The following is a 144,179-nucleotide window of genomic DNA, read 5'->3' on the forward strand; positions in this document are numbered from 1 at the left end:
TCTAGGGTCATTGAAGATGTGTTCTGTCTTATTGATTGATGTCTGTTACCACTAAGTACTTCTTATCCCTAGACAGGTGGTTTGATTTTATGACCACCCAGACAACTCTAAGTAAGATACAAGCAATGTGCTATTTTTCCCTACTCTGCACTCATAAACTTCAAACAGTTCCCTCTTGTGTTCGCACCTTCCAATAAGGATATAGACTTAGAACTTTTAAAATCAATAGATAACCACTCTTTACTGCAAGAGTGGAATACTATATTGGACCGTGATTACGGGCAAGATCACCTAAACAGAATGGATATCTTTAACTCTACACTGCGTGTAAGTACTCACTAGGCACTCTTCTAGTAGTGTCTCTACTTGATAGAGGAAAGTATTAGAAGAAAAATGAACAGCTTCATTCTCATGATTTCTAATATGTCATCATAAATATGAGGTCCTTCATTTCTGTTAAGTAGAAAACCAACGATGATACTGCTTACAGAAAACCATCTGTCCATGTTCATCTGTATCAACAAACTTCCAGGCAATTTGCACGGGTGCAAGCTGTTATTTCTGTCTTTGCCAATGTTTAACAATGTCAGGTGATTCTACTTCTTCCCAGGCAGCATATTCTATAAAATTCTCAATGACATATTTGATACTCTGGAAAGATAATATTTTTATTCTTCACAGGGTAGAATATGCATTACAAATTCTGTAATCAGTAAAATACCTGCAATGAAATGTTTCAATTTCATGTATGAATAATTATTATGATGGTTATCTAATAATCTAAAATATTTATATTTCAATTAGTGTTTTACTTAATACTTTGTATTACTTCCTTTTAATCAATCAAAAAGGAGGTATTACCTGTCCAAAGGAAGCTTAGCTATGTATTATGCATTGGAGACTACATTAAGGAATTCACTAGGCAATGAGTTCTAGGTGTTAAAAGGGACATTAATTTAAAAAAGAATATTAAAGATGCAAAATTTTTAAACCTTCAGTCTTAGGTATTTCAGGATTGGTACTGGTAAACTAAAAGACATGTGAATAACAAGTTTAAAGAAGAAAATACTGTGTTGATTGAACAATATTTATTTTTTCCCAAATGACTAAGCTTTCAAATCAGGGACTAATCATGAAAAACCACGACTTATTTTTAAATTAAAAACCATATTGAAATACTTTTTTCTGATTGAAGAGAGTTTTATTCTAAAAAGAAAAAAGTCTATGAAGCAAAAAAAAAGAAAACATAGGCTCTCTTATGTTTGCTCAAGCAGAATTTACCTCTACAACTCATATAATTGGTGCTATAATTATGTATAGACATATTTTGATACTTCAAAGGATCTATAAAATTCCCTAAATGAAAATTATTTTAGATTAAACATGATTTTAATGATCAAGACAACTTTTTTTGTTTATAACGAAGTTAGATTATATTGCTTATGAAAGTTAGTTTTGTATATTTTTATTCCATGGATCATGCAAAAAATCATGCTACACAAAGGATATCGTGTTTTCTCCTTTTTGCCTTATTACCATTTTTTTCTGTGCTTAATTCTGCCTTTGCTATGTAGTTTGGAAATATAAAGAATTACAGGAATTGCTCAGATGTCTTTTTTCAAACCTCCAGGTTGCCAATATATTCACCTCATCACTCTTATCTGTTTCCCACACATTCCTCTATGATCCTACTGAGCAGTATGTTTATTGTAAAATCTAACAGACCACCCAACTATGGTTTGCAACATCAAACCATCGTGTCTCCTGTACACAATACATTAGAAAATTGGGTTTTTATATATCAGAGTAGAAATACATTTCATACATATTTGAGGCATACTGTTACATTTTTAAACAAACTGTATTTTATTTAATTGAACCCACATGATTTTTACTATGATGTAATTACTCACTGACCACCAAGTCTACTGACAGCCTCTACCAGAATCAAGATACACATAGGTAAATTATTTTGAATATCTTTTGAAATCGGGGGTGCTCAATTTGGTCCCCTCAGATTACCTTAATTTACTATACATCTATTGGTCATCGGCATACATTTTAAAATGAGATATAAAATTATACAAATATCTATAAGTTCTCTGCAACATCTTTTCCTAGCAGCATTTTACAGCAGAGGATGTTGCCAGTAGGTAGACAAAACAAAAAATAGAAACACTTCTTAAGCATACTTTTTTTACGTGTCATAACATGAATCTACTATCTTTTTTTATTTTTACTTTTGTATTCTGAAAAATGTTAAAATTGGTTATTACCACTGTCTCTCTGTTCTTTCCTAGTAATGTCCTTTTCCTCTATTGTCAGCATTTTAAAAAACATTCTTGATCTCTAACACCTTTCTAGAAAATTCTGCTGACAAATTAAGTGGCAGCTAGAACAAGAGGAGATTTAAAGAATTATTGTTGATAATGAAAACAATGAAGTACATATTTGGCATGGGCATGTTGCTTGTTGACAGTATATCGTTGCATACATCTTTGAAATATTTTTCCTTTATGAAGTAATTGTCATCAAGATTGAAGCTATTGAATATATTTGCTGTATAACATTTTGTATAAAATAGATTTATATTGCTTTGAGCTGAACAGATATTTGCAATGAAATTGTCCTTAGCTATATATGTTTTGTCCATATTATTTCAATTTTATCTACTAACTGTCATTGGCAAAAAGGTATCTAATACCTTATCCCTTTGCTCTTTTCTTTCCCCAAATCACATGCAACTGAAAGATGCTAGATGTTAAGAGTTCTGGTAAAGTAGTCTTCTAAAATTCTTTTTCATTTATGTCTAGAGAAAAAAAAATGTACAAAATTCAGGATAGATTTTTCTTCAAGGTTTCAAGAGTAGACCATATATATTTTTTCCAATAAATTTCTATAGCTACATTTTAGAAATCAAAAAAGAAATATTTGCATTAAAACCATTATTCCCTTAAGTTTTTAGAGGATTCTGTTTGACTTTGGCATGAATAAAGTCCATTCGCTTATTTGCAGTGCTACTAGATATGAGGAGTTTTAGCAGAGATCCTGGAACAACTGCTGCCTATCACGGTGTGAAATCAATGACATGGAGTCCTGTAGAAACTATTTACTTTGCTATATCTCTTCAATATATGTATATACAAACAAGATCTTTGGCACTGGCTTGAAATCAAAAGCAAGAGGTACACAAGGAAGCATCAAAAACTATTAAGCATATACAAAAATAGTTGAATGCGTACCTCCGTTAGCAATGTTAACAGAGTTTGTGTCCCACAACCACTAGATTTTGCTACCCACAATTATCAGACCAAATTAAAGTAATAGGAACACAACATCTGCACTCAAGGACAGTATCATTGCAAATATCTGCTCATTTCAAAGCAATATAGATGTTTTATACAAAATGGCACATAGTAAATGTCTTTGATAGATTAAATCTTGACGCCAATTACTTCATAAAGGAGCAGATGTCAAATATTTATGTAATGATGTATCATCAACATGCAGCTTGTGTTCCTTTAACATAGTAAATGCTTTCTTCTGAGAGAAAAGGGCCCTTGATTCTTCTACTTACTCATTCTTGCTGGAAAATTTCGCAAACACAGGAAGAAGAATGAATCTAATAATTTTCTTTTTCTTTCTTTTTTTTTTTTCTTTGACAGAGTTTTGCTCTTGTTGCCCAGCCTGGAGTGCAATGGCACAATATTGGCTCACTGCAATCTTTGCCTCCTGGGTTCAAGAGAGTCTCCTGCCTCAGCCTCCCGCGTAGCTGGGATTATAAGTATGTGCTACCACTCCCGATTAATTTTGTGTTTTTAGTACAGACGGGGTTTCTTCATGTTGGTCAGGCTAGTCTCAAGCTCCCGACCTCAGGTGATCGCCGCTTCTGCCTCCCAAAGTGCTGGGATTACAGGCGTAAACCACTGCGCCTGGCCAAACTAACAATTTTTTTAGAACCCTTTTATGCAAGCCAGACATTGTCCTAAGCATTTTAGAGACACTATCATGTATGTGTTTGAAAAAATTATCTCTATGAAAGCTAATGTTTCTAAACTGTGAAAGATACCTTATTTGCTCCTTCGAATTCATGTGCCACTTTTTCCTTGCAATTACCTTTTTTAACGTACATTTTGTCTTCTGGGTCCTCTGACTTTTAAATGGCCTCAGCTCATGGTGAACCCTTAACGGGAGCTGGGAAGGATGAAGAGTCAGACCAATATACTAATTCATCTCGCTTCTTCCCTGTAAGTAGCTACATCTTTAACCACTGATTCAAACAAAGCACAGACCGTACAGGATGTTTTACTTCTGATTATGAGTAATGCACTTTCTACTTCAGATGTGCTTGTGGTAAGGAAATGGCTGCTAGGAAGTGACAGGTTACTTCGCTATCCTTTGTGGTATCTCTAGCCCAACCCTAATCCATCCATTTGTAAATTAACCCTTAAGGAATTATACAAGTCTCCGTGTTCTATGTGTACTGCTTGTGAACTGACATCCGTGTAAACTATTGAGAATTCGAGAAGCTTAACCCAAACAGTGTTTGGACATCTTATGGAAACAGAGGGTGTGTCTCCACATTTCTATGAATATTAAGTGTGTTGATTTTTACTCTGTTGATTTTTAGCTTCTGTAAAGGTAATTTTTATTTTTGTATACTTATTTTTATCATATGACTATTAATTGCTCCCAGGTAATGTGGACTAAAAGAGCTTTCCTGGCTTATGCACACTCATGCACACATATACGCAGATATGTATGCACGAGTGAAAAGGAAAGGGCATAGGCAAAATGCCATGGCTTACCTACAACTACAATTTGGATATCAGATATTTGTTTTTTTGTCTTTCTCATAGAATTGCTTTGACTGCTCAGGCTTTTAGAGGCTCCAAATGAATTTTAGAATAGTTTTTTCTTTTTTTGTAATTCTGTGAAAAGTGGTATTCATAGTTTCGTAGGGATAGCATTGAATCTGTAGATTGCTTTGGACGATATGGCCATTTTAACAATATTGATTCTTCCAATTCATGAGCATGGAATAATTTTGCATTCGTGTCATATATGAGTTATTTTACCAATGTTTTACAGTTTTTAGAGATCTTTTGGTATTTTAATGTTTGTAACTATTTTAAATGAGATTATGTTCTTGTTTTCAATCTTAGCTTGAACGTTATTGGGGTACACAAATGTGACTGATATTTGTACATTGGTTTTGTATCCTGAAGCTTTCCTGAAATAATATATCAGTTCAGGAGCCTTTTGTAGGAGTCTTTAGGTGTAGAATAATATCAGGTGAAGAGAGATAGTTTGACTTTTTTTTTTCCATTTGGGTGCCCTTTTTTTTTTTTTCCTCTTGCTGATTCCTCTGGCTAGCACTTTCAGAACTATGTTGAATAGGAGTGGTGAGAGTGGCCATCCATATTTTGTTCCAGCTCTTAAGAGAATGCTTCCATTTTTTGCCTGTTTAGTATGATGTCAGCCATGTGTTTGTCATAGATGGCTGATATTAAGGAACATGCTCCTTTAATATCTAGTGTCTTGAGAATTTTTATCATGAACAGATGTTGGATTTTATTGAAATATTTTTCTGCATCTCTTGAGATGGTCATATTTATTTTGTTTTAAATTCTGTTTATGTGGTAAATCACATTTATTAAATCCCACATGTTGAACCAACCTTGCATCCCAGGAATGAAGCCTACTTGATCTTGGTGAATTAACTGATGTGCTATTCAATTTGCTTTCCTAGTAATTTGTTGAAGATTTTTGCATCTCTATTAATCAGAGATATTGGCCTGTAGTTTTCTTTGCTGTTGTTGTGTCTTTGCCAGGCATTGGTATTAGGGTGATGCTGGCTTTATAAAATGACTTGTGGGGGAGTCCTTTCTTCTTAATTTTTTGAAATAGTTTCAGTAGAATTTGTAACAACTCTTCTACATATATCTGGTAGAATTTGGTTGTGAATCCACTTGGTCCAGAGTTGTTTTGATTAGTAGTTTTGTTTTTTCTAATCACTGATTCAATTTCAGAACTCAGTATTGGTCTGTTCAGTGTTTCAATATCTTTCCGATTCAATCTTGGAAGACTGCATGTTCTCAGGAATTTATTTCTTCCAGATTTTCTAGCTTGCATGCATAGATGTGCTTATAATAGTCTCTGAGGATCTTTTGTACTTCTGTGTGATTGGTTGTAATGTCACCTCTGTTGTTTCTGTTTTTGCATAATTAGACCTTCCCTCTGTTCTGTTAATCTAGGTAGTGATCTAACAATCCTGTTTATATTTTCAAAAAATAAACTTTTGGCTTTGTTAATGGTTTGTACGGGTTTTGGGGTCTCAATTTCATTCAGCTCCACAATGATTTTCGTTACTCTTCTCTTCTGCCAGCTTTGGAGTTAGCTTGTTATTCTTTTTCTAGTTCCTCTAGATGGTATGTTAGATCTTTAGTTTGCGATCTTGCTAAATTTTTGAGGTAGGTGTTTAGCTATAAACTTTCCTCTTAACATCGCTTTCACCATATCCCAGAAATTTTAATATGTTGTGTCTCTCTTCACTTATTTCAAAGAATATTTTTCATTTCTGCCTATATTTTGTTGTTTTCCTGAAAGTTATTCAGGAGCAAGTTGTTTAATTTCCTTGCAACTTTGTGATTTTAAGATATCTTCTTGGCATTGATTTATATTTTTTCCTCTGTGTTCCGAGAATGTGGTTGGTACGACTTCTATATTTTTTTTAATTTATTGAGACTTGCTTTGTGGCTGAGTATGTGGTCCATCTTGAAATATGTTCTATATACAGATGAGAAAAATGTGTATTTTGTCGTTGATGAATGGAAAATTCTGTACATGTCTATTAGGTCCAGCTGACCAAATGTCAATGTTAAGTCCAGAATTTCTTTGTTAGTTCTCTGCCTTGATGATTTGTCTAATACTGTTGGTGAGTTGTTGAAGTTTCCCACAGTTATTGTGTGGGCTGTCCAGGGCTCCTTGTAGATCTAGAAGTATGTGTTTCATGAATACAGGTGCTCCAATATTGGGTGCATATGTAATTAAGATAGTTTAGTCTTGTTGAATTGAACCCTTTATCATTATGTAATGCCTTTCTTTGCTCTTTTTTACCTTTTATTGGTTTGAAGTCTGTTTTATCTGATGTAGAAACAGTGACTTCTGCACTTTTATATTTTCCATGTGTGTGGTAGATCTTTCTGCAACCCTTTACTTAGAGCTTATGGATGCCATTACATGGGAGATGGGTCTCTTGAAGACATCAGATAGATGGCTCTTTTTTTTTTAATGTTGATCATATTTTAGAAAGGTATTGAGAAAAGTTGTCTTCCTGACAAATGTCATACTTTTTAAGTAACAACTTGAGATTCACATCACAGAATTTGCCTTAGAGGTTGAGCAATAATAGCCTTTTTTTGAGTAGGCTTGTAGCTTCTCTAAAAATTCAGAATCTGGCCGGGTGCGATGACTCACGCCTGTAATCTCTGCATTTTGGGAGGCTGAGACAGGTGGATCATAAGGTCAGGAGATAGAGACCATCCTGGCTAACACAGTGAAACCTCGTTTCTACTAAAAAAATACAACAAATTAGCCAGGCGTGGTGGTGGGCACCTGTAGTCCCAGCTACTCAGGAGGCTGAGGCAGGAGAATGGAATGAACCTGGGAGTTGGAGCTTGCAGCGAGCCGAGATTGTGCCACTGCACTCCAGCCTGGGTGATAGAGTGAGACTCCGTCTCAAAAAAAAAAAAAAAAAAAAAAAAAAATTCAACACCTAAAACTTTACTTTCTTCTAGTCAATTTATTTTGATGTGCATCATAAATTAATAACAAAAGGGGTAGATATTTTATTGAGCTATGGTTCCTGAATCAAAACCACAATCTGGAGGTTTCCGTCTCTTCATAGAAGAAGTTAAAACTCAGTGCATGTTGCTAGACGTCATTTAAATGATCTTCATTCTTCTCTGTCCAAGAGCAATGTGAAGTATTAGGCCAGAAAGAGAGATATGAATAATCCTTTCCCATGCACCCCATGCTGGTCACAGAAGCTGGCTCTTTAAAGTTTGAGTAACTGTCACTTTGTCAGGCATGGTTATAAAATTTCCAGAAAGAACTAGTAAGGAGCATTAATATCAGATTTCCCCAGATGCCAATTTTGTTTTCTGCTGTATCTCACTCCTCTTTGAATTTCCTCATACAATTTTCCATTTAAAATTGAGAATCCAGCTTTCTTGATCCTATAATAAACACATTTGTCTTTATTTGATACAACTTCTCCTGGCAAGCATATTGATTTTTTTTCTTTTCTTTTACAAATAGTCTGGCATTTTATAAAAAGACACATTAAAATATCTTTATGGATAGGCACATGATCTGATATCTGAGCTTTAGCAGTTAACTCTTTAATATTTAATGTATATCATTCAACAGGTATTATCCACTTCCTACTTGGAAATTAAACACTTTTCTGCTACATATCTCATCTCAATTAATAAATCTAATTGTGCATGCTAAGGTTTATTACTTGCAACACTCCTTTAACAAGTACAACTGACTCAGGAACATATGGTAAAAATACTACTTAACTCTCTTAATAACTAGCTTATAACCAGTGTGAGCAAGTAAATATTTGAGAATCATCTCTCCACCGGGCGCCGTGGCTCACACCTGTAATCCCAGCACTTTGGGAGGCTGAGGCGGGTGGATCACGAGGTCAGGAGATCGAGACCATCCTGGCTAACACGGTGAAACCCCGTCTCTACTAAAAACACACAGAAAAAATTAGTCAGGCATAGTGGCGGGCGCCTGCAATCCCAGCTACTCAGGAGGCTGGGGCAGGAGAATGGCGTGAACACGGGAGGCGGAGCTTGCAGTGAGCCCAGACTGCGCCACTGCACTCCAGCCTGGGTGACAGAGCGAGACTCCATCTCAGAAAAAAAAGAAAAAAAAAGAATTATCTCTCAAAAAAGTTTTATATGCAACTTTTTTAATGTTTTACTAATATAAAGACGCATAGCATATAACGCACAAGTAATAAAATATTAGTTCCCTTTTCAGGGGGAGTTTTTGTTAATTTTTGCCAAACTCTTAAATCCATAGATAACTGACTGCAATTAGCAAATGAATAGAGTTTCAATATGAATATTAGTTACTATTTTTATGTACATTAGTGGTAAGATAAAAGTAAAATTAAAACCTTTATTTGTTCACCAATGATAGAATCACTTTTCTGAGAATCATGAATTTTTTAATACAGGGATATGTCCTTGTATGTTGGGGCTGTTCACAATGTAATGGTTACAGACACAATTTAAAAAATAATTTGCATTATTAGCATACTTTTATTCATTCTTTATTTTTACTTTTATTAATTACTTTTATTAATTCTACACAATCAAAATATTAAATCTAACCCTGATATGCGGTGTTAATTTTCATGCTGTAAATATTCTCTTCATGACTGAATTACAAGGTACAACCTAAGGCCACTAATAGGAAGCTGGAGAGATGCACATTAGCTTGCCATTATATAATGTTGCCGTGATACAAACGTCATCTATGTAAATATTTTTGGTAGCACAAATCACAGCGAAATATAGCAAAATACTTAGGAAGTGATGAATTTAAGTAATTTATTTTCCTTATTTTTAATATAATTTAATTATAAATTAACATGTTTATTTTTAATAATTTCTGTGTCTAAAAATGACCTCAAAAATTTCTAAAAATTTAATAGTTGGATCTCACAAGTTGATATGAGATGTCTCTCAAACACAATTGTGTATAACTAAAAAGTCTAGAATTACAGCTAATTTAAAGTCAGGAAATAAAATGATGTGGTCGGAATTTTATTTCTCATCTAGGGAACAGCTAAGATTTAATTTTATGTCGAGATTGAGTCACATGTTCATATCTGGACAAATCAATTACAACCATCCAGTTGGAATCCCCTGGTCAGAACCGGGTCATGGACAAATTCTAGAATTTACAGATTTACTAGGTTCACCTAAACCTCGTTGATTCAAACTTAAAAACATTATTCCATCAAAGAAAATTGGCGAAAAGAATTGCTAAACATTTATTGCATACTCTTTCCAAAAATATATACCTACAGTATAAAATACTAACTAGTAATGAGAATGTTTATTGAAAATTTACTATATTTCAAACACTCTGCTAAAAACTTTTACATATTATCTCCTTAGATAAAATAATACAACTTTATCATTTATATGATTTATCCCCGTTTTAAATATAATTCTCTAGTTATATCTTCCTATTTAAGATCACGTATGGAAAGTATTAGCATGGTGCAAAAGCAATTGCGGTTTTGCCACTAAAAGCAATGGCAGATTACTTTTATTTGTAACGGTAGATTGTAACGTGTTAAAATCTGTGTTCCAATCTTGACTCCAAAACTTGCATTTTACATATAGAATGCAGCACACTTAGTGAACCCCATATTCTCATCATTAATAGTCCATTCACTTTTGTTCATGGCACTTTCGATCATAGTGTCATAGAATATTTTAGCTGCAGAACAAAGCTACCCATTGCCTAGAACATGAAAATAAGTGAGAGGTACTGTCAATCTAGGATGAAAACAGTAGAACATGGTTCTAATGTATGAAGAATGTCTTCTTTAGGAGATCAATAAATAGAAAGTTGATCAGACAAAAACATGTGATTGACTAAGTTTGAATAATGAAAAAAGAATGAGAAGACTAGAGCGGCAAGTAATGAGCTGAAGCTGCGGACACATGAAAAAGTAGTAGAAAAAACTTACCGAAGGAAAAGTTGCAAATGCCTTTCTTTTTGTTTATTTTAGGTCTATATGGCTTGATTAAGCTTTTCTTCCCAAATCCATATATTCCAGGTAGATACAGTGAACTTCATTAGATTTGCTTCCAACAGTTTGTAGTCATTGTTTAACTGGGGATTTTTCTGCTACTCCAAATATCATATGGAATCCCAGTCATCTCTTAGTGTCTTTTTTAAAAATGAATTTGCCAATATTTTATAGGTAATACAAGTCCAGAATAGCAAAATTATCCAATAAAGCAAGCCAACTAATCAATTAATCTGAAAATAAAACTGTCTCCTGAAATTCTACTATGTAGGGGTCATTGCTGTTAAACATTAGGGCCCTCCACTATTGTGGGGCCAATTTAGTTCTATACACTTTCTGATACTCTCAACCGTGTCACTACAACATGTATCCCTTGTCCTGAACACCAAGTCTTTTTCTGGTTCTTCTACTCCCTCAAATTCTTAAAATTAGACCCAATATTGTCTGAAGAACTTGGGGGTGGGAATTAGGATGTTATCAATGAAAATGATGTAATCTAAAGGACACTGGATATCTTTAGATACATATTAACATAGAAGAAATATAGCTAGCAACATAGTTAGAAGCATAAGATATTGTGAACAGAAAAGAAGATGAAATTATCTAAAATCGGAAGTATAAAAAAATCAAGGACATCAGAAGTGAGCCTAGGGGAGCAAAGTTTACTCTATTTTTTAAATAATAATTTTCTTTCATTTAACAATATATTCTTTAGAAATTATAAGGCTAGGTATTAAAACTTGTGATATCAGTGTGCTCAAATTATGTCTACCTATTGGAGATTCTCACTTCTATCTTTTCAATTTATGTTTTAGAAAAATTACTTGTCCCTGTTTAAATGTATATTCATCCCAATATAAAATACACAAATAAAATGATGTAGTAGACTCAATACTTTAAGAAAAAAACTTAAATTCTAACATTCTGTAGTTCTTCCACATCTCATTTGTAAAACAAGTAACTGGTTTTTAAATTATTGCCCCATAAACGGGTTAAATTTATTTTTAAATTTGCCCTGCAGAGAAAGGGGTTGTAGCATTTTATTTTCAACATATAAAATCAATCTAGATATTGAAATAACCTTGTCATTGGCAGATATTCTAACAGATGATCTAACCACTAATTTTTGCCTATGATTTATAGCAATTTTTTATTTGAATCTGTAGGATCTAAAATACTTTTTACGCTGAACACGTCACCAAACAGTGCAAGACTTTAAGCTAAAACTAGCTAGGAAATGTACAGGGACTCTTAAGGTGTTTGAAACAAAGATTTTACGAGGCTTATCCTCTGCTGAAAGAAAAAAAATCATTTCTTCATTTCCGATAATGTCAGAAGAGATAGGCCATTGTTGCACACATAACTGAGTCTGACTGTAAAAATGAATTATGCCAGGTGAAATCCTCTAAATGCTTACTTAACGCTATAGGATGAAAATTTACAAGCAAGAAAAGTTGCAAAGCAAGCCTTGGGGGAAGGAAGAGAGTATCAACATCACAATGAAATCTGCATTTGCCATTTTAAGTCAGATAGTGTAACAGGAATTAGAGAAGCCTGCTGTGTTTAAAAATCATCTTTTGCCCTTGTGTGTATGTGTTTCAGCATTGAAATAATCAGTCGTCTTTCAAATATGATTTGATAGCATAATTAAAGTACCCCACTAGCACAACTTTCAAAGCTAAGCTTTTCCTTTTTCTAGTGCACTTAGAAATTTTTTCACTTGTGTTTGATAGCCCAGACCAATTGACTTAGAATTCCCTGCCTGATATTGTAAAGAATTTACTTCTATTTATGTCTTTTAACACATAAAATGTTCTAAACTGTCATGTCTAATTACGGTAGCATGTAGGCAATGAAGCCTAACAGGACATCTGACTAAATTAGATGTGCCATGTTAGTATCACAACAAATTTGATATAATGCCCTTTTTTCACTTTATATTATAAAATATTTGATTTTGCTTTTTCATATTTTTTGCTTTTAGATTCAGTAATATATAAAAATATCAAGTTTTAACATTTAGTGAACCCAAGACCTAACGCCTTGAAGTAATTAACAAATAAGACAACATGTCTTTGCCTGTGCATATGCATGTAAACATATTTATGAATACAGTCATGTTGGAGGGCGTGATTTACACAGCATCTTTTAGATATTCAGAGGTTACTTTGGTGCAGCCTATACTTTTGATTTTTAGCAATGTTCTTGCAAACCAGTCATTCAATTCTACTGGAATGAGATTAAAACAATCCAAGTATGGCTGTGTATTCATATGCTTCTCCTTGTGTCCCTCTCCCCTCCCACCACCCCAAGGTTCTGATAAAGAAATTTTTGTTTTTGTTCTCCAGACTCCTTATATAGGTCTAATCTATTACTCTTTATTCACCAATGTCTGTATATTGTAGTGACTAATTTCTTATTATTCCTCTACTGAGACTCTTCTGCAAAATTCTTGAGAAAATGAATTTATTAAGTCTTCTTACATTCTGGTTGCAGTTTATGATTGGCGCTTAGATTTTGGGATTCAAGTCTACCATTCACAACCTAGAGAGACAAACATGATAGCAGTTATTTTCTTTTGGATAAAGGAGTTAAGATTTCTTTCATATAAACAGTTGGGGAAAAAGCAGACATATTTATGAGGCCCTAATTAAGAGTTTATTGACTCTGTTTAAAAAAATCATTAAAAACTTCAAAAAAAAAAGGCAAAGACAGTGTGGAGGGAACTTTCAATGCTGAACATTGGACATTGAAACTTGAAAATTAAAGCTTGAACATGGGCTTACAAACACACCAACAGAACAATTATTATATGTATATAACTTTGACTGTATGAATTTACATGCCAACTTGTAGATTTCTCTTTGTAGAAAAGAGAACATGAAAAATTAACATATTGTTTTATAGGCCATTAACAAGTGTTGTATTTTATCTAGCAGTCTTATTTTAACATTTCTCCCCACATTATCTTTTTATGCCAGTTCCACAAAATGTATTTTAAACTAGTTTTACCTTCTTTTTGGTTCCCTCATTAATGAGTTGTATATAATCTTAAAATATGTTTATCCTAAGTTTGTGAGATTCATCTTTTTAATATTAAACTTCTAACTTTTGGTTATGTCCCAGATAACAGAGGAAAAGAAATGATTATACTTGAAGCATTTTTTTTATTCCAATTGACTCACAGTTCTACATGCTGGAGAGGCCTCAGGAAACTTACCATGATGGTGGGAGGAGAAGCAGACATGTCTTCTATGGTGGCAGGCAAGGGAGAAAGTAAGCATGTGAAGGAGGAACTGTCAAACACTTATAAACCCATCAGATCTCTTGAGAACTTAACTCATTATCATAAGAACAGCATGGGGGAAGCTGCTGCCATGATCCAATCACCTCCCACCAGGTTCTTTCCTTTACATGTGGGGATTACAATTCAAGACGAGATTTGGGTGGGGACACAGAGCCAAACCATATCAATGGCCAAAATAATATATATTTTTCTTTTCTCATCTATTCCTATGTCCTTTCTGAATTTCTTCCATACTTTCAACCTGTCCCACAAAAGGCAGAGCTTACTCATATTTCTTAAACTATTATTTAAAAATTAATTTTGCTTGAGTTTGAGAATAATAGTCAATAGGCAGGGGATGAGCAGGCCATCAACAGCATCCTTTATTTTGGCAGAAATTATGTTGAATCAAACTTACCTTGTCATGAGTATAATTACATGATCTCTAAAAGAATTAAAAATCTCTGTCACTTGAACCAGTTTCCCTTAGGATATTTAATATACTTCATTTTTGTCAGCTAATAAATGTTAGCTAATATTTTTACTATCAAGAAGAATATCATTTGGCAAAAGTATCTCTGTTTCATTAGTACATATTGAGAGAGTTGGACCCTATGTCTTCCCAACTTGCTCAGGAATGGGGAAGCTAGGGTACCCAGATAGGTAATCTTCTGTTATGATACTTATATCCTGACTGTACACAGTGTCAAATCTGGATCTTGACCTAACAGGCACGCATTAACACAACATGAAGGAAGGAAAAAGTCATTTATGAAACTACAATGGCTGCAGTAGTCATTTGGTAGTCCTGTTTTTAAAAATTTCCTTTTAATTGAAATGAAAGTTTATAAGTGATCATACTGTAAATGATATAACATTTTATAATGTTTTATTACAAAAACTCAAACACTCCAGGAGTGAATTAAATGTAAATTGAAATCTCCCTCTCTCTACAATCCCACATGCCTCATCATTTCCTCTATTCCTTAGAAATCCACCGACAACAATTTAATTAGAACTCAAATACTCTCACTCATAAAACTCATATATGTACTTTCTAAAAAATGGGATTATGCTAATTATGATTTGTAGTGACCTGATATTTCATTCGAAAATACATTGGATATCTTGCCGTCATTTAAAATGACTGTAAAATGTTAATTTTTACCAGTATTTTTATAAAACATAACTATTGAAAATTCAAGTCATTACCATCTTTGCATTTTTTAATAAACTTGTATAATGAACAGCTTTGCAAATATTAGCACACTTGTTCAATTATTTAATAGAGATCTAATCTGAGGAGTTGAGAATTTTCAACTCTTTCTCAGGACCATTCCTTTGGAGTGATTCTGGAAATGTAGGTTATTTTTGGTTGTATCAATGATGGAGACATGACAAGCACTTACAAGTAAAGGGTAGAGATCACATGCAGCATGCATTGGGCCAAACAGTGCATTGAGAAAAACAGTCCTATATAAAGAAGAATTGCTTCTTATGAAGGCCCAATAGTACCTCTTGGAGAAACGTGGCAACATGAAGTATTTCACGGTCTACTTTAAGAAATGTTGCACTATTTGTGCATTTTACAATAAATATCTGTTGATCTTATAATCTGCAAAACAATATACTATTATTTAAAGTTCTTTTTTGTTTTGTTTTGTTTTTGTTTGTTTGTTTTTTTGAGACAGAGTCTTGCTCTGTCACCCAGGCTGGAGTGCAGTGGCACAATCTTGGCTCAATACAACCTCCACCTCCCAGGTTTGCTTTCTTGTGCCTCAGTTTCACAAGTAGCTGAGACTACAGGCACGTGCCACCATGCCCAGCTAATTTTTGTATGTTTGAGTTTTTAGTAGAGAAGGGGTTTCACCATATCGGCCAGGTTGGCCTTGAACCCCTGTCCTCAAGTGATCCACCCACCTCGGCCTCCCAAAGTGCTGGGATTACAGGTGTGAGCCACCATGTCTGGCCTGTTATTTTAAGGATTTAATCTTCTCCCATCCCAACAACAATGGAATTTTTCAATAAATCCAAAAAATTGTTTCTTTGAAAAGACAAATAAATTAGATGACAAGAAAGCGAGAGCCTATTAAAATATAACAAGAAAAATGGAAAACTGGATAATCGAAAATTTCAAAAGAATGCAGTATGTACCTTTTGGTCATTATATTTGAAAATATATATGAAGAGGTTAATTTTTTAGGGAAAATTTAACTATAAAAATAAATCTAGAGAAATGAGAACATTTGAAGATACCAAGAATAGAAAAAAAAGGAAACCGGTGTAAAGTTATAGCACCTTTAAAAGCTCAAGGCCCAGCTGTGTCTCAAGCAGGTCCTCTGAAACTTAATGGAAAAGTTAATTCCTGTGTTCTTCAAACTATTCTTTTGGCTAATGGGAGCAAAGGAAGCATATCTCTCCCTCCATTTATTTCTTAAAACAACTGAAAACCAAAAGAAAAATCAATGTAGAAAGAAAAAAACTCCACCAATTTTGTTAAAAATAAACACCATTAAATATTATAAACTAAACTTTGAAGACTAGCTGTTAGTGCCATAACAATTTAGCCTTTCTTCAAAAAATGGTGAGAGTAGATGCACACACCTGAGCAAATATGGCATGTTAAACACATAGACTTATTTTCCCACCTGAAACTATAACATGATGGCAGATGGTTTATTCAAGTGATATAAAAAGAAAACAGCAACATTTTTGAAAATAGGAAGTCCATAAATGGCTGGTAACTGACTTAGCTTACCAAAAAGTGGAAAATTGTAAGTAGTGGGGAAATCTGCTTCTACAAAATGTTCATAAATTGCTTGCACGGGATACTTCTGAAAGTAGAAGTAAAGGTAGGGCTAAAACCCAGGAAGATTGGTTGAAAGACTGTTTCCAATGCCCACTCCATCAAGCCTCGTGAATGCCTCTAGGTTCTGCTGGTGGAAAAGTAGACATTTGCTGTCTAGAGAGGTAACAGGGAATCTTAGTACTGGCAATATCATCTTCATTGGTCATACATAAATCAGGGGGGCAAAATGAACAGTAACTACTGAAAGCTAGATCTCCCCAATTTTCACCTCTATCTAGATTCAAAACAGAACAGTCTATTAGTCTTATATCCTCAGAGAAGACTGGAAGACTCTAGTTGGAAGATCATGATCAGCCCAAAGGAATAGACCAGTGGATATGTCATGAGGGGCTTTTCTGGGAAAACAACTCGACCTGATTGCCCTGTCTGGAAGCCACAGTTGACAATTATTACCTAAGAACCTGAAGCTTACCGTAAACGTTTATTGTATTGCTCTTGAACACAGATAACCAACAATCATGAGGTTCTAGGTACAGCCAATAACAAACACAGAAAAAAAAATAAAACAACTGAAAGTAAACAGAGTCTATACACTGTGGGAAAAAAGTAATTATTAATTTCCTCAGAGAGGGAAGATAAAATAATACAACAAGAACAAGGTGTGATATTAAATGGATATTAAAAAATAGAATTCTTAAAAATTAGGAAATTTATTGCAGAAATATATAACCTAATGGGAGATTTGGAAGGTAAAGCTGACTGCATCTCCAGAAAAGTTAGTGTAAACAGAGTTGCGAATGAGAAAGGGAAAGTTTGATGAATTAAGTAATTGGTCCTATAGGGCCAGCAACAAAATACAGGCACTTGGGAAAAGAAAAATATACAATGAAGTATGATATATGTAAATAATTTTTTGAAATGGGTAAGAGTGAAAGTGTATGAATTTCAGATTGAATGTGTCCACCAGAATTCAAGACAGTGGTGAAAACAGACCTAGACCAACACACACACACACACACACACACACACACACACACACCAGCACACTCCGGAAAAAAAATAAGAAGAAAACACTTCAAATTTCCAGAGAAGAGAAATATAAATGGTCACTAGAAAACAAGCCAAGCCTTATAAATTGCAAAACAAATGATTTCTAATGCAGAATAGTATCTCCAACCAAACTAAATCAGGTAGGAGGAAACAATAATAAGCATTTACAGCACGGCAAGATTCTAAAACTCTACATCCAATACATCCTATCTCAGGAATTTACTGGAGAAGAGTTTCACTAAAATGAGGAAGTAAACGAAGAAAGGGTAGGGTATAAAGTACAGGGAATCTCCTTGTTGTTAGATGTACAGTATGTGTACACAGCAACCTGTGTAAATTAGAGCTATCTAGAAAAAAAAAATTTCAAAAAGATAAATCTGATAAAATGTCTAATGCTTCTGAATGCATTATGAGACTCATTAGAAAACTAGGGTAGAATTTGGAGTTGGTACTTTGATACATACATAGAAAAATGAACAAAACAAAAATTTTTTAAAATTGTCAGTTTAAGGGAAAAAATGTTGTGTAGAAATGAAATTCAATCATTTATGCTCCACGTTTCAGCTGTGAGTAACATTTACCTAATTATAACAGTACTAGTGTTACTGGAAAAAGGGTCCTGATCCACACTTCAAGAGAGGGTTCTTGGGCCTCACACAGGAAAGAATTCAAGGTGAGTCACAGAGTACAATGAGAAGAAGACATAGTTTATTGAAAGCTACTGCCTTTTAGAGTAGGGCGTCCTCAGAAAGCAAGCAAAGGAATGCACCCTCTTTGTTTTCAGTTTTTCTGTTGTAGGAGTTTTGTCTATGTAAAGACTAAATTGAATTGTCTATGTAAAGACTAAATTGGAAACAAAATAACAAGAAGAAGGAATTTATGCATAATCTTCAAATCATGAGGAGTAAAACTCATACAGGACCTATCGCTTAAAGAGTTTCATGGTGGTTGTCAGTGGGCATTTTGTGATGTTTATCAATGTGATTCTTGAATGTAAAAAGGACTACTTATAAGATTTCATATTCTGAATTAATGTGCAGCATATTATGTTAAATTGTAAACCAATTTAAAAATTTTTTGAGTTTAAATTAGAAATCTTATTGTTCTATTTATAAATCTAGTACATTAAAAATTATTTTTAAGGGGGACTTTGATTAATGTTTGGTCCATTTACAACTTAGTTAATTAAACTCCCTTAAAGATTTTAAATCACATTTATAAATTTAATATGTTCAGTTATCTTTGTGAACATTTTAATTATCGGACTAACAAATAAAGCCTTCAGAGAACTTAAACAACCCTTATAGAGCTAATAAATTAAACTCACAAAATCATGAATCTTAAATTATCTTCAACGTTAAACCTCTACTGGCAACTTGGTAAAGCTGCTTATAATTTCAACTAAAAAAACCCCAATATCTAAAATACTCTGTTACACATTTAAAATTGGAATGTAAAATGCTAATCTATATTTAAATACTAATACAATTATAAATAAATACCACCTCTCTAAAGTATAGATATTATAGTTTTCATATACTTCATCATCTCTAAACTCTTTTTTCAATGTTTTCCTGGGATAAAATAAATCATAAAAACAATTACATTCTCTTAAGCAAATGGGGTTATCACCTGAGTGAGTTGTGGCTACTTTTTCAGGTTGTTTACCTATCAGAGATTTTGACTGGAAAATGAGATCTGGAGCTTCAGATACTCAGGGTAATTATTTGTTTTTCCTCATTAATATGGGAACAAATTCTAACGTCGTAAAAATTTTGTTAATAGAGATTCCAAGCCCATGAACTCTAAGTGAAATGGCAATGCAATCCATGTTTTCTAGATCCATGTTGCCTATATCTTTAGCTTGATTTTAATATCTAACCTCCCTACTCTGATTGTTTAGGTACTAGATTAAATTCAAAAGTCTATTTACTGTATGATTCTTGACAGAGTTCTTTTTATATTCTTTATACCTGGTGAAGTCATAACTTTTCTAGATATTTAAATGACATACACATGTATTATTTAATCTCATGTGTATATCTGATTCTGTGGTCACATTTCCCAAGGCCAGATAAATGACTGTAGCCAGACAGATGTAGGGCTAGGTGTAAAAAGAGATATTCCCACAGATTATATAGTTGCTGTGTAGAGAAAACTCTGTTTTTCCTCTAGTCTCACATCACAAAGATCAATCAGCAACAGAAAAGACTTCTGTGACCAAATGTGTGGGTTTTTTCCTCCATACATACACCAAGGAGTGGACACCAGCTGAGTGTCCTCTAATTCAGTTCTGACACTACACTGTCTACCTGGAGATAGTGTCAGGTCTCACAGGTCAGTCCCCAAGACTGCCCACCCTCAACCCTACCAGCCACAAGTCCAGGCCTCTGAACTTCTGACCTACTGGCTTCAAGTTGGGTTCTCAAGACCCCCTCTTTGGGTTTGATTAATTTGTTGGAGTGGCTCACAGAACTCAGGGAAACACTTACATTTCCTGGTGTATTATAAAGGATATTGCAAAGGATATAGATGAAGAGACACTTAGAGCAATGCATGTGGGAAGGGAGCAGAGCTTCCATGTCATCCCTGGGTGGGCCACCCTCCAGGAGCATCCATGTGTTCAACTGCCCAGAAGCTCGCTGAACCCTGTCTTCCTGGATTTTCATGGAAGTTTCATGATATCAGCATCCCTCCCTCCAGGGTATAGGGTGGGACTCTCTCCTGAGATGGTCTTAAGACCCACAACCAGACAGGCAGGAACATAAAAATGAAAAAAGGCCATGAGAAGGTGAGAGTCCTGCTCCTGAGGCCTGACACACCCAATATTATAACAAAAGACTGTAACAAGTGCTAGGGGAGTTATAAGCCAGGAACTGTGGATGAAAACCAATATGCATCATAACAACACAGTTGCTGAGAAAATATTCATGGAAAATAGACCTACATTGATACTGCCTATTGACATAATTTACTTTACTGATCTTTTCCTTTACCATTTTAATAAACAGCTCAGACAATAATGAGTCCCATTCGAAGATAATAATAGAAAAGATACCAGCACTGTGCCTGTGTAACATATATTTCATGTTAGTGAAAAGCAACAAAGACAATATAATAATAAAAGATAGAAAAAAACTACATGCCACATTGACTATCATTGAATCACAAAGTGGATACAAATTTTTAACGCATTGTTTCATTAAATCAAATTCCCCATCCCACACCAATACAACTCCTCTGATGTAAGTGACCTAAAAAGACATAAATAGGTTTTAAAGCAGATATAAGATAAATGCAACATATGTAGTGTGAGTTTAGGGAAAGATAAAAGAGAAAATACCTTTTATCTGAGAAATATATACCACACTAGAAACAGCAAAAATGAAGAATAGATATTTTCAAAATTTACTCAAATAAATGGGTATAAGAAAAAAATCGAGCAAAACAAAATGGAAAAGAATAAATAAGTAACAAGGGTAGAACAATATTTATAGTTGTCTGAAGACAGACAAAGCTGACCTAACATGTTACCATGTATATTTTATCCAGTTTTCCAATTTTGTTTTTATTGCTGAAAGGTTAATTTGGTCAGTGTTATTTCACCATATCAGAAGTATAATTTTCCAAACTCACACCCCTTACTTTTTGTATCTTATTTTTTATCCTATTATTACATATTTTATATTATATATTCTATACTGAATTATACAGTAAATAAAAAGTAAAATATGAACACAACAATTTCATAGAAATGGTGAGGTTTTTTTTAATTGAGTCAGAAGTTCATGACTTGAAAATAGAATGATGCAGTGAAAGAAATAAACTCAAGAACTCATTTTATGGAAAAAGTGAAAACAATTTGCAACATTAAAATAATTAATCAGAACCTCAATCCAGATTAAGAAGGAATAGAGAACAAATATTCAAATTGGAAGGCAATGAAAATATAATCACAGATATTGATCAAGTAATTAGATAAGATCATTTTCTTAATTTTACACAAATATATTGGAAACCGTGGATTATATGATTTTTTCCATATGAAAATATAAGTGACCAAAATGACAAGAGTTATAAAATCTCAGTATCTTATTAATGCAGAAAAAGATGTTGAAGATATAAAATTCTGAACATTCTCTCAACAAACAGACACCAACTCGTCATCTAGCATTAGGTATATCTCCCTATGCTATCCCTCCCCCCTCCCCCCACCCCACAACAGAAAGCGCACCGGCATGGCACATGTATACATATGTAACTAACCTGCACATTGTGCACATGTACCCTAAAACTTAAAGTATAATAATAATAAATAAATAATGAATAAAAACTTTTAAAGAAAAAAAAATGGGCACCTTTTGCTTATGTGGTTACTAAGGCAAAATTTAAGTCATGATTTTCCTGGACCAGCTCTGAAAAAATGTCTGTTCTGGTTAAGACTGGGTAAAATGGATGATTTGTTTATTCAATAAAGTTATTGAATGCTCGCCATGTGCAAGATACAGTTTTGAATGTGGTGCGAAATATAAAGATGTGGAGGAAAAAGCCACTGAAAATAATATGAGGAAATAAAAAACTAGGGTAAATTATCAGTGGAATAATTTCTATTATACAGGACACTACACCCATACATTCTCCTAATGCTCATGTAAGAATTTCTCCAAAAATACCTTCCAGCACTACAAACTAGAAGAAAAAAGAGACATGGATACCAAATTAAGTTCTTAATAGTGAAGAATAAAACAGACTACATTGCCTGCTCCAGTGGATCCGGCAACAGCCAACAACTGTCCTCTTTCTATCTTGAAATTAATATCTTTCAGGACAGGAGTACAAAGAAGTGAGAAATTACTGAAGAAGAGGCTGTCATCACCATTAGAAGTTTTTCTATTTTTATTGTTTTGTTTTGCTTTCTCAAATAATTCCCCAAATCCCTGTTAAAAAAAACACACACACACCCATCAAAAATAAAAGATGAGTTTGTCAGAAAAAAAAAACAGACAAATCAGCAGGTGTGAACATTATCAAGAAGAAATGTATCAAGACATGAAAGTACTGATAACTCAATGCTATTTAAAGTTTTCCTCTTCTAATTCTAGCTATGACAAGTTAATTTGTATCAGGCCATCCCACCTGGCAAGAACAATTATGAAAGCTGGATAAAATTAATTAAAAATAAGTAGCTATTTAAGGGCTTCTGATAGCAATCAAAGCATCCAGAACTTGAGTGTGTAAGCTCCCAGAAAGAAGTGAAACACATTGAATTGGTTTCAACATTCTCCACAACCTTTCATTTGGATACATTTGCTGAGCAGATAGCTAAGAAGAAAATTGTAGCTCAGAGGTTTTCGAAATCTGATAGGCCTGCATAGACAAAAATTGGAATTCATGACTATCATGGTGGCCAGGGCTTAATAAAGGGCCAGTAGAAACAAAACAATTTCGTTTTGTTTTTCCTTCACAACATTTTCTGATTCTTTAGTTGCAGAAGGTGAGCAACTAAGAAGCTTAGCATAAAATGGAGCTACCTGACTAAAAGGAAGTTAAGCAGACCTCTCAGCAAAAGGATAGACAAAATTGGAGTTCAACAAGGAACAGAGGACCTAGAAATCTCCCTAGGCATTGAGACCCCTAAAAAGCTAATCCCTAGCTGAAAAGGCAAACTAGAAATGCAGCAGCTGCCACAAAGACTGAAATCTAGCCTCAAGGCATTTCAGCCTGATTGGACCAAGAGAATCTACCTCTAAGTGAGAAGAAAACTACAATTTCTTTGGAGGGAGATCCCATCTAAAGATTTTTTCTCTTAGGTCAATGTCTGGCTTTTGATCATAAATAACCAGGCGTATCAGTCAGCAGGGCTAAATGATGCATGCACACGCATGCGCGTGCACACACAAACAGAGCGAGAGTGACAGTGAGAGGGAGAGGAGAAATCCATAACTTTAAATGTTTCCATGTACAGAAAATAAAAATACTTCCAAATATATTTATGAATAAATATTGTATTTACACTAATATGTATTGTATTTATACTAAACTTGACCAAAGCTGAACACATGTGTTCTCTTCCCATCCCTTTCCCTTCGTCTCTCTCATATACACTACACACAATAAAATACAGGCCTATTCCACTAATAAATGTTACTGCAAATATTCTAAAGCTGTACTTTACACTTAAAAGTTGCAATCCCATTAAAATCATACTTCATAATCAAGTAGTGTTCATGTTAGTAAGCAAGAATGGATGACTATTAGGAAATAGTTTACTATAATTTATCATGTTAATAGAAAAATAATAATCTCCAGAAACTTCAACATATATTACCAATTAAATAATATTAATAGAATAGTATTATAATGAGATAGATGTAATTTAATCCAAAATTCAGAATTTATGTGATGGTGTTTGGGTACAGGGCCTTTGGGAAGTAACAAGGTTTAGATGACGTCATGAGGGCAGGGTTCTCATGATGGAATTAGTTCCCTCATAACATAGACACCAGAGAGCTTGCTCTCTTTCCCTGCAATGTGAGGACAGAGTAAGAGAACTTGACTGTCTGCAGGAGAATGCTCACCAGATAGCAAACATTCACAGATCCTGATCTTGGACTTTCCAGCCTCCAGATGTGTAAGAAAATACATTTCTGTTTAAACCACTTCATCTGTGGTATTTTGTGATGGCAGTTCAAGCAGACTAAGACAAATAATGACACCATTCATGATTGTTCCCATCTACCAGTCACCAAAACAAGTTCTAACAAGATTAAAGAATAAATGCCCCCAAAAGGTAAACTTAAAGCCTAAAAATTAGAATAAATTGTAAATAAAGATTAAAAATATAACTGGAGGCAATCAAAAATATATATATATATCCTAAGGAGATTGTTAAAGCTATATGAAAAATGTATGCTAAAAATCTCATTGGAGCACTATTCATAAATCTAAATAATTGTAAATAATAACTATGGTTATGTTGATTATGGTAAATCCATATATGTTTACATAATGTGGTAATTTGTACATGTTTATAAAGCGTTCTTGTATATTAGCAAAACAATTTGAAGTGTCAAATTAAAAATCCTGACTACACAATTACATGTAAATTATAATTCCAAGTATGTTTGAAAAATTACATATAAAAATAATGGAAGTAAATGCAACAAACTATTCATAGTAGAATTTTATTTTACAGCAACTCAAAATAGTGAAACAAATCCTCTGGCTTACAACTTTCCACTAGGTACTGTGCTTTTCTTACTATTCCATTCAGTAGGATACAGGTGGCATGATTGTATTCTCAGCTTGTCAGTGTTCTCCTGGCATCATTAACAGTGTCCCTATCAGTTTCACAAGTTTCCTGGTTTGCAGAATAAATTATATGGTTATCTGAGATATGGGAAACCTAATTTTCTTCCTCCTTCCCCAGTAATAATCTATACAATTCTGGACAACTCACCTATCCATAAAACAATTTGATCTCTACCTTAAAATAGATATATCTCTGCCACTTAACTTCATAGAAATATTGTAAGGATTAATGAGGAGATGCTTGGAAAACACTTTGACTTATCAGAGAAAAGTGCTATGATATTGCCACTAATAAATTTATTTACTAGCTTGCTGAGTAGAAATTCAAGGGAAATCAAGATGTTGTGGGTAGCAGTGACAAAACCAAATCAGTCATGCATGTTCTGGCAGCCCATTTTATAAAAGTTCCCCAGAGTAGAGTAGCTAGTGAACATAAAACTTCTCCAAAAAAAAATATATATATATATATGAACATAGAACTTCTCCATATGTATATATATATAATCTATATATATAACTAATTAGAAAAATTAGAGACACATAGGCTAAATTTTGACTCTATATAGGCTATTCAGTTAGCAGTTATGAGTAAATGTATTGAACTTCTCTTTCTTTGTGAAAATACTGTGTTCCATCAAGCACTAACCATATGTAATGTTTGGAAGTTGAACAAAGACTGTTCATTAAGCTTGAAAGGGACAGATCTGAGCCAGCCAGCACTTTGTAACCTGGCAGTCAGGCCTCAAAATCAAGCTTATTATTTTAGTAGGCCAATTAAGTTTTTTAGAAACTCGGTGGAAAGGTGGCATCTTCACACATTTTCAGCACCTTATAAATTAGGTACTTTTGCCTGGCACTAAAATATCCTTCTTGAACTTAAAAATCAAAATCAATAAATCAATCTACTTCTCAGGCAACAAAGAAGCAGATGAAAGGCAATAATGGGACAGATTAAACTTCTAGCAATGAATCCCAAATATACAGGAGCCTTAGTTTGATTAAGATGATAAAAAAACACCTGGAGGAAGGACACTCAAGTCTGGCTCATGGTCTCTTTGTTCTTCCTAAAATCTACATCCCTTGCATCAACTGCAGTACTATAGTCGATGATTTGAAGTTGAAGCATAATGTCTTATTTTTTCTGACTTTGCAAGTATATAACAGATCACAAAGATTTTTTCTTTTTCTTTTTTTTATTATTATACTTTAAGTTTTAGGGTACATGTGCACATTGTGCAGGTTAGTTACATATGTATACATGTGCCACGCTGGTGCGCTGCACCCACTAACTCGTCATCTAGCATTAGGTGTATCTCCCAATGCTATCCCTCACCCCTCCCCCCACCCCACAACAGTCCCCAGAGTGTGATGTTCCCCTTCCTGTGTCCATGTGATCTCATTGTTCAGTTCCCACCTGTGAGTGAGAATATGCGGTGTTTGGTTTTTTGTTCTTGCGATAGTTTACTGAGAATGATGATTTCCAATTTCATCCATGTCCCTACAAAGGACATGAACTCAACATTTTTTTATGGATGCATAGTATTCCATGGTGTATATGTGCCACATTTTCTTAATCCAGTCTATCATTGTTGGACATTTGGGTTGGTTCCAAGTCTTTGCTATTGTGAATAGTGCCGCAATAAACATACATGTGCATGTGTCTTTATAGCAGCATGATTTATACTCCTTTGGGTATATACCCAGTAATGGGATGGCTGGGTCAAATGGTATTTCTAGTTCTAGATCCCTTAGGAATCGCCACACTGACTTCCACAATGGTTGAACAAGTTTACAGTCCCACCAACAGTAAAAGTGTTCCTATTTCTCCACATCCTCTCCAGCACCTTTTGTTTCCTGACTTTTTAATGATTGCCATTCTTACTGGTGTGAGATGGTATCTCATTGTGGTTTTGATTTGCATTTCTCTGATGGCCAGTGATGATGAGCATTTTTTCATGTGTTTTTTGGCTGCATAAATGTCTTCTTTTGAGAAGTGTCTGTTCATGTCCTTTGACCACTTTTTGATGGGGTTGTTCGTTTTTTTCTTGTAAATTTATTTGAGTTCTTTGTAGATTCTGGATATTAGCCCTTTGTCAGATGAGTAGGTTGCAAAACTTTTCTCCCATTTTGTAGGTTGCCTGTTCACTCTGACGGTAGTTTCTTTTGCTGTGTAGAAGCTCTTTAGTTTAATTAGATCCCATTTGTCAATTTTGTCTTTTGTTGCCATTGCTTTTGGTGTTTTAGACATGAAGTCCTTGCCCATGCCTATGTCCTGAATGATATTGCCTAGGTTTTCTTCTAGGTTTTTCTTTTTCTTTTCTTTTTTTTTTTTTTTTTTTTTTTTTTTTTTTTTTTTTTTGAGAGGGAGTCTCGCTCTGTCACCCAGGCTGGAATGCTGTGGCACGATCGTCACTGCAAGCTCTGCCTCCCAGCTTCACGCCATTCTCCTGCCTCAGCCTCCTGAGTAGCTGGGACTGCAGACACCCACCACCACGCCCGGCTAATTTTTTCTATTTTTCAGTAGAGGCGGGGTTTCACCGTGTTAGCCAGGATGGTCGCGATCTCCTGACCTCGATCACAAAGTTGATTATCTTTTCACTTGTCAAGTTCTTACACTGTCTATCTAAAATTCGTATCTTGACCTTTCATGTCTGTCTTCAAGAACAAATCATCTCTCTTCCCACTCTCTGTCAATTTGATCTCTTTCTCTTTGCTTTGTTCTGGAGGAGAGAAAGGTGTATCTGTATTATTTCCTTCTTTATCCTAATTAAACAGCTGTTCTTGGAGAGTGGTGAGCAGTTCTTTATGCAGAGGAGAACTGGTTACTTAGTTTTGTACGATTTACAAAAAAAGTAAGAAAATGCTGAAAACCAGTATCTTAAAATATTCATTTTATTCAATTTTATTTTAATTGGGGCACAGATATAAGGGAATATTTTTAGTTGAATAAGGGATAACAATATTTTGTTATAAATCCTCAAGAATATTTATACCTTAAAATTGTTTTTATATTTCTGCTTCTATGACATTCAAATGGGCAAAAATTTTTCTAGAATTTAGACAGATTTACAAATAATTGCATAAATATGTCTAGAAATTGAAAAATTAAAAGAAAAATACAACAATGAGAAACTGAACTGAACTTGAAAAATACCTTAATTGTGAAAACCAAACTTTCATAATATTATTTTAATGTTTTCTGATTTGCATTTTGGGAATTCTTGCCTTCACTGTGTTTTTCTCCATAGATTTTCTCTACATACTGTTCACAAAATTCAGTTAAAAACTATTTTAGAGATTGTCTAGGGAAAGGGCTGCATGCTCTGTCATTGACTTTTACTTACTTTGGTACAATTAGGCCTATGAAATTTGAGTTCATTGGATTTGTGCTTCTCCCCACACAGGCTGACTATTTGTAGCTGTTCCTGCTTGGAATACATATTGGCTTAATTAATCAGTACTATTTGGAATTCTGTGAAAATGCAAACTAATTATGAACTTTCTCTGATAAGAGACAATTTTGGCTCCTGATTATTTGCTTTTCCCTACATTTATATAACAGCAATCTCATAAAATCAAGCATTAGACCAGCATGTTATTGATTTGCACATTAGGCAATTTGCACCTCTGAATTGCTTTCCTTTCTGATATCCTCAGATGCAAAATCTTGTAAAAGAGCATGCAGTCAGACCTTTATTTGATTGTTTGATAATTGTTTTTCCTCTCTGTTTCCATTAGCATTATTTGTGGAAGACCATAGCAGTGGGAGTTCTTGTCACAGAAGTCTTGTGACCTCTGTGTTTCGTAGCTATAGACTGCAATGAGTTTATCTCTTCATAGGGGAAATTGAGAAGAGATTACTGCTACCCACCACCCAAGCTCTGGTTTTCTTTACAAAGTTTCTGCATAAATCACAACTACATAGCTTCAATGACGGACGTAACTCTTGCTTGGAAGTGTGGCAGCAGAGTTGATGGTCATGGATTTAAGCTAAAATCTCATCACTAGTTTATTTATAGTAAACACTCTGGGGGAGACTTTTAGTGCTAGATTCTGTGCTACACTCTGGTGTTGAAATATGTGTCAGCTATGGCCTCAGCTCTCAAGGCATTAGTTGTGTTTGTGTGTATTGTGTGTTTTGAGGGAGGTGTTAGGTTTTGGTTCAAAGAACAAGGAAGGGGAGCAAGATTTGAGGAGAAAACAAACATGCACGCATACATGGTTTCATTGAATAATCTGCACTTCTGAATTGTCAATACATCCATCTGATTCAGTCATAATTGAATTAGAATCATCCTGAGCGCCAGTGGAAAACATTGAATATTTTTTTTCACACTGAAGCCAGAACACTTGGGTGCCATAATGCAGCAATATTGTTTGCTGGCTGTCACTTAAACTCACAAAACACCTCTGTTTTATCATCTATAATAAATACAGGCACAATATTCTGTTTTATATATATGTATATATCTTGCAAAATTATTGTGATGATGAAAAACGAAATGTAATACACACTGAATAATGCATAGTAGATGGTAAGCACTAAATAAATGGCTATGTAAGCACTGATTCCCCTCTTTGTTATCTTCATTATTACAATTTCTACATAGGTTTTATTTCAGGGATTTTTAGAGTAATGACTTTGCTTATTTTATAAAAATACTTCATGCCAAAGAGTACAAAGAAAACAAAATAAATCACCCCAAAATTTCAGAAACAATCAATGTTAACTGTTGGTGGTATTCATTTGGGTGATTTTTTTTGTTTCTTCTTTGCACTTTTTGGTATTTTTCAAGTTTAAAAGGAATAAGTAGATACAATTATTATAATAGCTGTAAAATAGTTATATGTGTTTCAAATTTCATACTCCAAAAAGTTTGGATATAGATGGAAGATACATAACTATATGTATAGTGAGAGAGAGAGCTAGCAGAATAGGTAAAAAATAACTTTATAATGAAAGAATACTATATCTGCTTTTTTAATTGGAAGTATTAAATTTATCTATGTGACTGCATTATTTCCTAAAAGGTCACATTTTTAAAAAAAATTTAAAAAACATTAGAAGATTGCATCATTATAATTTATTTCTTAAATTTTAATTACATATATATCTATGAATAATTTATGCATAATCACATATATGTAATGTCAAATCCTAAGAAAATGTATACACCTTAGGGAATTATCACAAAACAAACACCTCCACAACTACCACTCAGAATAACTTTTTTTTTGCAAAATAGATTACTACTCCTTGATTTGTCTTCAAAGATACCCACTATTTGGAGTTTACTTTTCTTAATGTTTTGATATTTATATACCCACTCTGTGGTAGGCCAATAATGCCTCTGAAAGTCATGTCCAAGTCTTAATCCATGGAGCCGGACTTTATTTGAAGTAGGGCATTTGCAGATGTATTTAAGATATTTGAGGCTGGGCACAGTGGCTCATTCTGTAATCCCAGCACTTTGAAAGGCCGAGGCAGGTGGATTCACCTGAGGTCAGGAGTTCGAGACCAGCCTGGTCAACATGTTGAAAAGCCCGTATCTACCAAAAATACAAAAGTTAGCTGGGTGTGGTGGTGGTGGCACCTGTAATCCCAGCTACTCGAGAGCCTGAGGCAGGGAGAATCACTTGAACACAGGAGGCAGAGGTTGCAGTAAGCCAAGATCGCACCATTGCACTCCAGCCTGGGTGGCAGAGCAAGACTCTGTCTCCAAAAAAAAAAAAAAAAAGAAGAAGAAAGAAAAAAGAAATTTGAGAGGAGATCAACCTGAGTTATCTGAGTGAGCCCTAAATGCCATCACAAATGTCCTTGTAAAAAGGAGACAGAGGGAGCAGAAGGCAATGGGACAATAGAAACGGAGAAGTTTGAAGATGCTGTGATGTTGGCTTTGAAAATAGAGGAAGGCCCACAGGATGGAAGAGGCCATGAATGGATTATCTTTTGGAGTCTCCATTGAGAATATAGCCCTTCTGCCATCTTGACTTTAGGTCAGTGAAACAAATGTTGTACTTCTGGTCTCTCTAACTGAGGGAGAATAATTTTATCTTGTTTAAAATCACTAAGTTTGTGATAAGTTGTTACAACAGCCCCAGGAAACAAATACACACCGATTTATTTTCTTTTACTGCTTAACATTATGTATTGTGAGTTTGACCTATGTTGTTACATGTAGTTCTAATTTGTTCATTTTCATTGCTGAATAGTATTCAATATGCAATTTTAAAAATTCGTCTTTTTTAAAACAAATAATGCTGCTATGTACATCCTTGCTTGTATCTTGTGGTATAAATATGTAAGTGGGTAGCTGCATCCATTTACTTTTTCTCCAACCGTCTATGAGAATTTCCCTTGTTCTGTATCTTCATTTGTAATCGTTATTATTAGTCTTTTAATGTTAGACAAACTAGTATGTGTAGAATGGTATGTCATTACAGTTTTAATTTAAATTTCTCTAACAAATAATGAGCCATTTTCATCAGGACTGAGCCTTGGGTGAAGCAAGAGAGGCATCTAGAGTACACAATTTAAGGACGTGTTTATTCCCTTTCTTTTCTGTCCTTGTTTGTGATGAATTATTTCTACTTTATCAAACAAAATTGTAATAGGTATACAATTGATGTTTGCTTTTTGTGCATTTGTTATAAATCCAGTCACCTTACCAAACTGGCTTTTATTTCTAATTGTTTGTAGATAATTTTTGACATTTGTACATAGCCATGCCATCTCCAAAATAGCATTTACTTTCCTTTTCAATATTTACAAATTTAACTTCTTTTAATTGCCTTATCCCACTAGCTGGGGCCACTATAAATCTTTTATACTTGTTTTGATGTCTATAGAAACTGTAGTGATGTCCTCTCCTTTATTAATTTCTCACACTGGTAATTTCTGGTCTTTCTTTCTGTCTTACTGTTTATCTTTCTGTCACTCTCTTCCCCTCTTTCTCCGTGTGTATGTATGTGTGTGTGTGTGTGTGTGTGTGTGTCTGTATAAAAGAATTTAAATATACGGAGAGTCCTTGACTTAATGATGGTTTGACTTACAATTTTTCAACTTTACAATACTGCGAAACAATCACAATTTCAACATAAAGTACCATATTCAATACACTACATGAGAGATTCAACACTTTCTGATAAAGTAGGCTTTCTGTTAGATAATTTTGCCCAATTGTAGGCTAATGTTAGTACACTGAGCATGTTTAAGGTAGCTTAGGCTAAGTGATGATGTTTGGCAGATTGGGTATACTAAATGCATTTTCTACTTATGATATTTTCAATTATATTGGGTTTATCAGGATGTAAACCTATCATAAGTTGAGGAACACCTGTACTATAATTATGCAATTATAAAGAGGTTCATTATTTTTTTCCAGGCAAAACTTTTTTTTGTTGATTTTTCTCTTATATGTCTGTTGTATTAGCCAGTTTTCAAATTACTATAAAGATACTACCTGAGACTGGGTAACTTATAAATAAAAATGATTTACTTGATTCACAGTTCTGCATGGCTGGGGAGGCCTCAGGAAACATACAATCATGACAAAAGGTAAAGGAGAAGCAATGCACATCTTACATGGCAGCAGGAGAGAGAGCAGGAAAAACTGCCACTTTTTTTTTTTAAGACAGAGTCTTGCTGTGTAGCCCATACTGGAGTGCAGTGGTGTGATCTCAGCTCACTGCAACCTCCACCTCCCAGGTTCAAGTGATTCCCCTGTCTCAACCTCCTGAGTAGCTGAGATTACAGACGTGTGCCACTATACCCAGCTATTTTTTTTGTATTTTTAGTAGTGATGGGGTTTTGCCGTGTTGGCCAGCGGGTTTTGAACTCCTGATCTGAAGTGATCCACCCACCTCAGCCTCCCTAAGTGCTGGGATTACAGGTGTGATCCATTGCACTGGACAAATCTACCACTTTTAAAACCATCAGATCTCATGACAACTCCCTCACTATCACGGGATAGCACGGAGGAAACCACCCCCATGATCCAATTACCTCCCATCAAGTCCCTCCTTCAACACGTGGAGATTACAATTAAAGATGAGATTTGGGCAGGGACAGAGTGCCAAACCACATCATCCTCATTTTTTTCAATAATTTCTTCATCATATCTCGTCATGTATTTATTTACATGTATTTTTAAATTGAGTACTAGGCATTATATATGAAAAACTGAGAGTAATTTGAGGCCCTGGAAATGTTAACATTCTCTACAGAGGAATTACATTTGCTCTTTGCAGTAAGCTAAGGACACTAGCAGATTATTTTAATGCATCCATAAGTGTACAGATAATCAGACACTAGGTTTATGTCCCTGAGTGGGCTGGTCTTTATCGAGTGTAGTCCTTGCCCCAAACTCAAAGCCTGGAGAGTACTGTGCTCCAATTCTCCCCACCATATTCCCTTGCACACTCACAGTTACATGCATGTCGCTGCCAAAAGTATTCCTTAGTTTTGCAATCTATTTTTTAACTTCCTAGAATCAGTAAAAATCTTGAGCTGAAAAGTGATGCTCAATGCCAAGCTCATCTCTTGGATCTGGGCTTTGCAATTTTCCATGGCTTTGTTAACACTTAGTGTCTCAAAGAAAATTTTGTTGTTGTGTTCCATGGGAGAGTTGATATCAATTACAAATCTGCAGTTACTGGTAGAAGTTCCTGTGGTTTCTATTTTACCTTCAGATTTTACTTTTAGACTGCTCCAGTCTACATCTTTTTATAAGAGGTTATGTGAGGACAGTTTTTTTTAATTATCTTCTGCAACCTCTGGAGTTTTGTAACTTGCATTATTCTTGTTTTACTAAAATTTATGCCTTCTTTTCTATAGTCTGCAAGAAGTTTTCTTTAGTTGCTTAATCTATGTGCTGTATTTATAGGACTTATTGTTCATCTGTCATTTCATAAAATGTCTCTTTTTACTTTCTCCTTATTTTGGCTCATTCTTTGGCTAGATTTTTGGGGTGATGTTATCTGAGTTCTCTTATGTCTATTTGTTGCTTGAATGACCCTTCAGGTTTTACATAATTTTTTCAGCCATCCTTTTATTTTCTTAAGAATGTCCTGGTAACATGTTTCCTCTATAAATCTACATCCAAATCCTACCTTAATTTAAGGAATCACTACATGATAGTGAACGTTTAATTCTCTTTTATTCCAATTTGAGTTATCAATGTCAGTGCCAATTATTCTTTTTCAATATATCATTGCCTGCACTCTACACATGTTATCTTGTTTATAGTGACTTGAATCATTTTCATTTATTAACATACATAGCTACACTCCCCCTAGAGGAATAGGAAACTCACATATGCAAAAGAAAATCCATGGGAACACCCACAACACAATTTATCCATCATCCAGAATTACTGAGTAAAGGGTCTTGGACTAAGAGTTTTCAACACAAATAGAATATGAAAAACTATAATGTGCATACAAAATGTGAGAGGACTTGGACATTTAAAAAACGACTTCGAGTTGAAAACTACTGTGTAGACTAACTAGCAGAAAAGATATAGGTGGAATTGATGAGCATAAAATTATTAAATAAAAACAAAAAATAGAGTACATGATAAGTATTTTCAAAGTATGATATCTGAAAAGGCTAATACAATACACTTTTGACAATTTCCAAGAAAAGTAGAAAGAAAGAAGAAAATTTTTAAAAAGATAAAGATACTACACCTACAGATATGAAGAAATTTTAAAACCTCAAGCTGTAGTCATTAAATACGATTATTATCTGAATTTTAAATGCATGCACTCTTTGACTCACCCTTTGACTCTTTTGTTATCATCTCTAGCAGATGCTCAGTAGTCTGATAGGATCAGTAACAACACAGCACCATTGCCAAGCCACATAGAAGCATGAAGCAAAAGAAAACCTCAATAATATTGATTTTGTCTTTATTTAAAATGTTAATATGTTGTTCATCATAGATTTCCTGCATTAATTTTGATTTAATAAAATATTACATTATCATTTACCTTGATTACTGAGTTTATTTGACATCCGTTTAAGTTCCTCACCTGAGGCAGCAAGCGCTTCACGTTCTTCACTCTGAGTCAGGACCTGCACAAGACCTAAAAATTTTACATTTATGTCCACTTAGGCAGTTGAGGTCTTGCCTTCTAAGTTTCTCTATAGTTCACTATGAAGAAATGGTGTTTATGTAGGGAGAGGGCTACACTCTCGTAGTGCTAGTTCCAGGAAGATGCCCATGTGCCCCTGATAGCACTACAGAGTTTAGCAATTTCTGCCTTCACTGCTTATTTTACTTTTTCTCTTCCTCAGTTTGTTTCCCTTTCAGAGAGCCGGGTCATGGGCACTGGAACTAGATGAATAAGGATTGAAAACCCACTTATGTAACCTTGAATGGGTTATTTTACTTGTCTGAGTCTCAATTTTCTTATATATTAAGTGAGTATAATATTTAATTTATAAGATTCTTATATAAATAAATATGTACAGAAAGTCCGTCATACACCTAGTCCACAGCATGGACTTAATAAATCTCATTTATCTTTTCAACTCTATTTCTGCTTCCCATTCTTCAACTTACTACTACAAAGCTAATCCATTAGCTAGTATATAGTAGAAACTGAAAAAAAATTGAAATGCATTTCTTTTATTGCTATAATCACAAATATGTTACAAAGACCTACCTCAATGCTAGAGTTCATCCATTGAGTTGGTTCAGTTATGTTTAATATTAGTTTAATATTTCAAATGTAGCAAAAATAGTTTATTAGTTACTTATAATAGTTGGAGGAAAGTAATCAATAGGCTTCTTAGAAGCACTGTGATTCCTGATCTAAACCCCATTCTTCAGTGAAATTGTTTTGATAATGTATAAAATTTCAGAAATTTATATTTCTGCTTCTAAAATCTCAGTGTATTTAGTTAAGAGAAATAAAAATAACTTTAGCTGACTTTATAATATATAAAGTTTATTTTAAACTTTTGCCTTTAAATGAAAAAAATAATGTTATTAGAGGTTTTATACTTTTCTGTATATAATATCAGGCTAATTTTCACTAGACTGTAAATATTCTTATATGGACAGGTAAATCAGTACTGAATATACAATATATTTTCTTTTCTATGGATTGTGCCTAAATTACATCAGTTTAGAACAAACACGCTTAATTAAAGCCAATAAATTCAGGTGTTCTATGATTGTTATACTTTTTTGTTTTCCATGAAAAGTAGCCAGACCTGTTCACTGGGGCTTGTTGTAATTATGGAATTAATGTGAATAAGCTATCATTTGATGTCCCACCAAGAAAATGTTTTTACATTTTAAAGAGCTTTAAGATTTCTTATTTGAGTTAGTGTCCTTTGAATAATGGCTGAGAGAACAGTTTTTTTTTTTAATTACACAGGTATTTCTTCATCTATTTAGAAGCTCTGAGGTCAGACTAGATTAAAAACTCACACACGCATTTGTCTCAAGTAATGGTAGAAAGTTACCTCCTTGGTGACTGCAGTGTGCAAGATTGTGTGTGGTTTGGTTTCTAATCTTTCATTTCTTTCCAACATGAAAAAATAACCTTCCTCAGACAAGAAAAAAAACATTGTACTTGGGGAGTTGCCTTTGATCAAAGAAAGGGGCAATAGCTCTTTCCTGAAAATGGTGACAAGAATGAAAAATGGAAAGAAAGATCGATTTTAACTAGAAGTAATGATTTTGGGGGAGGAATAGGGAGAGTATATGTGAGGAAACAAGGAAGGAAACTGAGAGTAACAGTCACTGATGCCAGTTTGTGAAAGGGATGAGGCTGACCAACATGCCTTGAGGCCATATCAGAGGATTTTAGTTTTCATATAAAATATTTATATTTCCATCTTTTTTTCCTATATTACGAGGGCAATCAAAAGAAGAATTTTGGCTTTGTACAGAATTTTCTTCTGTGTTGACGAAGTAAAAATGCCAAGTCTATTCACATTTTCAAGGTTTTACTGAGAATAAAGTTTATACCTAGAAATGATTTTAATACAAACAATGGGCTATTCTAGGAAAACAAAACGGAGAGAGATGGTCTAACAGGAATGATGTGGCAGAATTAACATAAATGCTGCTATGCTTTTGTTCTGTGTCCCCACCCATTCCCACGTGTTGAGGGAGGGAAGTGATAGGATTATGGGGGGGGGGGTTCTCCCATGCTGTTCTCCTGATAGCGAGTCTCACCAAATCTTTTGGTTTTAAAAGAGGCAGTTTTTTCCTGTGCTCCTATTTCCCTCTCTTCTGCCACCTTGTGAAGAAGATGCCTGCCTCCCCTTCACCTTCCACCATGATTGTCAGCTTCCTGAGGCCTCCCCAGCCATGCAGAACTGTGAGTCAATTAAACCTCTTTTCGTTATAAACTACCCAGTCTCAGGTAGTTCTTGACAGCAGTGCAAAACCGGACTCTTACAAATAGAAAAGATATTATCAGTTTCATCCTCCCCAGAACTTTCATGTTTTCACTAGATTTATGAGATATGTTTTTCAATCTCTTTGAAAATCAACACAAGCCCTTCGTTATCCAGTCTCATTATAAAATAAAGTATTTGTTTTATATTGGCACCATGACAATTTCAACTAAATTAATGGCTTCAGCAACATAAATTATTATCTCACACTTCTGTAGGTCTGAAGTCGCAGTGGGCTCAACCAGCTCCCCTGTTCAACATCCGGCAAGGTCCAAACGAAGGTGACAATCAACAGGGATCTTATTGGGAAGCTCTGGTAAGAGTACATTTCCAGATTTATTAAGGTTGTTGGCAGAATTTAGTTGTTTGCAGTTGTATCACCATTCCCAGTATCTTGTACAGTTGTACGTCATTGTTTTCTTGCCTGTGTCAACTGGTGGTTGCTGGTGTCAGCTCCTAGTAACCTGTCTCCAGACTTCCTACGTGAGCCTCTACATCGCAAAACCAGCAATGACGCTTCCGAACCTTCCCTCTGCCAAGCCTCTCTTTCTCCAGCTGAAGTATGTTCTCTGCTTTTGAGGGGTCATATGATGAGATTGGGTTCACCTGGATACTTAAAGATGCTTGCCCTATCTTAAAGTTTGTAACCTTAGTTACAGCTACAAAGTCCATTTTGCCATATTCACAGATTCCAGGAATGAGGATGTGGACATCTTTGGGAGGCTACTGTGCATACCACAAATACTAATCTCACAATAATCTGTTTATGGTCAATTTTTTTGGCCATTACTTCACTGAAATTCATACTCTGCATTTTGTTAAGTATTCAGTCTCTGAGCTGAAGCACAGTAATACAGAAAAACCTAGATGATTCAAACTGAAAAACATTGATAGAGTAAAAAGAATATCAGAAATCACTGGTTTTTGAGACTAATGTGCGAAAGTTTACTTTTCCATACTTTTTGATAGCATTTTTCCTTGTTTTTAATTTTGGTATATTTTAGATAAGATGAAATGCACAATTTTTAAGTCATTATTCAATGACTTTTGATAAAAATACATGATTGAGCCACTCACAGCCCATAGAACATTGACATTACCCCAGAAATTTCTCATGCCACTTAACAATCAATTCCCGTCACCCTCCAGCCATTTTTCTTGTTTCTATCACTACAGATTGATCTTGCCCATTCTGAAACTTTATATGGATGTGATCACACAATACATACTTTGTTGTCTTTTTTTGTAGTACTTTTGAGTAGTTTTCAATTATTTGACTATATCACAGCTTTACAACCCATTGTCCAAATTTGCGGGCCTTTGAGTTCTCTTCAGTTTGGGGTTATCAAGAATAATTATACTGTTATCTTTATTTCTGTTAGGCTTGAAAATATTTCATAATCATGTATTCTTAGAATAATTTGCAATTTATTTATTTAAGAAGTCATTGGTTTTTAGGTAAATATATTTTTTTATTTAAATTTTAGGGTACATGTGCACAACGTGCAGGTTTGTTACATATGTATACATGTGCCATGTTGGTGTGCTTCCCCCATTAACTCATCATTTGCATTAGGTATACCTCCTAATGCTATCCCTCCCCCCTACCCCCTACCCCACGACAAGCCCTGGTGTGTGATGTTCCCATTCCTGTGTCCAAGTGTTCTCATTGTTCAATTCCCACCTACGAGTGAGAACATATGGTGTTTGGTTTTTTGTCCTTGTGATAGTTGGCTGAGAATGATGGTTTAAAGCTTCATCCATGTCCCTAGAAAGGACATGAACTTATCATTTTTTATGGCTGCATAGTATTTCATGGTGTATATGTGCCACATTTTCTTAATCCAGTCTATCATTGTTGGACATTTGGCTTAGTTCCAAGTCTTTGCTATTGTGAATAGTGCCGCAATAAACATACGTGTGCATGTGTCTTTATAGCAGCATGATTTATAATCCTTTGGGTATATACCCAGTAATGGGATGGCTGGGTCAAATGGTATTTCTAGTTCTAGATCTCTGAGGAATCGCCACACTGACTTCCACAATGGTTGAACTAGTTTACAGTCCCACCAACAGTGTAAAAGTGTTCCTATTTCTCCACATCCTCTCCAGCACCTGTTGTTGCATGACTTTTTAATGATCACCATTCTAACTGGTGTGAGATGGTATCTGATTGTGGTTTTGATTTGAATTTCTCTGATGGCCAGTGATGATGAGCATTTTTTCATGTGTCTTTTGGCTGCATAAATGTCTTCTTTTGAGAAGTGTCAGTTCACATCCTTTGTCCACTTGTTGATAGGGTTGTTAGTTTTTTTTCCTTGTAAATTTGTTTGAGTTCTTTGTAGATTCTGGATATAAGCCCTTTGTCAGATGAGTAGGTTCCAAAATTTTTTTCCCATTCTGTAGGTTGCCTGTTCATTCTGATGGTAGTTTCTTTTGCTGTGCAGAAGCTCTTTTGTTCAATTAGATCCCATTTGTCAGTTCTGTCTTTTGTTGCCATTGCTTTTGGTGTTTTAGACATGAAGTCCTTGCCCATGCCTATGTCCTGAATGGTAATGCCTAGGTTTTCTTCTAGGGTTTTTATGGTTTTAGTCTAACATTTAAGTCTTTAATCCATCTTGAATTAATTTCTGTATAAGGTGTAAGGAAGGGATCCAGTTTCAGCTTTCTACATATGGCTAGCCAGTTTTCCCAGCAGCATTTATTAAATAGGGAATCATTTCCCCATTGCTTGTTTTTGTCAGATTTGTCAAGATCAGATAGTTGTAGATGTGTGTCATTATTTTTGAGGGCTCTGTTCTGTTCCATTGGTCTATATCTCTGTTTTTGTACCAGTACCATGCTGTTTTGGTTACTGTAGCCTTATAGTATAGTTTGAAGTCAGGTAGTGTGATGCCTCCAGCTTTGTTCTTTTGGCTTAGGATTGACTTGGTGATGCGGGCTCTTTTTTGGTTCCATATGAACTTTAAATTAGTTTTTTCCAATTCTGTGAAGAAAGTCATTGTTAGCTTGATGGGGATGGCATTGAATCTATGAATTACCTTGGGCAGTATAGACATTTTCACGATATTGATTCTTCCTACCCATGAGCATGGAATATTCTTCCATTTGTTTGTATCCTCTTTTATTTCCTTGAGCAGTGGTTTGTAGTTCTCCTTGAAGGGTCCTTCACATCCCTTGTAAGTTGGATTCCTAGCTATTTTATTTTCTTTGAAGCAATTGTGAATGGGAGTTCACTCATGATTTGGCTCTCTAACTGTTATTGGTGTATAAGAATGCTTGTCATTTTTGCACATTGATTTTGTATCCTGAGACTTTGCTGAAATTGCTTAGCAGCTTAAGGAGATTTTGGGCTGAGATAATGGGGTTTTCTAGATATACAATCATGTCATCTGCAAACAGGGACAATTTGACTTCCTCTTTTCCTAATTGAATACCCTTTATTTCCTTCTCCTGCCTGATTGCCCTGGCCAGAACTTCCAACACTATGTTGAAAAGGAGTGGTGAGAGAGGGCATCCCTGTCTTCTGCCAGTTTTCATAGGGAATGTGCCCAGTTTTTGCCCATTCAGTATGATATTGGGTGTGGGTTTGTCATAAATAGCTCTTATTATTTTGAGATATGTCCAATTAATACCTAATTTATTGAGAGTTTTTAGCATGAAGGGCTGTTGATTTTTAGGTAAATATTTTTTAAGATTATCTGCCCACAAACATAAACTACCTATTGAGCCCTGCTTGTATTTTGATGGGCATATGCACATATACACTCAGAGTTGAATGTGGCTACTTTAAATGACTTCTGCCATTCTCATAAAATAATTAGCAGATTATCCAGTTTATAAACTTGATGACATTGCTATATAAGATACTGGAAAACAAATTCCATTATATAATATTTGCAGAGTTGAGTTTTTGAAATTGATAAGCCACTTTTCCAGGATTTTAAATGCTAAATACAGTTGTTTGGATAATGACGTTCTTAGATACCTGACTTCATAACTAATACAAGCAATTGATCATAACATACCCACAGTTGATATTTTTCTTCACTTTTGCCCTACAATGGGTGCTTTTAAATTCCTTTGTAATATCTTTAAAGGCACAGAAGTAAGAAATGGAGAGAAAAATAAGCCTGAGAAGTCTTTGGGCTCCAAAAATCTTTTCTATTGGTAACCATAGCAGCTCGTGACTCAATAAAGTGATAAAAAAGACTTCATATTTTGGGGTTAAAAAACTTGTATATGTTAGTTTTTCTGACAAAGATAATCAGATACGACAATTACTAAATCGGGATATTAAAACTATCATCTCAGGATAAGAAAAATTACGTGTTTTCCTGTTGAAACTTTAGATTCTTTGTTGTTGTCATTGTCCCTTAAGGAAAACCTATCTGTCCTTGTGCCCCAGTAGCACTCCACATCTTTGGTAGATGTGAGTTTATATTTTTTATCACTACTCTTGTGCTTGAAAAGTATGCTTTAACATTTCTTGTAGTGCTTTTCTGGGGGTAATACATTCTTTCACCTATTATTTTAACCTTATTAAAGTGTTAATTTTGCCTTTTGAAGATTATTTTCACTGTATATATAATTCTGAAATGACTTATTATTTCTTCTCTATACTTTAAATAATTTTTAGGTTTTCATTTAGCTTACATTTGTTCTGAAGAGAAGTCAGAAGTATTTTTATCATTATTCCCTTTTCTATTACATGCCTTTTCACCCGCCTACAATTACGAATTTTGAATTGTATGACTGTGTTGATATTCTACATCTCTCCACTGTTTTTCTTCTTTTCCTCTAAATCCTTGGACATATTTTAATACCAGCTTAATAATGCTTGTTTTCATTCTTAACAACATCCTGGCTATCTTAGGTCTGTTTCTATTGCTTATTTTTCTCCTAATTTTCTCATAGGTTTCTGCTATTTTTGCATGTTTAATAATTGTTTTTGTTTTATATTTGACATTTTTCATACTATATTATTTAGATTCTAGACTTCCGTCTTTGGTAGAAGTGTGTTGAATTTTATCTTGAGCAGACAGTTAATTTACTGGCACATTAGATTGATCCAGCTGGTGCTTATTTTTAAGTTTTTAAGGCTGATTTAAGAGTATTTCTTCTGATAGGAGTGGATGAGCCCTACTTTGGAAGCTAACTTTCCTCAGTTCTTATTTAAACCCTGGGAGATGCTCAGTGAGTCCTTTCACTTTGACTGGTTGAAACTCTAATGGCTTTCAACATTGTTGAACCAGTGAAATCCTCATTCCGCTCATGGCCCCTTAGAAACTGTTCTCTGTGTGGCCTTGTGAAATCTTACTATGTACATGCATAATATGTTGTTCACTCAAAAAATTCAAGAAGACTCATTTGTAGATTTTTAGATCTCTTTCTCAGTTCGACTCTTTCTTCTCTGGAATGTTCTTCATAAATTCCAGCCACCTCAGCTGCATCCTACAATTGGTTTCTCCATTCAGAAAAATTGCTGTGATCTATTTGGGCTCCTCTTTGCTTTCCTGCAGTTTTGGAAGTATCCCTATATAAAAGGCCAGCTTTAAATGTGGAGTTCACTTCAAGGATCACGACTCTATGCTGTGTGTTGTACAATGTTTTAAAATGGGCACATGGTACATTTTGTCTAGTTTTATAGTTGTTTACAGCGGAAGATTCAGTCTGAAATCCATTATTTTATTATGGCCAGAACCAGAAGTCAAGCACTCTGTTTTTTAAAAAAGCACTTATTGTGTACCTGCTACCTTCCATGTACCATACCAAGTGTGTTCAAATACATAGTCAAGTCAGCTTTTACTATTTGTTGTTCCCCATGAAGGGCTTACATTTTATTTTATTTTTTTTCAGAGAGAGGGCTTAGGCAGATTTTTATTCAATATCTATGCATTTGCTCATGCTGACTATTTCTGGTATATTTTTACATACTTCCTAAATACTGTTTGTCTTGCAAGACTTATGGCACTTCTTTTTTGCATGTTTTTCTAATTCATCTCCAAAATCAACCTTTCCCAACTACATTTGTTCATAAGATACTTTTAAATTCACCTCTGTTATAGCATTTACCCTGTTGAATTATAGCTATCTCTGTATGTGTCATAAAAACCCAGCAAAATTTTAGGCTGCAACTGCCACTTTCCTCTCTTTGTGACTCAGCTTGTCACAATTACAAGTGCACATATTAGGCCATTTCTAAGGGTTCATTGTACTGAATACATGCTACCTAATTTAACTCACATAATAATCTTGTGAGGTATATAGTATAATTATCATTATGTTTAATAAATGAATTGAGTCTCATATAAATTAATTATTTATTCTAGTTTACTAATGTCAGTGATAGAACTGAATTCTGAGTTCATGCTCCGTGTTTGCAACTCTAAATCTACTAATCATCACTATACCACATTTATCATGCATTGCCTTCACTCTTGTTAGCCTGACAAATAGGAAAATAATACAATAATCCTTAAATATCAGTACTCTCTCATACAATTTCATATAACTCACACAATTTTAATCACAATTGAAAAGGTCTGTACAGCTTAATTAGTCTAACTCCCTATTCAATGGCCGTATTTTCTCTACAGTGTTCCTGACCATAAGACTTTGTTTTGACCCTGCTGTTTGTGTCCCCCATCCCTTAAAGCAATCCATGTATGCTAGTAATTATTAATTCCTTAGAGTAGTTTACATATGCCATCCTAAAACTTGTATCTACCACCTCAAATATTTGAAAACAACTAATGTTGCCTTAAGTCCTCTTTCTTTCAAGGTAAGCATCTTTAATTGCTTTTCTTTGCTCTTCTTCTTAGATTGGTTTCTACTCTTTACATCAAATATTTTCTGTTTGTTGACAAGATTTTAAGAAATGTAAAACTATGAAACATACTGTCCTGTATGATCATAGTAATCTGTGAGGCTATTATTCTCTTAGGTGTTATTACAAAGCTTTTACTTTCCCTTTCCAAGATGAACAACACAGCAACATGAATAAAGAAAATTTTCCCTCTAGTAACTAGAAGAGTTAGAGTAACTATAAGAGTTAGAGTAACTATGATTTACAGATGAAAACCTAGGGCCGGAGCCTTCCTGTAGGATATTAGATTTCCTTTTCAAGAGGTGGCCCCCTATATAATATTTTTAAATTATCTTCCCTCTTCCTTCAATTCTGTCACTCTGTTATGTCCTTTGAAAAGAGACAGTGAAGGAGTTATATTTGGAAATATGCCCCACATTTTTTCTGATCACTGGAATGCAGAGGTGAACATGAATTTTATGAGTCTGTAGAGTTAGGGAGTACATATTTTAAGTAATTAATTCTACAATCTTAAAAATAGCTCTCACCATAATTCAACAGCTGAATGGTGGGAGTTGGACATAATGGAGAAAATATGGACTAAAGAGATTATGAATAGGTATTGTAGAGAATTCATATTTTAATTGGGTGAATTAAGTAAACTCTTGGATGGATTAAAAGGTTAGATTCTGGTTGGATGTGGTTTTCCCTTATGTTCCAGAAAGATGTCAACTCCCAATTTACAACAAAGGCCCACATTCACAAAAAGAGAAAGACACCTCCTTCCCTACCTAGTAGAAGAAACTAATATTGCCATCAGACCATCCATATGCCATTATTATTTTATATTACTCAGATTAAAATAGGCAGTGAACTTTCAATAATATGTCACCTGATCTTTTGGTGTTTATATCAGAAACCTGTAATCTTTCTCTGAGAAAGAGAATGAGCCCATGAGCCAATATACCTGACAAATGTGTAAAGGCAGGGACAGTGCCCAGGTTTCCCTGAGAAGTCTATCTCTGCTACTACTTTCTCAGGGCCACGGAGGGCACATATCTCATGCAAGCACACATTTGCACTCACGTGTGTGCATGTTTACCCTCTGGATTAACCCAATTCTCCATTCACCTTTAGTTTTGCCTCATATTTTGGGAGTTCAGATTAGAAAACTGATCTAATCCACCCACATTTCTGGCATCTCTAAGCTTATGTGGTATCAATGACCTCATGATCCTTTAGATTTATTTTTAATATCTGAGTATTTACTTTCAAGGGTTAATTAACCTTGGTGAAATCTTAAAATCTTCAGCTAAAGATATACTACATGACAGGCATACAATTTTGGAACTGCTTTGTTATGAACCTACATAAGGTAAATTGGCAGATTAAATATTAAAGTAGCTGCTTGAACAAACCTTAATGGCCCAGCTTCCATCTCAGGACTTATTAAGATCCAGTGGTTGCTTAGAGAGAAATTAGTTTTTTTTGCTATAATTTGTTGACAAAATCACCATACAATATGCCATTAGAGTGCACATATTTCTTATAAGATACCTGTGGTAAAGCTCTTCCTGTCATCCTAAACTGGAGAACGTACTGAAATTAGCTTCATCATGAAAGTTTAGATGCAGCTGAAAATTCAGAGACAATTGCTTTATCTTAAAAGCTATTTTCACTTTTCCATTGCCACATTTAAAAGTTAAGGTTTATAGAGAAATATTCTCAAGTGATTATGGAACAAGTGCAGGAAAATAGAAGCATAAAAATATGTATTTCAAGGCATCAATTCTAATTCTGCTTCTAAAAATAGTCAGTGTGCAAAGCTGCAGTTGCTGGGGGATTGCTTCAATGAAGCTGCATAGTCACCATCAACTACATTTTCAGGATCCACAATCTTCATATATATACTTTATTTTTTAATATTATAGAGGAAGAAAGTGTAATAATTTGGTGGGAACTTCCTCCTATGTATGATATAGGAAGGTAGACAAATTAGCATCTGCCCATGCTATGATGATCACAGGAACAATCTTGCAGCTGACAATGCCAAGAAATTACTGTCCTTGAATAATATCAAGCTTTAAATTTTTGATTACTGAAATTTCAGTAACAAATATTGCAATCAAAATTGAATTTCATAAAACTTTGGATTCATTCTACAATAGTAATATTCAGCTTCAGGTGAATAATGACATTGATACTCAGCCTTTCAGTGTTCGGCCAAATATCTATTTTGTGCATCTCTACTTTATATATATTTGCAGATTTTAAAATATTTTTTGTGCTGTGTATCATCATAACTGATACATATACACAAACATACAAAATCTTATGAAAGGCAAATGCAAACATATACACAAAGAACATATTATAGAAAAATGTGAAAAAAGAAAACATTCAAAGCAGAGATCATTACATAAGATGACAAAACTCAAACTAAACATATCTTCACTGTTATATGTAATGAAATAAAATTAATAATTAAAGCAAAAGACTTATATTGGACAAGAAAAATGTCTTGATAATTCTGTTGGCTCCACCCAAATCCTTTATCTGACTTTCAGTACTCTGTTCTGTGCTCCAGGAGGTGAACTCCTAAGACTTTATCATTCAGGTTCCTCTGCCAGCTAGCTCCTAGTTGAACTGGATTAATGTAAGGCACTGGCAGTGGGTCAGATGGCAGAAGGAGAGAGAGAGAAATCCTGATATCTATACCCTGCTTTCTTCCTAATTCTGCATGAATGTAGTTTCTACCAGATAACTCTTCTCCACAGCACCAGCTCTTTCTAGGCTTCAATAATGCAAATTATACACCTTGTCCCTTCAGGTCTAGGGATGGTAACAGCGTTTCACTGTTCCTGGTATCTGAGTATTACAGCAACCTTTCCTGGGGTTTTAAATCCTGCTCTAACTGAGGTAAGTACTCCATTCAACAAAGTCTCTATTGTGGATCTTTGAGGCAGATTTCTTTTTCTTTTCTTTCTTTCTTTTTTAATAGTAGTGATGGGGTCTCCCTATGTTGCCCAGGATGGTCTTGAACTCCTAGGCTCACGTGATCTCCCACCTTGGCCTCCCAAAATGCTGGGATTAGAGGTGTGAGCCCCCATACCAAGCCTGGAGCAGATTTCTGTTTTATACAAGGGTCCTAATTAATGTAGAAGCTATTACAAAATGGGGTATGTAAGAATATCTGTTTCTTAGGGAATAAGAGGTAACTATACCTTCTACTGCCTACCACACAGAAAGAGCAGAGTGACTGAGAGGCTTCTCTGGATTTTGGAAGTAACATGACTACAGTTATGTGTATTCAACCCTATTACAGGCTAACTCACAAGTCTACACATTTAGAGAAAATAGCTCTTTGCAGCAGGTTCAGTCTGTGCTGTAGGCTCCTCTGCTGCGTGTGTATTTTGACTCAGTAGATCTAAGTGTCTGGCTTAGAGTAATGCTGTTTGAGCCTTCCAAGTAACCCCAAGAAGACAATCATAGTTCACCTAACTAATAATTTTGGAACAAAACTATGTCCCCTTCTGCCAAATATTTTTATCTATTTAAGAAGTCTGGCTTGTCACCAGGTAACTATGTGATTTGAAGTGTTAACTATCAACTGGGTGCTATCCAAGTTATCAAATCTTAAAACTGTGCTTGAAAATTAGCAGGTTATTATAAAATGGAATTGATATGGGTGACATTAAGGCTGAACAGGAAGGGGAGTCACAAGTATATTGAATGAGCAGATGGTTCAGACCTTTATTAGCTATTCCTGCTTAGTTATCAAATTTTCCTCAACTCTCATTCATATTCAACTGGGGAATCCCCTAAAGAGAAGGTGCTCAACAATCAGGTAGATTAGGTGTCTCATCTTTCCTGTGGATGTCTATCAAGGTTTCTCCCAGTGATACTGGTGCTTACCTAGTGGAACCATGCAAAAAGTAATCATAGATGCATGGGTGGTAAATATGCATGAACTCAACACAATGGACTACCCTTTAGCAACGCTGATCTGTCTACTATCACTGAGTGTCCAACTTGTCAATACCAAGGGCCAATGTGTTCCTGATATGGCACCATTTCATAGGGACACCGACCAGGCACCTGGTGCCAGGGTGATTACATTGAATCCTTTATATTGTGGAGTAAGCAATCATTTGTCCACATAAAACCAAATACACATTATAGAAATGGGTTTCTCTCCTCTGCTTTCAATGCTTCTACCAGTGTCACCATATGTCACCTTATAGAATGCCTTATTCATTGCCATAACATCCCATACTACATTGCCTTTGACAAGGAAACTCATTTTATAGCAAAACAATTGTTACAAAAGATCCATGCCCATGGAATTCATGTTTCCCCACATGTCCCATCACCAGTAAGCAGCTGGCCTGATAGAATGATGGAATGGCTTCCTAAAGGCTCAGTTTCAATGCCAGGTGTGACAAAATATTGTTTGGAATTGTGGTGCTGGCCTAACGGATTAAACTATTAGCCAATACATAAGCCATATTTCCAAAAGCCAGAATATGTAGGATCAGGAACTAAGAAGTACAGTTATTTTACCTAATATTTTATTTACAGAATTTTATTTCCCTTCCTGGAAACTTGTATTTAGTAGCTTTGGAGGTTCTCTTTTCCAAGGAAGGAACATTTCTTTCAAGAAATATAGCTATGTTTCCATTAAATTTGGACCTGAAATTGCACCCTTGCTATTTTTAGCTCCTAATGCCATTGATCTAACTGGCAATAAAGAGTTTAACTATACTGAATGGATTGATTAATTCTGATTAACAAATGAAAATTAGGCAAGTAGGCCTAGTTGGAATCCAGGAGATCTGCTGTGGAGCCTTTTAGCACATATATGTCCCATAAAGAGCCACCAAATAAAGACAGTATCACTAGGGACTTTGATCCTATGAAATGAAGATTTGCGTCATCCCATGAGACAATAATTCCTGTACTACGGAAGTAGTAAAGTTTGCTTGAAAATGGAATGGACAATAGAAAAAGGAAATTATGATGATAAAATTTAGCCTCATGACCAAAAGTGAAAACAGTAGTAGCTAATTTACATATTTATGTTAATTGAATATTTCTTTCCTCTCACTCTCCTTGCTATCTCATATAAAGAATACTGATAGTGGGTGACATTAACATTTATAATCCAGTTGGGAATAAGACTGAATTGCTGACACCCTGCCACAATTTAAATTATGCTAGGACTGTGTTCTCCCTGTACTGGAGATCCAATTTTCTTAATCTAAGCAAGAGGCAAGAATGAATGCAAAGTCGGGGTAATGTTCTGGTAAGTTTCTATTGACTTCATGGATTTATTTTCTTCCCTTGTATAACTTGCTCTGTGCTCATGGATGCAGAGCCATGCAGTCAACATCATTCAGATTCCTTTGTCGCCTGAATTTCAGCAGAAGGCACTCAGTGGGAGGCTCCTCTAGGGTTCAAGTTAGGTGGAGATGAGAATGGGTTATTTCTTCCCTGATTCCCTCTGCTTTGGTTCTGTGCTTCTGCCAGGGGCTGAATCTCTCCATAACTAGAGCTCCTGCTATGCGACCTTTCCTTGCAGCTCCAGAACTCACTTAGCTCTGGTAATGCTGTCTTTTCTCTTGTCCCTTTATGGCTTCCTGTGGTTGGTGTCTTTGTTCCTCTGCATCTCTCTTTCTCTCTTATTTTTTTAACCCTAGCTACATCTCCGTAAACAGACTCTTTAGGTTCTTGACAGTGGAAACTCTGAGAGGAATCATGATTCCTTCCAGGATTACATTCAGTTACAAAGCCAACGATTTATTGCATACAAGCAACAACTCTAATAAAAATTAACTCAAAAGCTTGAAAGTGAAGCTTTGGGCAAAAGAATTACAGGCAAATGGAAATAAAGAAAAAAAAGCAAAGATCACAATATTTAGAACAAATAGGTTTTATTCATGGTTGGTAAAAAATATGAAGGAGGACAAAGGCAATTTATATCAATAAAAAGGTCACTATAAATAAGTAACTCATAAATATTTATTAAATATGTATGCAAAATTCAGAAAGCAAAAACTTCAGAAGCATTTTTTACAATACAATTTATAATACTATTTTTTCAGCTGATGGAAGATCAAGTGAAAAAACATAAGTGAGATTTAGGAGGACATAAGCAATTAATGGAAGATAAGTAATATGTGTATATTTATTCAAATACTCATGGAATAATAGTCAAAGTGGACAAAGTATTGGGCCTCAATGAAAACCTTAGCATATTCCAAAAAGTAAAAATAGTGTATAATTTAGTCCATGATGACAATGTAATAAAACTGGAAATTATTTCTGGGAAGTGATATTGCCTGCAATTGTTAATTTCTACATTTTAAAAAATAATTATTCTATTATTTTGTTCAGTAAACATTGTACTTTTTTATAGGTAAAATATCAAAATACTCAAATATATACAAAAGGTTCATAATATATAATTTTAAAAATACCATACAAATATCAAACTTAGAAGAAGCAAAAACAATTCCCTCAATGAGTTCAGAATTTTATAATTAGATATTAAAAGGAGGGTAAGAAGTACATGTATAGTAACTGGACAGTGCACAGCCACAAGTTGGGTATAGCCCTATAAATTGTCTATTTTAAAGTATACATATATAGTAATTTGCTATTCAGAAATGTTGAATCATTTAAACATAATTTTATTATTACAGAAACAGTATATGTGCATCAGAGAAAAGTTTTTAAATGCAGAGGAGCAAAATGTGTTGAAATAGTCCTATAAACAAGAAAACACCATTGTTAGTACCTTTGCCTCTAGCCTTGCATATTATTTTTCATCAAATATACACTTTTTAACCTCTTTTTCAGTCAATAATTTTCATATTTTTATTTTCATGCATTTTCATTATATACAATATCCATGCTGTATTTAGATGTCTTTAATAAATTAAACATTTTTCTTTAGGGCTGATTTCTTTAAACCAGTCTCAGTGCAGTCCTGCACATTATATCTAATTGTCTACCCCTTAATTTTTTTTTAATTCTAGAATTACCCCCCTTTTTAAATGGTACTGACTTGTTGAAGGAAAGAGGCCAATTGACCTACAAAATGGCATACCTTGAGGCTTTGCTTGATTGCTTTCTGTATCTAAATTTACACCTAATGCCTTAATGGCTGCCAGTTAAACACGCTTGACTAGAATAAATCACAGGTGAAATTTTGTACCTCATGTTGTACTACATCAGAAAATTTGTAATGTCAGGTTGACCCACAGTTGAAACAGTAAAAGTGATCATTGGTTTGTGTGATATCTGATACCTGGTACTGATGTCATCTTTCAGTTAGATTGCCCTTTTTGCAAGTATGGGATGCTATGAAGGTCTACTTCCCCATAAGCCTTCACTTAATGAATTTTAGCAGCAATGATTCTCTTTCATATGCTTCCACTGAAATATAATATAATTGAATTGTGCAAATCATAATTGTATAGCTCAAGGAATCAGTTCAGAGTGAACACACCCATGAAACTATCAACCTGGGTCAAGAAACACTCAAAGGACACATAGGAGGCTCCTCATGCCCCAACCACACTATTTCCCTCTCCCTTCTCCCAAAATGTAACCACTCTCCTGATGTCAAATGGCAAAGAATAATTTACCCGCTATAAATAGACTAATACAGAATGTGTTTGTATTTGTTCCTCTTGTTCAAAATTATGATCAAGATTCACAGATGTTATTGTGTGTATCTTTATCATATTCATTTTGATAGATGTAAAGTAGTACAATCTATTCATACACCACTATTTATTCTTTCCTGTCTTGTTAGACATTGCTTTCCTTCTGTGGCTAAATAATCCATTTGTGAACATTGTTATAAGTTTCTATTACTGCATATGTGCATACAATTCTGTTGAATGCATACACAGAAATGAAATTCTTGGATCATACAGGACACATGTGTTCAAATGTTGTAGATAATATGAAACTTGTTTCCAAAGTGGTTGTTCGAAATTCATCCTGATAGCATAAGAGATTTCCAGTTGCTTCAAAACCACATCAACACTTTAAATTATTTTCTATCTTTTAACTTTTCTGGTGAATGTATAGTATTTCTGCTGATGGACTTAATTATTATTTAAGGACAAGTGAGGTTGGACGTCTTTTAAAACGTTTATTAGATATTTGTATAATCTCTTTTGTAAACTGCTTTTTCAAAATATCGCCCATATTCCTATTGGGTGGCCTCTCTTCTTCTTGTTCGAATTTTTATGTATTCTGCATATAAGCCATTTGTCAATTATATAAACCACAAATAATCTAGTTTCACTTGCTTTTGCTCTCTTATTGGTGCCTTTTTAGAGAAGAAAACTCTTTTTAATTTTAATACAGTTGAAATCATTAATGTTTTTCATATCCTGCTTAAGAAACCTTTGCCTTCCCAGGCCCTGAAGATATTCTTTATTATCTTATACAATTATTGCTTTTCCATTCCTGTTTAGATCCACATGAATGAAATGGTTTTGTGAATGAAGTGAGGTAAAAATCTAGATTTCTTTTCCATACCGATACAAGATTCTATACTGTTATATTTGTCTATCTATGCTTGTGATATTTACCTTTCTTCATTACTGTGGTTTATATTATAGCCTTGATATCTGGGACTGTAAGTACTTTGTTCTTTTTTGAGATGTTAGCTGTTCTTAGCCTTTTGCATTGTCATCTAAATTCTAGAATTCACATGTCAATTTTTGAAGATAAGCCTCTTGGAACTATGACTGATATTGTAATCAACAGATGAATTTAGGAAAATGGACATCTTTATAAATTTAAGTTTTCAGTTTATGAACACATTCTATCTCTTGATTTGTTTAGGTTTCATTCAATATTACCCAGTAAAGTTATATAGTTCTGTAGAGATTTGGCATATGTTTAATTAAATTTATCTCAAGCATTTGATGTTTTGATGCTGTTCAAAGGGGTATCTTTTTTATATTTTAATCTTCTATTTATTGTGTAAAGAAATACACTTTTTGAAATATTGATCTTATATCAGAAAAAACACAAAACTGTGATATTAATTCTAATAATTAAGTAGAAAATTATCTTGGACATTTCATAAACACAAATGTATAGTGTGAAAATGGGAGTGGCATTTTACCTTTCTGGTCTTCAGTCTTCTTGCCATCTTGCACTGGCTATGAATGGATTAGAATAAAGTGGGATGAAGTAATGATAATAAGTAATCTAGCCTCATATTTTATCTCGCAGACAAAATGTTTAAATTTCACATTATGAAGGATTTTGCAGCAGATTTGTTTTCTTTTTTTGAAGATTATGTTTATCAATTAAAATGCTACAGTTTGCTGAGGTTTTCAATTCTAAAAAATACTATTATCAGAGATTTTAGACAAACATCTGATTTTTTTTAATTCAGTAGTACATTGCACTAATAGACTTTTAAATGTTTTTGGCAAATTTGAGCAGAAGGACGATAACCTTTCAAACATGAAAGTTGCAAGAAAAGTATAAGAAACCACAAAGTATTTTTCTGAGATTTTCAGATTCACCAGGTGTTTATGTTTTGCTCCATTTATTTATGATTTTTCCTCCTCTCTCATTCTTCTCTTTTTTTAATTATTTAAGACTAATATGTCAAATTTGCCCTTCTACCCTGTTAGGGTTTCGCTGTGTCCCCACCCAAATCTCATCTTGAATTCCCACATGTGTGGGAGGGACCCAGTAAGAGGTAATTGAATCATGGGGGCATGTCTTTCCCATGCTATTCTCATGATAGCAAAGAAGTCTCAAAAGATCTGATGATTTTATACAGGGGAATTTCCCTGCAGAAGCTCTCTTCTCTTGTCTGCCACCATGCGAGACACGGCTTTCACCTTCTGCCGTTACTGTATTGTCAGGGAAAATACAGCCAAGATTATCTGCTCCTCAACCTGAAGTAAAATATAGATTCTGCCTAATTTTAGAACTGGTGTTAGCCAGGTGTGGTGGCTCACATCTATAATCCCAGCATTTTAGGAGGCCAAGGCAGCAGGGGAATCGCCTGAGTCCAGGAGTTCAAGACCAGCTGGAGCAATATGGCCAAACCCCATCTCTACAAAAAAAGCAAAAAAAAAATAGCTGGGTGTGGTGGCACACGCCTGTAGTCCCAGCTACTCAGGAGGCTGAGGCACAGGATCATTTGAACCCGGGAAGTGGAGGTTGCAGTAAGCCAAGATCGTGCCACTGCACTCCAACCTGGGTGACAGAGTACGATCCTGTCTCAAAATAAAAATAAAGAATAAAACCAGTGTTTCCACATCTGGAACTTTCTTTTCAAGTTTATATCACCTCTCCTTCCAAATCAGGTCTCCCCTCCTCCAGGAAGTACTCCTTGATTAAGCCAAAAATGTTTTAATTTTCACCACTTGTCCTATTACTCTGCATCCCCACAGCACTTGTAGTTTGTACTTATTCCCTATCCTGTTTAAGTGTGTGATCATCATCCTAACCATACTGCATAAGCAGGCACTATTTTAAGTAGGCTTGATAGATTACCAGAAATTGACAAGAAAAAATACACACCAATAAGAAAGTAGAAGAGGATTTTTTCTTTTCTTTTTGCTTTATCATAGAATTTCTTGTCTTGGTGCTTGCAAGCTGTGTAGCACAATGAGAGGAGAATGTGATTTCTGCAAAACATTTCAGGAAGCACAAAGTATCTGTAAATACCCAGGAATAATGACCATGTCTTTTATTTGTATTATTTTTCTAATTCCTCCGCTCTATAGGGTTTGCCCAAAGTCCTTGATTTAAGCCCTTGAGTGTTGATCGGCTGACTTAGCTTTGGATTGTGGTCCACTGAGATCGCTGGATCTTTTTAAGCTTTAGAGTTATGCCCTGCCATGTGGATGCAGGTGGAGGAAGGACTTCTCAGTGTGACCCATGAGAGGAGTGGCTCTCCTGGGCCCCAGGCCCCAGGCTGCATGCGTATGGGAGGGAGGAGGAGAAGCAAGGAAAGGAGGAGAGACAGAAGTATATACTGAGCTGGTAGTTGGGGGAAGGGTTGGCGGGTGCGGAGAAGGGAAGAGAGGAGTCTGGGCCAAGGCCAGATGTGTCTCCGTGGGGAGTCCTCAGAGTGGGCAGCTGGACGTCGCTCCATCCTTCCCGCCTGACGGATGGGTCTGCTTCGCAGGCACAAGCTGTCGGGCCAGGCCCTGCCAAGGCAGAACAGTGGCGCTTCTGTGCGCGCTGCTCCGCTCCGCTCCGGAGGATGGGGCTCGCCTGGGAAGCCAGGGAGTGATGGAAAAAGCAGATGTCCCAGAACAGGAGCCGCGGGGTCACAGAAGCACGCCTGCCTCCCAAAACAAGGAGCCACAGGATGAGGTGGGAGGGGACCGGGAATCAACGCGGGGGAGCGTTTGGGGGAAGTGTTGGTCGAAAGAAGAGAGGCAGAAGGACGCGCGCTGAAGGAGCCTGGGGATGAAGAGCTCCATGATTTGGCCACAAGCCCCCTCACCTTTAAGAACAAAGCTTCCTGCATTCAGTTGCAGAGTTTTGTTTCCCGGTCAGATGCTCAGAGACCTTCCAACCTGTCCTCCACTCCTCAGCCTTGCCCATCTCCAAGGGCATCTTCCGCGCCCTCGCCCGGGACTCGGAGCCCACCACCCTCCGCCTCCGCCTGGCCTGGCCCGGCCCGCGAGATCCCTGACACTCCAGTTCGGAATCTGGGATCCGCAGGCTCCCAGATCCGCCGCTGGCCCGGCTCCCACCCGCCGGTCAGCCGCCTCCCCCTCAGCGTTAATTAAAACTTGCGAGATGGAGAGGCTGGCGCAGGCGCCCCCGTTTAATTTGCAGCATCTTTCATGCTGCTGACGATCGTAAAGGGCTTTAATATTGAAATATGGGTCATTTTCCCAGCTCCAGCCCTCGCCGCGCCCTCCCCGCACCCCCACACCCAGCCACCCCGCGCTTGATGAAAGAGCCCCTGCAAATCCATTAAGGAGAGATAACTGAAAACTCCGGGGTGATATTTAAGACCGCGTGCCGACGCGGGGTGGAGGGCCTGACTGCGACCGCTTTGCCCATCAGTGCTGGTGCGTGCCAGTTCCCAGCGCTCTAGGCCCACCAAGGCCCCGCGGACGCCCAGCCAAGGCCCCCCATCTTAGCGGTGTCTCCTCACTCCCTGCACTCAAAGGGCTGGCTCTGCGCTATCCTGGCCCTGCCGAAGACTTGCCTGGAGACCCGAGTTCCAAAAGGAGCCACAGGGCACGCTGTGCGACAGATGCATTAGGGCCAGCATGCACAGGGGCCAAAGCATCTTGTCCCACTCCTTCAGCTTCGGTTTGGTGCACCAGCATCAGGCACTGCTCAAGCTTCTGAGTACAGCATCCCCTCTGCCTGCAAACTTTTCCCTCCAGCACTTTCTACTTGGGGAATTGCTGTTCCTCTTTCAAAACCAATCCAGTTCCACCCCAAGTAATGGTGCAGTGGGGTATGGAACGTGGGTGGGAGTATAGACATGCCAAGATCCTGGTGTGACCATTGTTGCAGCTGCATGATGAGGACACTATACTGCTGTTTTCATATGTTTTTAATGTTCCAGGACAAACATGTTTAGAAAGCAGCCGAAGCATCTTCTTTTACGCCTCCCTCTCCCATAGATACAGACTACCTGTTATCTTGTACATTGATATTCCTTAGCACATCGTGTTGCCATTATCTGTTTAAAGTCTTTCTGCCTACTCAGCTGTGACATCTTCAGGACAGGGATCAGGTCTAATTTCACTCAGCCCTTGCTCTAGGCCCAGTGCAAGGCACATAACATGCGCTCAGTAAACATCACTGAATAGGCTGCTCTCTGGGTACCTAGAAGTCTCTAGGGCTTAAGGTTAGGATACAAGCACACGGAAGGAGGGTAGGGCAAAGCGTGGAAGAGGGGTGGGGTCTGTGAGGCTGGGTTGGGGGTCATGTCTCTCTCCCACAATGACTGGCTTCAGGATGTTCCCAGAATGGGAAAAGGGTAGAGGACCCTGTTCTGCACTGTGATTTAGGAATCCTTAGGTCTCCACCTGGGACTTTTGGGGATGTTTCTCCACTTCACTCCATTTGGCTTACTCTCCCAATCAGGTTAGGCACACACACGCACACACACACACACACCACCACCACCACCACACACCTTAGGGAAAGAGTGGGAAAGAGGGAAGCAGAAGAGATTATTTGAAGACCTACTTGTGCAAAAGGCATGAGTAGTTCAGGCATTTCCATGGATACTCAGCTAACCCCCTACCACAGGGCCTTTCCTACTTACCCCTGTTGCACAGTCTTCCCAAACACTGTCCAACTCCCATACAGGGGTTATACTCACAGGATGGCACTATCGAGGAAGAGGGGGCTGTTCTGACTCAGCTCCCCTAACTGCACATTGGCCCTGAAGCCACAGTTGCAATGATGCCCTCTCTATGGCCAGAATGAGATCCAAACCATTCCAAAGTTCCATTTCCAAACAAGGACTCCTCGTTAGAACCACAAAATATCAGAGCTGGAGGCAACCAAAAGAGCACTGTGTCCCCTCTTAGTATCTATGGGGCAACTAAGACTTAGAAAGGGTCTGTGATGTGCCCCAGGTCACAAAGCCATTGGTAACTGGGCAGGCAGGGTGGCTCGTGCTTGAAATCCTAGCACTTTGGGAGGCCAAGGCGGGTGGATCATTTGAGTTCAGGAGTTCGAGACCAGCCTGGCCAACACGGCAAAACCCTGTCTCTACTAAAAATACAAAAATTAGTGGGCAGTAGTGGAGCGCACCTGTAATCCCAGCTACTCAGGAGGCTGAGGCAGAGGAATTGCTTGAGCCTGGGAGGCAGAGGTTGCAGCGAGCTGAGATCTTACCACTGCACTCCAGTCTGGGCAACAGAGTGCAACCCTGTCTCAGGAAAAAAAAAAGCCATTGGTAACAAAACCAGTGCTAGTGCTAGAATCCCAGCAAGTTAGTGGTGGAGCTGGAATTAGAATCCCAAGCTCTTGACCCACTTAAATATATACAATTGGTATTCGAAGTGCTTTTCACAAACATTATCTCATTTAATTCTCTCTCTCTCGATAGGATCTCACTCTGTCACCCAGGCTGGAGTGCAGTGACATGATCATGGCCCACTGCAGTCTCAAGCTCCTGGGCTCAAGCAATGCTCCCACATCAGCCTCAGGCACATGCCACCACACCTGGCTAATTTTTGTATGTTTGTAGAGACAGGGTTTCAGCATGTCGCCCAGGCTGGTCTTGAACTCCTGGGCTCAAGAAATCCTCCTACCTTGGCCTCCCAGAGTGCTGAGATTACAGGCATGAGCCACCATACCTGGCCTCATTTAATTCTCACAAACCTATGAGATAGCGTCACAATTCCCATCTACAGATGAGAAAAATGAGGCTCAGGGAGAGCCATGATTTGTCCAGTGTCATACACGGGTGGAAAACAGATCCAGGATTTGAACCCCAGTTTGACTGGCTCCAATTCCAGTGCCCTTTCCACTCACTTCCCCAGTATCTCCCCCTACACCCCACCCCGCCAAGTCAGGCCAGTTTCCCAGACACTCACCCTTCATTCCTGGACATCTCCAGCCAGAGGTCTTTTTTCTCCTTAGCCCAGCTTCCCCCACCCAGGGCAATGTTCTTTGCCCCAGATTTGGAGGTGGGGGTGTGGTAGTCCCCGCCGTGGTTCTGGGTACAGGCCTCCATGAACTGAAGCCATGCACAGCCTGGCCTCCCGTGCGCAGCCCTACTCCGGTTCGTGGCCACGGAGGCCTCAGCCATAAGTCCCCAGGTCTCGGCTCATAACCATTAGCAAGCGATTGGGCTCATCAGGACGCCTTTATGAGACTGGAGTCAAATAAATGGATTGCCGGAGGTCAGGAACAAGGGATCTCCTTGCCTTGCCTTCCTTTCGAGATGCTCCCACCACCCAGAGGTTGGCAGATTCTGTTTGACTCACAGCTGTATGTGGAAGTGGGGGCATTGTCACAGGGGGATAAAGATGTACAGTATCCCCTGGTACTCCACACCCATGGAAGGAAAAGCGCTTGGAGATGCACATCCTCAGATAGCCCACAGTCATTAGGGCTGGAGGAACACACACACAGAGGCACATATACACACTCAGACCCCCTCTCTGATTCAAATGCACTCTTCAGCAACCAACCCCCCAACCCCACCCACCTCACATCCTCTGATGTCCTCACACTCCATTCCTCCTGTGAGGTACTTCCTGAAACACTGCTTCTCAAACACCACTGCACACAAATGACCTGGGACCTGGTTAAAATACAGATTCTGACTCAGTAGATCTGGGGTGGCACCTGAGCTCTGTTTTCTAACCAGCTTCCAGGTAAGGCCAGGGCTGCTTCTCCAAAGATTTTAAGCAACGGTCCTCCCACATTGGAAGGGCAGGGGCTGTCAAAATGTAAAAGAGATGGGAGTGTGCAGTTTGGGAAAGCTCCTCTCCCACTCCCATCCCCCAAATGCTGCTGCGCACACCCAGGTGACTGAACTGTTTCTAGAATGCTGTTACCTCACTCTTTACATGGCTCCCTCTCATTCTTCAAACCTCAGCCCAAGTGTCACTTCCTCAGAGAAACTTTCTCTGACCACCCAATTTATTTTATTTTATTTTATTTTATTTATTTTATATTTTTTTGAGACAGAGTTTTGCTCTTATTGCCCAGGCTGGAGTGCAATGGCACGATCTCGGCTCATGGCAATCTCTGCCTCCTGGGTTCAAGAGATTCTCCTGCCTCAGCCTCCCAAGTAGCTGGGATTACAGGCATGCGCCACCACGTCTGGGTAATTTTTGTATTTTTAGTAGAGACAGGGTTTCTCCATGTTGGTGAGGCTGGTCTCGAACTCCTGACTTCAGGTGATCCGCCCACCGCAGCCTTCCAAAGTGCTGGGATTACAGGCGTGAGCCACCATGCCTAGCTGACCACCCAATTTAAAGGGTGCCTGCTCCACCCTGTCTGTGATTACCCACTTCACAACAGGTCTCAAAATTGCACATATCTATTTGCTAACTTGCTTACTTATTTTTTTGTCTGTTTCACTCTCTGAAATGTACGGTCCTTGAGTTCAGGGATAATGCCTGTTCCGTTTATTCATGAATTCTTGGCAACCGGTGCCTAGTGCATAGTAGATACTCAGTAAATATTGCTGGATAGGCCAGTCACAGGGGCTCATGCATGTAATCCCAGCACTTTGGGAGGCTGAGGCGGGCAGATCATTTGAGGTCAGGAGTTCGAGACCAGCCTGGCCAACGTGGTGAAACCTCATCTCTACTAAAAATACAAAAATTAGCTGGGCATGGTGGCACAAGCCTGTAATCCCAGCTACTCTGGAGGCTGAGGCAGGAGAATCACTTGAAACTGGGAGACACGGGTTGCAGTGATCCAAGACTGCCACTGCACTCCCACCTGGGTGACAGAGGGAGCCTCTGTCTCGAGAAAAATAAAAAATAAAAATAAAAATAAAAAATAAAATATTACCTGAAAGAGTATCTGAATCCAGGACTGAGGCCATAGGTAATCTGAGAAAGTATCTTGGAGGAAGGAAAATGGGAGGAAAAGAACATTGTGTGAAGGACTTAAGAAAGGTGACTCAAGGAAAGTGGGGAGGCAAGGGTATCCAGATAAGATTGGCCCCATTGGTCCTGGGTTGATATGACAGGGGTGAGGAAGGGTCCTGGAGGGAGAGATACTGGGGGTAGCAGCAGATGCTGCAGGGTCTCAGAAACCATGGCAGGCACTAAAAAGACACGTGGGCTTCCCTCCACCTCATGGACAAGGACCTACATTTATTCATTCTTTCCTACATTTGACAAATTCTTACTGAGATCTTATTAGGCGCCAGGCACTGTGTTTGGTGCTGAATATTCAGGAATGAGCACAATGGGTCTGGTTCCTACCCTCCTAGAGATTACAGTCCAGTGGGAAAGACTGACAGTGAACATATTAATATGTTACAGTTGGGCCAAGTCTACAAAGGATAAGGTATGGTAACAGGTATGATGGGTGGTTCCCTAGGGAGAAGTTTCCCTAGGGGGTGACAGTCACCCAGAGTGCTGATGGGTGGAGGTCTTCCTTGCCAGCTCCCTGCCAAGCTTTCGTCCTGGACATTCCTGCATTCCTCTGCACTGTCCCTTTAAGAGGAGCATCTCTTCCCTGAGCAAAGGCGGTTCAGGCACACAGCCTGAGCCTGCCAAGGTTGTGAGCCATAAATCAACGCTGGCACTCCCTTGGCAGTGTGCTTTCCTCTGAGCTGCCCAGATGGCAGGCAAGCCTGGGGCTCCAGGGGCAGCCAGGCACTCAGGAGGGGGGAGGCGGGCAAGGTGTGGACACAGCTGGGCCCCAGGCTCCTGATGGCAGCTGCCCACTTCTGTCTAAGGGCCCCAGGCCAGGGAAAATGCCAAAGTCCTTCTATTCTAGTCCCAGGGACCTTCTGACTCCCAAGTCAGTCTAGCATGGGGCTGTTGGGATTATTGTTCCCACGCCAGCCAGGGACCAGGGCCTCATAGGCATCCTCTGGGATCAAGGGTCTTGGATGACCTCTTGGGATCACAGTCTGCTCTAACATTCAACCTGAAAGTTCTGCCTGTGGTTTCACCTTCTTTCCTCTTGCTGTAGCTGACGTGTCTTCTTTTACCCTGCATGACAGATGAAAGACAGTAGCTCCCTATTTAGTGGGGGCTTTGGGACTGTGTGATATCTCCCTCCACCTTCACTTTAAGCCTCCCAGAAAAGCAGGATAAAAAGATGCTTCAAGGTCAGCTGGAGAGATGGAACTCTGCCCTCTTGGGGGTTGCCATCCCTCTGCCACCCTCACAGGTGCTGTGACAGAGGGAACATGTGTTGCTCCTACCCCAGAGGACAGAGACAACATCTTAGCAGCCACAGCCCCACAGAGCTGGGCTCAGCAGGCCTTGACAGAACTGGAAAGGCAGCCGCTCTCCTGGGCCTGGGCCTGGCCTGAGCCTGGGTTGTGGGCGGAAGGGTGGAAACAAAGCCTGTAGACCCCTCCCAGAAAGGAATCAACAGGCTTGACTGCTCTCCCCATGCTCACTCCCAAACAGTAGAACAGTGGAAAATTCATGGGTTCCAGAACAATAGAGATTTCCTGGGATGTCCTTGTCCTCAGATTCTCTGTGAGAAGTCAGAGTTTACAAGTCCTTAGAGATTCTTTCTCACACACTCATCATACAGATGAGGAAACTGAGATGCAGAGAAGTTCACCCAGGTCTTTTTCAGGTTGTTTTTACCACACCACATTTGCCACATGAACAGAAACTCCCAGAGCTACCACTAAGCAGGATGTATTAGACTCTAAAGGTAGCAGCATAGATGGAGGTTAGATAACAAGTAGAACTTTCTCAGAATAGTAGGTCACAGAAGAAGATGAGAAGCAAAGTAAAGAAAGTGCATTCTCTAAAACAGTGGGGTGCGGGTGGGAGGGATGGAGCCAAAGAATCAGGTTAGAATTTTGCAAAAAGATAGAAATATAGAGAACACAGGAGAGGGAGCTGGCATAGAGCCCAGAGCAAGGACAACTGGGGTGTGGAGCTTCTGGGGTTCTTCATTCAGGACCCCTAGATTTCATCTGTCCCAGGCTTCTGGGTATCACCAGTAGTTTAAAGTCAGGCCTTATCTGGGCTGATTCTCTTGGCTTTCTCCTTGTTCTCCCGGGATGGCTTATCTGGCTGCCGGAGTCATTTGTCGTCTCTAATTTGTGTTTAAATTAAAGTTCCCACAAACAGAGGTTTAATGTGCTGTTACCAAGAACTCCCAGGCCCCCTGCAGCTCTGGGAAGTTGAAGGGGCTGGGGAGAAGAGGTCAGTCTGTGCGCATCCCATCGAAGCTGATCCCACTGGCATTGGACCTGGAGTGGATAGCCCAACTAAGTGTCTCCGTCCTTGCTGCTCCATCCAGAATGGTGATGACAGGGGGCAGGGCAGGGAAAAGCATGCTCACAAAGGGCCTGGGACCAACATGCCTGTTCAGGGGCTCCTGGGTGGCTGTTCACCCTTTTTCAGGATGGTGAGGAGAAGGCAGGGGAGGTGGGCAATGAGAAGAGGGCAGGGGGTGGAAAATAAGGAGAGAGCAGGAGGCTCCATTCTGTAACACTTGTGTATGGCGCTCATTGTGTGCCAGCACTGTTCCTGGGCACCTCATAACTACAAATTCAACCTTCTACACAACCTGTAAGGCAGGTGTTATTAACATTAGCCCCATTTTTATAGATCGGGAAACGGAGGCATGCCCAGTATCACACAGCTAGTAAGAGGCAGATCCAAGGAGTCAAGCCAGTGCCGTCTAGCTCCAGATTCCCAGCGCTATGCTGACACTTAAGCCAAGATTTATCTGTCACCCTCCCAATCCCTTGATCACAAGGTGAGGCTTCTCTTTGCCAGAGAAACTGAGACAAAGTGAAGCTCCAATCCTGCTCCCCATACCTTTACCTCTCTGGGCCACAGTCTTCTCATCTGTAAAATGAGGATAAGATACTAGGAGGGGTTGAGGGTCTGGGAAGGTTTAATGAGACAGCTTGTCAGTGACCAGCACAGGGAAGGTCCCCAGCAGTGGCTGCTGCTTCTCTGTAGTCTAACCATGAGCCTTCCTGCTGTGCCTTCCTGCACTGCCTCTTAACTCTGCTTTCAAAGGAGCTAGCGGCAGTGATCCTCGCCCCTTAAAGAAAACCCTCAGGAGAGCGTTGTTCCTCATTCATTTGTCCAAATTCTCCCTCTTCCTCTGGGAAACCCTGAAAAAGAGGGATAATAAAGCTGAACTGGAACCCCAACCTGCTCTGTCCCCACCTCCCCTGCACCCAGGTGAGCCAGTCAGGGTGGCAACAGAAAATAAATGACACATTCGAAAGGGTTTCACTGAAGGGTTTAGTGATGTGACAGTTTCTAAAGGCATAGACCAGATGAAGAAAACTAATAAGGGCTAGTGTGGCACCAGGATAGAAATATCTCTACCAAAGCCCGATGCCAACTCTGGTCACGGGACACAGGAGAGAGGCCACTCAGCAAAGCTGTGACCATGGAGGAAACACAACCACCACCAGAGCTTCAGGCAGGCAAAAAAGGGGGCTGACAGGGAATGGGGGAAACAAATACCCTGACTCCTCTCTCCCCCTTCTCAGCCGGGACCTCTATTGGCCGAGAGATCAGGGGGCCCAGGTAACACAGTCTGCAGAGGTCAGCCTCCCTGGGCAGAGCAGCACAGAGAACACAGTGGGTCAAACAGAAAACCATCCCCATCCCATCCCACCTGCGAGTCCCTGCTCTGATACCAAAGCCTTCTCTCTGCTGCTTTATTGCCACCACTGTCACTGCCTGCAGCCAAACAGTGACTGACAGGGAAGGAGAGTCAAGACTCCTTCAAGGCAAATACTCCAGCTCACAAGGAAGGTGGGATCCAGGCAGAGGGCAGCTTGAGGGAAGAGGGCTGTGTCTGAAGGGCAGCAGGGCAGGGACTGCCCACTGCCAGCATGGAGAGACAAAGAGAAGGACCGCACTGGGGGTGAGGATGTCAAACGGTGATAGAAAATGACTCTCTTTCCTCGGCATATGATACAAATCACTGTGGATCTTCCTTCCTCCTCCCCTCTCTAGACCTGGAGCCCCTGTGGGGAAGGGATTTTGTCTTGTTCATCCTTGATATCTAGCACAGTGCCTCTTAGGGGCATAATCAGAATTTATTGAATAAATAAACAAATAGCTATGTAAACGAATGAACAAACCCATTTGCAGCTCATATGCACGGCCCTGGGCCCTGGTCAGGGAGCACTGTTGAATGAATGACATGCAGCATTCCTACCGAAGTTTTATTTCAATCAGTTCCATCATCTACCACCTCAAGTTTCCTTTCAGCCACTCAGTCAGGGGCCACACAGCCCACGTTTGTCTCCACGCTGGCCAGAGGCTGTGCTTTGATGGCACCCACTCAAATGTGCACTGACCTCATCTAGCTCCTCCTGATGGAGGAATAAGGGGAGTAGCAAGTGACTTCCTTTCTCACAGCTGCCTTTCTGTGAGCTCTTTCTTGAGAGAAATCTTGATCCATGGCAAACCGTCTGTGGTATTCTCGGCTGTAGCCCTTGGTGGGAGATGGGAGGAGGGAATGACAGTGCCAAGGAGGCAGCTGAAAGATCATCACCCTGGGAGCCACAGTTCTGGCTTGCTTTTTCCAATGGGCCATAAAAACTGAGGGAGGCAGGCGGAAGCAGGGGCACCAGACTAACAAACTAGAGTTTCTAGTCCCCATGCGAAGCACACCTGGCAAAGTGGTTAGACACAGATGCTGGGGCTGGGCTCAAGATCCCTGTTCTACCACCTGCTGGCTGTACAACCTTGGGCAAGATACTTGATTACCATGCCTCAGTTTCCACATCTTAAAAAATGTGAATAACAGTAATGCCTACTTCACATGGTGGTGAAAAAGTAGGTGAGTTAATAGTTGTGAGATACAGCCAGGCCTGGTGGCATGGGCCCATAGTCCTAGCTACTCAGAAGGCTGAGGTGGAAGGATTGCTTGAACCCAGGAGTTCAAGACCAGCCTGGGTAACATAGCAAGACCGCTCCCCCTCTTTTTTTTTTTGAGATGGAGTTTCACTCTTGTTGCCCAGGCTGGAGTGCAATGGCATGATCTCGGCTCACTGCAACCTCCACCTCCTGGGTTCAAGTGATTCTCTTGCCTCAGTCTCCGGATTCCAGGGATGAACCACCACACCCAGCTAATTTTTGTTTTGCATTTTTAGTACAGATGGGGTTTCACCATGTTGATCAGGCTGGTCTCGAACTCCTGACCTCAGGTGATCTGTCCACCTCGACCTCCCAAAGTGCTGGGATTACAGGTGTGAGCCACTGCGCCTGGCTGCAAGACACCCATCTCTCTAAAAATGAAAGTTTTGAACTATTTAGGAGAGTACATGATCCATGGTAAGCTCTATATAAATTTTGTTACATAAAATTAAGGTTCTAGTCCCATAAACTTTTTTCTGTAATAAGCTGCTCAGCCTTAGATACCTCTCATATTTGCTGTGAGAAGTGAACAAATGCATGTGAAAACTGTAATGTGTTTATAATTTTTATTATTTGTCATCAAGATCATGTAAGAGACCTGATTTAGCAGAGGGTGAAGGGATGCGAAAGGGGCTGTCAGTCATCATGTTTTGATTATCTGCCTTGTTAAGGTCCCCTTCTTGTCAACATCATCAGTGCTTTGGCTTGTTCAAGTCTTTTGTTGACAATATCCAGGCCTCTCATGGTCCCTCCCACACACAACGGGCCGCACAGCAAGGGCTGGAAGGAAAAAGCCTTTGAAAGCAAAACGGGTCCTTTCCTTCCTTAGCCTTGAAGCGGGAATAACCACTAGACAGAAGGCTGTGAGGGAGGACTCTGGCTCTTCGCCTGTGGCTGCTTTGCCTTTGGGCAGGAGGGGAAACTGATCAGCTCCCTCTGTGGTAGGGCCGCAGGAAGAGATGTTGGCATTTGTTATGAAGTGCTAGGAATAAAAACACATACATGGCCGGGTGCAGTGGCTCACGCCTGTAATCCCAGCACTTTGGGAGTTGGGGCGGGTAGATCACAAGGTCAAGAGTTTGGGACCAGCCTGGCCAACATGGCAAAACCCCGTCTCTACTAAAAACACAAAAATTAGCCAGGCGTGGTGGCGGGCACCTGTAATCCCAGCTACTCAGGAGGCTGAGGCAGGAGAATCACTTGGACTCAGGAGGTGGAGGTTGCATTGAGCTGAAATCATGCCATTGCACTCCAGCCTCGGCAACAAGAGCAAAAATCCATCCCCAAAACAAACAAACAACAAAAAAACAGAAAACAAAACAAACAAAAAAAAAAACAAAAAAAGAACCCATACACACATACTTATCCCAGTGTCCAGAGCAAATGTTCTGCCGCTTACTGGTATGGGTGTGATTTCAGATAGCTACTTAAACCCTGAGTTTCAGTTTTTCTCTTCTTCAAAATGGAAATATTGATGCCTAATTCAAAGGGTGAAAATTAATGAACTATAGAAACCCCTTGGTGTATGTCTGGTCCAATAAATGGTAGCTCTTATTAGCTAACATTTTGTAATATCTGCCCACTATCTCCTCCAAGGGATGGAGAAGTAATGCTGACTTCCAGACTAGGAAAGATAGTGGTAGCAGAAAGTGATTTACAACTCTGACTTTTTTCACATTTTCTTTCCAGAGCACATAGTAAGTTCTTGTTGGTTCATTCGTTCATTGAACAGTGTTTAGAAGTTTGAACAAGCTTGAACAACTTGCCATCATTTTGTTCACTTGTATTCATCTTACTCTCACCACTGGAACTGCAAGGTCCATGAGGGCAGAGGCAGTGTCTGTTGCTGGGTGAGTGACTGGATTGACCTCAAAGCATGTCTGAAGACTGAAATGGGCCAGGCAAGGAGATGGACACTGGAGGCCTGGATTCTGGGCTCAGTCATACCTCGAGGAACATAACTTTCTCTCGACTCTGGAGTCTTCACAGACCTCCCTTCTGCTGTGAGGCACTGGAGAATCACTTGAGACCAGACTCAGGGAACTCTTCCCTGATGGGAAGACATTCATTCATCCACTCCATGTCTCTGAAGCCCCAAGAGAAGGATCTGAATCCCCTAGTCTGAAGAGTCAGCAAGTTTCCAACATAGCAATCATGATAAAAAGGGAGAATTGATAAAGGAGGGAGCAGCCCCACCTCAGTAACAACAGAGGGAGGAAAATTCCAGCTAGTACATGTACTTAATATGAAAGCAGACATGTGCCAAGACCCTTCTTTCATGGATATTAGGTGTTCCCAAATATAAGAAACACCCATTCTTGCCCACAGGCCTCACTGGATACTATCCAAGATGTCTAGAGAATAAGAGGAAAGAGAGAATCATAATATCTAAAAGGTGGAAACAACCCCAATGTTCACCAATGGATGAACGGATAAACAAAGTGTGACATATCCATAAAATGGAATATTAGCCTTGAAAAGGAATGAAGTAGTGATAAATGCTACAACACAGATGAACCTTGAAAACACTATGCTCAATGAAAGAAGCTAGTCACAGTAGGTCTCTTATTATATGATGCCATTCATATGAAAGTCTGGAATAGGGAAATCTACAGAGACTGAAGGTACATTAGGGATGTTAAGGGCAAGAAGGAATATGGGGGGATAGGGAGGTGATAGCTAAAGGTTACAAGATTTCTTTTTGAGGTGATGAAAATATTCTAAAATTAACTATGGTGATGGTTTGACATACCTGTGAATATACTAAAACCACTGAATTGTACATTTCAAATGGTGAATTGTATGATGCATGAATTATACCTCAAGAAAGTTGTTTTTTAAAAAGACAGCATAAGGGGTAGGGGGAAGTTGAGATGAAGCAGGAAAACTGTGATCAGAAACAAAGCTCAGGGGCTGTCTGGCCTGGCTGCCCCAAGTCAAAGCCTGCATTTCATACAGGCAATGTTAGGGTAGCACCCAAGCCACGATTCGGAAAGATAAATTGACCCCAGAAGGTATAGGGCTGGGTCCCTTCTCCCCTAACAGCTCCCTTTCTGTGTTTTTTCTGGCACAATAAACTCTGTCATCTTGCATAAATAGGAGAAATTTATGGCAGTTTCCCTCTTCTTCTCCCTGGTGGGCTACTAGGAAAGGTCCAGGGGGAGGAGGGAGCCTGAAATTCCAAAAATATAAATGTGGAAAGACTGGAGGGGGTCGAGGATTCTCTTTGCCTGCCTTGGCTCTGGCCCCAGCTCTTTCCCTTTGCATGTTTGACCATCTGGGTGATGAGGAGGGTAGAGAACTGGTGCAGCCCGTTCTCTCTGCAAGCCCAAAAGAGATGGGTCCCAAAGCAGATATCCGACAGGAGGGGCACAAGGGAAATCAAGGAAATAGGCTTGGCTGTCCCATGAAATTATTGGAGGAGACACAGACCACTGCCCTCCTTCCTGGATTTGGCTATTTTTGTACTTCCCTGTTTGTTGAGGCAGCCTGATACAGTGGGAAGAGAACTCGTCCTAGATTTACAAAGATTGATACAGAAAGTAAGTGTGTGACCTTAAGCAAGTCATGTCTTCTCTCCGGGCCTCACTTGTAAAAAGAGAGAGGGGAGTGAATTTATCAGGGGTTTTCAAATGAGTTTAACTCTGGGGTCGTTCCTTCAAATAAAACTGTATGTAGTGACCCAACATGAACACGAGCCTGCTGAGCTTCTGGAAGGTAGGAATGGGAGTCTCAGGGCCCTGTGGTGAATGGCGAGAGGCTTGTCCAAGCACAAGATGATCTCCATGGCTTTTCCAGCCCTGTCCTCAGGAGGGATTTGCCCCCATGGTGAAGAGGCTCAGTTCTGCACACCCAGTGGGCTTGAAATACAGTTCCACCCCCTCCTGTGTGTCCCTCAGCACATAACTTACCTTCCTTGAACCTGTTTCCTCGTGTGTAAACTGGAATAATAGTAACACATATCTCAGAGGATTGTCACATAGATTACACTAAATAATGTGCGTAGAGTCCTTCGCATACTATCTGGCCCAATAAATATCATTATAGTTATTCCGTGATCTGATGTAATCAGTTTTTTGAGACAGAATCTCATTTTGTAGCCCAGACTGGTGCACCATGGCATGATCTCAGTTCACTGCAACCTCCACCTCCGGGGTTCAAGCAATTCTCCTGTCTCAGCCTCCCAAGTAGCTGGGATTACAGGAGTGTGCCACTGTGTCCAGCTAATTTTTGTATTTTTTAGTAGAGATGGGATTTTACCATGTTGGCCAGACTGGTCTCAAACTCCTGGCCTCAAGTGATCCGCCTGCCTCAGCCCCACACAGTGCTGGGATTACAGGCACGAGCCATCGCACCTGGCCTGATATAATCTTTTTAATTTGAAATATCTGGTGTGAGAAGGTGAATTAGAAAGGATGACGGCAAAACTGCTATAACACAAAGGCCCCAAAACACAGTAGCATATAGAAAACAGAAGTTTATTTCTCACTTAGTCTGGGAGGAAGCGGTTCCTCCTAGTCAGCAGGCACCTAGTCAGCAGTCAGCACCTAGTCAGCACTAGCCACCTAGTCAGCAGCTTCCTCCTAGTCAGCTGCCTCCTAGACAGCAGGCAGCTCTCTTCCTCCTAGTCAGTCAGGGATGTGTGTTCCTTTCATACCTTTGCTTTGTCTTCTCTTAGGGATATCTTTTCAGTTGCCTTGTCAAAGCTGTCTCAGGCACATCTGCCCAGCTCATGAAAGAGAGAACACAAAGGAGAATTTACTCAATGCCGTCAGGCTTTGAGGACATGCTCACCTCACATTCCCCTGTGTCTACACCTGGCAACAAGAGCAGCTGGGAAATGGAGTGTCCAGCTGGGTGTCCCTCCACCCTCGTGCAGCAAGGAAAGAAGAGATTTTAGTGGACAATGGGCAGTCTTAATCCAGGGCTCAAACCCACACCTGAGCTGTCCTCTTCCTCTTCTCTTCCTAAAGGAAGGGAAATAAACTCTACAGCCCAGAAAACAATGTGACCACCCATCCCCTACCCAATCAGGTCCCTGCCATTCATCCCAAGATCAGCTGTCTTGGGAAAGTGGCTTGGAAGCCTCCCTCCAGAAAGACCACCCTTCTGTCCATCTTCTTCACATGGGTGGATGTGAGAAGTTTCTGTCCCCACTGCCTGCCTGCCACTCCCTGTCTCAGTTTCAGCTCACGCTCTAGCCCTTTGTTCCCAGTCACCAAGAGTGACTACAAACGCGGGGGAACAGGAGGACCTGAAACAGTCATGGAAATTGAGACTGGGACACAGAAGCCATGCTCAGAGGCAGCCTAGGTGAGGGTTCTGATGCCAGGAAATCCAGCTACTACTGTGTAACCTAAAGCGGGGATTAAGCTCTCAGAACTTCAGTGAACTCTTTTGGAAATAAGGATAAGAAACCCACTTGTCAGGGCTGTTGTGAACATCAAATGTGATCATGTATGTACCTAGTACATAGTATGCCTTCAATAAATCGTAAGGCAAACCCAAGGCAAATTCAATTCATGTCCATTACTCTGACCCAGTCTTTGCATAAATTCTTTTTTCTTCTCCTTCCTTGTCAATGCATGGCTCCCTCCCTCTTCTTTACTTCCTATCCTCATTCCCCTACCATCTGAACCCTGATCTGGAATCTCTTTTCTCAGGAAATCTTCCATGATTGAAAAATTCCTGCCTGGCCCCTTCTCACTCCAATACTCTATGTTCGCCCATCTTCCATCTACCCCATGGTCCTGGCCCAACTTTACACGTGTCCCATCTCTCCCTTCAAAAAGCATGCAGCAGTGGAAGGGCTTTAAGTTTGTCATCAAGCAGATCAGAGTTCAGATGCCAACTCTGCCAAGTTCTAGCTTTAGGACTTTGTCAGATCACTTCCCCTCTTTGAATCGCTGTCTTCCCAACCCTCTGGTGAGGTCAAGTGTGTGGGGGCTGGTACATAAACGATATTTAATCTCCTCTGCTCTACCCAACCTCCCCCAACTCACATTCCCAGGACTAACTCTCTACTAAAGGGAGTTATTAGACCAAGAAAGTAATTCTCCCATTACCAGCCCCACTCCAACCCTGCACAGGCAAAAAGAAGTGACTTCGAGTCTATGGGTCTTGGAGGGACCACCAACCCAAGATCTAGAGCAGAGGAAGGACTTGGATATCCCAGCTTCCAGGGTCATAGGATCTCTCCCCAAGCCCTCATATGCAGCCCCAGTTGCAGGACTAGCTTCAGGGATAGGAGTGAAAGAGTTGATCTGATTCCAATCTTAGCCTGTAAGTAGTAGCTCACCTGTGCCTCTATTTTCAACCTTCCTAGATCAGAAGAGCAACAATATCAATGACAACTAATGCTTACATAGTGTTTCCTATGGGATAGGCATTGTTCCAGGCTCTTCATACATATAACTCGTTTAATCCTGACACCAGTCTTTGAGCTAGGTACTATTAACCCCGTTTTACAGACAAGGAAACTAAAGCACAAGGGGTTAAGTAACTTGCCTAGGTCATACAACTCACATAAGGCATGACTGAGATTCAAAACCAGGCCGTCTATCTCCAGAATCCATCCTGTTAACCACTCTGCCATAAAAAGAGCTAACATTTACTGGCAGTTTCTATGTGCCAAGCACTGTGGAAAACACATGGCATGTATTTCTTCTAATTCCAAATAACCCCGAGATAAGTTCTATTATTAGTATCCCTGTTTTACAGGTCAAGAAACTAAGGCAGAGAGAAAAGTTAAGCAACTTGCCCTGAGTCACACAGCTAGATATTAATAGTTTCAGAACTCCTAGCTGTTTTGCCTCAAATCCCACCTCCCCACCCCTGCTCAAAGCCCCTCCCCTTCTAGGTGGGTTGTTTAGTTCCTATCACCAGTTCTTCACAAATCGGCTTTACCCCCCACAGCCTACAACAACCCTTGTTCTCCAAAACTCCTGTTGACCTCTGTCCCTTTCCCTTCCCACTTTCTCCCTAGTCCCTCTGCTCCCCACAAGGTCCCCCAAACCATTCTGTCTCTCTCCCTCTGCTCCCCACCCACCCTCCCCCACAACTCCTGCTGAAACAGATGAATTTCACCAAAAAAGACCATCAGACTTTCCCCAAGCAGGCCCCCACTGTGCCTGATCGCACACCCCCAGGGGAGGCACCACAGTGGCTAAGCTGGAGAGCCAGAAATAAAATCCTCATTCTACTTCCCTGCCCCCTCTTCCCATCACTCATCTGGGAATCCAGGGTGCAGAAGGGAGCTAAAGTGCAGAGCATTCATTTAATATTAACAAATTGAAATGAATTCTTTGAATGCCAGTTAACTTGGAGCGGCCCCTTATTAATAGTAATTTAGATTCATACTTGGGAGATGCAGGGACGGGGGCTGGGCCAAATGTGCCCAGAATGTCAATGTGACTGGGGAACTGAAAGGGGAGGGGCGGCAGTTTTACTTCTGCCCAGTTGGGTTCTGTATCCCTGAGAGAAATAGACAGTCACTGGAGGCGGATCTTTGGGAAACACAAATTACTCTTGTAAGTTTATTTTTGTTACTTCAAGAAATCTGAATACTTTGAAGCCATGTCACACCATTTTAAGAGTTTATTTTCACAGTAATGTTAAAAAGAAGAATTTCCTCAGAGCTGGGATTTACTTCAAACCCTCTCCTAAGCCAAACCTTACTGACCAAAGGGACAAGTCCCCGGGCCAGCTCTCTACCCTTCTTTGTTCAGAGCTAGAGCCAGAGATCAATATGGGCTTCCCCAATCCCTGCCCCTTCTACCTTACCCAAAACTAAAGGGAAGAATCAACACTGTGTGTCTCTCTGAGAAGTCTCCCCCAGGAGGTAAAAGACCCAAAGGGCTGACCCCTAAGCTAACAGCTTACATTTAAGGAAGAAAAACAATCTGCCTTCACTTTTCTGAGAATTTAGGGAAAAAATGAGAACTTAAAATTCAATTTCATGTATCAGAGTTCTCCAGAATACAGCCAAGTGGAAAGAACTTAGTCCCAAATGAAAAACTTGAACAGAAATTCTGCTCTCACTCGTTTTGCCGGCTTGGAGGTCAGACTGGAGGTGTCCTGAACTAGAACCAGAGCATAAGTTCTGACCCAAGAAGGACACTGTCTACTTCCCAGGCATCCCTCCTTGGCTGGGAGGAGAGGGGAGGATGAGTCCGTTGGAAGCTGAGAATTGTGGAAGCTGGGGATGGGAGTTCTGAGATCGAGGAGGCAGGAGCGTGAAGGAGGTCAGGGAAAGGCAAGTAAATCTACTAACCATTGCAGTTTATAAAATAAAAACCTTAAAAATGGTTTAACATGCAAAAGGTTAAATTTTAAAAAGAGGTCAGGTTTTAAAGAAGGTAAAATACCTCAAATTTAAACATAATAAAAATGAGGAAAATACACAAAACATTTCAAGCAAATTGTTCTTCAGAAGAGGAGAGGTTGGAATTAATCAAAAGACCTTTTTTATACACCCCCCCAAGAGTTTCCCAAACAATAAATTCATTTACAAAACAAAAAGAGGAATCAACACAAAACCTCATCCACATACAGAGAAAAATAAATTGTGGTGATTCTGTAACAGCTGAAAAACTAGTGAGGGAGGAGAAAAATGAATAAACTCCAAATCCATTAGGTGATATTTATAAATAGCAAAATTGGAGGATGGAATGGAGAAAGGAGTTCAACTTATCATTAAAGAAGTAACACATGTGAAAACATAAGGTGTAGCTCATCCCCAAAGAAAACTCTCCATAAAGTAGCAAGTATAGAAATTTATTGAAAAGGAGGAAAGTACCACTCACCACCCCCCACCCAATATAAGTGTATGAATTTGAATTAAAATTTTCTCCAAATCCGAGATAGGTTACACAAAAGAATACAAAAAGATTTTTTTTCTTTCAACTAAGAGGAAAAACAAAATCCGATTTAAATTCACTAATGGGACAGGAAGGGAGGCTGTGGTTTGCAGGTGCTAGTAAACGGGGTGAGGGTTGTGAAGAGTTTGAGGGGTAGAGGACCAGCTTACCTCGCTTTGGAGCCGTGGCAGCCAACAGGAGTGGCAAAGGACCCTGCCAGTGCCTGAGTGATAGGAGAAATAAGGAATAGGGGACTCGGGTGCCCCTAGACAAATGAGGAGGATGGAAAGACTGGGGGTGCCCGCCTCCCTCCCTCTGGTACCCAGGCCTAGAGAGCTACTGAAAGTTACAAATTGCTTCCATTATTAGCTCATCCCGGGCGGCCTGGTCATTGGCCAGCCCCTGGCCACGTGATCCCTCATACCAATCGATCGAATTTCTAGTCGCAATTCTCGGTCTATCCCTCAGCTCTGGGGAGAAAGTGGGGGCTGTGGTGTGGGGGCTGAGGTCCAGTTTGGGGCGGGGTGGGAGAGGAGTCCTTGAGTATCCTGTCCCAGGGCCAAACCCTCAGAAGTCCAGTCTTCAGGACCTCCTTGAGCTGACTTCCACCGATGGAGGGGGATCTTCAGGGCACCTGCTGGGTTCTCAGGACTCCTCTTCATATCCTAGTTTGGACTCCTCCGGGTTAGAAAGGATGGGCTCAGCACATCTGGTAAGGCAGGCAGGTCCTCGCTGCAGCACAGAATGATCCCATGGCCCTCAAGGCGTGGTGTCAGCTGAAAGTTCACTGATCCGTGAGCCCTCTGCCTCCCTCCTCCCTTGAAAGAGCAGGGCGTGCCCCGCTTCTAAAAGCCCTGGGGCTCCTGCAAGCGGACACCGCTTTCCAGGACAGGTGCAAACAGGGACGGTGTGAAGCCGAGGTGGAGACAATGCGATCACGCGTGGCACTGGCGTATCCCACAGAAGATGAGGTGAATGTGTGTCACCGGAGGCATATGGGGTGATGGCAAAACCAACAATGGTGTCCAGGCATGTACCCAGTGGAAAGGGGGAAGAAGTGGCCTTTCCCTGAGTGCCAAGGAAACCCAAAGAAGACCTGGGAACCTGGACGGGGCCTGTGCCTCAGTCCAAGCCACATTTTGAAATGCCTGCCAGAGGAGCACAGAGGTTTCTGCAACATTCACCCCACCCCGAAGCCTCCACCGCCCAGGTAGCCCTGACACAACCTTCCCTGCACCCAGCCCCATCCCCATCCCCAGGCCCAGCCCAGTTACTTTGGTTTCCTGACATTCGTTACAGCCAAAAGATTCAGGGAATCAGTCCACCTATGAGCAGAGGAGAGGATATTCCTCATTTGTGAGACAGGATGTGCAAAGGAAATGGGACACCACCTGTCCTAGAAGACAAGGCCAGTCATGATCATCTAGCGCTCATTCTAGGCAATCCACCCACCGATGAGGTGAAACAAGGAGACCAAAGAAGCTTCCCTGTCTGAGACACACATGGAAGCCAAGTGTTCCAGGCTTATCAGACCTGCCTAATCCAGCAGAAACAGGTTTGGAGAGAGAGAGAGTCATGTCGCGGATCTCCAGAAAGTGTCTCCCTGATGGACTGGGAAGCGATCTTCGAAGTTATTCAGCCAGACCAAGAGGCAACTAGGCCCCTCAGAAACAGGGGAGACAGAGCAAGAGGGAGGACAGAGCACAGGCCAGAGCCCAGGCAAGTTACAGAACCTTGCCACCGCCACGGGCATAAGGGGAGGGGTGCGAAACGCATGACTTGTCCAGAGAGGCCAGCATTCCAGGGACAGGGATTGTTGCTGTCTCCCATTCCCGGCTTCCTCTTCAGAACTGTATCGTGGTGTGGCTTCATTGCTCAGAGAAGAGCCGTGCAGGGGTACAACCATCTTCTTGGAGGTGGGTCTGCTCCTCTCCTGCGGGACAATGAGCTGCTGTGGGGTTTTGTCCTGGGCTGGAGTGTGGTCCTCTTGATCCCAGAAAAGAGGCCGCTCAGGATGGGGATGATACTTCGATTGCTCCGGGACCGACGCATCTCCTCACGTGATCGAGGACTACACAAACCCAAAGTGGAACCGCCCTGAAAACGATGGGACAACCAGCCACAGGACTCAGGCAGAGATGCAGAAAGAGGCTCACCAAAGACTGGCCGACATGCAAAAAATCCCATTTTGGCGAACAGAGCACATTCGTCCAAAGACACACACGCACACGGGCATACACACACAGACTGACAGAGAGAGGGAAAGAAACACACAGAGGGTGAGAGACAGAGAGAGAAGAGAGAATGGGAGACACACACACACACACAGTCCTACAGCGGTGGCACAGAAACACACACTCCCAGGCAACCCCTGAGGCTAATAGTGGAAAATATGTATTTAAGAATACACTTGGAACAGAAATGTGAAAAACCAAAAGTGAAGGATCAAATATAAAATGACCCAGTGCTAAAGAGGCGACAAAGAAAAGTGTAGAAGAAAATGATAAGAGGCATTGTGCCTTAATGAGTTTGTGCTACTATATAAGAAAATACACTAGGCTGGGTAATTTCTGAAGAACAGAAATGTATTTCTCACAGTTCCATAGGCTAGAAGTCCAATATCAAGGTGCCAGCAGGATTGGTGTCTGGTGAGGGCCTGGTCTCTGCATTCAAGATGGTACCTTGTGCACTGTGTCTTCAAGAGGAGATGCAATGTGTCCTCACATGGCAGAAGGTGGAAGGGCAAAACAGGGGAAGCCCACTCCCTCCAGTCCTTGTGTAAGGATCCTACACCCATTTGTGAAGATTCTCCCTTCATGACTGAATCACTACCTAAAAGCCCTACTTCCTAATCCTATGACATTGGTGATTAATTTTAGCGGGACACATTCAGAGCATAGCACCCTATATTCAATTTCTTAAAAATTATTTTGTTGTTTCGCTTTTCTGTTTTTCAAATGGCTAAAAGTGCACAAAATTGGATTAATCATAATCCTTGGCTCATAGCACACACCTTGGCTCCTATTTCACCCTTGTCTGTGCCTGGGCCTCTGTGTAAATCTATTTGAACAATATGGTAATCACTTGTGAACTTACAACACAACCAAAGAACTAGGGTTCTGACCCTAACATCTGCTCCTCCTCTGTCCTTTTTCCTGATTTTCACCCTTCAGCCCGAGGGTAACTACTAACCTGAATTTATGTTTAGGATTCTCTTCCTTTAAAAAAAACACATTATTTATTGCTTACATATGATTACCCTAAATGACATGTTATTTAGTTTTTAAGGGTATAATTTATTTACCCATTCTCCTATTAATTTACCCATTCTCCTATTAATGAACAGTTGGCTTATTTCCAGATTTTTGTTATTATGAATGGCATTACATGAGCATTTTTTTTTTTTAACTACTTCTGGTACATATGGGCAAGAGTTTCTCCAGGGCCTATGGTAGAGGAATTACTTTGCCATAACATATGAGAATGCTCAAATTTATAAGATAATCCAAATTGCTTTCCAAAGTGGTTGTTCTAATTTAAACTCTCACCTCTTGTATTAGTTTGAGATGATTTTGTTGATCCGCAGTCTCTCCACATGTGGTGATATGGTTTGGCTGTGTCCACACCCAAATCCCAGCTTGAATTCTATCTCCCAGAATTCCCACCTGTTGTGGGAGGGACCCAGGGTGAGGTAGTTGAATCACGGAGGCCAGTCTTTCCTGTGCTGTTCTCATGATAGTGAATAAGTCTCGTGAGATCTAATAGGTTTATCAGGAGTTTCTGCTTTGGCTTCCTCCTCATTTTCTCTTGCTGCTGCCATGTAAGAAGTGCCTTTTACCTCCTGCCATGACTCTGAGGCCTCCCCCACCATGTGGGACTGTAAATCCAATTACAGTTCTTTTTCTTTACACCTCTGTTTCTTCTCAGACTTGGGTATGTCTTTATCAGCAGTGTAAAAACAGACTAATACAGTAAATTGATACCAGTGGAGGGGGTGCTCCTGAAAAGACACCCAAAAATGTACAAGCGACTTTGAAACTTGGTAACAGGCAGAGGTTGGAACAGTTTGGAGGGCTCAGAAGAACACTGGAAAATGTGGGAAAATTTGGAACCTCCTAGAGACTTGCTGAATGACTTTGACAAAAATGCTGATAGTGTTTTGAACAATAAGGTCCAGGCCGAGGTGGTCTCAGATGGAGACGAGGAACTTGTTGTGAATTGGAGCAAAGGTAATCCTCATGTTTTAGCAAAGAGAATGGCAGCATTTTGCCCCTGTCCTAGAGATTTGTAGAACTTTGAACTTGAGAGTGATAATTTAGGGTATCTGCTGGAAGAAATTTCTAAGCAGTAAAGCATTCAGGAGGTGACTTGGGTGATGCTAAAGGCCTTCGGTTTTATAAAGGAAGCAGAGCATACAGTTTTGGAAAATTTGCAGCCTGACAATGTGATAGGGAAGAAAATCCCATTTTCTGAGGATAAATTCAAGCTGTCTGCAGAAATTTGCATAAGTAACAAGAAGCTGAATGTTAATCCCAAAAACAATGGGGAATATGTCTACAGGACATGTCATAGGTCATCACAGCAGCCCCTCCCATCACAAGCCAGGGTCCTAGGAGGATAAAATGGATTTCTGTGCTGAGCCAGGTTCACTGTGCTGTGTGTAGACTGGGGCCTTGTATCTCTGTGTTTCAGCCCCTCCAGCCATGGCTGAAAGGGGACAACATAGAACTCAGGCCATGGCTCTGAGAGTGCAAGCACCAAGCCTTGGCAGCTTCCATGTTGTGTTCAGCGTGCACATGCATAGAAGTCAAGAATTGAGGTTTGGAAACCTCCACCTAGATTTCAGAGGGTGTTTGAAAACACCTGGATGTCCAAGCAGAAGTTTGCTGCAGGGGTGGTGCTCTGATGGAGAACCTCTGCTAGGGCTGTGCAGAAGAGAAATGTGCGGTCAGAGCCCCTATACAGAGTCCCTACTGGGACACTTCCTAGTGGAGCTGTGAGGAGAGGGCCACTCTCCTCCAGACCCCAGAATGGTAGATTCACTGACAGCTTGCACCATGAGCCTGGAAAAGCTGCGGACACTCAACATCAGCCCATGAAAACAGCCAGGAGGTGGGCTATACCCTGCAAAGCCACAGGGGCAGAACTACTCAAGGCTGTGGGAGCCCACCTCTTGCATCAGCATGACCTTGATGTGAAACATGGAGTCAAAGGAGATCATTTTGGAGCTTTAAAATTTGACTACCTTGCTGGATTTTGGACTTGCATGGGGCCTGTAACCCCTTTGTTTTGGCAAATTTCTCCCATTTGGAACAGCTGTATTTACTTAATTACCTGTACCCCCATTGTATCTAGGAAGTAACTAGCTTGATTTGGATTTTACAGGGTCATAGGCAGAAGAGACTTGCCTTGTCTCAGATGAGACTTTGGACAGTGGACATTTGGGTTAATACTGAAATGAGTTAAGACTTTGGGGGACTGTTGGGAAGGCATGATCAGTTTTGAAGTGTGAGGACATGAGATTTGGAGGGGCCAGGAGCAGAATAATATGGTTTGACTATGTCCCTACCCACATCTCAACTTGAATTGTATTGCTCAGGATTCCCATGTGTTCGGGGATGGAACCAGGGGGAGGTAGTTGAATCTTTAGGGCCGGTCTTTCCCATGCTATTCTTGTGATAGTGAATAAGTCTCACAAGATCTGATGGGTTTATCAGTGGTTTCGTCTTTTGCTTCTTTTGCCTCCTTCTCATATTCTCTTGCCACTGCCATGTAAGAAGTGCTGTTCATCCACGGCCATAACTCTGAGGCCTCCTCAGCCATGTGGAGCCCTTAATGCAATTAAGCCTCTTTTTCTTCCCTGTCTCGGGTATGTCTTTATCAGCAGTGTGAATATGGACTAATACATTTCGTATTGTCAAACTTCTTAATATTTGTGGAGAGAATAGATGTGTAGTATCTTGTGCATTTCCCTGATTACTAATGAGGTTGAGAAAATTTTTATGTTTTGCAGGCTTTCTCTTTTGTGAAATCCCTATTAATGCCTTTTCCCAATTTTCTGTTGGGTTGCTATTTTTAAAATTAAAAATAACTGTCATCAATCCAAAAGCTTACACATGGTGGATACCTTCACACCAGTTCACAGTACAAAGTAACTCCTTGCTTGTAGAAAACATTATTATTATCATTATTATTTTTGAGATGGAATTTGACTCTTGTAGCCCAGGCTGGAGTGCGGTGGTGTGATCTCGGCTCAATGCAACCTCTGCCTCCCAGGTTCAAAGGATTCTCCTGCCTCGGCCTCCGAAGCAGCTGGGATTACCGGCGCGCACCACGATGGCCTGCTCATTTTTTGTATTTTTGTAGAGACGGGGAATCACCATGTTGGCCAGGCTGGTCTCGAACTCCTGACCTCAGGTGATCCACTTGCCTCAACCTTCCAAAGCGTTGGGATTACAGGCAGGAGCCACACCCAGACTAGAAAACATTATTCAATAGCAAACAGTAGCAATATGCTTGGGGGTTTTAGGATTATTTTTGAATCTCTAGAAAAGCTCAATGCATTACCTTAGGCTATAATCTCAGGGCAGAGTCTCATCTGTTAATGGGGGGTTGGTCTAAGGGTCTTCCAGCTCTCAGATTAATGGTTTCCCATGTTGAACTGCTCCATGTCACCCACCCATCCTCGGTTTTGTTTGTTTGTTTTTACAGAGACAAGGTCTCAATATATTGCCCAGGCTGGACTTGAACTCCTGGCCTTAAGCAATCCTCCTGCCTTGGCCTCCCAAAGTGCTGGAGTTACAGATGTGAGCCTCTGTGCTCAGCCCATCCTTGGCTGTTCAAGTGTAGAGGTAAGTAGTAGATGCCAAGTTTACCTCCAGCTCAGAAGGGGCAGATGCCCCAGGGCAGAATCATAACCATAATCAGGCCTCCCACTGCATGAAGACATTATGTTCTGAAGCTTAAACCTGGACAAAGGTCTGCCCAGTAGCACTGTGTTCATGAATGTCAGGTCAAAAATTTAAAACTGGGACTATCCAGAAGAACCTGGTAGATGCAGGTGCAGTCCACAGTCCAATGGTCAGCCACAAAAACAGGCTACCTGTTCTTTCTCTTTACCATGGAGTCCTTGATGTAAAAATCGATGACACTTTCTTGCTTCTGGTGTGCTTCCGTTTCTTCATTTTCCATAAGTAGTTTCCTCCATCCCACCTCCCAACAGGCCACAGTCAATTCAGGACATTTTAACTATGAAAATGTGTCCCCATAACATGAATTTAGAGGCCAGACAGGGTGGATCATGCCTGTAATCCCAGCACTTCGTGAGGCTGAAGTGGGGGAATGGCTTAAGTTTAGGAGCTTCAGACCAGCCTGGGCAACATGGTGAAACCCTGTCTCTAACAAAAAATAAATAAATAAATAAAAATAAGCCATGTATGGTGGTGCATGCTACTAGTCCCAGCTACTCAGGAGGCTGAGGTGGGAGGATTGTGGGGCCAAGGAGGTCAAGTATGGAGTGGGCCAAGATCATGCCACTGCAATCCAGCCTGGGTAATGGAGTGAGACCTTATATCGAGAAAAAGAAAAATATTTAAAGGACAGGCTGACTTTCTTGTTACAAGCCAATGCTCATTTGCTATTCCATAAATCCTAGAGCAACTCTTAAGAATTATGCTAAATCTACACTACCCGTGCTCTATAAATGGAACAACAACACTTGGATGATATCAGAGCTGTTTACCGCATGGGTTACTGAGTATTTTAATCCCACTGTTGAGACCTACAGCTCCGAAAAAAAGATTCATTTCAAATACTTCAGCTTTTTGACAATGTGCCTGGTGACTAAAGAGCTCTAACGGAGATGCACAGGGAAACGCATGCTGGTTTCATGCCTGCCAACACAACATCTATTCTGTAGTCCATGGATTGAGGCATCATTTTGACTTTCAAGTCTTATTATTTGAGAAATATATTTCATAAGGCTGTTACTGCCATAGGTCATGATTCCTTTGATGGATCTGGGCAAAGACAATTCGAAACCTTCTGGAAAGGATTCACTATGATAGATGCCACTAAGAACATTCATGATTCACCAAAGGAGGTAAAAATAGCATTAATAGGAGTTTGGAAGAAGTTGATTCCAACCCTCATAAATGACTTTGAGGGGTTCAAGACCTTAGCAGAGGAAGTAACCACAGTTGTGGTGAAGATAGCAAGAAAACTAGAATTACAAGTGGAGCCTGAAGATGTGAGTGAATTTCTGCAATCTTTTTTTCCGTTTTCCTCTTAGTTTTATTTTTATAGCACTATACTTACATATATTTTTGTAAACAAAGTATATCTCCTCAAACTTTTAAAGAAATTGTTCTGTTACTTTCCTTAAGGGTTAGAATGTTCTATGACAAATATTATGTACGTGAAATTAGGAATGGAGTGATACAAAAGTTTAACAGTGGTTTTAAAAAATTATATTGGCTGGGCACAGTGGCTCACGCCTGTAATCCCAACACTTTGGGAGGCAGAGGTGGGCGGATCACAAGGTCAGGAGTTCGAGACCAGCCTGGCCAACATGGTGAAACCCCATCTCTACTAAAAATACAAAAATTAGCCAGATGTGGTGGCGGGTACCTGTAATCCCAGCTACTCAGGAGGCTGAGGCAGGAGAATCGCTTGAAACTGGAAGGCGGAGATTGCAGTGAACCAACATCACGCCACTGCACTCCAGCTTGGGCAAGAAGAGCGAAACGCCATCAAAAAAAAAAAATTATATTACATCCTTATAACATGGAATGAAAACAAATCTGAGCATATGCTGGTATAATCAGATCTGTGATCTTTATTAAAATGTAAATTACCAGATAATCTCTAACAAAACAACCCACAGTATTTTAAATTGCAAAGAAATGTTTCCTACCTTGCCTGCTTCTCTTTCTAAGTCGACATACTCTCGGCTAGGTGTTTGTCGCTGTTCTCCCTGCCAGCTGGCCGGAAAAAACTGGAGAAACAGATTGGTTCCTGTGGCCACAAAAGCCTTTTAGAAAAATCAATACAAACAGGATCAGGAGCAGGACATTACATAAATTATGCAAGCAATCATTTATTTTTACATCAGTTTATGTCTTAAGCCAGGCAGCACAGAGAATACTTAAAAGTAAAAAAAAATGCACTCATCATTTTTCTTAAGTATTAAGTTACAAACATCTGATTCCATTTTGAGGACATTTGCCATTGGCTGCTTAAATATAAAATCAGACATGGAATCAATACTTTCTTTCAGGTCATTTTTTGCTGATGTTAGGATCTCACACTGCTAATGTCTAACCAGAAGCCACCATCCATCTTTGCATTTAAAAACTTCTATTTTTAAATGTAAAAATTTCTATTTTTAAATGTAAAAATCACTGAAAATCTAAAGATTTTGAATTTTAAAGAACACCACAATTTAAAATTGTATAAATGAGGCACTTTAATTTTCCTTGATTTCCCTTGCTGAAACACTGCATAGCAAGCAGGCAGTACATAAAAAATGCACTTGGAATTGTCTCTCCTCTGATAAACCATACATCGGCTTGGGATGTGACAGTACTCTCTAAAACCCTAGATGATTTTTAAAAATATGTCTTTTCTCACATTTGACTTTAGGAGAACTTGGTCTGACTACAACAAAGAGAAAAGTATTCATCTAATATTTATAAAAGATTTCGATGTTAGAGCTCAACAGATGCAACAATCTAAAACCACTTCAATAAAGTGTCATTTTATGTAGGCCTTGAGCAAGTTACCTCTATATTTCCCTCATGCAAAAAACAAAGACATTACCCCTTTCCCAAAGGAAATCAAGAAAAAAAGAAGTAAAAGCATTTTTGAAAAAATACATTTTTCATCATCTAAATGTAAACTCTTCTTTGCTGAAACCAGAAAAAGTTTTTTGTTTGGTTTATTCTACTAATTAAGTTCTGAAGCATAATTGGTTTCCATACATAGAGTCTTCATCTCAAATCAAGAGGTTCACATTTGGGGCAATTTGTTTAAAGCCATCAACCAAGTTAGCTATCCAATAGTTCCCCTGATGGTTAACAGCTTAGATTCTTTAGAGGTAAAAATTATACTTCTTATTTCTATTACTGGCACTGTCGGTATACTTGTCAACCTAAATGCTAAATCTCTAAACCTCTTTGATGGCATTTCCCTAATCAACTGGGGTACCATTTTCATGTGGTAAATGTTTTATATACATAGAAACTGAGCTAACATCAATATTACAACATCATTTTAAAAAATCTTTCAGGCAAGGAGCAGTGGTTCACACTCGTAATCCCAGCCCTTTGGGAGGTGAGGCAGGTGGACCATCTGAGGTCAGGAGTACAAGACCAGCCTGGCCAACATGGTGAAACCCTGTCTCTACTAAAAATACAAAAAATTAGCTGGGCATGGTGGCAGACGCCTGTAATCCCAGCTACTTGGGAGGATGAGGCAGGAGAATCACCTGAACCTGGGAGGCAGAGGTTGCATGCAGTCAGCCGAGATTGCACCACTGTGCTCCAGCCTGGACAACAAGGCGAGACTCCATCACAAAAACAAAAAACAAAAAACACTTCCCATGTACTATGAGCATAAATCTTAACAAAAAAACCCCCCAACACTAGTTTAAAAAAAAATAGTTTCTGGGAGGGAAACTGCCCAGGCTGTATGACCTGAAGCATAACTCAGTTTCCTCACAAATTAATTATTTGTAAAGTGCTTAAAACAGTACCAACTAAATGCTATGAAAGTGTCTGCTGAATAATATGATAAATAACTTTAAGCTCAACAAGAAAGCCAACTTTTTCAGCTTCAGATAATGAAATTCTCAGAGCAGAGTGGTGGCAGAAAAGACACAGCCCATGAACGACTGCCCCGTGTCAAAATCCCTGTGGCTTGTTTCTTCAGTATTCACCTAGTAGCAAATCCTTCCACCTCCAGTGTACCCCAAATCAGTTCTGTGCTAAGACACTCTGCAGATTGTATTACCTCATCTCCTGTCCTGATGCCAACCTCAGAAGAGATTTCCTGCTTCATCACTATATGTCCATTATCTCATAAAGATCCCTCTCTGAGACAGAAGTGGTAAACACAGATCATTCTAGAATAACATTTTCCAAACTTATGTGACCATGGAATTCTTTTAATGAAATACCTACATATAGGTAAGAGTTGGAAAAAGTCAGTTCCAAAATATTAATATGGTGTCAACATCGTCATAGGAAAATAAAGATAAAAATAAACAAAATGAAAACATTAAAATGCTACACTAGTATGATGCCTATATTTAAGATTTCCAGGTTGTCTTATGCTTTATAGGTTTCACAAAGTATAAAATAGCACACATTGTGCCAATCCAACATACTTTTTACCATTCAATCTTTAGAATGAGAAATATGTATTAGTTTTTACTCTTCTCACCACAGAGTAACCATACTTCTTATAAATATTTTTTCTTTATTTGATTATTAGTGTTGAAGACGTCCCCAACATTCTTAACTACATAAGAATTGGTAAGAATAGGTCGGGTGCAGCGGCTCAAGCCTGTAATCCCAGCACTTTGGGAGGCCGACACGGGCAGATCATGAGGTCAGAAGTTTAACACCAGTCTGGCCAATATAGTGAAACCCCATCTCTACTAAAAATACAAAAAATTAGCCGGGTGTGGTGGTGTGCACCTGTAATCCTAGCTACTTGGGAGGCTGAGGCAGGAGAATCGTGTGAACCCAGGAGGCAGAGGTTGCAGTGAGCCGAGAGCCAAGATCGTGCCATTGCACTCCAGCCTAGCCGACAGTGCAAGACGCCGTCTCAAAAAAAAAAAAAAAAAAAACAACGGTGAAACTCTGTCTCTACTAAAAATACAAAAACAAAATTAGCCGGGCGTGGTGGCAGGCGACTGTAGTCCCAGTTACTCGGGAGGCTGAGGCAGGAGAATGGCGTGAACCCAGGAGGAGGAGCTTACAGTGAGCCGAGACCGTGCCACTGTACTCCAGCCTGGGCGACAGAGCAAGACTCCGTCTCAAAAAAAAAAAAAAAAGAATTGATAAGAATAAATCAAGGCCGGGTGCAGTGGCTCACTGAGGCGGGCACATCACTTGAGGCCAGAGGCCAGGAGTTGGAGACCAGCCTGGCCAACATGGTGAAACCCATCTCTACTAAAAATACAAAAACCAGCCAGGCGTGGTGGCAGGCGCCTGTAATCCCAGCAAGTCAGGAGGCTGAAGCAGGAGGTGGAGGTTGCAGTGAACCGAGATGGCACCACTGCACTCCAGCCAGACTGACAGAGTAAGATCCAGTCTTAAAAAAGTATAAATCAGATTCTACTACAGATTCTTCGACCTGTGTTCACTTTTATTTAATGCTGATTGGGTTTTACAGTTAAAAACTCAATTGGCATAAAATAAGGAGGCTGATTGAGTTTTATAGTTAAAGAGAGATGATCAACACAGCCTTTAAATTATTTCACATCTAAATGCAAAATGAGGCTGGGAGTGGTGGCTCACGCCTGTAATCCCAGCACTTTGGGAGGCCGAGGTCGGTGGATCACCTGAGGTCAGGAGTTTGAGACCAGCCTGGCAAACGTGGTGAAACTCCGTCTCTACTAAAAATACAAAAATTAGCTGGGCGTGGTGGTATACGCCTGTAATCCCAGCTACTCAGGAGGCTGGGTCAAGACAATCACTTGAACCTGGGGGGCGGAGGTTGCACTGAGCTAAGATCATGCCACTGCACTCCAGCCTGGGCAACAGCAAAATGAATTCTTCATTAACCTCACTGATACATCAAGGAGATGTTCCAAATAAGAAGAGGACAACTGGGGCAGGAGAAAGGTTGGGAATAGTTTTGAGAACTATGGATATCCTTGCCATTTATGGCTGCTGTCAAAACAGGCAAAATAATGCCTTTTTCCACAGCCAAATAGGAAGAAACCCAGCCTGTTCATAAGTCATAAGATAAATTTCAGGCATTAAATTAAGCAGCCTCTAAATTCAAATAATGAAGTACCTCTGATATAAAAGGTATTGTGAAAAACAGCTGTATCCCGAGGGGTTTATACAAAATTAATGAGGTCTCTACCCTCTAGGAGCTAAGGATCCTGTAATTAAATGTGGGTTAACACTGAATTAAAGGAGGGAAACTAGAAAGAGAGAAAACTAGGAAATGTGAAATTCCTCTCCAAATACCAATAGTTACATTATTTAACAAAATAAGACATGAGCCGTCTTAAGTGCAAACCTCACACAGCATTCAATCTACCTTCTTTAACCTTTAATACTTCTCAGAAATGTAAAACTTGTAAAATGTGTCGGATCAGATACTTGTTTTATTTTTGGAGACAGGGTCTCACTCTGTCACCCAGGCTGGAGTGCAGTGGTACGATCATGGCTAACTGCAGCCTCGACCTCCCGGGCTCAGGTGAGGATCAGATTATTTGGAAGTGGGGAAGGTCTAGAATGTCTAATTCATCCTGGAAATAAATTCATGACAAACACTAACCACCTATAATACTACTATAATATTACAGCATTTCAGATATCCTATGGGTTGAATTCATAATTCCATTCAGCAAAGTCTGAGATGACAGAAAACACCCTACTAGCTATGATTCACCAAATTTCCAAAAAAAATCAGCTTTCAAAGATAGTGATGATAATACAACACATGGGGCTGCGTATGGTGACGCCGAGCCTGTAGTCCCAGCTATTGGGAAGCTGAGGCAAGAGGATCGCTTGAGCCCAGAAGTTTGAGGCTGTAGTGCCTCATGATTGTGCCTGTGAACAGCCACTGCACCCCAGCCTAGGCCACACAGCAAGACCTCTCTCTTAAAAAAAAAAAACGAAACAAGACCAGACGCGGTGGCTCACACCTGTAATCCCAGCACTTTGGAAGGCTGAGGTGGGAGGATTACTTAAGGTCAGGAGTTCAAAACCAGCCTGGCCAACATGGTGAAACCCTGTCTCTACTAAAAATACAAAAAAATTAGCCGGGCGTGGTGGTATGTGCCTGTAATCCCAGCTACTCAGGAGGCTGAGGCAGGAGAATCGCTTTAACCCGGGAGGCGAAGGTTGCAGCGAGCCAAGATCATGCTGCTGTGCTTCCAGCCTGGGTAACAGAGCGAGACTCCATCTCAAAACAAAAAAGCAAACAGTGAGAGTACGAGTACTTTGTAACTTATCTTTTATACTTGCATCCTTCACCTCCAGGAAATTCTATCGTCAGGTGTACCACCTTCCCTTTGCAAAAGGTAACCCAGGCAAAGGATGACAGGATCATCGCACCAGCTAATGAATTCTTTTCTTATACCACTCAGTGCCAAAACCTAAAAGTATGTCTTATGCACTTCAATCATATAAATACTACAATTACTCAAGAAATTTGCAAGTGGGCTAAAAGCTTGAGACTCTCTTTCATAACATGCACTAATGACCAAATATTCAGGAGCTCCTGATAAATTTAACCAGTATCTTCTCACTATTACAACTCTAAAAAGCCTTCACTTAAAATATCAAAATATTCTTTAAAAATAAATTTGAGTTCAGTGATGTAAAGGGAGAATTTTATGGCATATGAATTATATCTGAATAAAAATAAACTGGTTTTATAAAGGGGGTGGGAGAAGTAAATTTCCAATGTCTTCCTACTGTTAACCCAAATTCAAATCGCACCTAGCTTCAAGCCTCTAACAATGCAGTGAGTCCAAGTCACCGAGCAGAGAGTAACAGCATTCCATTAGACAGTGCTTCAACTTTTTAAAAAATAATCATGCCGGACGCAGTGGCTCACGCCTGTAATCCCAGCACTCTGGGAGGTCGAGGAGGGTGGATCACTTGAGGTCAGGAGGCCAGCTTGGCCAACAAGGTGAAACCCCGTCTCTACTAAAAATGCAAAAATTAGCCGGGCGTGGTGGCAGGCACCTGTAATCCTAGCTACTCAGGAGGCTGAGGCAGAAAAATCGCTTGAACCCAGGAGGCGAAGGTTACAGTGAGCCGAGATCCAGCCACTATACTCCAGCCTGGGCAACAGAGCAAGACTCTACCTCAAAAAAATAGTAATAATCAACCTTTTTTCTTGGTTTCTTCCTACCACTCCCTCCTCATCAGCACCTCCAACAAGGCAACCCAAAAAGATGAGAGGAACTAGGACCCTTGGATTTTTTTTTTCAACCCAAGGTCTGGTGAAGACGCACTAAATCTGCCTCCTAAAACAAGGACCTCGAGATCAACCGTGGGTTTTGCCCATCTGTGCAGTTTTTAGGAACGGCAGCCCTACTCAGGACATGGGGATAATGGTTTCTTTCTGATTCTCCTGAAGCTTAACATTCTAAGAAAATGACATTTTTAGGGCCTTTTTCCCCCCTCCCCTCTCTATTAGAATAAATAACTGGAGGAAAGATTTCCACTCGGCGATCTGGTAGTGAGACCGCTTGACACAGAGAATTACCGACAGATCTACCTTCTAAGAAACAAACTATCGCCGACCTTGAATGAAGCTCCACTTCTTTTTCCGAATGGGGGTTTGCTTGCTACAAATACCCTGAACCCTTCTTCGGTGTCGCCGCCTAAACAATGCCCTTCGCTTGTTTAGTCTGGCTCGGGTTCGAGCTCCACTCGCGGTGCTCCGTTGGCCGACACGCGCCACCGCGGCGAGCACCGGCCCGCGGCATCTGGTTTCGCATTTTGAATCCCGAGTAGGAAGTGAGACGGCGCCCACTCAGTTCCGGGAGCCGCAGCAGCCGCGCCGCCCTCCGGAACCGGCCTGGGCCGCCGCAGCCCCGCGTGACAAGTGACCCGCGCGCGCCCCGGGCCAGCCGACTTACGATTTCCGAGCGGCCGTCGCGGCAGGCGTTCTGGAAGCGCGCCTGGGGTTCCTCGTGGGGCCGGTCCCTGAAGCCCGTGTACTTAATCTGCAAGGCAAGACGGCCCGAAATTAGGAGCCAAATCCGCGGCGCCGCCCACGCGCCCGCCCTCCCAGCGCGGCGCCGATAAGGGCAAGCAGAGGCTGCGGGCGATGGCCGCCCCGGCGAGATTGCCTCTCCGCGGGCGCACCGACCGGGACTCCTGGGGACCGCGCCACCCAAACTTTTCTCCGCCCGGGCCCACTCGGGGCGCGCTGCGGCCTCCTAGCCGCCCGCCCGCCTCACCTCACACTCGCGGCTCAGCTTCCTAAAAAACTCCTCGTTCTCGAACTTGCTTCTCTGGTCGGGCACGACGCGCGGCATCTTCCCGCCCTGAGGCCGCGCCGGCTGGCCGCGTTCGGGGCTTGCGCGGGCACCCGCTGGCCGGCTCTGCGCTGACCGACTGACCGCCCACCCGCGGCGCCCGGACGCCCGCTTCCCTTTGTTTCGGGCGCCCGCCCGCGTGGGCTCCCGTTCCGGGCAGTCTGAGGCGCCGCCGCCCGCTCGAGCCCAACCCACACCGCCGCCGCCGCCGCCGCCGCCGCCTCAGCCGTTGCCTGCCGCCTGCGCAGCCCCAGCGCTCGCCGCCCCCGGCCGCCGCCGCCGCCGCCACTTCCTCTCACCGCCCACCCCGCCCCCGCCGGCCCCACCCCTCCTCCTCGCGCGCCCGCCCGCCCGCCTCTAACTCCGGCAAACAAGAAGTACCATTCACAACTCCGCGGCCCACGCCGCGCATGCGCCACCCGCCCGCTGGCGGAGCGGCCGGGCTGTGGTGCCCCGGGGCTCCTTCCGCACCAGGGCCCTTTTCCCCCTGCTCGCCCGCGGCCACTCGGCGTGGAGCTGTCGTTGGGGGATCCGCCTGGCCTTTAGCAGACTGGAGTAGCCAGCGCAGGCCTTTTCTTCCGCCCTTCCTCGGCCATCTGGAACTTCTGGGCTCCCCAGGTGCGCGGAGTAACCCCAGATTGTCACTTGAACGCGAGGAAACCTAAGTCCTTGGGGAATTTTCGTCCCTAAACCGACCGGCAGGGGCGTAGGCTGTGCACGTTGAAGACTGAGGTGGAAACGGACCAAAGAATCCAACCGAGTCATGGTGGAAAGGTCGTGGCTTTTGGAGTCAGATGGGTCTTAGATGGGATCCCACTCAGCTACACTACCTGCTGGCTGGGGCCTTAGATAAGAATTGGACCAGTAAACCTCAGTTTCCTTATTTCCAAAATGCAGACACTCCTAGGTTTGCAGTGTTAGCGTGAGAACCTTTATGTGGGTCTAGCACACAGTGGGAGCACAATAAATTTAAGTTTCCAAAGAAGAACAAGCTGAGTTAAGAATGTAACCGATTGCCAGTCCATATACTTACTCAATGTGCAATCAGCTGCAAAAAATAAGATCCATAAATTCTAGGGAAGTTGTTTAGCCCAAACTGGAGAAAGTCTGACATGGGATTTATGGCAGAGTTTGATTCAAAGTTAGTCCTGTGGCCGGGCACTGTAGCTCATACCCGTAATCCCAGCCCTTTTTTTTTTTTTTTTTTTTTTTTAAACAGAGCCTCACTCTCTCGCCCAGGCTGGAGTGCAATGGCGCGATCTCGGCTCACTGCAACCTCCGCCTCCTGGGTTCAAGTGATTCTTCTACCTCTGTCTCCCGAGTATTTGGAATTACAGGCGCCCACCACCATGCCCAGCTAATTTTTTTGTATTTTTGGTAGAGATGGGGTTTTGCCATGTTGGTCAGGCTGGTCTCGAACTCCTGACCTCAGGTGATCTGCCCGCCTCGGCCTCCCAAAGTACTGGGATTACAGGCATGAGCCACCGCGCCTGGCCTAATCCCAGCACTTTGGGAGGCCAAGGCGGGCTTATCACCTGAGATCAGGAGCTCGAGGCCAGCCTGGTCAACATGGCAAAACCCCATCTCCACTAAAGTACAAAAATTAGCGGGGTGTGGTGGCACACGCCTGTAGTCTCAGCTACTCGGGAGGCTGAGGCAGGAGAATCGCTTGAACCCGGGAGGTGGAGGTTGCAGTGAGCCGAGATGGTGCCACTGCACTGCAGCCTGGGCCACAGAGCAAGACTCCGTCTCAAACAGCTACTCGGAAGCTGAGGCGGGAGAATTGGTTGAACCTGGGAGGCAGAGGTTGCGGTGAGCCAAGATCGTGCCATTGCACCCCAGCCTGGGGAACAAGAGCATAACTCCGTCTCGGGGGGAGAAAAATCCATGAGGAAGCACTCTTGCTCCACAATGGGTCCAAGGAGGGCTCACAGACCTCCAAGTTGATCTTGGCCGAAGACTCTAGCAATAATTGTTTCTGCCATGGGAAATGTGGAATAAATAAAAATTGAAAGATCTCTAGAATGGCCTTGATGGCCATGAGCTTAGGCAAGGAAAAGGTCAGGGTCAAGGGAGCTAGACCTGGAGGGGTGGGAGTGCAGAGCAGGGCAGGGCGCTCTCATTGTCACCCTCAAGGAGGGGAGGAATGATGTCCTAAGGGAAAGGGACAGCAAAGCCTGCCAAGCAGACCCAGAACAGCAGCCCCACAGACAGCCTTGGGCAACTCCAGGCCACAGGGTAACCGACACACGGCGTAGTCTGGCATCCAACAGCCAGGATGACCAGGAAATAAGCCACAGGCTGAAGGAGGCCATCTCCTTGGCTGACCTCTATATGCCTTTTTGGTTGTTAATTTTTTTTCACTTATTTAAAGAAACTGAATTAAAGGAAATTTATAAAGGAAATTTTCACCCATGTAAGGTACACTTAAGTCTGTGCTCCTAACAGCTTTGGCAGCTGTTGAGTTGGGTATGGGTTGGCCCAGACACCATGCTATGGGTGTTTGCTAAGGGGGTTTGCTAAGATCCAGCTCTACTAAGGCCCACTCATGGAAGCTTACAGGTGTCTTTTCTGTGCCAAGAAACATCTGCCCCCACCGTCCCAAAACCTGACTGAATTATCTGAAGTCCTGTCATCTGGAATCTTCCTTTCCTAAGGATTCAAGCCAACCAAGGGCCTCCTCTGAGTATCTCCCTAACTTCCTAGGTGGGTGGCTGCTCCTGCAGGCTCCTAAAGCTGATCTTGGGTGAGTAAGTAGATAATACACAATGAAGCTGAGGAGAGCACAGGAACCCTCACTTGCCTAGTGCAACTGTGAAGCTCTGTTCAGGGTGCCTTCATGCACCTTATCACAGTTAATTCACACAACCACTTTCTTTTTTTTTTTTTTTTTTTGAGACGGAGTCTCACTCTGTTGCCCAGGCTGGAGTGCAATGGCGCAATCTCGGCTCACTGCAACCTCCGCCTCCCGGGTTTAACCGATTCTCCTGCCTCAGCTTCCTGAGTAGCTGGGATTACAGGCGCCTGCCACCACGCCCAGCTAATTTTTGTATTTTCAGTAGAGAAGGGCAGGCTAGTCTCGAACTCCCAACCTCAGGCAATCTGCCCACCTTGGCCTCCCAAAGTGCTGGGATTACAGGCGTGAGCCACCGCGCCCGGCCCACACAACCATCTTCTAAGTCAGGTCTTCTGTCTCCTGAGAGATGAGGAAACAGACTTTGAAAAAAAGTAAATAAGGCCAGGAGCGGTGGTTCACGTCTGTAATCCTAGCACTTTGGGAGGCTGAGGCGGGTGGATTGCCTGAGCTCAGGAGCTCGAGACCAGCCTGGGCAACACAGTGAAACCCCGTCTCCACTAAAATACAAAAAATTAGCTCTGCGTGTCAGCGTGCACCTGTAATCCCAGCCACTCTGGAGGCTGAGACAGGAGAATCACTTGAACCCGGGAGGCAGAGGTTTCAGTGAGCGGAGATTGCACCACTGCACTCCAGCCTGGGTGACAGAGCAAGACTCTGCCTCAAAAAGAAAAAAAAGTAAAAGTAAAAAAGGACAGTGACGAGACTCTGATCCATTTGAAATAACAAAATGGGGGCTGGGCATGGTGGCGCACACCTGTAATCTCAGCAGTTTGGGAAGTGGAAGTGGGAGGATCACTTGAGGCCAGGAGTTTGAGGCCATCCTAGGCAACAGAGTGAGACACCCCCCCCAATCTAAAGAAACTAGCTAAGCATTGGGATACATCATCTTCATTCCTTCCTCACCACAACCCTGTAAGTTTAGTATTATTGATCCTATTCTACAGATGGGCCAACAGAGATTCACAGGGGCTAAGTGACCCCAGGGTGGTGATTTTAATCATTCTACTCTGAGACCTAGTGGAGATACCAAAAGTCCTGCCTGCTGCCCTCACCGAACTGCAAACTCATAGAAGGCTATGTCTGGGGTTATTCCTCTGGGAGCACCCCACCATGTTCTAGAAGGGTCCCCACAGGTTGAAGAAAGGGGTTCTATTGTGGGCCTTGTGGCAGGATGTGGGTCTGCCCTTGAGGACTGTGCATTCCTATCTCTGAGCCTGTTTGTCCCTTCTTGGCTTGGAACGTCAAAGTCTAGATGTCCTACCTCTGCAGGCCCAGCAGAAAGGATGGTTTTATCCAGGTCTGGTGTCAGCAGCCACCCACCTTTGCCTCTCCTCACAGAGGAAGTCTCTGAGCCTCTGATGCATTTTTTCTAAGGAAATAGTTTCCCTTCAGTTACTGAGAAAATATTGTACCATCTTGAAGCTGAAATAGGATCTGGAGCCACAAATGAGACTTGAGAGGAGTGGGAGACAAGGAAAATTAGTGGCTGGCACATTGCCTAAAACCCTGGCTCCACTCAGCTTCTAGTTTTTAGAAGGCAATGGGCCTTAATTCAGGATGAGGGTGTCATCTGCCCAAGTGTGGCAGTTTCCTGGGCCCTAAAGAATATTTTTCTTTTTGAGATATAATTTATATACCGTAAAATCCACCCTTGGGCCCAGAGAATCTCCCCTCCCTCCCAGGGGCATCTCCCCCTTCTGAGCCCTCCAGCCACCCTCCCCCAGCTCAGCCATCCCATAGGGAAAGGAAAGCAGAGAGGAGCAAGTTTCCCCAGAATAGCATTTCTTTAGTGTTGGGATCAATAAACCCGTTTGCTTAAAAGGAACCAGATGATTTCATCCTTGTAATTATCAGTTTGATGTTTGCAAATCTTGCCCGGGCTCCAAATGAGCCTCTTTGTCATGGGGGTTGGGGGTGGAGGAGTTTGTCTGGGTGCCTGGGGATGGCAGGACTGAGCCTACTGTGGTGGGAAGAGGGCCAAGCTGGGGTTAGGAAGCCTGGCTGATGATCTTAGAGGGCTGCCTTGGACTGCTCCCCTTCCCCTCCCCTGCTCTCCTAGTTTCTGACAAGTGATGGGAAACAGACTAGACTAAGGGGCTAGGGAATAAAAATAATGGTAATAACAATAATAATGGTAATAATAATAACATAATGTGATGAGAGCTGGGGTGAGCTCTAACCACACCACCCTTTTGCTTAAGACCCCTCCCCCAAGATTGAAGAAACTTGGGGCAGAAAGACAAAGGCCCTCAGCCTAGCATTTATGACCCCCTGACAATCCCTACTTTCCAACACTATCTCCCATCGTTTCTCCCCATGGCACCCTGCAATCCAGCCATACTGGCCTGTTTCCATTCCCCAAGTGCCCATACCATGACTTCCTCCTGTTTCTCTATTGGGAAAACTCATCTTTCTTCTTTCTTTCTCTTTTGGGGCAGGATCTTCCTGTTTCACCCAGGCTGGAATGCAATGGTGCAATCATGGCTTACTGCAGCCTTGACCTCCTGGGGTCAAGCAATCCTCCCACCTCAGCCTCCTGAGTACCGAGTAGCAAGTAGCTGGGACTACAGGTGCCACCATGCTTGGGTAATTAATAAAAAAAAAAAAAAAATTTTTTTTAGAGATGGGGTCTCACTATGTTGTCCAGGCTATACTTCTTCTTTAAATATGTTCACGGGCCTCTGATTGTCCTCCATGGAATGACTGCCCCACAGCATCCATTTATTCATTTGGCTCCATGCTATGTGCCAAGGAGATGGTCAGCCCACCTGGGACATAGCAGTCCCCTGGATTCTGGGAGGATTTAGTTCTACACTAATTTGTTTACTTTACTGTGAAGCCTTCATATGAGGGTCTCTCCCCTCACCCTTAAGACTTTCTAAAGTTATTTAAAACTTGTACTTTTTTTGTAGAAAATTTAGGACATACAGGCAGGGTGCAGTGGCTCACGCCTGTAATCCCAGCGCTTTGGGAGCCCGAGGTGGGCGGATCATGAGGTCAGGAGATGGAGACCATCCTGGCTAACACAGTGAAACCCTGCCTCTACTAAAAATGCAAAAAATTAGCTGGGCATAGTGGCAGGCGCCTGTAGTCCCAGCTACTCAGGAGGCTGAGGCAGGAGAATGGCGTGAACCCGGGAGGCGGAGCTTGCAGTGAGCCGAGATCGCGCCACTGCACTCCAGCCTGGGCAAGCAACAGAGTGAGACTCTGCCTCAAAAAAAAAAAAAAAAGTTCTGGATAGTATTTTTAGGATCAATTTCCAAAAGTAGAACCACTAGGTCAAAAGATATGGACATCTTAAGGTTCCTGATGTATGTTGCCAAATTTCTCTTTGACATCACTTCTTCTCTTTTCTTGAGTCTTAAGAATCTGTTGCTCCTCCTCCTTCCATTTCTCTTATCAGTGTCTGAGACACAGGAAATGCCAACCAAGAATAAACCAAGAGCTGCAGATAGAGATCAATGGATCAATACAGGAGGTTGAATAATTCAACACTCACTTCTGGCTCATTATTGACTCTGGAATCCAAATGCCTCTTTTACCTTCTCTCCTTTTGTGTCCCAGCTGATAACGCCTTGATAACCTGCCATGTTCTTGGATTCTTTCCCAAACTTTCCAAGCTTGGAACCATCAAAACGGGCAGGGTTTCTCATCATGCTGTAATATTACCTTGTAAATAAGCAGAAATAATTACTAGCCCACGGACACCTCACCAGCCTGCCTCCCCTCCAGGAACACAAAAAGGGCAATGTAGAAAGCAGACAATCGTTCTTTTCCTTGAGATGACACTACTGAGTAAATAGGCAAGGAATTCAGCTTTGGTCTGCTCCAGCCCTGGCTAGCTTCCCTCTGTCTAGCTTGTCTTTCTCCCCTTTCTTGGCCAGACCAACTCACACTCTTCATTAAGTGTAGTTTAGAGAGGCCAGGCTCAGTGGCTCATGCCTGTAAGCCCAGCACTTTGGGAGGCCAAGACAGGTGAATGGCTTGAGCCCAGGAGCTCGAGGCCATTTTGGGCAGCATGATGAAACCCCATCTCTACAAAAAGATACAAAAAATTAGCTGGTACGGTATGGTGGTGCAAGCCTGTAGTCCCAGCTACCCAGGAGGCTGAGGTGGAAGGATCATCTGAGGTGGGGAGGTCGAGGCTGCAGTGAGCTGAGATTGTGCCACTGCAGCTCTTCAGCCTAGGCAACAGAGTCAGACCCTGTCTAAATAATAATAATAATAATAATAATAATTCCACACACGGTGGCACATGCCTGTAATCCTAGCACTTTGGGAGGACGAGGCAGGCAGATTACCTGAGGTCGGGAGTTCGAGACCAGCCTGACCAACATAGAGACACCCTGTCTCTACTAAAAACACAAAATTAGCCGGGTGTGGTGGCGCATGCCTCTAATCCCAGCTACTCGGGAGGTTGAGGCAGGAGAATCGCTTGAACCCGGGAGGCGGAGGTTGCAGTGAGCTGAGATCGCGCCATTGCACTCCAGCCTTGGTGACAAGAGTGAAGCGCCTTTAAAAAAAAAAAAAAAAAAAAGAGTAGCTCGAGCCAGGGCAGTGGCTCACACCTGTAATCTCAGTACTTTGGGAGGACGAGGCGGGCAGATCACCCGAGGTCGGGAGTTTGAGACCAGCCTGGCCAACATGGTGAAACCCTGTCTCTACTAAAAATACAAAAATTAGCTGGGGGTGGTGGCACATGCCTGTAATCCCAGCTACTTGGGAGGCTAAGGCAGGAGCATCACTTGAACCTGGGAGGTGGAGGTTGCAGTGAGCTGAGATCGCACCACTGCATTCCAGCCTGGGCAATGGAGTGAGACACTGTCTCAGAAAAAAAAAAATGTAATTCAGAGGCCTCTGACAAGGCTTTCTAAACTATGCTGGGCAGAATGACTGCCTCTCAGCGTGCCCTCACCAATGCCTATGAGACAAGACTGGACTCAACTACCTCAAAGGCATCCCACAGGCTTGATAGCTTCCCTAGTCCCAGCTTATGCTAACTTCATCTTACTCCCTCCTGCCCAGTGGGAGCTCCCAGCATGCTTTGCAGTTTAGGTAGTGTTGGTGACGGAGATGGACACAAAGATGAACAACCCAGGTTTCCCTTCAGTGAATTTCTTTCTCTTTCTTTCTTCCTTCCTTTCTTCCTTCCTTCCTTTCTTTTTCTTTCTTTCTTTCTTTCTTTTCTTTCTTCCTCTTTCTCTCTCTTCTTTCTTTCTTTTCTTCTTCTTTTTTTTTTTTTTTTTTTGACAAGGTCTTCCCGAGTCAAGTGCAGTGGCATGATTCTAGCTGATTGCAGTTTCCGACTCCTGGGCTCAGGCAGTCCTCATCTCAGCCTCCTGAGTAGTTGGGACTACAAGTGCACACCACCACGCCTGGCTAATTGTTACTTTTTTTTTTTTTCAATATAGAGTCACATTCTGTTAGCCAGGCTGGGGTGCAGTGGTGGCTTCATTGCTCGCTGCAGCCTCAAACTCCTGGGCTCAAGTGATCCTCCTGCCTCAGTCTCACAATAGCTGAGACCACAGGCACACACCACTCCACCTGGCTAATCCATGCTTGCTTGCTTGCTTGCTTGCTTCCTTCATTCCTTCCTTCCTTCCTTCCTTTCTTCCAGAGACGGGGTCTTGTTATGTTGCTCAGGCTGGTCTCGAACTTCTGGGCACAAGTAATCTTACCACCTTGGCCTCCGAAAGTGCTGGGGTTACAGGCACAAGCCACTGCATAAAGCAATTTTCCAAACACTCTCTCGCTGGCCTCTCCTTAATTTCTTCAAGATAAAGGGGGAAGGCCGGGCATGGTGGCTCACACCTGTAATCCCAACACTTTGGGAGGCCGAGGTGGGTGGATCACGAGGTCAGGAGATTGAGACCATCCTGGCTAACACGGTGAAACCCTGTCTTTACTAAAAATACAAAAAAAATAGCTGGGCGTGGCACATGCCTGTAGTCCCAGCTACTCTGGAGGCTGAGGCGGTAGAATCGCTTGACCCCAGGAGGCAGAGGTTGCAGTGAGCCAAGATCGTGCCACTGCACTCCAGCCTGGGTGACACAGCGAGACACCATCTCAAAAAAAAAAAAAAAAAAAAAATGCCGGGCGCTGTGGCTCACGCCTGTAATCCCAGCACTTTGGGAGGCCGAGGCGGGTGGATCATGAGGTCAGGAGATCGAGACCATCCTGGCTAACATAGTGAAACCCTGTCTCTACTAACAACACAAAAATTAGCCAGGCGTGGTGGCGGGCGCCTGTAGTCCCAGCTACTCGGGAGGCCGAGGCAGGAGAATGGCGTGAACCCGGGAGGCGGAGCTCGCAGTGAGCCGAGATTGTGCCACTGCACTCCAGCCTGGGCGACAGAGCAAGACTCCGTCTCAAAAAATAAAAAATTAAAAATTAAATAAATAAATAAATAAAGGATAAAGAGGGAAATAATTACTGCCTTATTTTGTAGCTCTTGAAATTGAGACTCAGAACAGGTGACTGACTCATTCAAGGGCATATAGCCAGGTAGACTCAGAGAGAGAGAGATCCCAGAGAAGTCCTGCAGTTGAAGAAATGCAGTCACTTAACTCTTTAATTTTTTTTTTTTCTTTAGAGGTGGGGGTGTCTTGCTATATTGCTGCTCAGGTTGGTCTTGAACTCCTGGCCTCAAGTGATCCGCCTTCCTCGGCCTCCCAAAGTGCTGGGATTACAGGTGTGAGCCACAGCGCCCAGCCTATTTTATTTTATTCGTTCAAGGCTGTTTCTCAGTGTGAACTATTTCATTTCACTATTCCTTTTTTTTTTTTTTTTTGGAGATGAGGTCTTGCTATATTGCCCAGGCTGGAGTGCAACAGCTACTCGCAGGCATGATCCCACTACTGATTAGCACCGGAGTTTTGACCTGCTCCATTTTTGACCTGGGCTGGTTCACCTCTCCTTAGGCTACCTGGTGGTCTCTCGTTCCTAGGAGATCACCATATCGATGCCACACTTAGTGCAGACACCTAATCAACATAGTGAATTACAGCCCAGAACTCCTGGGCTCAAGCAATCCTCCCGTCTCAGCCTCCCGAGTAGCTGGGACTGCAGGCACATGCCACTGTACCTGGCAAGTTTTCCGTTTTACCTTCCTTCACATGCTGACTCACCCTCAAGTGGTACCCATTCTCTTTCCTGATGTTTCTACAAAAATCTTGAGATTGAGCTTAATAGTCCAAGTCTGGGTTATCTGGTCATCCCTGAGCTGTGGTGTGGACACGGTGAATTGCCGAGGACAGGGTGGTGTCACAGGAAAAGGAATGGCTGTACCGTGCAGGCAAAAACATCAGAAGGTACCTGGGTTAGTGTCTAGCACAAAGTTGTAAGTGTTCAAAGAACGGTGGCTATGACACTGTTTATGGTCCCTTCTAGCTCTGAAATGCTATGAGTTGTACAACGCTTTGGTTAATACGAAGCCATCTGTAAACGTTGCCAGTAAGGGAAGCACAGGATAACAATTTGAGTTTACATAAGGTCTAGCCAAAATGCCATACAATGAGCTGAAAGGGTGCCTGAAACCAGGTGCAGTGGCTCACACCTGTAAGCCCAGCACTTTCGGAGGCCGAGGCAGGTGGGTCATCTGAGGTCAGGAGTTCTAGACCAACCTGGCCAACATGGCGAGACCCCATCTCTACTAAAAATACAAAAATCAGCTGGGTGTGGTGGCTTACGCCTGTAATCCCAGCTACTTGGGAGGCTGAGGCACGAGAATAGCTTAAACCTGGGAGGTGGAGGCTGCAGTGAGCCGAGATCGTTCCACCGCACTCCAGCCTGGGTGACAGAGCAAGATTCCGTCTCAAAAAAAAAAAAAAAAAAAAGGAACTGCCTGTGGCCTGCCTCCTTTTCTTTTTTCTTTATTCTTTTTTTTTTTTTTTTTTTTTGAGATGGAGTCCTACTCTGTCATCCAGGCTGGAGTGCAGTGGTGCGATCTTGCTCACTGCAACCTCTGCCTCCTGGTTTCAACGTTTCAAGCGATTCTCCTGTCTCAGCCCCCCGAGTAGATGGGATTACAGGCGAGCACCACCATGCCCAGCTAATTTTTTGTATTTTTAGTAGAGAGGGGGTTTCACCATGTTGGCCAGGCTAGTCTTGAACTCCTGACCTCAGGAGATCTGCCCACCTTGGCCTCCCTAAGTGCTGGAATTACAGGCGTGAGCCACCATGTATGGCCTGGCCTGCCTCCTTTAGTAGTGGAGCAGGGGCAGTAGCAGTGCCAGAACCAGGGCATGGCCTGGAAAGGACTTCCTGAGCCTCTGGGGCCTGCTACATCCATAGCTCTTTCAAAAGATCCTGCTTCTATCAGCATTAAATGATCTGGCTGGACCTGGGACTGGACCTGCTCTGGGAGCTGAAGGGAGCCATGCATAGCTAGAGCAGAAGTGCGGGCTCCAAAGTCTGACCAACGTGGATGCTTTAGGTTAGGTGGTGATCGTGATCAACCAATCAGAGCCTTCTCTGAGGCACGTGTGTGGTGTGAGTGTGCCTGTGGGTACCAAGCCCAGAGGAGGCAGTCATGAAGCTCAGGTTACATTCAGGCCTCATTCAGACTGTAAACCATGGAAATGGTGCCCCCGGAGGTGTGTGCTGCAACAGCTATTCTGTCGGCCATACCTGGATGCTGGCAGGTGGGGCTGCTACCAGAATAATGGGTTCAACATTCAGGCTGCCTCCCTGCTTCTCACGTGAGACCTCCCACTACCAATGATTGTTTGGGTATAGTTGCATCCTCACTCTTCAGAAAAATATTCTTGTCTCAGATATACTGAGTATTGTGGATATATTGGTCGCCTAGAGGCCAGGCAGGTTAGGATTTCTCCTGGCAGGGAGTATCAGAGAAGCCAGTTGAGTGTCTGAGATCACACAGCAGTGGGAAGAGTTATATTAAAACCCAAGACCCCCTACTCATCAGCAGCCTTTCCTAGCACTGCAGAATCCTGTGATTTGGGAGCAGCAAATCCATGGTGGCACCCCTGCCAGGTGCTGAGAGGCCCAGCAACAGGGCCAGGGATCTGGGGTCTCTAGAAGGCCCCAGAAGCTACCAGCCCTTCCCCCAGGTCAGAGGAGCTGCCTCTTTGGCAAGAGACGTGAATCGGCCACAGGCGCCTCCTCCAGCTTTTGATGAATTTTCCTGCCACTGGTGCTAATTTCCTGAAAGGCTTTTTCTTTCACCTTCAGGCTCCCCCTCAAAAGGGTTCTTGCTCTTTGTCGGCGGGGGATCCATGATGATCACCCAGCAGCTACTTGGTGAGGTCACCAATGTGCTCTGCCAGCAGCTCCTGTGGCTGAAAGGGCTGGGAGTGGACAGGGGTCCTGGACCATGGCTACAGGGGGCTGAGGCCAGAGTCCTGTCCTAAAACAGGGACTGTTCCCAAAGAAAGTCTGGCCCAGGGAGGCAAGTGGTCTGCCTGAGGACACACAAAAGAACAGGCCCAGACAGGAACACACATCTCCCTAAATTCTGCCTAAAAGGCCTGGTGAACCCTGCTCTGTCAGCCATGTGATCTCAGCCTCTGAGTTCTTTCTGGGCTCATCTGGGCCCTCCTCCCCTACCTACTGGCTTCCCAAATAGACCCAAGCCTAACCCCTCATGGCAGTGGAGTCATCATTGCACAGAGGGCTGGTGGTGGGAGTTGAGAGTGCTGTCTTAACAAGCTTTCTGTGGGGTGGGAGGTCTGTTTGTGCCTCCACCCTGGACTGGACACCTCTTGGGGCTTTTCCTGGGCCCAGTGGGTAGGTGCCAAGGTCTCCCAGGTCTGGGGAGGGGCCATGTGAGTTCCCAGACCTGGCTGGGTGGGAGTGTGCTAGGCCAGAGTACACCAGGGGCCATCCTGTGAGTGGGGGAGGTGAGTGATCAGAGCTGACCTCCCGCCTTGGCCTAAAGTTCCTTGGAAAAACAGTACACCTGCCCTTATGTGTCACTAGGTCCTAACCATCTACTTTGGGAACTTGCTTGCTCGATTCCACGAAGGACCCACTGTCTAGTTCTCTGCCACCATCCCCTGGTCTGCCCACTTCCACTCTCTCTTCCTCCAGTGTCTCTGTACTAGGTAACCTCAAAGACCTTTCTGGAAGGTGAATCTGACCAAGACATGCCCCTCCCATGGCTCCCTAGTGCCTCAGCATAGAGTCCATGCCCCCTCCTAGCTTACAGGCCTGGTGCTCCAGTTCTGGGCCATTTCCTCTTTCAGTCTTTCTGTGGGGGCCATGCTGACTGACATAGAGCTGCTGGGACTGAACAAGCCAATTCCTGCCTCCAGGCCTTTGCTCCTGCTGTGCCCTCTGGCTGAGACAGCTTCCCCTCCACTCCCACCTTCACTCCCTCCACTGTTCCCTATAGTCCTTTCAAAGGCTCCTCCAGGAAGCCCTCCCTTTCCATCAGCCTCCCACCCCAAGGTGTCTCAGTGGTCAGACAACTGTGATGAAAAACAGATCCCTGCCCATGGCTACCTTCTGAGTGTCCAGGCATGCCCCCTCTCTTGTCTGAACTGCCCCAGCACTACCCTGGCTCTCTTTCCATTTGTCTGTCTGGCTGTGTGTCCACCAGCTTCTGCCTCTTTCCTCCATCCCTGACTTTTTTTTTTTTTTTTATAGGGTCTCACCCTGTTGCCCAGGCTGGAGTGCAGTGGCACAATCTTGGCAACCTCCGCCTCCCAGGCTCAAGCGATTCTCGTGCCTCAGCCTCCTGAGTAGCTGGGATTACAGGTGTGTGCCACCACACCTGGCTAATTTTTATATTTTTAGTAGAGACAGGGTTTTACCATGTTGGCCAGGCTGGTCCAGAACTCCTGACCTCAGGTGATCTGCCTGCCTTGCCTCCTAAAGTGCTGGGGCTACAGGCATGAGCCACCATACCTGGCCTTTTCAAAAATCTTGTCACTCTGGGGACTGTGGTGGGGTGGGGGGAGGGGGGGAGGGATAGCATTGGGAGATATACCTAATGCTAGATGACGAGTTAGTGGGTGCAGCGCACCAGCATGGCACATGTATACATATGTAACTAACCTGCACAATGTGCACATGTACCCTAAAACTTAAAGTATAATAAAAAAAAAAATCTTGTCTCACTGCAACTTCTGCCTGCCAGGCTCAAGCCATCCTCCCACCTCAGCTTCCCAAGTAGCTGGGACTGCATGGGCATGCCACCATGCCTGGCCAATTTTTGCATTTTTCGTAGAGATGGGGTTTTGCCATGTTGTTCAGGCTGGTCTTGAACTCCTGGGCTTAAGCCATCTGCCCGCCACAGCCTCCCAAAGTGCGGGGATTACAGGTGTGAGCCACCGCGCCCAGCCAACCCCCTGACTTTCTTGGCTGATTGTTCCATCGTCTCTTACACCTGTCTCTGTCCCTTTCCTCATTCTTTAATGCAGCTGCACCTCATTCCACTGGACTCAAGGTGATGTCATTGTCCCTATGTTCCTTCATTGTTGCTATGTTCCTTCATTGTTGCTATGTTTCCTTCATTGTTCAGTCTGCATCCCCCAATTTCTGACAGGGGCTCTCTCCCTCTCCACACAGTTAATGACCTTCATGGAAAGAAGCAGTTCTGGTTCTTTAAGAGACATGGTCCACACTTTCCCAAAGAAAGTGGCTCAACAAGACCTGAGTAAAGTTCCAGAGCACGCAGCAGGCTCCCAGCCCTCCAGACCTGAGGGAGCAGAGGAAGAACACACAGAAAAGGCCACTGCATCCAGGACTGGTCCAGCCTCAGCCCTTCCACCCCAGTCCCTTGTGGCACTCATGGGGAAACAGCAGGATCTCTTTGGTCGACCTCACTTGTGGACCTTCCTACTGAACCCTCTCTCACTTGTTTCAGAAACTTCAGCCTCCTGCAGAGGATGTACTGGGCTCAGGCCCACTTTGTCCCTTACTCCTGGGCCCCAGTGTGACCAGTTTCAGCTGGAAGGTGGTTCTTTGGGGGAAGGGAAAGCCTTGACGGGTGGCATCTGTCCCCTACAACTCCCTCTTCCAGCCTCTCCCCCTTTTTTTTTCACCCCATGCCTCCCTCCCTGGACCTCGGGGCTTTCTTTAGCTTGGGGTCCTAGCCAAGCTCCTGGATCCTCTGCCCATGCAGGCTGCAGGCTCCTGGAGGGTAGGACCCATCCCTCTTGGGTCTCCCAAAGCCTCTAGGTGGGTAAGTCAGGTTGTGCAGGGGAGGCACCCAGGGGAGGAAGTTCATGCATTCACTGTCAGTAATGAGTGTTTGTGTCCCTGTGCTGCCCACCCCGTATCCTGCCTACGTGCCTGTCGCGGGGCACGATCCAGCAACGGCCGTGGGTTTCCAAAGCCTGGCTCTGCCGTAACCACCAGTGGGGAACTGCTCCAGCTCGGCCAGCCCAGAACCGGGCCTTGGAGGGCCGGAAGAAGCAAGGAGGGCCATGAGAAGGCAAGAAGGCTTGGGCCGGGCCGCCCCCGCCTGGAGACTGCTGGCGGGCGCCAAGGCGCAGGCTGTCGGGGGCGCGGGAGCCCTCGCAGTGGAGCGCAGCCCACTAGCCCCCACCACCCAGCGGCGGCGAGATTCAGCTCCCGGCGCCCGCACGTCCGCCCTGGCTCTGGGCTGGCGCCAGGCGGCTGGATCCGTGACTGCAGTTGGCGGGAGGCCGGACGGCGCGTCCCCGGGGACTCCCAGGCAGCCAGCGCTGTCGGCCCGGCCGGGAGGGCTGTGGCAGGCTGGCGGGCGGCGGGAGGCTGGGGGCCCGCGGCGGAGGCAGCGCTGCGTGGGCTGCGGTCAGCAGGAGCCCCGCAGAGGGGCCGCGTCTCCTGCGCTAATTGGCCCTTTCCCAGCCGCCTGGCCGGGTAATTGCTGCTTCGCGGGTGGAAGGTGGGGGCGTGGCGAGGGAGAAGCTGGGGCGCTGCATCCGGAGCCAGGAGCCAGGCTCAGCCCCAGGTGGGCGGCCCGGCCCGGCCCGGCCCGGCTGGCAGGGGGCTCGTGTGTGCGCCATGCCTGCGTGAGCTTAGCGCCCGCACTCTTTCGTACCCGCGGTGGCGCGGGCGGGTGGATGAAACCCGGCGGTGGGGAGGGCGGCTGGGGCAAGACCCAGAAGTGTCCTCGGGCTTTCACCAAGAGCCAGTCTGTTCTGCGCACCGATCCACGCGGGATGGGGCCTGGCAGCAGCTTCAGGAGAGACTCCAAGTGGCCGTGGGAGGACCTGAGTGGGGGCAGGAAGACAAGGTGGGGCGATGGGGCAGTAGTAGGTAGCCCTCCCGCCTCCGTCATCCAGCAATGTAACCCGGGGAGGAGCTGACGAGAAGAGGGACACCTTCCTGGGTGTATGGGGAGGGTGTGGAGCCGGGGCTGTGGAAGGCAGGGGCCAACCCAGCATTCAGACTGCCCACTGGGGTTCTCCCAGGCTTGGATTCCTATGGAGGGTTCTAGGGTTTCCTCAGAGCCCTTTATGATTGTCACATCTGCCACAGCCAGCTTGGACCCGACTAAGCCCTGGCTCCTGCTCAGCTGCACTTCCTCCAGTTGGGGGAGGAGGGCCCTGGGCAGGTGGCCATTAGAGGCAGCTGCCCTCCCCACAGACCCATGTGAGAAAGCATGAGGAGGGGCGTTCAAGAAAAATCATTCATGGTCCTTATTAAAGCTCAGTAAAGCAGACTTTATTCAGGAGCATGGAAATAGGCACAGGGGCCGAGCCGTTAGCTTGTGCCTGTAATTCCAGCACTTATGGAGGCCAAGGCGGTAGAGAGGGTCTCACTCTGTCACCCAGGCTGGAGTGCAGTGGTGTGATGATCATAGCTCACTGAAGCCTCGGCCTTCTGGGCTCAAGCGATTCTCCCACCTCAGCCTCTTGAGTAGCTGGGACTACAGGCATGTGCCACCATACCTGGCTAATTTTTTTAATTAATAATTTTTGTAGGGATGGGGTCTTGCAGTGTTGCCCAGGTTGGTCGCAAACTCCTGGGCTCAAGCAGTCCTCTTGCCTCAGCCTCCCAAAGTGATGGGATTACAGGCATGAGCCACCGTATCAGGCCCAAAAATTAAAAAAAAAAAATTAGCCAAGGCTGGTGGTGGCTGTCTGTGGTTCCAGCTATTTGGGAGGCTGACGTGAGAGGATTGCTTGAGCCCAGGAGTTTGAGGCTGCAGTGAGCTGTGATGGCACCACTGCACTTCAGCCTGGGCAACAGAGGAGACCCTGTTTCCAAAAAAAAAAAAAAAGAAAAAAGAAAAAAGAAATAAAAAGAAATAGGCATAGGGACTGCCACAGTGGGGTTTTGCAGTCAGGCAGCTGGGGACAGAGATTGGGCTCAACTCTGAATACAGCATGGACAAGTGAGAATTTATAGCCAAGGAGCAAGGTGGGGTCAGTGGATGGAAAATTACTAAGAGGAAATACCAGAGATAAAGGGGGGAATTCTGGCTAAGCCCATCCAATAGGATTCTTGCTGCAGGCAGGCCAGGGTGACCAGACATCATCTTGGGGATAATAGAGGCTAAAGAACTTCTATTTTTTATATTTTTGAGGCAGAGTCTTGCTCTGTCACCCAGGCTGGAGTGCAGTGGCACGATTTCAGCTCACTGCAACCTCCACCTCCTGAGTTCAAGTGATTCTTCTGCCTCAGCCTCTCAAGTAGCTGTGATTACAGGCGCCCACCACCACATCTGGCTAATTTTTCTATTTTTAGTAGAATGGGGTTTCACCATGTTGGCCAGGCTGGTCTCAAACTCCTGAGTTCAAGTGGTCTGCGTGCCTCTGCCTCCCAAAGTGCTGGGATTACAGGCGTGAGCCACCGTGCCTGGCCGAGGCTAAGGAACTTAATTAGATTATGGAATATGATCAGATATCGAAGGTGGGGGGCTCTGGTTAAACTGACTTAGCAGGAATCTTGCTAAAAAGTCAGGCCTAGCTGAAAAAGTTCAGGAAAGTCTGAGTAGTTTGGTCAAGGAGAGAATCTTTGTCAGGGGAGAAATCAGGGGGAACCATCAGAGGCAGGCCTGGGCTAGCTCCTGGGCTGTGCCAGCAGGCCCCAGGGTGAGTAGCCGAGGACCTCCAGGTCAGGATGTCCCTTGTGGACACTGGAGTGAAATCAGGCTCAGTTGGAACTGAGCTCCTGCTGAGTTCTGCACTGGCTGCCCCTGGACCACCTTCCGGGGGCTGAACTAGCAGCCCTCACTCTGGCTCCTTACTGATGAGTGGCTGTTTGGTTGCCTGGGACATCCTCCGGCTGTGCTTCCTGAGACCAGAGCTGCCACATCTCCGGTGGTAGCCACCCTTCTCAGGGATTGCTCCAGGTCTGGATGGAGGTGGCAGGGTGCCTCAGACAGGCCTGGATCCAATTCCTGCTCTGCCTCCACCAGCTCAGGCCCTTGGGCAAGGCTTTTTAATGTCTCAATGCCTCAGTTTCTTCATCTGTAAAATGGGGATAATAAGATCCACGGTTGTTGTGAGGATTAATGTTTGCTTGGAAGGGGCTTCCGCCCTCCTCCACCATCCCTTTGCTTTGGGGGTTAGATCCTGGGGTATGGGGAATTAGATGTGCCTCATCCCACAGATCTGTGCAGCTTCCATTTGCCCCAGAGACTCAGGAACCTCTGGGAATCAACACTAGTTTGATCAACACTAGTTTGATCAACACTAGCCTAATCAACACTAGTTTGGGACAAAAATACTGTGGGACACTATGCCAGTGTTCATAGCAGCATTATTCACAATAGCCTAGAGGTGGAAAGAACCCAAATGCCCATCACTGGATGGATGGATAAACAAAATGTGTTATATACTTGCGATGGAATATTATCCAGCCTTAAAATGGAAGGAAATTCTGATAGATGCTACAGCATGGATGAAACTTGAAGACATCATGTGAAGTGAAATAAGCCAGACACAAAAGGACAAATACTGCATTACTGTACTTATATCAGGCACCTGGAAGAGTCAAGTTCATAGAGACAGAAAGCAGAATAGGGGTTACCGGGGGCTAGGAAGAGGGGGTAACAGCAAGTCATTGTTGAATGGGTACAGAGTTTCAGTTTAAATGATGAAAAAGTTCTAAAGACAGAATAGTGGTGATGGTTGTGCAATGATGTGAATGTACTTAATGATATTGAACTGTACATTTAAAAATAGTTAAAATGGGCTGGGCGCGGTAGCTCACGCCTGTAATCCCAGCACTTTGGGAGGCCGAGGTGGGTGGATCACGAGGTCAGGAGATCGAGACCGTCCTGGCTAACGTGGTGAAACCCCGTCTCTACTAAAAGTACAAAAAAAAAAAATTAGCTGGGTGTTGTGGTGGGTGCCTGTGGTCCCAGCTATTCGAGAGGCTGAGGCAGGAGAATGGCGTGAACCCGGGAGGCAGAGATCACAGTGAGCCGAGAACGCGCCACTGCACTCCAGCCTGGGCGACAGAGAGAGACTCCGTCTCAAAAAAAAAAAAAAAAAAAAAAAAAAAAGCCACAAAAAACAAAACAAAAAACAAAAATAGTTAAAATGGTAAAATTTGTCGTGTGTATTTTACCACCAAAAAGCCCACAGTGGCCAGGCATGGTGGCTCATGCCTGTAATTCCAGCACTTCGGCAGGCTGAGACGGGTGGATTACCTGAGGTCAGGAGTTTGAGACCAGCCTGGCCGACATGATGAAACCCTATCTCTACTAAAAATACAAAAATTAGCCGGGCATGGTGGTGGGCATCTGTAATCTCAGCTACTTGGGAGGCTGAGGCAGGAGAATCGCTTGAACTCGGGAGACTGAGGCTGCAGTGAGCTGAGATTTCATCATTGCACTCCAGCCTGGGTGACAAGAGCAAAACTCCGTCTCAAAAAAAAAAAAAACCCCACAAAACAACAAAACAAAACTGTGGGACAGGCTGGGATACACACGGGCTGCAGGAGAGGCCAGAGGAATCTAGATGTGGCACTAAGACCTAAACTGATGGACAAGTGAGCTTGGGGTGTGGCTGTCCTGCTGTCCTGACGGGTGCACTTGAGACCATGAAGGCAAAAGGCAAGTGTTTTGTACCCCAGGCAACTTTGCAGTAGCACCCTTTGACTGAGTGTAGCATCCAGGCACAGCCCACTAAGGAACAGGCAGCAATACTTCCTTTCTCTCAGGGCTGAGATTGAGACATCATTCACTTCACACACCCATTTTATAGGTGGAGAAATTCAGGTCTAATCAACACTTCTTTATTGAAGAGACCACCCCTGTGTATAGACTTTGGAGTGGCCCTGGGGGAGATAAGTGTGGGTGGGAGAGAAGATCCCAAACTACCAAAAGTTTGCTCCATGTCACAACCTGCCCTAGGCCTCCAGGCCAATGTGAACAGACAGGCACAAGGTTGAGCAGGATGGATGGTAAATGCCAAGCTGGGTGCAGTGACAGGGGCAGTGGCAGTCTGGGTCGACCTCCCATAAGAAGGAGCCACAATGAGACATTGAAGGGTGGGAGGATTTGAAGAAAGGAAAAAAAGAGGTTGTCCTGAGGCTGGAGAGCTGAGCACAGTGTGGTGTTGACAGGGCCTGGCCTAACTGGATGTCAACAGTGAAGTAGGGGGGCATCATGGGATGTCAGGCTGGAGAGGGCAGTGCAGGTCCCACACAACAGGCAAAAGCTCTAGCTTTGGCCTGGAGGCAGCAGGGAGCTCCTGCAGTTCTAAATTGGGGTGGGTAGAACTCTTGTCCCCAGGTATGTCCATGGCTAGTCTCCCCAGGGCTTGGGTGGTGGGGGCAAACCCCTCTTTGGCTCCTTCCTGCATAGCCACCCTTAGAATTGCCTCTGCTTCTCAGGTCTTTGAGACTGGTACAGACTCATCCAAAAAGCCATCTTCTTCTCCTTGAGCTTCATGCCCACTCTTGTGGTAAAATCCAGCTGCAGGTATTTTTCATCCTTGTTGTAGCGTGGCCAGCAGGGCAGATTCCCATCATTGGGGTTTCTGTCCAGAAATAAAAAAGAGAGGACTACCTGTGTTCCTTTTCATCCTGCTTCTTTCTTTCACCCTTCCCTCATTTAATTTGCCCTTGGGAATGGGGGTTCCAGAGGGCTTTACGGAGATGATACTTAGAACTTTAATAAAGAGTAGGAAAGTGTGTATTGGGGTGGGCCTTCCAGGCAGAGCAAACAGTATGTGCCAGGTTGAGAGATATAAAAGACCAAGGCTTTTGGAGGAAGCACAAGTCAAGAGTCAGGTAAAAACAGAGTGTGTGTGTGGCCAGGCCTGGTGGCTCATGCCTGTAATCCCAGCACTTTGGGAGGCTGAGGCGGGCGGATCACAAGGTCAGGAGATCGAGACCATCCTGGCTAACATGGCGAAACCCTGTCTCTACTAAATATACAAAAAAAAAAAAGCCGGGCGAGGTGGCGGGTGCCTGTAGTCCCAGCTACTCGGGAGGCTGAGGCAGGAGAATAGCATGAACCTGGGAGGTGGAGATTGCAGTGAGCTGAGATTGCACCACTGCTCTCCAGCCTGGGTGACAGAGCGAGACTCTGTCTCAAAAAAAAAAAAAAAAAAAATTAGACGGGCATGGTGGTATGTGCCTGTAGTCCCAGCTACTTGGGAGGCTGAAGTGGGAGGATTGCTTGAGCCTGGGAGGTCAAGGCTCCAGTGAGCTGTGATTGCACCACTACACTCTAGCCTGGGCAGCAGAGTGAGACCCTGTCTCAAAAAAATTGAAAAAAAAAAAGAAAAAGAAAGACACTTTGAGTGTCATAAGGAGGATGAATTGAAAGGAGAGAGGCCAGGCGCAGTGGCTCATGCCTGTAATCCCAGCACTTTCAGAGGCCGAGGTGGGTGGATAGCTTGAGGTTAGGAATTCAAGACCAGCCTGGCCAACATGAAACCCCACCTCTACAAAAATACAAAAATTAGCCAGGTGTGGTGGCCTGTAATCCCAACTCCTCAGGAGGCCGAGGCGGGAGAATCACTTGAACCTGGGAGGCGGAGATTGCAGTGAGCTGGGATTGCGCCACTGCACTCCAGTCTGGGTGACAGAGCGAGACTAAGGAAATAGTCACAAGGCTAGCCAAAGCTCTCTTTACATGTCACCTGCCCCCTAGGCTGGGCCAGACACCTCCTCTATGCTCTCAAAGTGCCTTGTGCTCCCCCAGTACAGCTCTCAGCGTACCAGATTGTAATTTCCTGATTTTATGTGGTGAGCTGCTGGAGGATGGGGCTCATGTCTGCAACATCCTTGAATTCCAGCTCCCAGTACTGGGGCTGGGCCCAAAAGAGTGCAGTGGTGAATGACTGTGGAATGCTTGAGTGAATGAAGAGTGTGGGTCATGGATCAAGAAGGACACATTCTAGAGACGTTTAGGATCCGGTGACTGACTGGGGAAAGCTGAAGAAGAAGGGGCACCCTGGTTGGGCTGACTGGGCAGTTCCTGTAGGACATGCTGGGGCAAATATCCGAAGCAGCTGGCTTCTTTGGGTCCAGCACTGGGCAGGTAGAATGCCCAGATGTGCTGGGGGGCAGGCTTACCCTGTGCGGCCCAGTATTTCATCATCCGGAGGCTAAGTGCCTTCTCCTTACCCATGGAAAGGCCTGGGGGCAGAATGGGATGTGGGATTTCGGACAGAGCAGGGGACGCTGCCCTCCCACCCTACTCCTGCTGCTTCTGCTGCTTGTGGAGCAGACGACTTTCATTTGGGAGAGCATCACAGATTAGGAACTGGTGAGCTCCCTGTGGCCAGCCGATGGAGGGGTGGGTCTGCATCCAGAGGTGGGAGACTGGACACCCAGTTGGGGTATCAGGTGGGACCTTTGCACCTGTGGCGAAGGGGCCCCCAAAGAGGAAGTACATCTCATCCCCATGGTCTGCCCCATCAGTGCGGGGTTTGACGATTATTCCACGAGCGTGGTGCTCAAATTCATACAGGTAGACAGGGAGGCCGGCATCTGTGAATAGGGAAACTGAGGAGGGATGCAGGAAAAGCCTCTGCCTAGGCTTCTCATCCGCCCCATGCCTCCCACTCACCTGCACCAAGCAGGAAAAAGAGCTTTGGCTTCAGAATCAAGGGGGCAGACTTGAATCCTGTCTGCACTACTCATTCGCTGTGTGACCTAAAGCAAGTTGCTCTACCTTTCTGAATTGTATCAATAATTCCTTATCTTCAGACTGAGAATACTAAAACCTAATTCATAGGATTGTGGCCAGGATCATGGAAGCCTTCCTTTTCCCTGTTCTGAACCTTCCTTTCTTGGCCTCATATTGAAGGGTCTTTGGTGTCTGCATTTTCCAGCCCCCCACTTTAACCTGTTACCCACATGTTCCCCTAGCCCCAGTCAGCCTGAACTTTCAAGGTGCCCCTAAGCCTGTCCTCTCAGCCAGGAAGCCTTCCCTGACCACCCCAGGCTTCTCCTCTGGACTGTTTGAGGTCCTGCCCTTGTTTCTAAGGAAGAACAGTTCCTCTCTTATACATTTTTTTGTTTTTTTTTTTGAGATGGAGTCTCGCTCTGTTGCCCAGGCTGGAGTGCAGTGGTGTGATGTCTGCTCACTGCAACCTCCCCCTCCCAGGTTCAAGCGATTCTCCTGCGTCAGCCTACTGAGTAGCTGGGACTACAGGCATGCACCACTACAGCTGGCTAATTTTTTTGTATTTTTAGTAGAAATGGGTTTTCACCATGTTGGTGAGGCTGGTCTAGAACTCCTGGCCTCAAATGATCCACCCACTTCGGCTTCCCAAAGTGCTGGGATTACAGGCGTGAGCCACCGTGCCTGGCCCCTTCCTCTCTTGTAGTTGATAGCATGCTGCCTCCTCTGTGATATCTTAGAATCCTATACTAGCCCAGAAGTACAGAGAGGGTAGGGGAGCAGTCGATAAGCCCAGTTGGTAAACAGCACACCTGGAGAGTGGACGGGGCCAGTGTGGCCACTCTTGGGGACCCCGCATACCTCGGTGGTAGTGAGCAGTCTGCAGTGTGGCGTATACGAAAGTGGCATCTTGAACTATGTCCATCATACGGTTTCATAGCATCTTCCAGTCATGCTCATTGACATTGTCCAGGTACTCCTCCACAAGTGGTACCTGCTCCTTGGTGATATTCTGAGTGAGGAGGCCACACTTACCTGAGGCCTGGGTGCCAGCTGGGCCAGAGGTGGGCCCACCAGTGACTTGGATCCATGCTCAGCCCCCCAGGAGTTTTTGGCCTGGGAGGGGGAAAAAAGGGAGCTTCCTGGGAAAGTTTCTGTCTCTGCTGATTGTAACCCCTGATTTTGCTGCATAACTGCCCCTGTGACCCTGAGCACCTTACCTGTAAGCAGTCATCTGATCCCACAGCAAACCCCAGACCCTCCAAGAAAGATCCCTACCCTGGCTGTGAGCCCCTTTGCAAAGAGCAGCTACTAGGTTAAAAAAAACGGGGGGGTCAACCCTGTCCGAACTGAGCACCCCTGCCAGCTGGGTCCCTCACCAACAGGGTGTGGGTACTGCAGAGCGTCTTAGTGTTGGTTTCCTTTCTCATCGCCTGCCGGTTTAGCGGGAACTTCATGATCTGTTCACAAGACAAGGACCCCAGTGTGGGTCAGGCCTGAGCATTAGGAGGGATTCTGGCCAGAGCTACAAAGGCCCCAAAGGTCTTGCCCATCTAATGATGAGTTATCAGACACAGCACACAGCCCAGGAAGGGCCCATGACTCTCTCTTGTCCCCCTGCTCCCATCCTGCTCATCACTACCACCCGGGCCAGAGCTGAAGTGGTACTGAGTGGGGGTCCATCCTGAGTTGGGGCATCTACCCTGACCCAGGAGCAAGGGAGGGCTTCAGGATTTGCAGTTGCCTAGAGGCTTGGGAATGAACATCATAACCCATCTAAACTATGATCTGAGAATTTGTGGCCCTCAAATCTCCAACAGGCCATACTTCTCCCTTCTTCCTCTCCATCATTCATGGCCAGTTTTCACTGTACAGGGACTACAGGAGGCTCCCAAACATAGGGCATCCACAGAGGGGCTACTGGCATCTGACCTGGTGCCCAGCACCGTCCAAGAGGCATCCTTCCCTGCCTCCACTATGGTACTCACTTACGTGAGGCAAGAGCCAATTGAACTCCTACTCACTTACGTAAGGCAAGAGCCAATTGAATTCCAGGTTGTTGACACCTAGAAGGTAGGGCACAGATGAAACCTGCCCCTGGGTCAGGAGCACCAAAGGGTCATCTGGGATCACCACACCATCCACCACAGGGCTCATGGACCAGATAATCTACAAGGCAAAGGGCATTTCCAGCCAGTCTCCTCAAGTGTCTTCCCAGGGTCCCTGCGAGCTTGGGTGCCCCTTCAGAGGCTGCTCTAGCCTAGGTTCTTTGATTGGGAAAAGGCTGGGGCTGGCATGGTGAGCCCCAGGAGGATGGGTGTGGGAGGGCAGCAGGATAGGCAGGACCAAATTACGTGGACTTGGGATGGCCGTGGGTATCTGTATAGCTCACTCCTTCACCTCTTGAAAATCTTTGCTAAATTTCACTTCACTGAGTCCTGTTCTAGCCATTCTATTTAAAAGTCCATACCTCCCAACATGTCCAACCCCTTTACCCTCTCCATTCCTTGCTATTCACTTATCACCTTCTAAGGAGGTGGACAATATATTTATTTATAGGGTTTATTCTCCTTCCCCACCGGAACATCAGCTCCACTAGGGAAGGGGTCTTGGCCTGAACAATTCCCTAAGTATCCCAAGCGCCTGGCACAAAGTAGGTGTTAAATAAATACTCAAATTGCAGAATGTGGCCTGTTTACCTCTTCAGGGTCTCTCTGGAAGTTCAGTTGGAGGAATCTCTGTGGGGGAGAGGAAGGGATCAGAGTTAAAGGAAGTCTCCCTCGTGTGCTCTTGAGACAGGGTCCCTGGGGAAGTAGTTGGGGGTGTCTGGGTACCAGGATAGGAGGATGGCCCTCAGGCAGCCAGGTCAGACAGCTGGAATGTTCTACCTACCATCTTGTTGGACACATGCATCACCTTGGCCCCTGATAGTGCCCTCAGGCAGTTTACCAGGATCTGTGTGCTGTTGTGGTTGCATCCAGCCAGGTGGGCAACCTTCTATAGAGAGAAGAAGGGATGCTCAGGGGTGCTTCCATCCTGCCCTTCCATGCTGAGCCCTGGGGAAGGAGAGGCACTCACCTTGGCCACTTTCAGTGGGTTACGAGTGATGAAAAGTCTGAATAACGCGGTGCCACTCTGGGAAATGGCCCAATGGAAGAGACCTGAGACTAGGGGTGACATCATCTGCAAGAACAGGGAGGAATACATCCGTGAGATGCCCAAGTAGAGACATCTGGGCTGTTCTGGGCATCTGTCTGGCCATGGGCAGGCAGCCTGAGTGAAGCCAGGAAGGGCAAGTAGCTGGGAGGGAGTCAGGAGTCCTAGGGTGATGTCCTAGACCTAAAGCCAGTGGTATTCCTGCCTCTGGTCTGTACAGTGGGCCCCAGTGGGTTCCAGAGGGGATGTGAGATTGGGGGAGGGAATCTGCTGGTGTGGAAAAGGGGTCTCCCTCTACTTTAGGGCTGGAAATGAGGGGTAGATGGAAGGGACCTCATGGTTTCCCCAGGTTGTTACCTGCGCTGACAGCTGTTAGCCTCTCTCCACTGCCCAAGTTGGGGGAACAAGTACATCTAGGGCCTCCCATCCTGTCCCTTGGATACCTCAGACTTCATGTGCCCCAAACCTGCTCCAGCCAATCCCTGTCTGGGTGGCATTCCTTACCCCATACCATCCCCCAGCCCCAGGGGCCTTCCCTATCTCTGCTAATGACCACACCCCAGCTGCCCTAGTCCTGCCCATTTGGCCTCCTGGATCACTCTGAGCCATCCTCTGCTCTCCATCTTTCCTGCCCCTGCTTTAGAGCCAGCCCCCATGATCTCTCCTAGGATATATCCTATCCCCATCCCTGCCCCTCCCAGTAGCTCTCCGAGTCTCTGCTCCTGTTTCTTGCCAACCCAGTCCCATGCAGCAGGCTGAGCCATCTCTCTAAATGCACATCTGATCATGTCACTTTGCTGCTTACAATCTTTCCCTGCTTTGGAGAATCGCTGGAACCTGGGAGGTGGAGGTAATGGTGAGCTGAGATCACACCATTGCACTCCAGCCTGGGCAACAAGAGCGAAACTCCGTCTCAAAAAAAAAAAAATTTTTTTTTCCTCTGCTTTTTAGTGAATTTTGGATAAAGTTGCTTAATTCTCTGGGCCTTAGTTTCTTTATCTGTAGAATGGAGACAACAGTACTTTTCTTTTTGGACTATTGAAGGAATTACATGGATGACGACACATAAGGTGCTTAGAAGAATGCCTGGCACACAGGAAGTGCTCAGCTGTTGAGTATTATTATGACTGTGGCCAGCAATGTCCTGTGTGATGTGTTCACTTCCCAGCCATATGCCCCTCACAGGGCATCTTACAGTACACCCACATTCCAGGCACATCCCAGGTCAGCAGTCACACAGGAGTCAGGGGCAAAGTCCGTCAACTCATGCCCCTGGCTTGCAGGCCTGGTGTGAGGTCCTAGCCTTGCCCAGGGGGCAGATGGTGGGCTCTGTTCAGGGGATAGAGTTCTGGGGGAATGTGGAGAGGCAGAAGGTGCTGGGTAGCACCTGGATTCACTGATTACCCCAAGCCTCAGCACTACCCTTCCTGGGGCTCAGTTTTCTCATCAGTGCTATCCCTCAACAGAGGAGACATCCTTGGCTGTGAGGGGCTGTATCCTTGGCAGGGGCGAGAGCATTTTTGTGGCAGGCACGTTCCTGTACACGCAAATCTGCACATGGCCTGTGCAGTGGAGCATACATTTGTGGGAACACAGGAGCCTAAGTCTGTGCTGGGTCCGTCTGGGTATTGCTCTCACCAGTCCTGAGATGCTCATGGCCCCCGCCGACTGGCCGAACAGGGTCACATTTCCTGGGTCTCCCCCGAAGGCTGCGATGTTCTCCTGCACCCAGCGCAGAGCCGCCATCTGGTCCAGCAGCCCCCAGTTCCCGCGCGCGTGGCTGTCGTCCGTGCTGGGCGTGTGGGGTTCACTGTCAGGGTCCCGGGCCTCGACAGTCGGGGCGCGTTGGGCTGCCCTCCTGGGCTTCCCCCACCCAGCCCAGCCTTGCTCCTCTAAGACCCAGTCCTGCGACCACACCCCCTTCCTTGGAGTTAGCTCGCCCCATCCAGACGGTATGGAGCGCCCGCCCCTACCACCGAGCGCCAGGCCCCGCCCCCGCCTCGCGGCCCCACCCCCCCATCCCCGCCCCAGGCCCCGCCCCTGCCTTCCCACCCAGTCCCCGCCGCTCCGGCCACAGCTGCGGTCCCAAAGGGTACTGGCCCCGCCACCTCAGGAAGCCGAAGATGCCGAGCCTGTGCTGCAGAAACACCAGCACCACTTTCTCGCGGGCGGCCAAGTCAGAGCCCTCGTACGAAGAAGCAGCGCCCACGATGAAGGCGCCTCCCGGGAACCAGACCATCACCTGGACGAAGAAGGCCGGGGCCTGAGCGGGGCGGTGGGCGGCGGTGGGACCGCGGGCGCCGGAGACCTGGCACTCACTGGCAGCTGGGGATCCCCGGGCGCGCGCGCTGGCGCGTACACGTTCAGGTACAGACCGTCCTCGCTGAAGCGCAGCCACTTGTACTGTTCCCGCGTGCTGACGTACATCGAGGCCAGCTGGCCCCAGGACTCCTGCAGGCACCTGCGGGCACCAGGTAGCGGCGGCGGCCGCCGGGAGATCGTTTCAATCCAGGGTCCGCAGTGAGAAGACGGAACCCAAAGCAAAATCCAGGCAGCGTCTGTGCGCGTGCGTGTCCGTGTCCAGGAGGCCTCCGCCAGCCCCGGGGCCCAGGACTGGGAGGCAGGTTGGCCTCTCAGGAACCATCCCCTCCCTGCCCGGCGCCTCAGTCCGTGGAGAGATTCCTGCTCCTGTTGGTGATGTCAAGGCAGGAACCTGCCTGCCCTGGGCACCTCCCTGTCTTTCATGCTCCACCCTCCCCTCAGTCTCCCTTCTGCCTCCCAAACAGCTCTGGAATATGGTCCCTCCCCTCCATCCCCACCTCTGGGGAGATGTCAAGGCCACCACCGTCTCTGGTCTGGACAGTACCCCAGCCTCTTCACACTCCTACTCCTCGGCCACACTCTGGCGGACTATGTCACTCCTCTTCTTCATATCTTCCCTAATATGTACAACTATGATATATCAATAAAAACAAACAAATCAACAAAAATCTTCCCTGGCTCTCCACTGCCCTCAGGATAAAGTTAAGATACCCGGAGTACCCAGGCCCTCCTTTCCATCCAGTCATCTCTGTCCCAGCCACCCTTTGCTGTAGATACATGTGGCCCCTTGCCTCCCACCTCCAAGCCCGTGGGCCTCAGTCCTCTCAAGCAAATGCCTTCTGCCCTGCCCAGCAAACTCCTATTCGTGTTTAAGGCCCAGTTTAAGTGGTGTCTCCTCTCCTGGTCACTTCCTCTTCTGTGCCTCCCGACATCCTGTCCACTTATTTTTTTGAGACAGAGTCTTGCTCTGTTGCCCAGGCTCGAGTGTACTGGCACGATCTTGGCTCACTGCTACCTCTGCCTCTAGGTTCAAGCAATTCTCCTACCTCAATCTCGCAAGTAGCTGGGACTACAGGCACGCACCATCACGCCCAGCTAATTTTTGTATTTTTAGTAGAGTCGGGGTTTCACCATGTTGGCCAGGCTGGTCTTGAACTCCTGGCCTTAAGTGATCTGCCCACCTCGGCCTCCCAAAGTGCTGGGATTATAGGCATGAGCCACCATGCCTGACCTCCTGTCCGCTGTTGACCATGTCCTGGTTGGAGTTATTTCAGTTGGCTGTTTTTCTCCCCAAGTGACCATGCACTTCCCAAGGGCAGGAATGGAGATAGATTCATCTGAGTATTGGCACCCAGCCCAGTGCCTTATACTGTGTGGATATTTGGGGTATTTTTGTAGCATGGGCTCTCCGGCCACCTCACCTTTTCTCCCTGCTGGCCCAACCCCTAGGTGGCTATTCTCATAACAGCAGGGCCTGGACCATTTGATTGGGCGCAGGACACCCTGTTTGCCTCGCCTGTTCCTCTGCTCCCTTCTGCTCTTGTCCTAGCCTAGCCTGTTCCCAGAGCATCACCTGCTCCCTTTCACCAGTCCTTCCCTACAGCATTCCAACACTCCTCTGGCAGCAGCTAATGTGGTATTAGAATGCTGTCTAGTAAACCACATCTAGCACCTCACCAGGAAAGCCAGGGCTCTGATAGCTGGGAACTGGGATTATGAACAGCCAAGGCTTCTGTGCCCATCCCACCATCAGAGCCATCCTGCCATGGTCACCAGTGACATCCATCTTGCTAAATCTCTGTCATTATCTTACTTGCCCTGACAGCCCTCAACACGGTTGACCATATTATATTCCCCTTTGCTCTATCTCCTTCTCTCTTTTTTTTTGTTTGAGATGGAGTCTCGCTCTGTCGGCCAGGCTGGAGTGCAGTGGCACGATCTTGGCTGACTGCAACCTCCGCCTCCTGGGTTCAGGTAGGAGATATCAGCTCACTGCCTCAGCCTCCTGAGGCACATGCCACAACACCTAGCTAATTTTTGTATTTTTAGAAGAGACGGGGTTTTGCCATGTTGGTCAGGCTGGTCTCGAACTCCTGACCTCGTGATCCACCCGCCTCTTCCTCCCAAAGTGCTGGGATTACAGGCATGAGCCACGGTGCCCAGCCTCCTCTCTTTCTTTAGAGACAGGGTCACCCAGGCAGCAATGCAGTGACATGATCATAGTTCACTGCAGCCTTGACCTCCTGGGCTCAAGTGATCCTTAACCTCCCAAGTAGCTAGGACTACAAGCACGCACCATCACACTGGATAATTTTTAATTTTTTTGTAGAGACAGGGTCTCACTATGTTGCCCAGGTTGGTCTGGAACTCCTAGCCTCAAGGGATCCTCCTGCCTCAGCCTCCCAAGGTGTTGGGATTACAGGTGAGAGCCACCTCGCCCGGCCAGATTATCTTTCTTGAACAGCTTTCCTTCTCTGGGCTTCTGTAACACCCCGTGCTCCTGATATTCCTGCCACCTCATTGGTGGTTCCTCCTTCTCTCCAGGCCTAAGCATGAGAGTGCCCAGTCCTCGATCCTCAGTTTTTGCTTTTTTTTCAGACTATCCTTTCTCCCATCATCCAGGCCCAGGGGCTTCACACCACTGATGTGCTGATGATCAGTTTGCCTTCTGTCTCCTCTCTCCAGCCACCTTACCGCCCCTCCACGTGGGACATCCGTCAGCACGTCAAATTTAACAGGCCCCAAAAGGAACTCTGTGTGTGTGTGTGTGTGTGTGTGTGTGTGTGTGTGTGTGTTTTAGATATGGTCTCACTCTGTCTCTCAGGCTAAGTGTGAGTGGCACGATCACAGCTCACTGCAGCCTCAACCTCCCAAGCCCAAGCGATCCTCTTACCTCAGCCTCCCAAGTAGCTAGGACCACGGCACTGCGCCCAGCTAATTTTTTAAATTTCTTGTAGAGACAGGGTCTCACTACATTGCTCAAGCTGGTCTCAAACTCCTGAGCTCAAGTGATTTCCTGCCTTGGCCTCCCAAAGTGCTGGAATTACAGGCATGAGCCACTACTCCTGGCTCAAAATGAATTCCTATTTTGCCCAAACTTGCTCTTGCTCCAGTTTTCCTCATTTTGATAAATGGTACCCCTATTTCCTTGTCTACTGTGGCCAAAAACTAGTCATTATCAGTGATTCCTCTTCTTTCCTTGTGGCTTATATCCAATTCTCCAGCAAATCCTGCCAATTTTACTTTCAAAATAAATTTGGAGTCTGATACCTTCCTTCCACCTCCCCTGTAACTACCCAGGCAGAAACTACTATCTTTGAAACATCCTCCTCTCCCGCTGCCCACCCCAACCACCACCCCATGGGCTATTCTGAGCAATCCACAAATTCTTACACCTGACACTCCGTTTCCAAACAGCCATTGTTCTGACAGCTCATGGTCAGTTTCTAACAACTGATGCCCAGACTTCTACACAGTGAACATCCTAACCTCTAAATCCCTGATCTCCAGGGTTCTAACAGTGGCCATCCCATGTTCTGTCACCTGATCTTTGGGATTCTAAATAAGTCACAGAATGTTCAGGATAACTGGGATCTTATCAGTGACAGCCAATGTTCTGACAAGGAACGCTCTGGTATTTTAGTAACTGCTAGTCATGTTCTAACAGTGGACAACCTGCTTTTCTTTTTTTTTTATTTGAGACAGGGTCTCACTCTGTGGCTCAGGCTGGAGTGCAGTCAGTGGTGCACTCATGGCTTACTACAACCGTGATCCCTTGGGCTTTGATCAAGTGATTGATCCTCCCACCCCAGCCTTTAGAGTAACTAGGACCACAGGTGCTCACCACCGCCCCCAGATATTTTTTTTTAATTTTCTGTAGATATGGGGTCTTGCCATGCTGCCCAGGCTGGTCTTGAACTCCTGGGTTCAAGCAGTCATCCTGCCTTGGCCTATCAAAATTCTGGTATTACAAGTGTGAGCCACTGTGCCCAGCCAACAACCTGTTTTTAACAGCTAGACACCTGGGGTGGTATTTGTATCTTTTTATATCAGCTGATACCCAGGTTCTCAGACATTTTTCTAAACCCTGTGCTTTAACCAACTGATGCTGAGCATTGTTAATGATTGCCACAGAATGTTCTGGACAGTGGATTACTCAATAGTCTGAATAAACAGTAAATACACTTGTTCTGGGTAAATCGCCAAGCCCAGTGCTTCAAAGGGCAGTCATTGTTCTAATTATGCTTCTGTGACTCAGGGCTCAGCCCCCAGAGAGAGGGAAGAGCTCCGGACTGGGTCAGGGGGTGATGTGAGAGTGAACACTGCTCCTCAGACACATTTAGGAAAACGCAGCTCCCCAGCAGGTGCTGGAGCACAGTCAGTGACAGCCTCCCCCTCGCCTGGAGCTCTCCTCTAAGAAACCAACAACAAGGCTAGGCGCAGTGGCTCATGCCTGTAATCTCAGCACTTTGGGAGGCCGAGGCATGTGGATCACGAGGTCAAGAGATCGAGACCATCCTGGCCAACATAATGAAACCCTGTCTCTACTAAAAATACAAAAATTAGGTGTGCATGGTGGCACGTACCTGTAGCCCCAGGTACTCAGAGGCTGAGGCAGGAGACTCGCTTGAACCCGGGAGGCGGAGGTTGCAGTGAGCCGAGATCGTGCCACTGCACTCCAGCCTGGCGACAGAGCGCGACTCCATCTAAAAAGAAAAAAACAAAAACAAAAACCAAAATCAACAGCAGCATTGTCAGTGATGTAAACACCATCAGGACCAGTTTGCTCATGATACGGGTCTGAAAACTGAGGCCCAGAATGGGCCCCAGGCCTGCCTGTGATCACACAGTGAGTTCTTCTCAGTGAGCTGTGCAAAGCCCCACCCAGATGCAGGCATAGGCCCATTGCCCCCTCCCAGTGGACAGGCCTCTGACTCTTACCCAGGCGGGTAGGTGGTAGCATCTCTGATTCCTTTCCAGGGCTCCCGGGGTTCTGGAGGTGCAAACCTGAGGATACCTACAGGAGGTCTGGAGAAGGGGACTACTAAAAAGACTTGGATGGGTGTCTTCCCCACATGCATCTGTTTTCCTTGCAGGGTTCCATATTTGGTGACCACTTGAGGCCTCTTGGTGTGCAAGGCACCTGGGAAGAGAAGGGAAAAGGGTCACCTCTGCTCAGTCACCCAGCCACAAATGGGACCCTGGCTCAGCCACTCAGCCACAAATGGGACCAAGGCACCTGGAAAGAGGAGGGAAAAGGGTCACCCCTGCGCAGCCACTCAGCCACAAATGGGACCCTGGCCCATCTGTCATGGGAAGCAGTGGCTGCTTTTCATAACAATTGATCATAACCATTGTGTGTCTGTCCACTTTTTCTTGTGCTTCTCTCAGAATTTTTTCTCTCCTTTAATGTTTCATTTATTTATTTATATTTATTTATTTATTTATTTGTTTGTTTTTTGAGATGGAGTCTTGCTCTGTCGCCCAGGCTGGAGTGCAGTGGCTCAATCTCGGCTTACTGCAAGCTCCGCCTCCCAGATTCACGCCATTCTCCTGCCTCAACCTCCAGAGCAGCTGGGACCACAGGCGCCCGCCACCACACCCGGCTAATTTTTTGTATTTTTAGTAGAGGCGGTGTTTCACCATACTAGCCAGGATGGTCTCGATCTCCTGACCTCGTGATCTGCCCACCTTGGCCTCCCAAAGTGCTGGGATTACAGGTGTGAGCCACCACGCTCGGCCCTCGTTTATTTATTTATTTATTTAGATGGGGTCTTTCTCTATCGCCCAGGCTGGAGTGCAATAGCCCAATCTTGGCTCACTGCAACCTCCACCTTCCAGGTTCAAGTGATTCTCCTGCTTCAGCCTCCTGAGTAGCTGGGACTACAGACACGCAGCACCGCGCCTGGCTAATTTTTTTTTTTTTTTTTTTTTTTTGAGTTGGAGTTTCGCTGTTTCTGCCCAGGCTGGAGTACAATGGCGTGATCTCGGCTCACCGCAACCTCTGCCTCCCGGGTTCAAGCCATTCTCCTGCCTCAGCCTCCCGAGTAGCTGGAATTATAGGCATGCACCACCACGCCTGGCTAATTTTGTATTTTTAGTAGAGATGGGGTTTCACCGTACTAGCCAGGATGGTCTCTATCTCCTGACCTCGTGATCCACCCACCTTGGCCTCCCAAAGTGCTGGCATTATACGCATGAGCCACCACGCCTGACCTCATTTAACGTTTCAAATCCCTATCGGTAAGCACATAAAAGTTCATGTCTGCTGGGCGCGGTGGCTCACGCCTGTAATCCCAGCACTTCAGGAGGCCAAGGTGGGTGGATCATGAGGTCAGGAATGGTGAAACCCCGTCTCTACTAAAAATACAAAAATTAGCTGGGCGTGGTGACACACACCTGTAATACAGCTACTCAGGGGGCTGAGGCAGGAGAATTGCTTGAACCCAGGAGGCGGAGGTTGCAGTGAGCCGAGATCGCGCCACTGCACTCCAGCCTGGGCAACAGAGTGAGACTCCGTCTCAGTAAATAAATAAATAAATAAATAAATAAATAAATAAATAAATAAATAAATAAAAATTTATGTCTTTTATATGGGCTGTTTCTCTGCGTCATTTAATGGCAATAAATGCATTATTCATTTTGATTTCTGTTTGTCTGATATTAATATAGCTACATCTCTGTCCTTTTTTTGAGACGGAGTCTTGCTCTGTCACCCAGGCTGGAGTGCAGTGGCACGATCTCGGCTCACTGCAAGCCCCACCTCCCAGGTTCATGTCATTCTCCTGCCTCAGCCTCCCTAGTAGCTGGGACTACAGGCACCCGCCACCATGCCCGGCTAATTTTTTGTATTTTTAGTAGAGACAGGGTTTCACCATGTTAGCCAGAATGGTCTTGATCTCCTGAACTCGTGATCTGCCCGCCTCGGCCTCCCAAACTGCTGGGATTACAGGCGTGAGCCACCGCGCCCGGCCTACGCCTCTGTTCTTGTTGTTAACATTAGCCCAGCATGTTTCTAGGAAGAAATCATACACGCATATATGCATTCTTACTCATATGCATACTCGCATCTAATACTCACATGTACATGCTAATTTATGATATAGGTACATGTGAGCACAGCTCATCTACAAAGGAACATGCAGAAAAAGGCCAGGCGCAGTGGCTCACGCCTATAATCCCAGCACTTTGGGAGGCCGAGGTGGGCAGATCACTTGAGGTCAGGAGTTCGAGACCAGCCTGGCCAACATGGTGAAACCGCTGTCTCTACTAAAAATACAAAAATTAGCCAGGCGTGGTGGCGGGCACCTGTAATCCCAGCTACTCGGGAGGCTGAGGCAGGAGAATTGCTTGAACCCTGGAGGCGGACGTTGCAGTGAGCCGAGATTTTGCCACTGCACTCCAGCCTGGGTGACAAAGCAAGACTCTGTCTCAAAACAGACAAACAAACACTCCAAGAAACATGCAGAAACAGAAGAGTAAAATGCATGTCCATATACATACATACATATGCATACAAGTGCAGTTGTACATAGGTGACAACAAATCTATCTACAGCATACTTATTACACGCACACACAAGCACACATACACAGTGCAAGCAAACTTACACCATAGCCAGCTCTTGGCATAGATATGAAATAAGCTAAGTTGAATCCGACTTCCCATGGATACTCTTTTCTTCCTCTTCCAGGCTATCATCCTGCCCCACTCCTATTGCCAAGAGTCATTGAAGCCTCACATCCACTGTCCCTTCCTGAAGTTCCCTTGTCTATTTGCCCCCTCCTCCTTTTATCAAAACCGAATTGGGCTGGGCACGGTGGCTCACGCCTATAAGCCCAGCACTTTGGGAGTCCGAGGCAGGTGGATCACCTGAGGTCAGGAGTTCAAGACCAGTCTGGCCAACATGGTGAAACCCCATCTCTACTAAAAAAAAACCAATAATAATAATTAGCCAGGCACAGAGGCACAAGCCTGTAATGCCAGCTACTTAGGAGGCTGAGGCAGGAGAATCTCTTGAACCCGGGAGGAGGAGGTTGCGGTGAGCAGAGATCACTCTGTACTCCAGCCTGGGCAACAGAGCAAGACTCCGTCTCAAAACAAACAAACAAAAAACCAAAAAGCAAACAACAAAAACGCAAACTGAATTGTTCTGTGCTCCGGTCCTATGGAGCTCATTCTGTAAAGTGACAGAAAGCAGACCTGATCCAAGTAATTAGCGAACCTATCTGTGCATCAGAATCACCTGGAGGATCATTGCAAAAATATGTATTCCTTGGCCCCACCCCACACTCTCTGATGAGAATCTCAGGGTTGCAAACCTCCCCAGATTTTGATGCAAATGGTTTTTGGAATAGGATTTGGAATTGATGCAATTCCCTTCACACTCCCAGCTGCAGGTTGCCAAAAATGCCTCTCTGCCCATGCCCCCAGGTCTCTACAGGTCTCACATAAGCAATATCTGGGCAAAAAGAAGTGACTGCAATGGAGACCCTTCAAGCATGGAGGCAGGCCAGCAGGGGCAAGGGCCAGCTCAAATCTCCCGTTTGTGCAGCCTTTGCAGTTTACAAAGCTCTTTCACATGGGCTTCTCCACTGGACTTGGGAGGAGCTGAGGGAGGCCCAAAGACCCAGAGCGGGGCCATGACCAGCCTGCAGTCTCACAGGACACAGCCAGGAGGCCAAGGTCTAACCCATTACCTGGATTTGCCCTGAATCCAGGGTCCACTCATGGTGGAATAGCCAATAGCTATAATTTACTGGGCCTTCGTTATAGCCTGGGTGCTGTGCCAAACACTTTAAATAATCTCACCTCATTTTTTTCTTTTTTTCTTTTTCTCTTTTGTAGAGACAGGGTCTCACTTTGTTACCCAGGCTGGTCTTGAACTCTTGGCCTCAAGTGATCCTCCCACTCTGGCCTCCCAAAGTTCTGGGAGTACAGGCATACATGAGCCACCACGCCCAGCCTCACCTCATTTTTCTGAAAACCTTATAGAGCAAATGTTATTGTTACAAAACTATACAAATGTGGAAGCTGAAGCTCAAAGGGGTTATATAAGTTGGCCGAGGTCACACAGAAAAGTATCTTACATCAGAGCAGTGCCTTAAACCATGTTTTTCTGTCGGCTCCCCAGCCTCCAAGGGGCACCTAGCCATGTAGCAGAGTGCTCTAGACCCCTGAGCATGAGCTGCCATGGAGTGGTCCCCATCTCAGCTCTGCTACCCAGAGGCAGCATGTAAGCACCTATGAAAACAATATTCCACCTTACTGGTGGTCATAAAGTGCTAACTAAAACCAGGAGTTACAACTTAGACCTAATAAATTTAAAAGTGATGGCATCTAATTCTGGTGAAGATACAGTGAAAAGGACATTCACATATACTGTTGGTGGAGGATAAACTGATACAATGCCTTGGGAAAATAATTTGGTGAAATGTATACAAAGCCATGAAAAGTTCACTTGCCAGCCGGTGTGGTGGCTCATGCCTGTAATCCCAGCACTTTGGGAGGTCAAGGCAGGTGGATCACTGGAGGTCAGGAGTTCGAGACCAGCCTGGCCAACATGGTGAAACCCTGTCTCTACTAAAAATACAAAAATTAGCTGGGCGTGGTGGTGCGTGCCTGTAATCCCAGCTAGTCAGGAGGCTGAGATAGGAGAATCGCTTTAACCCAGGAGGTGGAGGTTGCAGTGAGCCAAGATCGCATCACTGTGCTCCAGCCTGGGAGATGGAGTGAGACTCCATCTCATAAACAAAACAACAACCAAAAAATAAAATAAAAGAAAAGAAAAGTTCACATGCCTTCACTCAGTAATTCCACTTCTGGGTCTCTCCCCTGTGAAAATAGTCAGAAACACATGAAAACAAAGACCTTTCTGAACTAAATTTATCTATACCATAGTGAATACTGGAAGCATCATTTATATCTGGGGACCAAGCAAGGCCAATGTAACTACAGACTCAAACTTTAAACTGTTTTTGGTAATAATTTAAACTAAAAAACAAAAAAAAAGAGAAAACCCCCAGAGTATAAACTTGTGTTTATTCTTTCATTCTTTCTTTTCTTTTCTTTCCCTTATTTTTTTCTTTTTTTGAGACAAGGTCTCCCTCTGTTGCCCAGGCTGGAAGGCAGTGGCATGATCATAGCTCACTACAGCCTTCACCTCCCAAACTCAAGTGAGCCTCTCACTTCAGCCTCTCGAGTAGTTGGGACTGCAGGCATGCACCACACCATGCTTGGGTAATTTTTAAATTTTTTGTTCAGATGGGCTCTAGTTATGTTGCCCAGGCTGGTCTTGAACTCCTGAGCTTAAGCAATCCTCCCACATCAGACTCCCAAAATGCTGGGATTATAGACACGAGCCACCACATTTGGCTTAAAATTGTGTACATTCTAATAGTACAGCTATAGATAAATACACAATGAAAAGGTGAAAAGAGGCTAGGCATGGTGGCTCATGCCTGCGGTCCCAGCACTTTGGGAGGCCGAGGCAGGTGGATCATCTCAGGTCAGAATTTCGAGACCTGCCTGGCCAGCATGGCGAAACCCCATCTCCACTAAAAAAATACAAAAATTAGCTGGGCTTGTGGTGTACGCCTGTAGTCCCAGCTACTTGGGAGGCTGAGGTGGGGAGAATTGCTTGAACCCGGGAGGTGGAGGTTGCAGTGAGCGGATATGGCACCATTGCACACCAGTCTGGGTGACAGGGCGAGACTCCGTCTCAAAAAAAAAAAAAAAAAAGAAAAGATGAAAAGAAAATGAGCCAAAATGTTAAAAGCGGAGTAAGCAAAGTTTCCTTCAAATTTAAAATAATGGATATATGTATATATAGGCAAAATTTATTTATGATAGAGGTCAGACTAGTGGTAACTTTGAGTATTGACTGAGAAGGAGTACATGGGACGCTGGAGATGGTTTTTTTTTTTTTTTTTTTTTTTTTGAGATAGAGTTTCTCTCTTGTTGCCCAGGCTGGAGTGCAATGGCACAATCTCGGCTCACTGCAACCTCCGCCTCCTGGGTTCAAGCGATTCTCCTGCCTCAGCCTCCTGAGTAGCTGGGATTACAGGCATGTGCCACCATGCCTGGCTAATTTTGTATTTTTAGTAGAGACGGGGTAATAATATTGGTTAGGCTGGTCTCAAACTTCTGACCTCAGGTGATCTGCCCGCTTCGGCCTCCCAAAGTGCTGGGATTACAGGTGTATCCTTGTAAGTTAAAAAAACTTTTTAAAAAAAGTTTTTTAAAAATAGAGACAGAGTCTATTTACCCAGGCTGGTCTCAAACTCCTGGGCTCAAGTAATCCTCCCACCTCAGTCTCTCAAAGTGCTGGAATTACAGGCATGAGCTACTATGCCTAACCCACTGGAAATGTTCTAGATCTTGATCTGGATAATGGTTACCATATATATATATATATATATATAATTAGTATAATAGATATAATTATACAGTAAAGATGTGTGCACCTTGCTGTATACATCTTATACCTCAGTAAACTTTTGTTAATGTATTAGATTGTTTTCACAGTAAAAAGTGTAGTACTCATTTTAAAAAGAAAGATATTGGGGAGAAATTTGAAGGTGGTAAAGAGGTTCATGTAGCAGAGAGGGGGCAGAGACAGGCCTCCTGCTTAGGAGAAGGAAAGAAGGATGGAAGGAAGGAAAAAGGTGGGAAGGAAGGAAAGATGTGGCCATGTTCTCAGACCCCTTCACCGGTGTCAGGAGGCAGGAAATGCAGAGAAGCCCTGAGGTTCAGGGAGGCTAAAGGACTTGTCCAGACTCCCAGCTGGTAGATGGTTTAGTGTCCTGAAACCCTACCCTCCATTTGCCCAGGCCTTGTCTAAGTGCTCCTGCCCTGCTGTCCCCAGGAGAGGTTGAACTGGGGCCTGTCCCTCCATCCCTTGTGCCCGTCTTGCCTGACACCCTCGGGAAGGGGTGGGGGTCTTACCCAAGGCCGTCTGCGCCATCAGGCAGAGGGTGAGGCTCGAGCACAGAATCCACCTCATGCTCCAGCCAGCTCCTGCTGTGGGCAGGAGTGATGGCAACACTGTGGATGGCATGGTAGCCGTGTCTACAGTGTGTGAGCACACTTTTATCTGCTCTTAATCCCTGCCAGCAAGTACTGGGGCGGGAGGAATTGTAACCAGCTTCTGACCAGCCCACAGCCTTGTCTCTGCCTTGGGCAACAGGTCATGCTAGATGATCTTGGCTCTTCAGACAAACTGATCAGCCTGCAATCTCCACCCCGTTTGCTCATCTGTGCAGTGGCTTAAAGCTGAACATGTGTGAGTCAAGGTGGGTGCCAAGATTGAAGTAGAACACCTGGTTACTTGGCCCTTCAGCCAGGGCTTCCTGTTTGTGGATTTAAGGGTCTTGGGCCTCCCTGCTCCCCAGTGCCTCGTCCAGCCTCTTCCCTGCCTTTCCTTGCACATGCTGACCCTTGGCTGTCCTCACAGTTTCATAGTCCACATGCGGAAGCTGGACCTGAAAGCAACCATAATGTGGGAGCCCAGAGGGGCACCCGAGGAGTGAGCCCAGGGCCGGGTGGTGGGAATGAAGATTCCCTGGAAAAGATCTAATCTTCTAAGTAAAGGATGAGGAGGAGTGGGCCAGGCAAAGAAAGATCCTGTTTGAAGTTTGGAGCCACAGGAGCAAGTGTGGGAGGTGGAAGCAAGGAGACAGCAGTCCCATCTTCAGTCAAAGGTAAGATGGGGCTGGATGTGGTGGCTCATGCCTGTAATACCAGCACTTTGGAAGTCTGAGGCGGGTGGATCACCTGAGGTCAGGAGTTCGAGACCAGCCTGGCCAACATGGTGAAACCCCGTCTCTACTAAAACAAAGAATACAAAAATTAGCCAGGCGTGGTAGTGTGTGCCTGTAGTCCCAGCTACTCAGGAGGCTGAGGCAGGAGGATGGCTTGAACTTGGGAGGCGGAAGTTGTAGTGAGCCGAGATCGGGCCACTGCACTCCAGCCTGGGTGACAGAGTGAGACCCTGTCTCAAAAATAAATAGGCCAGGCACAGTGGCTTATGCCTGTAATCCCAACACTTTGGGAGGCTGAGGCAGGCGGGTCATGAGGTCAGAAGATCGAGACCATCCTGGCTAACACGATGAAACCCCGTCCCTACTAAAAATACAAAAAATTATCCGGGCGTGGTGGCACGCGCCCGTAGTTCCAGCTACTCAGGAAGCTGAGGCAAGAGAATTGCTTGAAACCGGCAGGTGGAGCTTGCAGTGAGCCGAGATGGCGCCACTGTACTCCAGCCTGGGCGACTGAGTGAGACTCCATCTCAAAGAAAAAAAAAAAGGTAAGATGTTTCCTCTCTCTGTGTACCCCCAAAGTCTGGGGTCCTGGCCCATCTTCGTGAAAAGAAGGTCTGTTGGGCTTCTGTGCTGGGGAGGGGAAAAGGCAGGGGAACAGAGAACTTCTCCCTTGGCCCACAGCCTCTTGCTCTATAGGCCTGACAGATGGTTAAAGCCTCCTTCTTCTTTCACAGTCAATTTTCTGAGTTCTTCGGAGATGCTCTTTATTTGGGACTCCTCTCCCACAGTTCCCATCCTTGTGACCCTTCCTCAGTCCCAAGGAATGTGGCATTCACTGCCCAATCATTGCTGCCTGGGCTCTATGCTCCTCTAATGAAGGCCCAAGATGACCCCCCACCCCTGCCTCTGCCACTTATCCTGTGGGATCTACATGGGCAAACCTCCAATATCCCTTGCCCCACCTCAGCAGAGGTGTGGCCCATCCCATTGCAGCCCCTTCTGCCCCACTCACGATGGCAGGGTGGAGTCAGGCTCTGGCTGGCTGAGCCTCCTATGGTGGAAAGCACCACTCATCCTCCCCATGGTCTCATGCCCACAGGCTTGAGGGGAAAGAAGTGGGGTGAGAACTCACAGCGAGGTAACAGCTCTCTACAAAGAAAATCTCTCCCCTAACTCCTCCCCAGCATAACGTGTTAACTTGTGGTGGCTCACGCCTGTAATCCCAGCACTTTGGGAGGCCAAGGCAGGAGGACCGCTTAAGGCCAGGAGTTCAAGGCCAGACTGGACAACATAGTGAGACCCTGTCTTTACAAAAAATTGAAAAGTCAGCCAGATGTGCTGGTACATGCCTGCAGACCCAGCTACTTGGGAGGCTGAGGCAGGAGGATCAATTGAGCCCAGGCGGTCAAGACAGAGTAAGACTCTGTCTCTAACCAAAATACCCTGAAACAAAAAACAAAAAACAAGACCCACTTTTATTATTTATTTATTTTTTTGAGACAGAGTCTCACTCTGTCGCCCAGGCTGGAATACAGTGGCGCCACCTCGGCTCACTGCAAGCTCTGCCTCCCAGTTTCAAGCGATTCTCTTGCCTCAGCCTCCTGAGTAGCTGGGACTACGGGCGCATGCCACCACGCCCGGATAATTTTTTGTATTTTTAGTAGAGACAGGGTTTCATCGTGTTAGCCAGGATGGTCTCAATCTTCTGACCTCGTGATCCGCCTGCCTCGGCCTCCCAAAGTGTTGGGATTACAGGCAAGAGCCACCGTGCCTGGCCTATTTATTTATTTTTGAGACAGGGTCTCACTCTGTCACCCAGGCTGGAGTGCAGTGGCCCGATCTCGGCTCACTGCAACCTCTGCCTCCTGGGTTCAAGCGATTCTCCTGCTTCAGCCTCCCAAGTAGCTGGGATTACAGGCCTGTGCCACCACCCCCAGCTAATTTTTGTATTTTTAGTAAAGACAGGGTTTCACCATGTTGGCCAGTCTGGTCTTGAACGCCTGATCTCAAGTGATCCACCTGCCTCAGCCTCACAAAGTGCTGGGATTACAGACGTGAGCCACCACGCCCGGCCACATATTTTCCATATTTATTTATGTATTTATGTTTTGAGATGGAGTTTCACTCATGTTGCCTAGGCCAGAGTGCAATAACATGATCTTGGCTCACTGCAATCTCCACCTCTTGGGTTCAAGCAATTCTCCTGCCTCAGCCTCCTGAGTAGCTGGGAATTCAGGTGCTCACCAACACAGCCAGCTAATTTTTCTATTTTTAGTAGCATGTTTACCATGTTGGCCAGGATAGTCTCAAACTCCTGACTTCAGGTGATCCACCTGACTCAGCCTCTCAAAGTGGTATTTTCCATATTTAAAAAAATGAACATTAGTTGAGGGTTCAGTCAGTGTGAGGTTGAAAGGTGTAGGGATGGGAGGACAGGGTGGGCAGGACCAGGAAAGCAGGGACTACCAGCAGCTCCACCTGGCCTGGACCACATCTCTCTCTCTGTTGACTGCCTGCCTATCCTCACAGCCTCATTCTGCCAGGTTCTCTTATAGGCTGTGGCCACATCAATAGGAGTATGGATATTAGGCTTTGGGAGGTGAGGAAGCTGCTTGTTTTGCTGCCCAGCATCTGACAAAGTTCAGAATGCACAGGACAAGCTGTGAGACAGAGGACAGGGTAAGGGGGCAGTGGGGAAGACAGACAAGATTGTGAATCCACCTGCTAGGCCTAGGGGCCAGCCACACATAGATTCCCCCACTCAGCTATGCAGCTCCTTGGCCACATCTGTGTGGGCCTCAAGGACGAGTTCTGCCAACCTCTGGCTCTACTCCTGCCACCTGTCCCTGGGGGAGCAACAACCTTTCACTCAGCCCATATGGGAAGCACTCGTGCCAGGCCAGATACCATGATGAGGTGCCCAGGACACATGTGTGCCCCATCTGATGCTCACATGGGGCACAGGGGATGTTGAGTGGGCAGCTACATCAACCACGTAGTCCTGGTACAGTATCATCTTTTCTGAGAATCAGCCTTTTCTCAGAAAGCCTGGCTGTTACTTGCCTGAGTCTCTTAGCAGTTTTTATTCAGGTAGTCCTGGTACAGCATCATCTTTTCCAAGAATCAGTCTTTTCTCAGAAAGCCTGGGTGTTATTTGCCTGAGTCTCTTAGTAGAATTTTCTTAAGAACATTCCTATGTATCTTGGTTGAGCAAAGGGAAGGAAGTCGTGCTGTGGAAAGAGCACTGATCTCTGAGTCTGACTGATGTAGGCTCCAACAGCCTGGGCTTGGTGGCTCACACCTGTAATCCCAGCACTTTGGGAGGCCAAGGTGGTGGATCACCTGAGGTCAGCAGTTCAAGATCAGCCTGCCTAACATGGTGAAACCTCATCTCTACTAAAAATACAGAAACTAACTCGGTGTGGTAGCACATGCCTGTAATCCCAGCAACTTGGGAGGCTGAGGCAGGAGAATCATTTGAACCGGGGGGGTGGAGGATGCAGGTTGGGATCACACCACTACACTTCAGCCTGGATGACAGAACCAGACTCCATCTAAAAAACAAAAAACAAAAAAAAACAAGATGTAGGCCCCAAGCTCACTTAGTCTCTTACCATCCATGTGTCCCAGAAGACCTTTCTGAGCTTCAATTGTCCCATCTGTAAAACAGAGCTAACAATGACTAATTGTGAGGGTTGTTGTGAGGATTAAACAAATTGGTATTAAGTGGGCGGGACTGCACAGGGCACACCACAGCGTGGTGGAGATTGTGATGTCTGTGTAATTCCCCATATCTGTGGCTCTTTTATTGCTTAAGGAGGAAAGTTGTAATTATAAAACACAGAATTTTTTTTTCCTTTTTTAAAAACCTTAACTGAAAACAGCAATTTATAAAAGATTTAAAGCAAAAATTGACCAAGGCAATTTATAAAAGAATGTGCATAAAGTGTATTATTGGGCCTGTAACATGTAGAAATTTAATATATTTGCCAATGACAACACAAAGGAGGTGGGTGGAAGTAAGCTGCATTGGGCTAACAAAATGAAAACAGTAAAATAACAATCATACGATGTATTTTTGGGTTTGTAACATTAATAGATGTAATACATATAACAATAATACCACAAAAGGGTGAAAAGTGAATAGGGATATATAGGAATAAAGTTTCTATATCTCACTGGAATGAAGCTAGTAGAGATAGGGCCAGGCACTGTGGCTCACACCTATAACCCCAACAACTTTGGGAGGCCAAGGTGGGTGGATTGCTTGAGCCCAGGAGTTGAAGACCAGCCTTGGCAGCATGGTGAAACCTTGTCTGTACTAAAAATAGAAAAAACAATTAGCTGGGGTTGGTGGTGCACACCTGTAGTCCCAGCTACTTGGGAGGCTGAGGTGGGAGGATCACCTGAGCCCAGGAGGTGGAGGTGGCAGTGAGCTGAGATCATGCCACTGCACTCCAGCCTGGGCAACAGAGTGAGACCCTGTCTCAAAACAAAACAAAACAAAACAAAACAAAACAAAACACCTCTGAAGCTGATTCTCTTTAGGTAAAATGTATATGGTAAGCCCTATAACAACCACTAAAAACAACAATGACAACAACAAAACTGAAAATATACAGTGATATTAATTATTAAAGAAATTTAAATACTTCACTAGAAAATATTTACTTAAAACAAAGAAAACGGTAGAGGATAAATAGAAGATGAAAAAGACACAAGACACATGGAAAACAAAAAGTAAAATGCCAGCACTAAATCCAACTATGTCAGGAATAACACTAAACGTGAGTGGATTAAACAATCCAGTCAAAAGGCAGAGACTGTCAGATGGGATTTTAAAAAAAATTTTATTTATTCATTTTTTGGAGACAAAGTCTTGGGTCTGTCACACAGGCTGGAAGTGCAGTGGCACGATCTTGGTTCACTGCAACCTTCGCATCCTGGGTTCAAGTGATTCTCCTGCTTCAGCCACCCGAGTAGCTGGGATTACAGGCATGCACTACCACACCCAGCTAATTTTTTTTTTTTGTATTTTTAGTAGGGATGGGGTTTCACCATATTGGCTAGGCTGGTCTTGAACTCCTGACCTTAAGTGATCCACTAGCTTTGGCCTCCCAAAGTGCTGGGATTACAGGTGTGAGCCACGTGTGGTGGCTCAGATTGGATTTTTTAAAAAGTCCCCTATATGCTGTCTACAGAAGACAGACTTTAGAGTCAAAGATACAAATAAATTGAAAAGAAGAGAATGGGAAAAAATATATCATGGACACAGTAACCACAAGAAAGTTGGAGTGGCTATGCTAGTATCAAGCAATGTAGACTTTTAAATATTACTAGAGATAAAGAAGGGTATTTTATAATGATAAAAATGTCAATCTATCAGGAAGACATGCAATTATAAACATATATGTACCAGATAACAAAGCACTAAAATATATGAAGCAAAAAGTGACAGAAGTGGCCGGGCATGGTGGCTCATGTCTGTAATCCCAGCACTTTGAGACACCAAGGCAGGAGGATCACTTGAGCCCAGGAGTTTGAGACCAGCCTGGGCCACACAGTGAGATCCCTTCTCTAAAAAAAATAAAAGGAAATTAGCTGGGTGTGGTGGCATATGTCTGTGGTCCCACTTCAACCAAAACAATCTTGAAAAGGAACAAAGTAGAAGAACTCACACATCCCTACTTCAAAACTTATGAGGAAGAAATGCTATTAAGAGAGTATGGTACTTGGCTGGGTGCGGTGGCTCACGCCTGTAATCCCAGCACTTTGGGAGGCTGAGGCAGGCAGATCATGAGGTCAGGAGATCGAGACCATTCCTGGCTAATATGGTGAAACCCCGTCTCTACTAAAAATACAAGAAAAAAAAAAAAGAAAGAAAAAGAAAAAAGAAAGAAAAAAATTAGCTGGGTGTGGTGATGGGTGCCTGTAGTCCCAGCTACATGCCTGTAGTCCCAGCTACTGTAGCTGGGACTACACTTCAGGAGGCTGAGGCAGGAGAATGGCATGAACTGGGGAGGCAGAGCTTGCAGTGAGCTGAGATGGTGCCACTGCACTCCAGCCTGGGCAACAGAGTGAGACTTTGTCAAAAAAAAAAAAAGAAAAAAAAAGAGAGAGAGTATGGTACTGGTATAAGACAGATACACAGAATTGAAAGTCCATAAATAAACCCATGTCTGTATGGTTAACTGATCTAATTAGTTTATTTATTTTCAGAGATGGAGTCTCACTATGTTGCCCAGGCTGGTCTTGAACTCCTGGGCTCAAATGACCCTCTTGCCTCGGCCTCCCGAAGTGCTAGGATTACAGGTGTGAGCCACCATTCCTGGCCAAGGTGAACTGATTTTGAACAAGGGTGTCAAGACCATTCAATAAGGGGAAGAATAGTCTTTCCAACAAATGATGTTGGGAAAACTGGATCATGCCACATGCAAAAGAATAAAGTTGGCTCAGGTGCAGTGGCTCACACCTGTAATCCCAGCACTTTGGGAGGATCTCTTGAGCTCAGAAGTTTAAGACCAGCCTGGACAACAAAAAGTAAAAAAGATGAGCCAAGCATGGTGGAATGTGCGTGTAGTCCCAGCTACTGGGAAGGCTGAGGTGGGAGGATTGCTCGAGCCCAGGAAGTTGAGGCTGCAATGAGCTATGATTGTGTCACTGCACTCTAGCCTGAGCAACAGAGCAAGATCCTGTCTCAAAAAAAAAAAAGAGAGACCCCTATATCACACCATGTACAAAAATTAACTCAATATGAATCAAAGTCCTAAATGTAAGAGCTAAAACTATAAAACTCTTCTCTTAAAGGACATAGAGGTAAATCTTCATGGTTTAGTGACATATTCTTAGATATGATACCAAAAGCATGAGAAACAACAAAAACAGGTAATTCGGACTTCATCAAAATGAAAAACTTTTGTGTTGCAAAGGCCACTATGGAAAAATGGAAAAGACAACCCACAGAATGGGAGAAAAGATTTGCAAATTATGTGTCTGATAAGGGACTTATATCTGGAATATATAAAGTTCTCTTACAATTCAACAACAATAAGACAACTTAATTTTTTTAAACAGGCAGAGGATTTGAGTAAACATTTCTCCAAGGAATATAAAAAGAGCCAAAAAGAACATGAAAAGATGCTTGACATCATTAGCCATCAGGGAAATGCAAATCAAACCAATATTAGACACTACTACTTCACACCTACTAGGATGGCTAGAATTAAAGAGTCAGATAATAAGGCCAGGCATGGTGGCTCACACCTGTAATCACAGCACTTTGGGAGGCCAAGGCAGGTGGATCACTTGAGGTCAGGAGTTCGAGACCAGCCTGGCCAACATGATGAAACCCTGCCACTTCTAAAATTACAAAAATTAGCTGTGTGTGGTGGTGGGCGCCTGTAATCCCAGATACTCGGGAGGCTGATGCAGAAGAACTGCTTCAACCTTGGAGGTGGAGGTTGCAGTGAGCCAAGACCATGCCATTGCACTCCAGCCTGGGTGACAGAGCAAGACACTATCTCAAAATAAATAAATAAATAAATAAATAAATAAGTCGGACAATAAATTTTGACAAAGAAGTGAAGAAATCTTATAGATCGCTGGTGGGAATATAAAGTGGTATAGAAAACAGTGGTTTTAGAAAACAATTTGGCAGTTCCTCAAATGATGAAACATAGAGTTACCATATAACCCAGCAATTCCACTCCTAAGTATACAGTTGACCCTTGAACAATGTGGGTGTTAGGGGCATTGAATGCCATGCAGTTGAAAATCTGCATATTATTTTGACACCCAACAAACTTTACTAATAGCATACTGTTGCCTAGAAGCCTTACTGATAACGTAGTCATCGATTAACACTTTTTTTTGTTTTTTATTTTTGACACCCAGGCTCTAATGCAGTGGCGTGATCTTGGCTTCACTGCAACCTCCGCCTCCCGGGTTCAAGCAATTCTTCTGCCTCAGCCTCCCGAGTAGCTGGGATTACAGGTGCCCGCCACCATGCCAGCTAATTTTTGTATTTTTTGTTAGAGATGGGGTTTCGCCATGTTGCCCAGGCTGGTCTTGAACTCCTGGCCTCAGCTGACCTGCCCACCTCGGCCTCCCAAAGTGCTGGGATTACAGGCATGAGCCACTGCACCTGGCCGATTAACACATATTTTGTATGTCATATGTATTATATAATGTATTCTTACAATAAAGCAAGCTAGAGAAAAGAAAATGTTACTAAGAAAATCACAAAAAAGAGAAAATATATTTGCTATTCATTAAATGGAAGTGGATCATCATAAAGTTTTCATCCTTATCTTCCTGTTGAGTAGGCTGAGGAGGAGGAGAAGAAGGAGGGTAGGTTGGTGTCAATATCTCAGGGGTGGCAGTTCATCTGCCAGTTTTCTCAATTTGTTACAAATCCCCATAAATGTTTAATAAATTTCTTGAAAAACATTTGTGTATAAGTGGGCCCACGAAGTTCACTATAAACCAACTGCCAATTTACTTCTTGTTTTCCTTGTGTCTTTTTTGTCTTCTATTTATCCTTTATTGCTTTCTATTAAGTAAATATTTTCTGGTAAGTGTTTAAATTTCTTTCTTTTCTTTCTTTTTTTTTTTTTTTGAGACAGAGTCTCACTGTGTTGCCCAGGTTGGAGTGCAATGGCACCATCTCAGCTCACTGCAACCTCTGCCTCCCAGGTTCAAGCAATTCTCCTGCCTCAGCCTCCCGAGTAGCTGGGAATACAGGCCCCTGCCACCATGCCCTGCTAATTTTGTAATTTTAGTAGAGACAGGCTTCAGCCATGTTGGCCAGGCTGATCTCAAACTCCTGACCTCAGGATATGCACCCACCTCAGCCTCCCAAAATTTTGAGATTACAGGTGTGCATCACTGCATCCGGCCAAAGTATTTAAATTACTTTTTTCTTTCTTTTTTTTTTTTTTTTTTTTGAGACGGAGTCTCACTCTGTTGCCCAGGCTGGAGCGCAGTGTTGCCATCTCAGCTCACTGCAACCTCTGCCTCCCAGGTTCAAGCAATTCTCCTGCCTCAGCCTCCTGAGTAGCTGGGATTACAGGTGCCCGCCACCACGCACAGTTAATTTTTGTATTTTTAGTAGAGATGGGTTTTCACCATGTTGGTCAGGCTGGTCTCGAATTCCTGACCTCAAGTAATCTGCCTGCCTCAGCCTCCCAAAGTGCTGGGATTATGCGTGTGAGCCACTATGCCTGGCCTAATTTCTTTAATGATTTATTTCACTGTGTATTTTTTATTTTGTTTTTGTCATCATTGTTTTCAGTGCTTGTTTTAGGGCTTACCATATACATTTTACCTAATCAGAATAAGCTTCAGTTTTGTTTTGTTTTTTTGTTTTAGACAGGAAGGAAGGAGAGAGAGAGAAAAGAAAAGCAAGGAAGGAAGGAAGGAGAAAGAAGAGAAAAGAAAAGAAAAGAAAAGAAAAGAAAAGAAAAGAAAAGAAAAGAAAGGGAGAGAAAGAAGAAAACACAAAGACTCCAGCCTCGGTGATAGAGCAAGAACTTGTCTCAAAAAAGAGGGAAAGAGAGAAAGAGAGAGAGAGAGAGAAGAAAACACAAAGGAAAGCAGTGGGGGGAATTTTGTGGAAGGACTAACTCCTGACAGAGCGCTAAGCTGCAAAGGGTCTTGGAAGGGACAGATGAACTCCTAGTTATCCTGCAAAACCCAGCTCATCTCCTTCCAGGGTGTCTTGGAGGCCAGCAGTGATCTGCTGAAGCCCTTCAGTCCTGTAAAAGGACAGAGTCTCACTCTGTTACTCAGGATGAAGTGCAACGACACGATCACAGCTCACTGCAGCCCTGACCTCCTGGGTTCAAAGATCCTCCCACTTCACCCTCCCAAGTAGCTGGGATCACAGCCACTATGCCTGGCTAATTTTTTTGTAGAGACAGGGGTCTCACTATGTTGCCTAAGCTATTCTCAAACTCCTGGGCTCAAGCAATCCTTCCATCTTGGCCTCCTTGGGAGGCCAAGTGTTGGGATTGCAGGCATGAGCCACCATGCTTGGCCCAATGCTGTCTCTTACCCAGAATTCTGGCCTGGCACTTTCCAGCCCCACTCCCCAGGCTCAGGGCAAGACCCAGGTATGCCTCCAGCTAGCCACATGGGGACCGAGGTGCAGCCCTGTACTAATGTCAGTCCTAGGGCACAGTGAGGGTCCAGGAGGCGGGCCAGGGCCAGAAGCCTGGCTGTGTTGTGGTCTGGGGGTCACAGAGAAACAGACAGGGCCTGACCAGGACTCGCCCTAGGCATATGGTGAGTCCAGGCTTTCCTTGGGGTGGCAACTTTAGGTAGCTCCCACCCCAGGGGATGGTCCTGGCCAAGGCTGGGCACTGACTCCTGGGGCTTGTCCTGTGTCATCACAGTGGTGCCTCAGGAGGTGGGAACAGGTGGAGGTAAGGGGCTCTGGCTGCTCACCTGGTCAGCCTTATTACTCTGAGACCCCGTGGTGATTCTGGGTCTGCTCTGAGGGTTACCTGGTCTCCTGGGAGGCCTGGGGGTTTCATCGCCTCCCACGGCTGCTCATCTCCTCCCAGAGTCGATATGTACTGGCTCAGGATCTTCTCTTCCTTGGGCCCTCGGATGGAGCTCGAGGGTAATAGGGCCTAGAGGCCCACCCTCCTTGAGTAGGGAAGCTCAACATGGCCCTTCCCTCTGCAGACTCCCCTGCACCTGCACACTCCTCTGCACCTACACACCCGGTTGGTAGGGATTGAGGCCCTGCAGTCTGGCTGGGGTAGCACTGTGCACGCTGACAAACTCCAGAAGCCACAGTCCTGGCCCAAAGGACAGAGGGGACTCACGAAGGCATCTGAGGGAGAGCAGGGCTGGCCCCTGTCATCTCCCTGCGGGCTGTCCAGCTGCAGTCTGAAGCCACTGCCTTGCAAAACCCCTCCTCTGGGCCTCCCTTGCTGGCCTAACTAGAATCCCAGTCCCCCCACCCAAGTCAGCCCACTAGACCCCAACTCCAGCACCTGGAAAGCCCACCCTAGACACAAGGGCACATTCTGGAGGGGAAGGACTTGCAGTTTGAAGGCCAGTAAACTTGGGTGTGAGTCCTGGCTTTGTTCTCACTCTGTGTGGCCTCAAGCACGGTACTGCCCCTCTCTGATTCTAATTTCCTCATCTGTAAGGTGGGGTCCTCTCGAAACCCCAGAGGACCGCCCAGAGGCCTGCGGGAGAGGCCGGGTGTGAGTAAGCTTGGGCTCAGAGGAGAGCTCAGTGGGTGGCCGGGAGAAGCCTGGACCTCACCCCTACCCGCACCGCCAGCGATTGCCTTGTTTCCTGGGGTCCTGGTCAAGGTCCGAAGAGTGGGAAGGGGCCAGCTTGGGGGCAGCAGGGAGGGGCAACGTCACCCGAAGACAGGCTCTAGTGGCAACGATGCCACAAAGTGTGGGAGGTCTGAGGGTGATGGGAAGGAAGGCAGGCAGGCTAGGGCAGGGAACGAAGGCCATGTGGGTGCCACTGCAAGAACCAGAGCTGGCGTTCCCCTGCCAAGTTCCTTCCTGTTCTTGCAATAGCCTTCCCAGAGCCTGGGCAGGCTGGACTGGGAACTGGGGTGGAGGTTGGGGGGGCGTGCGGAAGTGGAGATGGGGGGTGGCTAAAACCCAGGAGGTGGGGCTATAGACAGACTGGGGAGGAACTTGAACATGGCTTCCCTGAAGTCCCCAGGGAGAGACACAGACTCTATATGACACTCAACCTGCCATTCAGAGCCTCCCAGGGGTCCACCGACCAATTCTTTTGGGCAGCTACAGGCTCAGAAGTTATTTATTTACTTAGAGACAGAGTCTCACTCTGTTGCCCAGCCTGGAGTGTTGTGGCTCAATCAGCTCACTGTAACCTCGAACTCCTGGGCTCAAGCCATCCTCCTGCCTC

The 144,179-nt window shown here is 43.6% G+C and overlaps 2 protein-coding genes across 9 annotated transcripts; both read right to left on the minus strand.

The window, feature by feature from the left end:
• Positions 1-13,210: 13,210 nt before the first annotated feature.
• LOC129531450 (core-binding factor subunit beta-like) lies at positions 13,211-91,463 on the minus strand. Of its 8 annotated transcripts, none has more exons than XR_008676681.2 (6): positions 91,112-91,455; positions 90,788-90,874; positions 83,864-83,980; positions 55,113-55,219; positions 53,692-53,728; positions 51,214-51,306 (listed from the first exon to the last, which is right to left on the minus strand). XR_008676681.2 is itself a non-coding variant. In XM_055377394.2 (6 exons), exons 1-6 carry the CDS (start codon positions 91,187-91,189, stop codon positions 51,272-51,274), a joined length of 429 nt encoding a protein of 142 aa, XP_055233369.1. In that variant the 5' UTR covers positions 91,190-91,460; the 3' UTR covers positions 51,214-51,271. The 8 variants fall into 8 exon arrangements, 7 of the variants coding, with proteins under 7 accessions (XP_063554460.1, XP_063554459.1, XP_055233369.1 ...); XM_055377394.2 differs by having other exon boundaries at positions 55,113-55,187; positions 91,112-91,460; XM_055377396.2 differs by lacking the exons at positions 51,214-51,306; positions 53,692-53,728; positions 55,113-55,219 and adding exons at positions 70,551-70,812; positions 78,498-78,614 and having other exon boundaries at positions 91,112-91,459.
• A 22,017-nt stretch (positions 91,464-113,480) lies between these two features.
• Positions 113,481-124,643, minus strand: LOC134757223 (carboxylesterase 4A-like). The gene is made up of 12 exons (XM_063698386.1): positions 124,453-124,643; positions 124,098-124,217; positions 119,509-119,650; positions 119,298-119,431; positions 118,828-118,981; positions 117,112-117,216; positions 116,926-117,030; positions 116,733-116,771; positions 116,062-116,202; positions 115,413-115,493; positions 114,895-115,045; positions 113,481-113,897 (listed from the first exon to the last, which is right to left on the minus strand). The coding sequence occupies exons 1-11, from the start codon at positions 124,590-124,592 to the stop codon at positions 114,968-114,970; spliced, it is 1,239 nt and encodes a 412-aa protein (XP_063554456.1). The 5' UTR covers positions 124,593-124,643; the 3' UTR covers positions 113,481-113,897; positions 114,895-114,967.
• Between the last annotated feature and the right edge of the window lie 19,536 nt (positions 124,644-144,179).

Source organism: Gorilla gorilla, chromosome 16 (genome assembly GCF_029281585.2).
Source record: "Gorilla gorilla gorilla isolate KB3781 chromosome 16, NHGRI_mGorGor1-v2.1_pri, whole genome shotgun sequence".
Lineage (NCBI taxonomy): Eukaryota > Metazoa > Chordata > Mammalia > Primates > Hominidae > Gorilla > Gorilla gorilla.

What these genes read in the sequence shown, in the direction of transcription:
- LOC134757223 (XM_063698386.1), bottom strand. Translation starts at nt 124,592, where the DNA reads ATGCATGTGGGGAAGACACCCATCCAAGTCTTTTTAGTAGTCCCCTTC. An exon ending in TGCATGTGTCCAACAAGATG is followed by an intron (nt 116,772 to 116,925) that starts GTAGGTAGAACA and finishes TCTCCCCCACAG; the next exon opens with AGATTCCTCCAACTGAACTT. An exon ending in GCAGTACCCACACCCTGTTG is followed by an intron (nt 115,046 to 115,412) that starts GTGAGGGACCCA and finishes CTCCTCACTCAG; the next exon opens with AATATCACCAAGGAGCAGGT.
- LOC129531450 (XM_055377393.2), bottom strand. Translation starts at nt 91,189, where the DNA reads ATGCCGCGCGTCGTGCCCGACCAGAGAAGCAAGTTCGAGAACGAGGAG. An exon ending in AGCTGAGCCGCGAGTGTGAG is followed by an intron (nt 90,875 to 91,111) that starts GTGAGGCGGGCG and finishes CTTGCCTTGCAG; the next exon opens with ATTAAGTACACGGGCTTCAG. An exon ending in TAGAAAGAGAAGCAGGCAAG is followed by an intron (nt 77,047 to 83,863) that starts GTAGGAAACATT and finishes CATCGTTTTCAG; the next exon opens with GGCGGTTCCACTTTGGGTTT.